Raw genomic sequence first — 144,179 nt, 5'->3', positions numbered from 1 at the left:
TTTGTACTTCGGGCAATCAACCAAAGCATGCAGAGTATCCTTGCAGTAAACACATTTTGCGGTAGCCCGGCAAGGACCATCTGCATGCAGCTCGCCACATTGATCGCAGCTCGATTTGTTGGAGCAGAAGTCAGCGGTGTGACCAAGTTGCTTGCATTTTGAGCAGTTCATTACCCGCGGTACAAACAAGCGTACAGGCAGTCGAACCTTCCCAATCACGACGTAGTCAGGTAGCGCCGATCCTGAAAAGGTCACACGACAGAGAGTACGTTTTTTTCGTGCCAATGAGAGACACTGAATGCATTTGGATGCAATCCAGAATCTTCACTTTCGGAAGGGCACGGTTTTTAAAAATACCGAAGGATTTGGTATGAAGGAAATCTTCGCAAGTTAGACTCGCTTCGGTGACCACTCCTTCGATTTCTACGTCACAACTGGGGATGTAGACTCGATATTCCATCGTAAAAAGTTCATAGGCAACAATCCGGTTTGCCTGCTTCGGGTCATCAACGGTAACGCGCAGTTTGTTTGGCGTCACCTTAAAGATATCGGTTACGGCCGAAAAATGTTTTGTCAGAACCTTCGAAATCCGAGAAATATTCAAAGGTTTTTGTTTGGGCCGGAAAAAAACAACCCACGGACCTTTTGAGCCGCTTGGGTAAGCTGTATGGTGGGGGGTCACAGAAATTGTTAAGGGAACGGTTGGAGTAGGGGGAACAGGTGGACGAGGGGGCGATGGTGGAGAAGGGGGGCAGGGGGTGCAGGAGGCTGTTGTTTAGACATCACCTTTGGGTAAGCTCCAGTGCTCGTTTTGGGGTCCGAAGTAGAGTCCCTTGAGGTATCCATTTTCTCTTCAGTGAGAAGCAGATTTTCGAATGATGGAAATTTAACAGACTCATCATCGGAGATATCTGCTAGCGAAATACCCCCGCCATCATTGGTTTCATCCATTGCGGGGCCTTAAGTACCTCCGCAACAGATTTCGACATACACAAGAAAAAAAAATATGCGTAAAGAAAACAAAAAAAATAAAAAAAATAAAATAATAATAAAAAAAAAATATGAAAAAAAAACTTATCCAGAAAGTATAACGGTAAAAATAATACTTAATCCAACAAAGCAAAAAAATGTGCCGGGAAAGTTAATCAACACTATAGGGGGATTAATCAGACTGCAAAAAAAACAGCATGTGAAAAAAAATGAAAACTTTTTAGGAAAAAAAAAAAGGTGTCAGAAAAGTTTTTTTTTTAACTAGTTCGTTTATTTACTAGGCTCAGTCGTGTGTGACACTTTGCGGAGCCAAAATCAGTAATGTTTGATTTACATTTTAAATAGCAGTATTTCTAGGTTAGTATTGGGTACCAATTACTCGTGGCGGGCTCGAGGTTAATAGGTAACAATTTCAATTGGAAGGATCTAGGTAGGAAACTGGTTTCTGAAGCATCCTTCAGATACTACTCTCGGACGGTTGACCAAATCCTGGCTGGGCAGGGCAAGTAGCACAGGAACAGGAGGATAATAAGGCTGGGACACAATGGCGGGAAATTGTTTGGAAAGGAGGGGATAGTCATATCAAACTCTAACATCAGACAAACAAAGGAATTCGTAGATCGCTTGCATGTAGGGAAGATCACGTGTTCCCAATACATCTCTTACTTCACGGAAGTGTTGTCTACCTCGGGCCACTAGGGTATCCAATAGTCGTGCTCTGGAGGCGTCATTACCCGGGCAATACCAAACTGCGTGATCGATGTCATCATAACCGGTTCTGCACCTACATATATTGCTGTCAACGAGGTTTATTCTATAGAGATGTGCGTCTAGCGAGTAGTGGTTGGACATAAGTCTTGACATCACTCGAATGAATCCCCGACTTACATCCAGACCTTTGAACCACGCTTTCGAAGAAACATTTGGAATAATGGAATGTAACCACCGCCCAAGAGAATTATTTGTCCAATCGTTTTGCCAACTTAAAAGAGAACTCTGACGTACTAATGGGAAAAATTCATCATGTGAAATTCTTCTATCATAAATCTCGCCTTGTTGTGCGCCCACCTTTGCGAGAGAGTCTGCCTGGGATTGAGCAATGTGAGGGGACCCATACAAAGGTAATCATATATGATCTTTCGACCAGCAAACTCATCTGCTCCCTTACCTTTGAAAGGAAATAAGATGAGTGCCTACCTTGTTTCATCGACCGAATAGCCTCAATCGAACTGAGACTATCCGAGAAGATGAAGTAATGGTCTATGGGCATATCGGAAATCATCCCCAATGCGAAGTTGCATAAACGGAACAAGGTTCCTGAAGTTTCCGAAAGGCGGTTGAGTATTCATTGAAGACGCCGAAGCCAGTGGATCCATCAATGCGTGATCCATCAGTGAAAAATCTTCTATTGCAATTGACTTGTTGGTACTTTTCAGCAAAAATGCGGGGAATTGAGATAGGTCGAAGTTGATCTGGAACTCCTTGAATAGCCTGTTTCATGGAGAGATCATAGTCAATGGGGGAACTGTAGTTAGTAAAGCATACACGAGAGGGGTGATAGCAAGGAAGGCTAATATCCGATGACATATAATTAAGATAGATTCGCACGAATCTAGACTGGATGCTCAATTCGAGCATTTCTTCGAAGTTTTCAATCACAAGGTTGTTACTGACACTACATTTAATCAATATTCTTAATGAGAGCTCCCAGAAACGGTTCTGCAGGGGTTTTACGCCCGCTAGGACCTCTAGGCTCATATTGTGTGTTGAATGCATACAGCCAAGGGCAATACGTAAACAACGATATTGAATACGTTCCAATTTGATTAGGTGGCTTTTTCTTGCCGAGTGGAAGCAAAAAGAGCCATACTCAAGAACTGAAAGAATAGTCGTTTTATATAGTTTAATGAGGTCTTCCGGGTGAGCACCCCACCATGTCCCGGAAATTGATCGTAGAAAGTTGATCCTTTGTTGACACTTTTGTTTCAAATACGTAATATGGGTACCCCAAGTGCATTTTGAATCAAACCAGACTCCAAGGTATTTCAAGGTTAAAGATTGGGTAATGTCTCTGCCCAAAAGATTTAGACGCAGTTGGGCTGGAAACCGCTTCCTTGTAAACACTACCAATTCAGTTTTTTGCGGTGAAAACTCGATCCCTAAATTTCTTGCCCAGAAAGACAGATTATTTAGGGAATTTTGCAATGGTCTTTGCAAGATTTCCGCACGTGGACCTCTCATGGAAACCACGGCATCGTCTGCAAGCTGTCTAAGCGTGCATAGATTATCTAAGCAGTTATCAATATCTTTGACATAGAAATTATAAAGTAAGGGACTGAAACATGAACCTTGGGGTAAGCCCATGTAGCTAATTCTAGAAGTTGTCAGTTGACCTAGATTGAAGGTCATTTGTTTTTCTGACAGCAAATTATACAAAAAATTATTCAAAATACCGGGTAATCCACTACTGTGCAAATTGTCTGACAGTATGTCTATGGAAACCGAATCAAATGCGCCCTTAATATCCAAAAAGACTGAAGCCAATTGCTCCTTGTGCGCAAAGGCCAGTTGAATATCAGATGAAAGCATCGCTAGACAATCGTTTGTTCCTTTACTCCTCCGGAAACCAAATTGCGTATTTGAAAGTAGATTGTTTGATTCAACCCAATGGTCAAGTCTTAATACCTTTTTAGCGAAGTCGAATATCCATTGGGAGGAGTATTCTTCACTCTCATTGGAAGATGAGCGGTTTCGCATATAGCGAGCCTTTTTCCAAAGCGTTGTCATCGAGGTTTCTCTAGAAAGTCCCTCGATAAAAGTACGCCAGTAATTTCGTTTCTTTGCTTTTAGTAAGTTTTTAAGCTTTTTTTCAAGCTTTAGATACTTTTCAAAAAGCTCAGATCTTTCATGTCTACGATAATCTTTAAAGGCATCGGATTTCTCAAGATACAACTTTGTGCATTCGTCATCCCATCCAGGGGTGGCGGGTCTTCTTTTGAGGGATGCACTTGGAACACGTCGTTTCTGAGCTTCTAATGTGCTTTTGTAGATTAGTTCGGTAAAGAAACGATACTCTTCCAGTGGTGGTAGAGGATCGGTAGAATCAATACCAAGAGTTACCGCCGATACAAATGTTTGCCAATCAATGTTCCTCGTGAGGTCAAAAGGAACTTGAATTGACTGATCTGTTTTTAGACGACCACTTTTGATTGAAATAATAATTGGCAAGTGATCACTACCATTGGGGATCATTGATAACCTTCCACAGACAATCTAATGATAGTGAGTTAGAGCACAAAGAAATGTCAAGACGGCTCTCTCGAGCAGGAGGGTTTGCTATACGTGTTGCTTCACCAGTGTTCAAGATAGTCTAGTTTGAAATCGTCGCACAAATCATAGAAAATACCCGCTCTATTGTCATCGTATGATTCGCCCCAACCAGTACCGTGTGAGTTCATATCGCCCAGTATTAGAACTGGAGATGGAAGGATATTAACTGAACTCCAAAGCTGACGGCGGTTTATGGAAGTCCTTGGAGGGACATATACAGAAGCTATGCAAAGATCTTTGTTCTTCACATTTATTTGGCAAGCGACAATTTCAATGCCTGAAATTATTGGGATTGAGATTTTATAGAAGGAGTAGCACTTTTTGATCCCTAAAAGTACGCCACCATATGAATCATCTCGGTCCAGGCGGATAATGTTAAAATCGTGGAAGTTTAGTTCATCTTCAGAAGAAAGCCAAGTTTCACAGAGTGCAAATATATCACAATCAGAATTGTGAATCAAATACTTGAACGAGTCTAATTTAGGTATTAAACTACGACAGTTCCATTGTAATAAAGGGTGATACGGTCAAAATTTGGTCAATATCAACTTGACGTATTTCTTTCAATTTTGCATTTAAAAAACCTGAACACCCCTCATTTTGAAGGTGTGTGTGTAGAATGTTGCTCCTATTTTGATTTTGGAATTCACTCTTCAGTTGTCAAAATGCCGTCCAAGCAAGAAGAGCAGCGTATCAAAATTTTGCTCGCGCATCGCGAAAATCCGAGCTACTCGCACGCAAAGTTGGCAAAATCGCTAAAAGTTGCCAAATCAACCGTTACAAATGTAATTAAAGTGTTTGGGGAACGTTTGTCGACAGCCAGGAAGTCTGGATCGGGGGGAAATCGAAATCCGGAAGCCGCTGAGACGACAAAGAGAGTTGCCGGTAGTTTCAAGCGAAACCCTAACCTCTCTCTCCGAGATGCCGCAAATAAGCTGGGTGTATCGTCTACAACCGTGCATCGAGCCAAAAAACGAGCCGGACTATCGACTTACAAGAAGGTAGTGACTCCAAATCGCGATGATAAACAAAATACGACGGCCAAAGCGCGATCCCGGAGGCTGTACACGACGATGCTGACGAAGTTTGACTGCGTGGTAATGGACGACGAAACCTACGTCAAAGCCGACTACAAGCAGCTTCCGGGACAGGAGTTTTATACGGCAAAAGGAAGGGGAAAGGTAGCAGATGTTTTCAAGCACATGAAACTGTCAAAGTTCGCAAAGAAATATCTGGTTTGGCAAGCCATCTGTACCTGTGGCTTGAAAAGCAGCATTTTCATAGCTTCCGGGACTGTCAACCAAGAAATTTACGTGAAAGAGTGTTTGAATAAACGTCTGCTGCCTTTCCTGAAGAAACACGGTTGTTCCGTACTGTTTTGGCCGGATTTGGCATCTTGCCATTACGGTAAAAAGGCCATGGAGTGGTACGCCGCCAACAACGTGCAGGTGGTTCCCAAGGACAAGAACCCTCCCAACACGCCAGAGCTCCGCCCAATTGAGAAATACTGGGCTATTGTCAAGCGGAACCTAAAGAAGACCAAAAAAACTGCTAAGGGCGAGCAGCAGTTCAAGGCAAACTGGCTTTCTGCGGCGAAGAAGGTGGACAAGGTGGCTGTACAAAATCTGATGGCAGGGGTCAAGCGTAAGGCCCGGCAATTCGGATTTGGAAAAGCGGAAGCCTAACTGAATATTTTTCCTGAATTTTATACTAATTGAACTTGAAAAAGAAATTTAATTTGATTTTTTAAATAAACGATTTCACCGATTTACACGCGTTTTCCCTTAACCAAATTTTGACCGTATCACCCTTTAAAGTGATCATATCTTGATCCTCACTCGACGAATTATCCATCGAAAGATATGAATTCACCAATGAGGGGCCATGATGCAGTCAATTGCTTGAAGTAGTTTCCGACTATAGGAACAAGCAGGTCAATAAGCCCTCGAAGTGGCGATTCGTCGAGAAAGCCGAGGGCATTCAAAATGTTATCCACAATGTCCTTAAATTTAATCTTTCCTCGCTTGGACGGGAGAGTTTTCTTTGAATTGCGAGTAGACGTGGTGTTTATTTTTGGTAATCTCTTACGATTACCTTTATTAGGTAGCGGGGATCAGATGGAGCAGCAATTACCGATTTGTTCGGCTTTTTCAATGAATCCCCGCTACCTTCAGATTTTTGCATGCTTTTTAGAGTGGTTTTATTTTTTTTCCGGCGCACTCCCGGGGAGCTAGTCGGCTTCCTTTTGCCGGGGGCGTGTACCTCCGGAGACTCACTCTCATCTGCTATGTCAGAGTTCAGTTCATCGGAAGACAAAATCTCAAAAGTGTTTTCATTTTGAGCGGCTGAGCGGTTCCATTTTGCAACTTAACCATTTCTGCAAACGTCAGCTTGGAGCGTTCTTTTATTGAACGCTTCACATTGTTGGTACGCTTCTTGTACGCGGGGCAGTCCTGCAAAGCATGAAGAGGTTCTTTGCCACAGTAAGCACATTTAGTTGCTTCCTGTTGGCAAGCACCCTCCATGTGGCCTTGGCTACATTTGCCACAACGGGGCTTGTTGTCACAAAAAGCAGCTGTGTGTCCCAACTTTTTGCAGTTGGTACAATTATATACCCTTGGTACAAAAAGTCGCACCGGGAAAAAAACATTTTCAATTTCTAAAAACTTTGGGAGAACCGATCCAGCGAAAGACACCTGTAGTGAGCCTGAAGGGGAATAAGTCTTTTGACCATCTACCGTGGTCGCTGAATACAATATCCTGCAACCCAAAACGTCCACGGTAGATGTAGCAGCATTTTGAAGGCGCCCCATACCTTCCATGACGTCATCACACGTCAGGCTCACTGCAGAGACCACGCCGTCTATCTCCACATCTCGAGATGGGATGTAGACGTAATACTCTTCATTATAACCCTCGTCGTCAGCAATCTCATTTGCGACTTTATATGTGAGTGCAGTTATACGCAGTTTGTTCCGATTGACCTGATGAAATTCGGTCCCCGGGAAACGACGCGTCAACGTTCTTTTAATCCCTAAGAAGTTTAGGGCTTTCTCTTTCTGCCGAAAGTAGACAACCCAAGGCGAAGCAGAAGACGCCTGGTAATGACGCTTTCTTACTTTATCATTGGGAGGCTTGACGCCCCCCTGTCCTTCATCCATACGAAATTGAAAACTTTCGTTAAGAAGTAATTATTTTTTTATTAAAGAACCACCCTATGTGGAACGATTCCACTGGGGGAGAGACAGACGATTCACAAGCAAACAGTCAGAGGAATGGGTATACAAAAAAAACAGATACGTGCTACTATTTGCCCTTACCGTTTCTACTGCTTATACTGTTGCTGCTCTGCAACAATAGATGCCGGTCGTACACACCGTCCGTGCGGGGCTCACTGCTTTCTGCTGTTTATTGTTTCCAGTTGTACACACCGTCCGTGTGTTTTGCCGTATGCCGAATTTCGATATCGTCGAAGCGGGTTTTAAAGGTGGACAGTCCGACCGTAGGCTTCGCCAGGATCGGCTGCTTCCTCCAGAAATGCGCGAGTCACCTGAGGCACAAAAACTTTTTCCGGAAAATTAAGTTTCGCGGTGAAAAAAACACTTTCAAAGCTATGCCGTGTGACGAGACAACAGACCCTGATGTTGCTCATTCGCTAGCAGAACGAGGAATGGTCAGAAAAGTTAATCAACACTATAAGAAGATTAATCCGATTGCAAAAAAAAATCGCAAGTGAAAAAGAAAAAGAAAAAAATATTAAAACTTTTTCAGGAATAAAAAACAAAAGGTGTCAGAAAAGTTAATCAACGCTGTATGGAGATTAATCAGGTTGCGGAGAACGAAAGATAACCGTTTGTTACTTAGCTCTCCACACAAGCGCACGGAGTGTGGCTGATGACGATGAACTACTGATGTGAGGATGATGGTGATGATCGTTCTATTGTTGCCCTCGAGTGTTTGCAACAAAGCACCGGCTGGTGAACTCGAGGACCTTGATGTTACAGTGGCGTGATGCGGACTCGGCCGGAAATGACTGCTTCCTTTCTCGAACGGTTGTGCGGCAAATGCAATTCCGCGATGCTCACTACACTTTTGTATACTACAACACCACTCAGTATGAAAGCGGATTGAAAAAAAAACCTCAATAGGGGAAAAAACTAGTACTGATAACGGAGTGCAAGCTACACTAGACCAAAACAGTCGAACGTTCGATGCGGAATGAAAAATACACAAAACTTGTAAATACATAAATACGGAAAAACACTAAATACACCTTTTCAATTCGGGGAGATGAATCGAAAATACTCAAGTTGACAGCCCCTCGGTCAAGGATAAGCAAATAAGGTAGTGAAATTAAATGGAAATTACTTTTTTTTTTTTTCCTTTGGTTTGTTTTTTCCGTCGATCTTGTTTTCCGTGCTGAGCACCAATGCTACCGACGTGCCAGGAAGGCAGCTCCCGCACCTGGACCCTACCTATCGACCCATCAACTCATGAACCGGGGACCAACGGCTTTACTTCCCATCCGAAGGAAGGCGTGATCAGAGATGTTATGCCTCAGAACATCCCGACGGCGCCGACTGGGATTGAACCCAGGCCTGCTGGGGTGAGAGGTAATCACGCTTACAACTACACCACCGGCACCGGTAAATGGAAATTACTAATCCTCCTCTCTTTCTTTATACATATATTCTGCACATTCATCAGGATTCTGCTTCAATGTCTGCGCAGGTTCCAATTCAGCGTTTGCTTACAGATTTCGTAGACCCACCTTCACTTACTTTTTCGTATTCCTGTTGACAGGCATGGAAAATCATTTGCATTCATTAACATTCATTTGCCCCTAACTTTTTTCATCAACAGAATTCCGCAAAATGATGTATGGAGCTTTTTTAGGTTTTGTTAATAGCTACAACTTTTGTTTTTCAAATCCGTATCTCTTATGCATGACGAACCAGAGAGAACAGAAGCCACTACTGTTTTTCAGTGAATGTATGTTACATTCACTGAAAAACAGTAACAAGTTCTGCTCGCTCTAATCCGTGATGCATAAGAGATACAGATTTGAGGTATGAACAAAAGTTGTAGCTAATAACAATGCCTACTAAAGATCTATGCATCATTTTGCGGAATGCTGTTGATGAAAAAAGTTAGAGGCAAATGAATGTAAATGATTTTCCATGCCTGCCTGTTGATATCGGCTTCGGATGACAATTGGTTTGATTTCCAAAAAAAAAAAACTCGAAACGGCAACTCTAGCCTCCCTGATGTTCACGAGTGATGAGTGATGAGTGACGAATGCTGAACCGGGTGTCCACTGATCTCAACAACCTGCAACAAGGCTTTCTCTGGTAATCAAACTGGATCGAAGGTGTTCTCATAAATTACGCCTTTTTATTTCTTTGCATTCAACTTCATAATAATGTAATTTGTCATTGAATAGAGAAGGATGCCTCTACACTAGCGCTAAAATATTCTCTCGCGAAATAAATTATACTTATAGGTTGAAATATGGAGCGATTCAATTGCATTCATCGTGACACGAAAAACTATTATTCACACAATTACTACCCCGCACAGTACTGCCAACCAAGACCGGGAAAAAAAAGCGGAAGTGGAACCCAAACCGTAGGGACATAAAATGTTACACATGGACAGTCGATCAACTCACACAGATTACCTTAACTCAGTTCGAACCCGGCGCCACTCTGGATGGCGTAGAGCAACTTCTCCCGCAGGACATCCTCTTTCTCGAAGGCCGGCAGCTTCAGCAGATTCATGCAGGTGCTCGCCGATGGAAGACGATCGGTATCGCCGGCATTCTGTATGCAAAAGGGGGGATCTAGATCTTTAAAACCTAACAGCGGAGGGCGGGAACAGCTGGTGACAAATTTCAGCAACTGTCGCCGCTGGATGTCGTCGAATTCTTCCACCACCTTCCAGAACAGCTGAATCGTTTGATGTTCGAGCGTAAAGTCCCCTCCGTAGCGCGTGTTCTGTCGAAGGTCGTTCACATCGACCGGGATTTCCGCTCCGGAGGTCAGCACCTGCAGTTCCTTGTTGCTAAACATGTACAACCATTCGACGGGGAGCACGTTGGCCAGGCCCTGCCGGAAGGCCAGACACTGCGAACGGATCTGTTTGTTCAGCTTGAAGTCGGCCATGAGCTGGATGTACTCGAGCCGATTGGACGAGCTGACCGTGATGTTGGCACCGTTCGGTTTCAGCTCCTCTATCTGTGGCAGGATTGGACGGTCAGAGTGGGAAGGAGAAAGTGAGATTTGCGACTTACCCTAGTTTCACCTAGTTCATCACAGACTATCGTAAAATCTAATCCCAGATCCGAGACGTCCCCTTCGTAGGCCTTCAGCGACATCAGGTTCCTGTCGGGAAGAATATAAGTCAATGTTTAGCTAACCGTTCCGAACCGTTAGCAAGTCTACGCAAAAACTAACCTGTGCAACACTGGATCCAGGGACGTAAGCTGATGAATGTCCACGTCGGAGTGCTTTCCGGCTAGTTTCGATAGGAAAAATTCCGCCAGCGGTAGTTCTACGAGGAGATTTTCGTACAGTGCCTTCCCCAAAATTCGCCCGATAAAGTAATAATGTCGCTGGTAGTCTTCCACAATCTTGCCGACGCTCGGATTCGGATACAGCATGTTGTCCTTACTGATCCTGTGGGAGAAAAAAATGTTCGAATATTTCTCAAAAAAAAAGAGCCTTGTTCCGGAACTCACATGAAAAATCCCCGATGTGGATCGAATGCAGTTTTGATAAGCTCGGAAAGAAACTCTCGGAAAACTCCACCGCCGTCGATGCCGGCCTCCCGCATCCCAGCCGAATTGACCATTTCGATACGAAACTTCGGTCGGAGATCGGGTTCTGCAAAAAAATAAAAAATCCCCCTTCAAAATCAGTCTGTAGGATCACCCGACAACTCACCGTTAATCGGGCTCAGCTTGTCGAACGCATCCTCGTAGAGATGCGATCGCCGCACGGTCAGCTGAATGGACGGTCCCTGTAGGAAGCCTTGCAGGTCACCCTGCGTCCGGAGTTTGTCGGCCGACACTAGACCTTGAAAAACCCCGACGCGCGTGTTGAATGCCACCACGAAGGGAATCTCCCGCAGGATCGTAATCGAGCGGATCTGCTTCGTCGACAGCGGCGGTCCGTCCTCCACATCCTCTCGGGTGAAATCCCGAATCGGTTGAAAAGGCCGTGGACCTCGCCTGCCACGGGACAGATGCAAATCGGTGGGTTTGTCCAGTGGGAGATTGAGGTTCTGAGCCGTCCAGTGGCCTTCCGGGCAGAAAACTCTCCGCAAATCGCGGGTGTGAATCTGCCGCAGCAACGATACGCATACCTTCAGCAGATGGGGCCACACGTTTTTGCTTTGGTCGTTGGTGTCGCACTTGAGCCGATAGTGGGTGGTGGACTCGTTGTTCAACGACGTCAGCATCGTTCGGTAGCTGTCCTTGAGCGAGGAACGGGTTTCGGGGAATGCAAGCTCGACCAGCCCGAGGGAAATCTCCTTCAACGTCGTACTGAGTGGGATGATTTCGGCGAGGGTGAACGGCATGATTTTACTAACCGTGCCGGGAAGGACATTCTCCTGGCAGAATTCTGTGTCGCTGAGGGTTGCAATGAGACGCCCGAACAAGGCGCAAAACGATGCCAGAATCGGGACGATTCTGTCCGAGTCGTATTTGGCTGGAAATGGAAAGCAAACTTCATCAAAACATTCGATCTACCGCAGTTGAGTGCGCTTACAGATGGTCAATCCCTTGGACAGCAACGATATTGGTGACGAGAATCCTTGGCTGGCCGTCTGCGCCGTCAAGGTGTACCATAGCGAACGGATGAACTGCGGCTTCGATGCCAACATGTACAGCAGCTTGTACTCGTACACTGCCAGCCGATTGTACGTCATCAGATTGTGACAGATCAAGCACAGGTACTGCACAATATCCGGCTTTTCCAGCACTTCGTCTATGTACCGAACCACAAACGACACTCTCTTGTTATCGTTCAGCATGCCGATGATGTCCGTTAGGGTTTGGTTCTCTATGCTTGTCAACATGGGAACGTCTTCCGGCTCCGATTCGGAATCACTGGAATCATCGTGCCGGTTGTGGTAGCTTTCACTCGCTAGCCGCGGGAGCTTGGTGATATTGCTTACCATCGACGAGACAACCTTTACATAGGCTCCGTAAAGTTCTTCCGTGTTTAGTTTATCTAAAAATGGTAAATCGTTCGTAATGCACCTCCTCAATATACCGATTTCATCGATCCTACCAAATGCTGCATCGCCCAGCTTCATCACACAGTACAGCAGCGAACTGGACAGCACCAGCGTTTCCTTTTCCCGAGTCTTCCGGGCCTTTTTCGAAGCACCGGCAGAGCTCTCGCCGGCTGTCGTTGTCATCGTGGTCGTCGCCGCGCCGTCGTCCATTTCGTCATCGATATCGATCAGAATAGTGTTCTGATAGTCCAACCGAACTTGGTACTCTTCGGCAATGAACCGCATCAGGCAGATGTACGGAAAGTCACCACTCTTGGCCAGCGATGGTACGATGTAGTATTTGATCTGATCGGAAAATCCTGGCGACAGGATGTGGAACGTGAACGATTGCAGGATGTTCTTGTTGAACGCTTCGTTTGACGTGGGCAGCAGCTTCAACGGGCGGAGTAACATCTTAAGCAACGCATCGGCAATCGGGTTTGGAATCGCTGTTGTGTCCTCATCCACCGGGGGAATCTTCTCCTCTATCAACTGACGCACAATTTTGAAATACTTCTGTCTTATAAGGTAGCAGAAGATATTCTCCAGGTAGTTGCGGCTCACTTGTGGATTGTCCTTGGGGATGTACTTGTCGATGGAGGTGTGGGACGAGTAGATTTCCAGCATCCGCATTGGAATGGTCTGCAGAAGCAGAAATCAGAGTCAATATCTTGAAAATGTCAACCAGACTCCCCCTCCCACCCCACTTACCGGTGAATGTTCCGGAAGAAATATTTGCTGCAGGCATAGTCCCAACAGTTTCTTGATTCGATGTGTCCACATCGACTGCGACGCGGCCACTCCAAAAACCTCGCCAGGATTCTTAATCGCATACTGGCAGAGGAAAATCTAGAAAACCAAAACAAAACACCCCTCCTAAGGTCAATGCCATCACAATATTATCACTTCCTGCAAATCCCTGTACCCACACTAAATCAAAAATCGATTTTCCTGCATCATCTCAGTTTAATGACCTTCGATCAACTCTACCGTGAACGCGAATGGAACCTGTTGCCGCACAAATCCCACTCAACAACACTTACCAAGCGTTCGCCGTCCTGCTTGATGTGGTAGAAGAACTCGATCCGCCTGACCAGGTACTCCAGATCCTGCAAATTGCGCACCCCGCACGTCCTCCGATACTGGTCGAAGCGATCCCGTTCCCGTCGCTTTACAATCTGCCGCTGGATGAAACTGCGTACCGAGCTCTGAATTACCACGGCACCGTTCTGCTGCCGGCGAACATCCTCCCGCTTCTGGCGCTCCTGCTGCGCCTTCCGGATGATCGTGATGCGGTCCGACTTCTGCGATGCACCACCGAGATTTTGCTGCGGCCTTCGACGGAAGTCTCCGTCGAAATTGAACATTACTACGTACGGTCGACGCGCGTACACTTACGAACACTGTTTGCACGATATTGCGTAAAACCGATCCTCGTCCTATAATCTATTTCGTGTCAATGCAAATTTGGGAAGCAAATTTTTCTACCACGAAAAACACATTAACAATACCTTTGTGTTTTCTGCTGTGCTTCAAATGTAATCAGCTGTACAACTTTCATGACTTTTTTGACAACACTCTTTCCTCTCCGGCGGACGGATGACGGATGATGAAAATGACAGAGCAACAAATCGGTCATTCTCGATCATCAACAAATCGTCATCGAATGATGATGACGATGTTTTCCGCATGCAGAGCAGCATTGGGAATCCTTCGAACGATTTTTTTAGCGACTGGATTTCCTCTCACGGCCGATGAGAATAACTCAAAATTGAGTGGGTTTTCACAGGGGGCGAGACACATTGGCTGATTATATCTAAATCTCGATTACTTTTTCGAAGGGACGTATCAGCTTTTGTAAACAATGCATTTTATCGTTGGTTTGGCGTAACTGGTGGCTCACCGACGGATACTAACACCACTATAAGGTAGGGGGAAATTTCCCCTATCCGATGGTAGTGTTAGCATGCGTGGACGAGCTACCAATTACGTCAAATCGATGATCAAATGCATTGTTTACAAAAGCTGACACGTCCCTTCGAAAAAGTAATCGAGAAATGTTGTTTCGATATTTTAAATTTCTTGGCTTTAGACCAAATATTATAAATTAAGATTATGGTTCACACTTCTATTATTTCCACGACACTAGCGGCACTAGCGACACGAAAGGTGACTTGTACACTGTTTATTAAGCGTTTAGCAGTTAAAAGCTCAATATCAAAAAGGTTATCAAACATAACTCATAGTTTGGTGAAATTTTCTATCTGGGGAAAAATTTACCTAAACGCCTTTCTAATAGAAACTAAGCGATCGATTCAACCTCTGGTGATCAATAGGAGAACGCCATAAAGAGTGTTGTGAGCAGAAATTTCTGCCGTGAGACATAGGAAGCGGAACACTTTTTCACTTTTCCTGATAAATTGATTCATCAGAGATGCTCCAAAACTTGATCTACAGTTGAAAAATTTAATTCTCTCGGTTTTGCAAGGATGCTGCTGCACGGATAGAAATCTCCTTATACCTTTTGGCAAATTTCTATTGCTGATTATTCATAAAATGTATAAGCAAAGATGAATACTAAGATGAAACTGTCGGAAGAAAAACTTTCAATTTTAGTGTCCTCTTGCACGGTCCCTTTCATCAATGAATACCCCCAGTATGCAAGGTAATTTAGTGGTTTAGCTGCCCCCTCGGCAGAGATGAAATTTTGCGCGCTTTTTTATCAAAACAATCACACCAAAATCAGAGATGTCCCATTTTTTAATTACTCGATTAACAACTAATCGAATATTTTTTGTTCGCTGTCCTGTCATTTTTTCCACCAATGAGAGTGCAAAACTTATTTGAAACTGTGGTAGACGACACTTACTGTATACCACACTATTATATCAACTGGGACAAACCCCCTATATCTCTATAGTAGTATATAGTCAATGGCTATACCTGTCACTAACACTATCACATGGGAGAGGGGATCGATGGTTGCTCGTCACACAGGATTAGGCTTCCCGCGACCTCTGAGCTACCTAAGTTATCACAAACCGTGGCGACGAGTAAAAAGTTCCGAAAAATAAAAATAGTGGTTTTGGCAAGGTTTTGGTTATTCCGGTTGCTTGTTTTAAGGTAAGAAAAGAGAAAATAGTGTCGGAAAAGAATAAAAATATTTGAAAACAGCGAAAAAAAATCAAAGAGAACGCGTTGGATAAAATCAAGCCAATAGACGCCATTTTGTTTTGATCTCTTCCGAATCTAAAAAAAAAAAAGAAATGAATGAAAATTAGGTGGTCTGTTTTAGAACGAGGAGGCAAGCAACGCTGAAATGGTGATACCGAAGAAAAATGTGTGTGTGTGTGTGTGTGTGTGTGTGTGTGTGTGTGTATGTGGATAGAGAAAGAAATGGCAAGAGCTGAACTTCCAGTTTTCATAGCGTGTTGACTCGGTTGACTCATACCTACCTCGATTCTTACTTTCGTGTGCGTGAGTTGAAAAAAAAAAATCGAGGAATATTGGAAGACGCCATTTTGTTTTATTATTCCAGTAGCTGAGGAAAAATAACCGGTTGGTTTGTATACCTGTAAGTATGCAGTGCATTTTAGTTCTAATTGGAAATTGTGATAAGGGTGGTTAGAGCATGAGATTCAAGCTGGGAAAATGAAATGGCTTAATGACCTTGAAATGATGGAATGTATTCATGCATATGAAAAGAAGAGAAACTAGAAGAGCTAAACCGATTTAATTACGGGTGAATGATAATGGAATTGATATGGTTGAAATAGAGATGCCGATTAAATTACGGGTAGAGAGTGAATATTGCCGATTTGATTACGGTTGGAGAGTGAATCTCGGAGTGAATACAGCCGATTTGATTATGGTTTGAAGAAATGATTGCCGATTCAATTACGGTTGATATAAAATGAGGTACCAAAGATTGTTAGTTGTATGGATTTCCGATTCAATTACGGTTGCAGAAGGAATAGAAAACATTTCCGATTGAATTACGGCTGACAAATATTAATAATGGGGAAAATGTTTACCGATTGAATTACGGATAGGAATGTTTATATATATATTTTTTTTAATTGCATGTGTAATGTGAAGATCATCGACGGAAATTAATTCGGACGATCATGGAAGGTGATGAAGAAAATGGTGCCAGTCATCAGGTTATAAATCAGAACCTACAGTTCTCGATGAACATTTCAAATGGTCCTATCTGCTTTGATCGATTCTCTTCATCGACTTTCTCTTTTCATACCCACTGCTATACAAACAGATTTTGCGCTAATTCTACCACATAGTTTGATAAAGGAGGTTCTTATCTAGCGTCCAAAACGTCAAATACAACAGGGAAAGGTTTTGCGGCTGAGTTATTAACGAAAGAGAAAGTCGATGAAGAGAATCGATCTAAGCAGATAGGACCATTTGAAATGTTCATCGAGAGTTCTTCAACCCGGCATCGTACAACCTACCACACTTTAAATACAAACACCTGCCAGCGTCAGAAGTTCGCAATGCCTGGACCATGTGGATCAGATGGTTTGAAAGTGTTATGGCTGCTTCGAACGTATATGAGAGTTCCACACGAAAAATGCAACTTCTGGCAATGGGTGGAATGGAACTGCAAAGCGCGTATTTTGGATTACCCGGTATCGACGATGATTCTGCTGATCCCGATGCAGATCCTTATGAAACTGCTAAAATCAAACTTAGTCAACATTTTTCTCCTAAGCACCACGACAGTTTTGATCGGTTTTTGTTTTGGTCTTTGGCTCCAGAAGAAGGTGAATCAATTGAAAAGTTCGCTTTGCGAGTACAACAAAAGGCAGAGAAAATATGCTTTGGCAAGACCGAAACTGAAAGCCGACACATCGCGATTATCGACAAGATTATACAGTACACTTCCGACGACCTTAGGCAGAAATTGCTAGAGAAGGAAACGCTGACGCTGGACGACACCACCAAAATTGTGAATGCATACCAGTCTGTACGTTACCAGTCAGCTAGGATGACCAACAAAGGAATCGAGAGCTCCGTTAACCGTATCAACCAATCTGAAAGAAGATCACGATGTCAACGCTGTGGATTCAACCTACATCGGCAAGGAGAACGTGTCTTCGTTGTGGAAAAGTAGGTCACTTCCGTATGGTTTGTCATTCGAACTCGAACCCTAGTTCAACCCATTCTTCAGATTCGGTAAGTAAATTTAATGAATAATTCTTACCCATTGTTGATCGATTGCATTTAAATGTTGAATGTTTAGGGTGTGGTGGACAGAAAGCGAAAGCAAAATTTTATGGCAAATGAACCCTCTCACCTGTTCAAACGCCCCAGACGTGTCTTCCACGTCAACGAAGATCAAGACGTTGGTAGAGAAAAACAAGAAAACCTATCTGTTTACAACGTAGGGGATAATGATGACGAGTTAATTAGATGTGATATTGGGGGTGTTGAAATCGTCATGTTGATCGATTCTGGCTCTAAGGCTGTGGTCCATTTGGTGAATTTTCACTTAAATTTGACACTTCGAAACTAAATTATAATGTTCGAAAATCCCTCTGTTGTTGATCGGCCAATTTTCGAGAAGGTGTGTGTCAAAATTGATTCCTTGTCTGTCAGATATAAGTCTGCTGGAATAGCAGGTTAATTTGGAAATTTTCCATCTGTCAAGTTTAAGTGAAAATTCGCCAAATGGAACACAGCCTAAGTATAATCTTATTGATGACACAACGTGGGAGTTGATGAAGATGAGAGATGTGAGGATAATTAATAAGAGAACTGACAATGACAAACGCTTCCTGGCGTATGGACGGATTCCTTTGAAACTTGTAACCGCCTTTGATGCAGAATTACAAATTGCCGATGGCGATCATGTACTGATTTCTCATGAAAATACGAGAGCTTCTGAGTGCTTTATCTTTAAGATCTTTTGTCATCACCTTTGCATGGGTCCCATCTCATTGCTCGATTCCGGGCAATGAGAAGGCGGACTCACTTGCTAAGGTGGGCGCTATGCAAGGCGATATTTACGATCGACAAATCGCCTACAATGAATTTTTCTTCATTTATCGTCAACAGTCGCTCGCCAGCTGGCAAAATAAATGGAGTGAAGGAAGTTTGGGACGATGGCTATTCTCGATCATCCCTAAGGTGTCGAAGAGTCCTTGGTTCAAGGGGTTGGATGTGGGTCGAGACTTCATTCGTCTGATGTCTCGCCTCATGTCCAATCACTATTCGTTAAACGCTCACTTGTTTCGTGTTGGGCTGGGAGACAGCAATCTCTGTGAATGTGGACAAGGTTACCAAGACGCCGATCACATCCTTTGGTCTTGTGCTGAGCATCGTGGAGTCAGATCTGAGCTATGCGATTCCCTTCGGGCTCGAGGTAGACAACCTAATGTTCCAGTTCGGGATATTTTGGCTAGACGTGATCTGGAGTTTATGAAACTCATATATGTTTACTTTAAGAACACTAACCTTAGATTGTAAGTTTGATTAACCTTGTGTTTAGTTTGTGTATTGTGCGTGTAGTTTTTTTTTATGTTTGTCTTCAAGATGAATAGAAATAAGTTCATGTTTTAGGATTAATTAAATATTTGTATAATAAATCATATTTCAAACCTCCTTCTCCCTTTCCCCATCCAAAAAATTGTAAATCTCCACTAACCTCGAGACGACCGCGAGTAATCGGTTCAATTCCTTTAACTCTAGATTTAAGACATGAATCATGTATAATGCAAATGATAACTCGGCTCTGTAAAGTTTATTCGATTGAGCCTGTACAAATAAATTAATAAAAAAAAAAAAATCATGTACTGAAAACGATTGCCTCCTTCTACGTAATCGAAAAGGGGCAGCAACCATTACTTGGAAAGCTTACTGCCCAAAAGTTAGGAGTATTGCAGATTGGTCTGCCAAGTACAAATTCAATGGCAGTACGACGCATTGACAGCGCAAATAAAGCCTTTCCCAAAATGAAGGGTATAAAATTGAGCCTTCCAGTTGACAAAAGTGTCCCTCCTGTGATCCAGCCCTTGCGTCGTTGTCCCATCCCGTTACTGGAAAAGGTTAAGTTGAAAATAGATGAGCTTCTAGAAATGGACATAATAGAAAGGGTAACAAAACCGACTTCCTGGGTTTCACCACTCGTTCCAATCATAAAAGAAAATGGAGAACTGCGTTTGTGCATAGACATGCGACGGGCCAATCAAGCCATCCAAAGGCTCAGCCACCCCTTACCAGTGTTCGACGACTTGATTACCAAATTGCGAAATGCAAAATTCTTCACGTCACTAGACATCAAGCAAGCTTTCCATCAGGTGGAGATAACAGAAGACAGTCGTGATGTTACCACTTTCATTTCCAATTGGGGACTGTACCGGTACAAAAGGTTGCTGTTTGGTGTGAACTGTGCACCGGAGCTTTTCCAGAACCTGATGGAAAGTATTCTGGTAGGATGCCGGAACACGGTAGTATTCATTGACGATATACTCATTTTTGGCGAAACTGAAGACGATCATGACTCCGCTGTGAAACAGACCCTAAGTGTGTTGCATCAGTACGGGATTATGCTAAATGACCATAAATGTAAATTCAAGCAGCGGGAAGTGGTTTTTCTGGGTCATAATTTGTCGGCAGATGGAATATCAGCAAGTGAAGACAAGGTTAAGTCAATTGTGGCTTGTAGAGCACCGCGGACGAGAGAAGAACTTAGGAGCTTTCTGGGACTGGTCACATACGTGTCTAGGTAGGCGATTATATTTATTTAGCTTTGCTTCTTGTTTATTTTTATTTATTGTTTTGATAACTTATTTTTTTTTTGTGCAGGTTCATTCCTAGTTTGACAACAGTAAATGATCCTTTAAGGCAGTTATTGAAAAACGATGTGACACTTGAATGGCTCTCTGAACATCAGCAGTCATTCGACAAAATAAAAGCTCTGGTTGGGTCAGCAGGAAGCTTGGGATACTATGATCCCAAAGATCGAACTTTGGTCGTTACTGATGCGTCAGGTGTAGGATTGGGAGCCGTTCTAATACAATTCAATGAGAATAAGCCTCGGATTATCAGCTATGCTTCTAAGAGCCTGACGGATATCGAGAAAACGTACCCTTCTATCGAGAAAGAAGCACTGGGCATTGTTTGGGCCGTAGAGCGCTTTAAAATTTATTTGTTGGGTATAACCTTTGAGCTCGAGACAGATCACCGCCCCCTGGAAACATTGTTTTCAATTTCATCTAGGCCTACTGCAAGAATCGAACGCTGGTTGTTGAGAATACAAGCTTTTAAGTTCAAGGTGGTTTACCGTAAGGGATCGGCGAACCTAGTGGATTGTTTGTCGAGACTAGCAGCCCATGTAGAAGATCGTGAGTGGCATGAGGATTCAGAAGTCTTTATTAGACGCGTTGTAGCTGAATCACTATCATTTCTTTCTTTTTCCGAAGACCGTGAGGAATATGACTCGGGAACGGAGTGCATAATTAGAGCAGTTCAGGAATCAGCCGCAATTGATATTGCAGAAGTCATCACAGCCACAGCATCAGATCCAGAACTACAAAAGCTCATAGAATTCATCACAAATGATAGCTGGAATCAGAGGGATTTGAAAGAGTATATGCCGTTTCGCCTGGAGTTTTCCTATGTAAACAACCTAGTGATGCGTGGAACAAAACTCGTAATACCTGTAGTATATGTGACATGGTAGTAATTAAAGAAAAATCAATTAACCTTCATTTGGTGTGAAGTCAGCTAATTGAATTTGGCAGCACTGAGCGTCGACGTACACGAATAGGTTATTGACAGATACGCACCGAGATTGGTGAACTTGAGCTTCGGAAAGCTCCGAATACACGAATATGATCCGTGCCTATGTAGTGGCCATCGAAGATCGGCTTCGAAACGACGAATGCATAAGATGCGAAGTGAGGGAGATGAAATAAAGAATTAGAATAAGCCTTTGGGTTGGAAGAGTGCGACACGATGTGTGAACTAGTCAATCGAGCCCGTTCAGACTAGCTCGCCATTCTGTTAACGATTTTTCCACGATGGAATATATCGTGAATTGGTAATCAGTAATGTACAGGCAACCAATTCGCGATATATTCCACATAAAGTTGATCGATGTTACAAAACCATTCATGGACCTTACTGGTTACCATAACCATTACCATTAATGTTCTCAAACCATAAGTTAAAAGGTTTTAGTATAGTTTTCTTTCCGAAAATGTATGGAGAAAACAAGAATTTTGAATGGTAATGGTTCTTAACAACCCATTATTAGTAAGGTCCACTTCCAAAAAACTATAATACTTAAGGTTAAAACTTTATCATTAAACGTTCATGTAAAGTTCCATAACCATTTCAGTTGAAGTTTAGCAGGGATTATAAACAATTTATAACCATTATCGATAAGGTCAATTTATGGTTCGCGCTTATGCGGGAAGATGCGAAGTGAGGGAGATGAAATAAAGAATTAGAATAAGCCTTTGGGTTGGAAGAGTGCGACACGATGTGTGAACTAGTCAATCGAGCCCGTTCAGACTAGCTCGCCATTCTGTTAACGATTTTTAAAGCGGACAGTCGCTAGTGTGGATCGCGGAAAAGTTTGGCTGGCGTCGCCTTTGACAGTGAACAATGGAAGAGGCTTGAAACCTCGACCAGTTCACGACAATACCCAAAGGCTTGCGTTCTCGAATGTGTCAGCTAGCTCACGAGGGACACCCGGGTCAGTCGATGATGAAAAGAAGACTACGGGAAAGATGCTGGTGGCCAGGAATTGATAAAGATGCCGTAAAGACATGTGAAACGTGTGAAGGGTGTCAACTGGTACAAACATCGAATCCTCCTGAGCCCATGATGCGTCGTATTCTTCCGGAGAAACCTTGGGTCGATGTTGCAATTGATTTTCTTGGACCTATGCCAACGGGGGAATACCTTTTAGTAATCGTCGATTATTTTAGCCGTTACATGGAAATCGAGGTCATGCAACGAATTACAGCACAAGAAACTATTAAGCGGTTGAAATGAATTTTTAGGACATGGGGCCCTCCTAGAACAATAACTCTAGACAACGCAAAACAGTTCGTGTCAACGGAATTTGAAGACTTTTCTAGGAACATTGGAGTACATCTTAACCATACATCGCCTTACTGGCCACAAGCCAATGGCGAAGTCGAAAGACAGAATCGCTCACTCCTTAAAAGGATGAAAATTGCTCATGCACTTTACGATGACTGGAAAGTGGAACTCGATAGTTTTTTGGAGCTCTACAACAACACTCCACATACTATAACTGGGAAAGCACCTAGTGAACTACTTCAGGGGAGGAAATTGCGATCTAAGCTTCCCCAAATTGAAGACTTTGAAACAACACCTCCTAGCTCTGATTTTCGAGATCGGGATTTCGAGAAAAAGATGCTACAGAAAGAGCGGGAAGATACCAGGCGTAGAGCAAAGCCAAGTGACATCTCAGTGGGGGATGTTGTTCTTATGAAAAATCTGCTCCCGTCGAACAAACTGGCAACTAACTTCTTGAAAGAGAAGTTCACTGTGTTGAGCAGAATTCGATCAAACGTAACCGTGCAATCCAACGATACAGGGAAAAAGTATGACCGCAACGTATCTCATTTAAAGAGGCTGTCCCTGCCATCTGATGATAATATGGACGAATCATCCGGAACCGGAAGTCAACCAGAAGCGGAACCTGCCTCTGGAGTAGACGAGTAGACGAGTCTACTATTCGCCGACCGCAGCGTGTTATCAAGCCCAGAAGCCGCTACAGTCCAACAAGATAAGTATACATTTTTATACGTGAATTTGTATCTTTAAATCATTGACATAAACCAAAATAAATTAAATTTAGTAAAAAGAGGGGATGTGGAAGACGACACTTACTGTATACCACACTATTATATCAACTGGGACAAACCCCTATATCTCTATAGTAGTATATAGTCAATGGCTATACCTGTCACTAACACTATCACATGGGAGAGGGGATCGATGGTTGCTCGTCACACAGGATTAGGCTTCCCGCGACCTCTGAGCTACCTAAGTTATCACAGAAACGATCGGTAATGATCCTCTGAAGAAGTTAATGCTTATATCGGCATGATATAACCACAAACGAAGTGACAGGCGACTAACTGGCGCGGAAATCCATTTAAATAATGTGGTTCACAGTAACAGAATTTTCTTGGAAGCTTGTGCCATCATCCACCAGATGGGTTAGTTTTTTTTGTTTTGATTTGAACAAAGTTGATTTTGTGTACAATGATTCTTTGACAGTGTGCAAAGAGTGCGTATCATTTTATCATTTTTTTAATGCATTTCAGTTTTGAGTAGAGTGAAAGAGATAGAACCAATATATCAGTGCCAACATTTCAAAGGGGCGTAATTGCATTTGTAAACAATGGCTTTAGCCGTCGATTTCTCGTGAATAAAAGCTCACTCATGAAAAATAATGACACCAGCAGGTAGAGAAATGTTTCCTCTACCAGTTAGCATTGTCATTTTGGAGAGGTAAGATTTCATTCGCGAGAAATTGACGGCTAAAGTCATTGTTTACAAAAGCAATTACGCCCCTTTGAAATGTTGGCACTGATATAATAAAACATTCTATTACATTTGGTGAAAATGCTAGTTCAATCTAGTAGTAGTGTTGCCATGTGGTACAATCCAGTAGTAGTGGTGTTGCCATGTGGTACACTGAAAAATTGCAATAGCAGGTTAGTCACCAAAGTTTTCGAGCCACTCCGTCTGTCACTTCGTTTGTGATATCTCGCGTCACTTTTCAAATAGACCAATGTAACAAATGTAAACAAATCGAGTTAAGCGATACAAACTATTGCTCTTCTGTCATTGTATGTGATACAAAAACATCCATCCATATTTACTTTAATTTATTTAAGATAATCATTGATCAAAAATTGTCCAATGTACAGTTTGAAATGATGGGTACATGATTGTTACTTCGGTCATTCGGACTGCCTAACATGATTGGTGCTCATTTTCCAAAGGCGGGGCCAATCTAAAGTTAGGTACTATACTCTGAAATCTGTGAAAGGGAATCTAGTATCATGTAGACAAAACGTCAAATGTAACAATCATTGATTATGTCATTGAGAAAAATCGTCCAATGTAACATGTCCGATGTACAACTCGACTTGTCAAAACGTCCTATGTGATTTTTTCTATGTTGTAGCATGAAATTCAAAGTAAAATTGTGATTTTTCTGTTTCTTTTGAATTTTCAACGTTATATAATATTATAATATTATATGCTAACTACATTAAAAATAGTAATGCAAAATGGGGGCGACCCCGGCGTAGTGGTTAGCATCCATACCTCTCACGCCGAAGTCACGAGTTCAAATCTCACGAATGACCCAAGAGCGTTAAAGTGACTATAATAAAAAAAAAAAAAAAAAAAAAAAAAAAAAAAAAAAAAATGCAAAATGTATTGTTTTTAAACAGTTAAAATAATAATCTGTCGAACTTCAACTTCGATTTTCTCAAAATGGTGGATATGTTACATTGGTCTATTTGAAAAGTGACGCGAGATATAACCGATTACAAATATTATACTGTTCGGTTCGTTAATCGATTAATCGATTATTCGAATGAAAATCGGCCATCACTAGATGAATGTGAAACGTCATTTCAAATATAAGGACCATACATAAATAATGAAACAATTTGAAAGGAACCGGGGCTAATCACAAATTACGTCCCCACGGTAACTGAAATAAACACGAGTGTTCACCGGTTGGTATAAGTCAACTAATAAGCAGACGCCTTGCAAAAAGTTAATGAAGATCATGTGTCAAATGAAATGTATAAGCGGTCACACATACCTTTTATGCATTCTTATAGGACCCATGCGGTTTGTCTTATGGAATGTATCCAGCTTTCCATGCTCGGTAATGGCGGCCTGTTTGTATGAATAAATGTATCCTTCACTGTGCTTTTTGACACTATCTGGATGTTCGAATTTCAACCCCTTCCCTTTCCCTCTCCCAGGAACAGAAGAAAATGGAACAACATACGCCCTCCAGTTAGTGTCAAAAAGCACAGTGAAGGATACATTTATTCATACAAACAGGCCGCCATTACCGAGCATGGAAAGCTGGATACCACAAACGAAGTGACAGACGACTAACTGGCGAAAAAATCCATTAAAATAATGTGGTACACTGTAATAGAATTTTCTTGGAAGCTTGTGCCATCATCCACCAGATGGGTTAGTTTTTTTGTTTTGATTTGAACAAAGTTGATTTTGTGTACAATGATAATTTGACAGTGTGCAAAGAGTGTATCATTTTGTCATTTTTTTTATGCATTTCAGTTTTGAGTAGAGTGAAAGAGACAGAACCAAAACATTCTAATACATTTGGTGAAAATGCTAGTACAATCCAGTAGTACACGGATAGAAATCTCCTTATACCTTTTGGCAAATTTCTATTGCTGATTATTCATAAAATGTATAAATCAACTAATAGGCAGACGCCGCAAAAAGTTAATGAAGATCATGTGTCAAATGAAATGTATAAACGGTCACACATACCTTTTATGCATTCAATCAATACGAAACTAACGATTTTAAATTGGCTCACCACTTTAGTAGCCGATTGGTCCCAAGCAAACGATTGACATACCCTATTCTAGTTGAAATTCTATTACTACACTATGTTTGTTTTGATTCGCTATGAAAGTTTGACAGATAACATCAGGGGTGTGTGGATTCATGCAGAACATGCAGGGGTGAGTGAAATAGCTTGGGACTGCTTGGGACCGTTGTTCTGGTACTGAGTGAGCCAAACATAATAATGATTTTCTTCGGGACCCAGTGGTCTTAGAGTTACCTCTATGGTATAAGGCTGATGTTTTGGCAAAAATGTATAAGTGAAACACATGGATAAAATAATTGATTTTCGTTTCGTGTAGTGTTGCCATGTGGTACAATCCAGTAGTAGTGGTGTTGCCATGTGGTACACTGAAAAATTGAAATAGCAGGTTAGTCCTCGGGTTAGTCACCAAAGTTTTCGAGCCGCTCCGTCTGTCACTTCGTTTGTGGTTTGAGTGCAGTGGAAAATCACACAATAAGACAATTACCGATGGAAATTGGCAAGATGTTGAATGCAAAATGCTTTAATTTGCGTTGTGAAAAAGTCTTCTTCTGATGTAAACAAACGGTTTGGTTGACGTCTCCTCTCCAACTCGCGAGGCGCACTCTACGATGGTGGTGCATTAAAAAAGTCTATTTTGATAGATATGAAAATCCAAGTCCCACTGCGCAAACAAAAAATCATCCAACTGGCTCTATCAAGGTGATTAATCATGAGTTTTTGAAATGGAATTCAACATTGCAATCCTCAAGTAGGGATACCCGCATAAGCGCGAATCATAAATTGACCTTACCGATAATGGTTATAAATTGTTTATAATCCCTGCTAAACTTCAACTGAGATGGTTATGGAACTTTACATGAACGTTTAATGATAAAGTTTTAACCTTAAGTATTATAGTTTTTTGGAAGTGGACCTTACAAATAATGGGTTGTTAAGAACCATTACCATTCAAAATTCTTGTTTTCTCCATACATTTTCGGAAATAAAAATATACTAAAACCTTTTAACTTATGGTTTGAGAACATTAATGGTAATGGTTATGGTAACCAGTAAGGTCCATGAATGGTTTTGTAACATCGATCAACTTTATGTGGAATATATCGCGAATTGGTTGCCTGTAAATTACTAATTACCAATTCACGATATATTTCACGTAAAGTTGAGCGATTATACAAAACCATTAATTGACCTTACTGACTACCATAACCATAACCATTAATGTTCTCAAACCATAAGTAAAAACGTTCTAATATAGTTCTCTTTCCGAAAATGTATGGAGAAAACAACAATTTGGAATGGTAATGGTTCTTAACAACCCATTATTTGTAAGGTCCGCTTCCAAAAAACCATAATACATAAGGTTAAAACTTTATCACACAAACGTTCATGTAAAGTTCCATAACCATTTCAGTTGAAGTTTAGCAGGGATTATAAACAATTTATAACCATTATCGGTAAGGTCATGTGATGGTTCGCGTTTATGCGGGTATCGTATCGAATGCTTTTTTTTACTCTGGCAACACCTCGGGCTCATCTCACTGCGTCCTAGCAAGAAGAACGGTCGACTTGTTTCGCGCTCCGTTAATTTGGAAGTTTTCTCGCTATTATCTGACGTAAATAATCAGTTTTTTCTCGCTTTGTGATTCCTGGCATAATTCTCGATAAATTTATCAAAAAGTGAGTTTTTTTCTGAGAAGCAAGTGTGTTTTCGGCATCATCGGAAGGAAAATTGTTTTTGCGATTGCCAATTCGCCAACCATTTTGCGCACCATCGGTGCGTGGTCACGCATACCTGTGCACACGGATCATCGTCATCGAGTGTCAGCATCTGCCTCCACATTCAAACCGCTCATCCATCTCGTGTGTTCAGCTGAGTGCCGAGCTTCATACAAGCACACACCAACGAAGACCGCCCGCACACGCGGATCGAAGATCATCAAAGCTGCGCGTCGCTCCGCTGCTGCTGTGTAAACGCTCGGTGGTAGTAGTATAGGATTATCAGATAAGTTTTTGTTCTTGTTTCTTTCTCTCTCCCATCAGTTAAATTTTAAGTTTGTGTTTCTGTGTTTGTATTTTTTTTTTTCTCGTGTATTGTGTCCGAGTAATTTTGATTATCGTTGCAGTGGTAGAGCGTTTTTCGCTCCCACTAGTACGGCAAAATGGACATTTTGTCGGAAGACGAAATGGACGTTTTGTCGGAAGATGACACCACTTTGCCACGCGATAGCAAGAAGGGTCGAAAACGTCTGTCATCCCAGAAATCAGATGATGTCATCCCTGGTTCGTCATCTCAGTCTGGTAATGGGCAGGGACAGATAAGCCCCCGATCGCGAGCCTACCCAGAAGACTCGACTGGCCCATGGGTTGTTTACTTTCAGCCCAAAAAGAAACCTTTGAATGTAATGCAAATTACTAATGATCTGACGAAGCGGTTCTCGGCCGTGACCGAAATCTCGAAGGTGAGGTACAATAAACTTCGCGTTGTCGTCTCTAACCTGAAACAAGCTAACGAGATTGCTGCCTCCCAGCTCTTTACACTCGAGTATAGAGTGTACATCCCAGCTCGTAATGTGGAGATCGAAGGTGTGGTCACCGAAGCGAGTCTGACCCCCGAGATCTTGGCGAAGCAAGCGGTTGGCCGTTTCAAGAACCCCTTGCTTCCCACGGTTGAGATACTGGAAGTCCAGAAGCTGAACTCAGTATCTTTCAGCGAGGGTAAAAAGAGCTTTACCCCCACAGACTCGTTTCGAGTGACCTTTTCTGGTTCAGCCCTTCCTCACTACATCGAGTTGGGAAAACTTCGGCTACCTGTGCGTTTGTTTGTTCCTCGGGTCATGAACTGCCAAAACTGCAAACAGTTGGGACATACGGCCTCTCACTGTGGCAGCAAGGCACGCTGTTCTAAATGCGGGGAGAAGCACGAGGATGGCGCCTGCACAGTCACTGCACCAAAATGCGTGTACTGTAAGGGAACTCCTCATGGTCTCTCATCGTGCCCGGCGTACAAACAACGCGGGGAGAAACTAGAACGCTCTCTTAAGGAGCGTTCCAGGCAGTCTTTTGCAGCAATGCTAAAAACAGCCACACCATCAACCAACGACAAAAATCCCTTTGCTGTTTTGTCTGATGACGAGTCTGACTCTGACTTGGCTGAGGAGAGAGTTTCTTTCAGTTTTCCGGAAGGTTCTGCACGGAAACGAAAACGCATCCGTTCGCGGAAAGTTGCAGATAAGGAACCCCAAATCAGCTTGCCCAAATCAAGGAGTGATGGAAAAAAGGAAGTTTCAACTCCTCCTGGTTTCCGCAGAACTGATTATAACCAGAATTTTCCATCTCTCCCGGGGACATCAAAAACCCCTGATGGCTCATTTTTAAGAACAGAAGCCCCTTCTTCATCCGGGTTGTTCTCATTTGATAAAATTGTGGACGATATTCTCAAGTACCTCAATATTTCTGATCCTCTCAAAAGCATTGTTCTGGCAATGCTTCCTTCTGTGAAGACCCTCTTGAAGCAATTGACATTGAAGTGGCCCCTCATTGCAGCAATCATTTCCTTCGATGGATAATTTTCCAAACGAGGTCGGGGATTTGATCACTGTTCTACAGTGGAATTGTCGAAGTCTCATTCCTAAATTAGATTCTTTTAAGTTTTTAATTTACAATAATGATTGTGATGCATTTGCTGTTTGTGAAACTTGGCTCTCTTCAGATATCGATCTTCCTTTTTATGATTTTAACATTATTCGACTGGATCGTGAGGATTCGCGTGGAGGAGGGGTACTTTTGGGGATCAAAAAGTGCCATTCCTTCTATAGAGTGAATCTTCCACAATTTCCAGGTATTGAAGTTGTTGCATGTCAGGCTATTATTAAAGGTAAGAGCCTTTGTATTGCTTCTGTTTATATTCCTCCTAGAGCCGTTGTTAATCGCAAACAACTTTCAGATATCTGTTCGGTACTTCCTGCTCCACGGTTGATTATGGGAGATTTGAATTCCCACGGTACAGGCTGGGGGGAACTGCATGATGACAACCGTTCTACTTTGATATATGACCTCTGCGACAGCTTTAATATGACAATTCTTAACAATGGAGAAGTAACACGTTTGGCTGGCCCATCCTCGAATGGAAGTAGATTAGACCTCACACTTTGCTCTAACTCATTATCGTTGGATTGCACGTGGAATGTGATCCAAGATCCCCACGGTAGTGATCACTTGCCGATCAAAGTTTCAGTTGCCAGTGGGTTCAATCTGTCGGAACCCGTTAACGTCGCGTACGATCTTACCCGTAATATCGATTGGACAAAGTTCAAGAATGTGATAGAAGATGCCCTAACGTCGGTAGAAGGGCTTCCACCGTTGGAGGAATATAACTTCCTCTCCAATCTGATCTTGGACAGCGCGCTTCAAGCTCAAACTCGGCCGGTTCCAGGAACGTCTTTCCGTAGGAAACCTCCTTCCCCTTGGTGGGACCAGCAATGCACTGAGGTTTATCGTAAAAAGTCCGACGCGTTTAAGCTTTTCCGGAAACGTGGAACACCCGTACATTTCGAAGCGTACTCGGCTCTTGAACGCGAACTCAAGAGCCTCATCAAAGCCAAGAAACGCGGATACTGGCGGCAATTCGTGGACGGATTATCGCGCGAAACGTCGATGAATACGCTTTGGAATGCGGCGCGAAGGATGCGTAACCGGTCTTCAAACAACGAGAGCGAGGAGTACTCCGATAGTTGGATTCTCAAGTTCGCGCGAAAAGTATGTCCTGATTCTGTGCCGGCACAGATGATTCCTCGCGAAACGACGAATTCGGTAGACGAGATCAGCCAGCCTTTTTCAATGCTGGAGCTCTCACTCGCGCTCCTTTCGTGTGGCAATTCGGCTCCGGGGGCTGATAGAATCAAGTTCAACTTGTTGAAGAACCTCCCAGACGTCGCTAAGAGGCGCATGTTGAACTTGTTTGGTCAGTTCCTGGAGCTTAATATTGTTCCGGATGATTGGAGGCGGGTGAGAGTTATAGCCATTAAAAAGCCTGGAAAACCCGCGTCAGATCACAACTCGTATCGTCCCATTGCGATGCTATCGTGTATTCGAAAATTGTTGGAGAAAATGATCCTTTTTCGCCTGGACAAATGGGTTGAGTTGAACCACCTACTCTCAGATACTCAATTTGGTTTCCGTAGGGGCAAGGGAACGAACGACTGTCTCGCGTTGCTTTCCACTGAAATTCAGTTGGCTTTTGCTAATAAAGAGCAAATGGCTTCTGTCTTCTTGGATATTAAGGGGGCTTTTGATTCAGTATCGGTTGAAGTCCTTTCAGACAAACTCCACGCTTGTGGCCTTTCTCCATTAATTAATAACTTTTTGTACAATTTGCTGTCAGAGAAACATATGAGCTTATCTCACGGAAACTCTACAGCTTCACGATTTAGCTACATGGGTCTCCCCCAGGGCTCATGTTTAAGCCCCCTTCTGTATAATTTCTACGTCAGAGAAATTGACAATTGTCTAAGGGACAACTGCACGTTGAGACAACTTGCAGATGACGGAGTAGTGTCTATGACAGGACCCAGAGAGGCCGACCTGCAAGGACCCTTACAGGATACCTTAGACAATTTGTCTACTTGGGCTATCCAGCTAGGTATCGAATTCTCCACGGAGAAAACTGAGTTGGTCGTTTTTTCTAGGAAGCATAGCCCAGCACAACCAAAGCTTCAACTTTTGGGTAAACCGATCACTCATTCTATGTCCTTCAAATATCTTGGGGTCTGGTTCGATTCAAAATGCACCTGGAGATCCCACATTGAGTATCTGAAGCGGAAATGCCAACAAAGGATCAATTTTCTCCGAACAATTACCGGAACGTGGTGGGGAGCCCATCCGCAAGATCTTCTAACGTTGTACCGGACAACGATTTTATCGGTTTTAGAATACGGTAGTTTTTGTTTCCAGTCGGCGGCTAAAACTCACATCATCAAACTGGAACGGATCCAGTATCGCTGTCTTCGTATCGCGTTAGGATGCATGCACTCGACTCATACGATGAGTCTCGAAGTGTTAGCGGGCATGTTGCCACTCTCTGATCGGTTTTCGGAATTATCCCTCAGGCTCCTCACCCGTTGTGAAATTATGAACCCACTGGTGATTGCAAACTTTGAGAAGCTTCTTGAGCTAAACCCTCAAACTCGTTTTATGTCATTGTACTACGTGTACATAACACAGGATGTCAGCCCTTCGCAGCATAATCCCTATCGTGTTTCCTTCTCCGACTTCGACAGTTCTGTTCATTTTGATTTATCAATGACGCAAGAGATTCGCGGAATCCCAGAGCATCATCGTTCCATGATTGCTCCGTCAATTTTCGCTGCAAAGTTTGGCCAAGTTGATTCCGCAAGATCGTTCTTCACAGATGGATCACTAATAGAGGCGTCCGCTGGTTTTGGTATTTATAACGAATTTCATAGCGCCTCTCGAATGCTTCATGCTCCTTGTTCCGTATATGTTGCTGAACTGGCGGCAATACATTATACGATAGAAACGATCGCCTCACTTGCACCAGATCATTATTTTATTTTTACGGATAGTCTCAGTTCTGTCGAGGCTATTCGCTCCATGAGGCCGGTAAAGCACTCCTCGTATTTTCTCATGAAAATACGAGAGCTTCTAAGTGCTTTATCTTTAAGATCTTTTGTCATCACCTTTGCATGGGTCCCATCTCATTGCTCGATTCCGGGCAATGATAAGGCGGACTCGCTTGCAAAGGTGGGCGCTATGGAAGGCGATATTTACGATCGACAAATCGCCTACGACGAATTTTTCTTCATTTATCGTCAACAGTCACTCGCCAGCTGGCAAAATAAATGGAGTGAAGGGAGTTTGGGACGATGGTTGTATTCAATTATCCCTAAGGTGTCGAAGTGTCCTTGGTTCAAAGGTTTGGAGGTGGGTCGAGACTTCATTCGTGTGATGTCTCGCCTCATGTCCAATCACTATTCACTAAGCGCTCACTTGTTCCGTGTTGGGCTGGGGGACAGTAATCTCTGTGAATGTGGACAAGGTTACCAGGACGCAGATCACATTATTTGGTCATGTGCTGAGCACCGTGGAGTCAGATCCGAGTTGTACGATTCCCTTCGGGCTCGAGGTAGACAACCTAATGTTCCAGTTCGGGATATTTTGGCTAGACGCGATCTGGAGTTTATGCAACTCATATATGTTTTCTTGAAGAATATTAACCATAGATTGTAAGTTTGATTAACCTTGTGTTTAGTTTGTGTTTTGTATGTGTGTGTGTAATTTTTTTTTGTAGATTTGTTTCTGTAATAATTGTATAATTACAGAGTTGATATAACGTCGATAGGATTAAGTATTTGTTTTAGAAATAGTGAAATTTTTGAATCATAAATCATATTCCAAATCTCCTTTTCCCTCTCCCGATCCAAACAATTGTCATCCACTAACCTCGAGAAGACCGCGAGTAATCGGTTCCAATCCTTTAATTTTAGATTTAAGACATTTATAATGTGTAAAGAAAATGATAACTTGGCTCTGTAAAGTTTATTCGAATGAGCCTGTACAAATAAAGTAATTAACAAAAAAAAAAAAAAAAACACCTCGGGCAACACTTCATCTATAACAGCTGCTTTCAATGCGGCGTTCGCTGTTGATTGGAGAAAGGATAACAATAAACAATACATTGTCATACTACTCCTGCCAAACGTGCTGCGAAACGCCTTTTTAATAGAAACTAATCGATCGATTCAACCTCTGGTGGTGAATATGAGAACGTCAAAAATAGTGTTGTGAGCTGTTGTGAGCAGACATTTTTGCCGTGAGACATTGGAAGCGGAACACTTTTTCACTTTTCCTGGTAAATTGATTCATCTGAGATGCTCGAAAGCTTGATCTATCTGTGTGCAGGAATATTTTTGTTGAGAAAAATGCAAAATTTCAATAGTTCCTTGGTGGTTATGATCTTCCGGATTTCTTATGTGTGAATAGTTTAGGTGCAAATCAGTTCATATGTGTGGAAAATCGTAAAATAAGACAATTACCGATGGAAACTAGCAAGATGTTCAATGAAAAATGCTTTAATTTGCGTTGTGAAAAATCCTTCTTCTGATGTAAACAAGCGGTTTGGTTGACGTTTCCTCTCTAACTCGCATGGTGTCCTCTACGTTGGTGGTGCATTAAGGCTCTGAACCATTTGGTGGATTATTTTAACTTTTGGTAAAAATTTGACAGATGGAAAGTTATCGATTAACCCTGCTATCCGAGCGTGGTTACTTTTGACAGACAAGAAGTTAAATTTTGACAACCTTGGGTCGAAAACCGGTCGATCGACAGCACGGGGATTTTCGAACATAGAAAATAACTTTCGAAATGTCACTTTTAACCACGAGTTAAATTTAACTCGGCAAATGGTTCACAGCCTAAAAAGGCCTATACGGATGAACGTGGATCAATGGTGGACCGAGCCAGAGAACAACACACACTGGATTTGCACGCGGGAATACCAACCGGTGGAAACTAACGATTTTAAATTGGCTCACTACTTGACTAGCCTATTGATCCCAAGCAAACGATTAACGTACCCCATTCTAGTAAAAATTCCAGTACTACACTATATTTGTTTTGATTCGCTATGAAAGTTTGACAGACAATATGAGGGGTTCGGGGATTTTCCTATGTTTCGAGGGGTGCATCGATTAGCTTGGGACCGAAGAGAGTACCAGAGCCGAATCAAAAAGTTGAGCACGTTTCTTCGGGATCTTCTGGTCTTAGAGTTACCTCTATGGGAATACCGTGGTAAACGGAACAGCTGACTGTGTTTGGACGGGATAAAAACCTATACTTCAAAATCTTGCAAGAAGGTAGGAGCGTCTTGAAAAGGGTAGTGAATTTCACTGAGATTTTCTTTCAGAAATATGATATTATATATGATTCAGAATGTATGTGATATGCGTGACCCCTCAGCAATTGATCATACTGCTAGAACACATAGACGCCGCTTTAGTATCGTGTGCAAAAGGCAGCATTCGAGGGTTTGAATCGGGTCACATTTCTAGATAGAGCTGGAATTAGGGCGTAACAGCTTTTGTAAACAATGACTTCTACCGATGATTTCTAGGAACTCAAGGCCACGCCCACGCAAACGAATATAACCATCGGATAGGGGAAGTGTTTCCCTACCCGATGAAAATGTTGATTTGCGTGGGCGAGCCTTGAATTTCTAGAAATCATCGATAGAAGTCATTGTTTACAAAAGCTGTTAGGCCCTAATTTCAGCTCTAGTGGTTTGTTAAATGAACGGAGTGACATCGACGGAGGCGATAATTGTCTTCATGACTACCAACCTCGCTACAAACTATCTGGAGACGTTAGATTCTGCTTTGATATGACCGGGTCGTCAAGGAATACATCGGATATTGCAGCTGCAGCTGACAACCCATTACAGGCGGAATGGGTCGGAACGAGTGGTGAATAGTAGGATGGAGATCGGGATTGATTACAACCGAGATTCCAACTATGCCACCCACGAAGCACGCATTTGGTCGTTTGATGTCTTAATATACTTAGTGAACGGGAACCGGTGCATATTTCATAGTAGAGGCGAGCCATTCACGAATACGGGAATGGATTTTTTTCCAAGTAGCGCTAGCTTTTGCATACACACAAAATATATGTACAATCCAGTGGCATACTTTTATACATAACCAGCTTTTTCTTCGTAACTGTCTTCATAGTCATATATAAACTTGGTGAGTGACATAACGGGAAGAACAAAGCATATTCTGAATAATCCAATGAAATAGCCCACATTTGTTCAGCAACCGTTCGATCAACCTTCATTATCGTGCCCCTTAGACTCGTCCTGCAAGAATTAACCGCTGGCTGTAGGCCAAATCTCTCTGATTTCGTAGTGCGTATATGGAATGACTACCAAATTAGAAAGAAATATCTCAGCCATATCAGCCATCGGTCAATCATTGACTTGATGATTATTATCCGCTCATTGCTTCATATAATTATCGATAATCTACCTTATTAGAGGCTGAAATGGTCTGTTTTTATAATGTTGAGCTTGATGATGAATCATTATCCCCAATTGCGGGAGTCCTGAGTCCGTGTCCCGATCAGATTTCTAGGAATTCAAGGCACGCCCACGCAAACCTTCTCCTATCCGATGGTGATGTTGATTTGCGTGGACGAGCCTTTGCTTTCTAGAAATCATCGAGAGAAGTCATTGTTTACAAAAGCTGTTACGCTCACTGTTACGCCGTAATTCCAGCTCTATCTACACGGTAAAAAGTTGTCACATCTAATCCAAATGCTCTTGCACTTGATTTAGTCTGACATGTGGCACTACGAATCGACGTGATTTATCATTGATTTCCAAGTGATTTCCGTTTAGAGACAAAGTGATTTGTCGTTGAAAAATATGTACTGTATAACACTTTATTTAAGATCAAAATGATTATCATTTGAATTGGCACCACTGTGGGAAACTTTCCCCTATCCGATGATAGTGTTGGTTTGCGTGGGTGGCCTTCGCTTTGTGAGGAAAGGCTTTAGAACGTTTTGTTTACAAATGCTGATGGGCCCTTTTCTATTGTTGATCCAGAATTCTTCATTTCCGGAAACCAGCTCGACAAAACCGGCGGAACCCCACAGTATCAACTTCAGTTTCTGATGCCGATCCCTATATCATCCTCCTCCACACGTGACTTCGAAAGGACAACGAAAATCCGAAATGGATTTTGAATCCATTCCGGATCCTCCTCCGACACCAAACGTATAAAGAAACCGATATGAGTACTAGTGGCATAACAACAAAACGACGCTAATATAACAAATTTTCACCGGTTCCACTGAACTGGAACCCCCGGACACCCCCTCCAACGGGTCCCTGCATCCCGGCTCAGGACCTCAATACCCACAGGCGAGCCCACAGGTCACCCTTATACCCCGGACAGACTATGGCTTATATCATGTAATATAGGCTGTCTTGCAATGAGCACTCATACATACACAGCAAAAAAATTATTTTGATATCACATCAAAGTGGATGCACCACAATCATGTCGAAAATTTCATGTAATTTTTATGACCACATAAATAAACAAATGCAGTAAAAGCAGCGTAATGTCAGTTCATGCATTGTATTAATGATAATTTTGTCCTTTTTAGCAAGTAATATTACACCATATTTTCGACATGATTGTAGTGCATCCACTTTGACGTGATATCAAAATTATTTTTTTGCTGTGTAGGATTTCCAGTGAAAACCTATTATTATACTCAACTATTAACATAAGTTCAAAATATGTATGTTTATTTTAATCATGAGAAGCATGTTTAAAATTCAAATATTTATTTTTGTTCGCATAGCTGTCAAACCAAACAAAAACAAATACGTTTGTTTTCAACACGAATATTTTTAAAATAAACGTAACATTATTTTTATTTTAAACATTGATTTCACATGACTTCAAACATGGAATACGTTTGAAATCAACCTAATTTATTTTTGTGGCCAGAACAAACGTTTACCTCAGATATTTTTGTTTCGACGATAGTTTTTTCTGCGTGTAAGAAGTACCACTTTATGAACAGTTTTTGATTATGCGAGAAAACGAATATTTTTAAAATAAACGTAACATTATTTTTGTTTTAAACATTATTATCAAAGGATTCAAACAAGGAATATGTTTGAAATCAACCTAGTTTATGTTTTTGGCCAGAACAAACTGAATTTACGTTTAAATTTACTTCAAATATTTTTGTTTCGACAGTAAATTTTTATGCATGTGTGTAGTACTATAATATATTTGATTCCAGGGAGGCGTATCGAATAACCCGACCAACCATTTAGTTATTTTCTTTAATTTTCCATACATCGATCTTCAACGCCATGCATAAGAAAAATCGATAGCGATCGTCACCATTTCATGAATAATTGTAAAGATGCTAAAAGTCTAATCGTGAATCGTTTATAAAGATCTTTCTCAAAATATTGCTACCAATCGTTACCAATGTTAAAATATCGATTGTGTTGCCAGATCAAAATATCGATTTCTGTTGTAAAATCAAAATATCGATACACAACTAAGGATTTTATTTACGATTTTTTATCTGCATAATTTCTAGTTTCGATCCCATGCCATCTGGGATGTACTGATTTAGTTGTTGGTTGCTAATCCTCGGATCCACGGCTGCTGTTGATGAGCTTATCAACGACAGGCAAACACACTCTAGTATGTGGAGTATTGAAATTTCTGTAAATCTTTTTATGCATGAATTCAATATTTATATAAATTTATTTGTCATAACCATCAACCTCGCCATCAACCAGTCAGCCATGTAAGTGTAATAGAGGTCAAAAAGGTATCAATTTTCCTCATTGGGTTCCAAATGCCGAGAATCCCACCACGCATGCTATCACGGGCTATTAAATATATAGACGTAAACTTGAAGAACTACAATGGTAAACATTTGCTGCGGCCATCGGTCTTCTCGTTTTATTTACCGGCAGATTGCTTCTTCCGATGAAATTCCAAATATGTCGATAAATAATATAAACATTGCCATCTGTCACCTGGTGTGTCTCGAATTCTCTTTAACCAGCGATGCAAATCGATAACAAGGAGATTATAAATGTGCATCGATGGCAATCTTTGTTGTTCTTTGTCAAAGTTCAAAGTTACGATGATATCAGTATTTAAATATTTATTGATGAATATTTGTAAAGAATACTAAAGTCCATGTGACATATCGAAATTAAGAGAAATTTAGTATCCAGCATTTTACGAGTATTGATGGCCGCCACAATCTAGCTGAGTTTTTGGTAGGGAACGTTTGGATTGTGTCGTTTGACGTATAAACGTTCAAATTTGATCGTTTACACGTCAAACGACACAACCCAAACTTCAAATCTTATGTTCCCTACCAGAAACTCAGCCAGATTGTGGCGGCCATTAGCGATCGTAAAATACTGGATGTCACCTTTATAGATTATTATCATATGACCGATGAAGAAATAATCTTAAATGTAAGTATCGATCAATAAAGATTTTTAAATGTGTACATGTTGGTACATCGAAATCATAGAAAATTTAGAGTAAAGAATTGCCGACATAAATCTTTATTTCTGTATAAAGAACTTTGAAGAAGTTTCACGAACGGTTGGTCGGGAATCGGTTAGTTTATATGCAACTCCCTTTTTGATTTGACGTGTGAACTTATGTTTTCCATACCATCGAATATCTTTACGAGAGTCTAAAAGCCAAAATAACCCACACACTTAGAAAAAATTACCGACTTCGGTAATTCATTTACCGAATTCTCAACAGCTGAACGGTCGGTAATGTGTTCGGTAATCGAGAACATCACCGAAAAATCTGTAAACTGAATCAGCAAAATTAGCTGTCAAATTTACCGAACGATCGGTAACGTTTACCGAAAAAACAAGCTTGATTTGTAATTGATTTTACCGGAGAACTGTAATTTTGGAGTCGATATGGAAAATGAAAATTACCGAAAGATCTGTAATTTTTTTAAAAGTCTACCGACTTAAATTTAATTCGCTTTAATATTGTTTCAATGTGTTTTTCGGGTTTTATCAATTATACAAATTAAATACAAATACTCCGATGAATATTTTTGTTAAGTTCATTCAATGATGTCTCTGATTCACGGGTAGAACTTCCTTCATTGCATTGAGTAGGCATTTCATGACCGATGAAAAAGGTTTCCCCGAGTGGATCGTTTCCCTTCGTGATACTTCGGGCTGGAACAAAGCTTTCAAGTGGATGCTTTTCAATGATATGGCGTTTTAAAGAATAGAAGTTTTTTTTATCTTGCATCACATTTCTGATATGTACAATCAAAAATTGTGTTTGCCGGTATAAAATCTTTCATTTTTATGTGGTTATTGATGAAAAAACAAGCAACAGCATTAGCCATCTGTAACAATGGGTATTTATTTAGATAACGAAATATCATTACTTACGGAAAATATCTGCGAATCGCTCATCTTGGTGTTGCAGCTGGTCCATAACAGCCTCCATAATTGAACTTTTTATTTTTCACAAGTTTCCACTTACATTTTTTTAAGAAGGTCGAAAATCACAATATGGTGAATTTGACGTTTCTCGCTGTGAAAACTACCGAACTCGGTAATGGAACGGTTTGTTTACCGACACTTCAGTAAAATATTTCACCGAAGTCAGTGATGAAGCTGATTTACCGTTTTCGTTGAATTGAAATGAAATCACCGAAATTCGGTAATTTTATTTACAGTTTTCAGCCATAGAGCGAGAAAATACCGAAACATCTGTAATTTTTAGGATTACCGATCTAAGACGCTAATTTTTTTTACCGAACTCAGGGTCTCTGTTTAAGTGTGCACAATATCTTTTTGAGAGAAGTGACCTCTCATCGGTCGTGCATGAGGCATATAAACTGTATCACCTGTCTTTACTACCCTTGGTGAGTGTTGCGTTTAATTTTCCATTTGGTTCAATTTTAAATTGACGCATGTTGTCAAAACCACTAAACCCCTGCTTTGCCGGTTGCCGCGAGAGAAGAGATTTTGCTGGTGGAAAACTTGTATCCGTGAAAGCAGCACTTGCACTTGGGGAAACGAGATAGCAATAAAATTAGGTTCGATCGATTGGCACATCAAGTAGGCGATTTGCCGTGGACCAGACAAAGAAAGCGAAAGTTTATTATTTTCCAACATTTCCCATACAAAACCCGTACTCGCTCTCGCATCAGCGCCCGCGCTCCTCTCGTTGTGTGTTGTGCGTTTCAAAGATCTTTTTCTCTTCTCTCCACGGCCGAACGACGGTCTCAAGTCGTACATTATTTTAAAATGGCCGTCCGCCATGGTCACGACGGATAACGAGCGATAGTATTGTGCGGAGTGTATTCGTGAAAAAAGTGTTTCTGATGGCATCTGAAGCCAGGATCGCGAGTGCTAAGTGCTAGAGTTGCCGTTGGTGAACGAGAACAGTTCGTTTCAGTGAAGGAAGTGGCAGAATTTCGACTGGGAATATCCGCCGGAAGGTTGGGATCATTTTTTCTACCACTGGGAAGACTGAAAAAGCCTCTCGTTGGATGGAGTCGGACGCGAAAAAACTTCCCGGGAGCGTTTTTTTTCTGTGGCTTCTTGCGTTCTCTTTTTCTCGCAGGTGTTTGGTGTTGCTTTTGGTGCTTCTCGTTGGGCTCTCTCACTCTCGCACACTGTGGCACGGGTACACGGCGGTGGCTGTGCTGAGTCGACTGACTTTTTTTTTTTGTTTTCCACTTTGTGGCAGTGTGTGCGTGTGGAAGCTGGTGTAATTGCGTGGATTAGTTCGTTGTGTGCGCGGGGGGTTTTTGATTATGATGATGTTCGAGTTTGTGTCAGTGAAAAAGCACCATTTGCCAAGAGTGATTGACAGTGTTGCCGTGTTTGCCGCTGGGACGGGAAATTGTTATCAATGAAACATTTCGACTGGGAATTAAAGGTGTTTTTGGAATGTCTTTCGGGATGTGAAATTTGTTCAAATTCAGTGGTAAGGTCAATATTTGCTGCTTTTTTTTAAACCATTGTTTCATGCCGTTGCGTAAAATAGGAACAGTAACTTCCGGAAAATCGCAGGAACTTTACCTCGTCGCCAAAATATGTTGTGTTCTCAAAGAGAAGGAAACTAGTTTTAGGTTTAAGAGCTAATTATATTTCGACTTGTCTCTTCGGTGGTTGGAACTAAACTCACAAAATATTTTCAGTTTGTTACTTTCGTACCATGGCTACAAATCATGGCAACATATTCTTCTGATGTGTACGCCGATGGTACAATTACCATTCCAAATTCTTGTTTTCTCCATACATTTTGTTTATGATTTGAGAACTTAAGTGGTAATGGCTATGGTAGTCGGTAAGGTTCATAGATGGTTTTGTAACATCCATCAACTTTATGTGGAATATACCGCGAATTGGTTGCCTGTAAATTACTGATCGCTAATTCGTGATATATTCCACGTAAAGTTGACCTTTAATACAAAACCAATAAAAACCTTACTGGCTACCATAACCATTACCATTAAAGTTCTCAACCCATAAGTATAAAGGTTCTAATATAGTCCTCTCTCCGAAAATGTATGGAGAAAATAACTATTTTTAATGGTAATGGTTTTTAACAACCCATTATTTGTAAGGTACACTTCCAAAGAACCATAATACATAAGGTTAAAACTTCATCACGCAAACGCTCATGTAAAGTTCCATAACCATTTCAGTTAAAGTTTAGCAGGGATTATAAACAATGTTTAACCAATTTCGGTAAGGTCAAGTTGTGGTTCGCGTTTATGTAGGTCGACCCGAATAAACATGTACCATTAAAAAATAATAGAATCTAATAGTAACTACCATAAATATGCTGTCAAAACAATGGAAATTCAATAGAACTTATTGTTATGTACAATAAATCTATTGTCAATGAAACTTTTAAAATAGAAAATGGGGGTTGTAAATTACCGTAACTATGCAAAAATCAATTTTATGGTTATGGTTATATTCGGGTAGTGCCCTTAGAAAAATTAACATAGAGGGAAATGGATGTAATGTCGGCCTAAATGCTCCTAATTTAGGCCCATACATAAATTTTTAATAGCGACCAAACATATCCATTAGTACCGTCCCAATGACGCGTTATCTAGATAAAATTGATAAATAGTTGATTTTTAGCGATGGGTCCAATCTTAGATCCATAGGCCAACATTAGAGCCATTTCCACTATTCACAAAATTCAAAATAATGAGATTCTTACACCAAATTTTCAAATTTCAGGAATTTGAATATTATCTTAATTATGGAACATAATATGAAACCTTTATGCGACCTTAGAGCCTAATAAATTTTCAAAATTAAAATATTCTTGTGGATATTATTTTTTAGCACATAAAGCAGGGTGGCAAGTAAACCGGGAAAAAGTCGTGAATTTATTTTCACCAGGAATTTCATAAGTCCACCAGGAAAATAATCTTGTTTGTATAATTTAAATAGGTTTAAAATTTTATGTACGTCAAAGTTTCTTTTTATAATCAGGTCAAAACTAACCATTTTGTTCAAGCTAAATCTTTCACACAACTAAACATTGATGAACAAAATTTACCCTGAGAATTAAGTAAATATATTTTGTATTTATTTTCAATGTAATTTTTTTCTCGAATCAATTGCATGTATGATTTGTGCTTAATTGATAGCAGACTTAAGTAGTGCCGACGCGTAACTACTTTGAAGTACCTGTTCAACAATAACGTTCTATTTCTAAAAACTTCAGATAAGGCCTTCGAACTTCATGCAAGTTCTATAAAATTCAGGATAGTTTAACAAGTTTCAGAGAAGTTCTACAAATTTCAGAGAAGTCTTACGAACTTCAAGGAAGTCCTTTATTCTTTGGGGAAAAACTACGAATTTTACAGAACTTTCTACAGATTTAATGTAACTTCTACGACATTTAGGCATTTCTTAAAACTTAAGGATAATCCTATGACACTTATGGATTTTTTTCCGAGCTTCAGAGAAGTTTTCAATACTCTTGGGAAGTCCTCTGAACTTATTATAGTTCTCCAAGCTCAAAAAAGTTCCTAGAACTTCCGAGAAGTCGATTGAACTACAGGTAGTCCTACGAAATTCATGGGAGCTCTCCAAACTTCAGGGAGTTTCCAAGAAATTAAGGAAAAACCCACAAACTTTTGGAAAACCCTTCGATATTTAAAACCTTATGCACTTCAGGGAAGCTCTTCTAAATTTAGGGTCCTCATATATTCTGTTAAGTCCTTCAAACTTCAAGGAAGGTCTCAGATCTTCAAGAAATTTCTTCGAACTTGATGGAAGTCTTACGAACTTCTGAGAATTTCTACAAACTTCGTGGTACTTATACGATATTTAAGAAATTCCTTAATCGTTGACAATTTGCGGAAAATTTAAAATACTCAGGCTGGTAGCAGGTCACTTTTTAGTGACTTGGTCACTATTTTGAAGCCAGTCACTAAAAAGTCACTTTTTACACCAAAAAGTCACTAAAGTCACTATTTCCCTAAAAATAGTCACTAAAGTAATTTTTACTTACTTACTAGGCACAAAGAAAGTCTACAGTATTTTTAACAAAACATACATATTATAATTGAAAGTTTTAGCCAGGGTGACCAGTGGACCGCAAAACGTTAGAACACCAGGAAAACTATTTGGAAATGCCTTCAATTTCGATTTAAAAGAGAAATTTGAAGGATTCTAGGGCAGACACCAAGATATATCAGAGAAGAATACCAAAGTACAGACTACGAAAGTCTCATGTAAAATTAAGTGTTCTGTAAAATTCTCTATATAGTTAAAGTTGGCTTAACACATACGAGCGTCCCTTTGATTATTGTTTAAATTATTAGAGACGCAAAATTCAGCTCCGAAACAATTTTGGAAATAATTCTAATGTAATTGAGAGTGCACTTTAACGAGAGTTCTGAGAAGAATTCTGTGATGATTGGATGAGGATTCTAGGTCCAATTCTAATAATAATTCAAAATTAGTTCTGAAATTTTGCTTAAGGGAGCTCTGATGAAAATTCCATGAAAATCCCGTTAACTCCAAAGATGGTCTCTGCGGATAGTTCTAAAAGAATTCTGGGGTGATTACGGACGATACTTTCAAGAGAATTCTAAAGAGTTCGAAATAAATTCCGAGAAGAATTCAAATGGAATCGAATTTTGAGGATTCAATCTCAAAGGAATTCTGAGAAGAGTTTCAAAGTTTGTGATGGATTTTTGTTTTGAGAATTCTGAGGAAATACTATGGGGATTCTAAGGAGAATACGAATTGAATTTCCAATTGAATGCAAGGGAGAAGTCCAAGATTATTCTAAGCAGAAATTTATAAAACTTCTGAGGTTAATTGCATGGAAATTCTAAGGATGGATTTATGGATGGAGCCTTCAGGGAATTTCTAAAAGAATCAATAAAATATCGAAAATAATCTACTTTAACTAATCATGTGTTATTACTTCTTGCGTGAATTTAACGATTTACATAGTCGGAGATGCTTAACGTCAAATATCAGACTTAAAGTGGAGATTTTATACGACCGAGGAGGAGATTCAATTATAGAGTTGATAGTTCTGTTATAGTACGGCAGTGTGAAAATTGTTTATCAAAGTAGAAAGCGAGCAATGGACAATTTTGAGGAAGGTACGAATCGGGTAGTTGTTTACGTCAGATGGCGACTTGAGTGTGAAACAATCAATAGAACTGTTTCCGCACATCAGAAGTAAATGAGCAAATCGGCGATCATCCCTTTTGCCAGTGGTGGCAGCCATCCCTCATTAACGGATGAGCTTGGTAAAGGAGATGCTCTACCCTATTCGTACCTTCCTCAAAATTATCTTTTGTTCGCTTTCTACTTTCTATATACAAATTCTACACTGCCACACTATAACGGAACTATCAACTCTTCACTTTCATCTCCTCACCAACTACGAAAATGATCTATTTTCAAGAATTTTGTTGATTGTTCTGCAAAGAATTTCAAGAATGCAATATTATGTTTGTTAAAAGCTTATTTGCCTCTAAGTTTAAAAGAAGAGGAATTATTCTAAAAAAGTTCTTGAGGTCATTCTGAAGAAATTCTGTGAAAATTTCATAGTAAATTATCAAAAGTTATTTACCTAGAAATATCAAATATTTAGATATTTCGAACGCAGATTCAAATTCAAGATCATAAAAATGGGAATTACTATTTGCTAGTCATCATGTATAACGTAAGCAACAGTAAATTATTCAAATCACTTCAAATGCTCTTCACAGGAGTTTCCGTTGTGAGATTCGATTAAATTAGAAGAATTTATGACATTTGATATTGAGTTTCATGACATAAAAATTTTATTTCAATATCAAACCGTATTTGAATTTCTATGTTACCATATAAATGCTTACTTATTTAGTATTTACAAGTCACTATTTGGTCACTATTTCCGTAATTTTAGTCACTAAAGTCACTACTATTATATCGCATCAGCGCTACCAGCCCTGAACTGGAAATCCGTAAAATTGTTAGAAGCAAAGGTTTGTTTAAAGAGTTCTCATTCATATCACACTTCGCAATTTCACCTTGAGATAAACTAGCCCGTTGGCTAAAAATCTCAATAATAAAGTTAAAAAAATCGCAATTTCAAAAACAGAAATCTCAAGATTTAGGGGGGGGGGGACGGCTTATAGATCTCTAAATTTTCAGACATTAGATAGGGCTCCGCGCTAGTCCGTCGTATCTCAGCTTTTCTTCGTCATACACACCTAAAATCACTAAGAGATGAACTAGCCTCCGGCTAAAAATCTCTATAATAAAGAAAAAAAAAAAAAAAAAAAAAACCTAAAATCACTCATTTTACGGGTTATCGCAAATGTTTCAGTGTCAATCGTAATTAATCTTGTAAGCAAAGATGTTTTAGCAAAAGCATGAATGAAAACGCTTTGCTATTATAGTTTTAGCACATAGAACGGAAATAGGCGCCATGATACGACGAAGTAGCGCAGCTCCTTACTAGCTTCTTTACAGCAAACAGTCAGATAAAGATTTCACGGGCACCAGGAAAACCAGGAATTTCAAAATGGAAATTCACTTGCCACCCTGATAAAGCTAATTATATGAATCCTGGGACAAATTTTCCATCCCGAAAAATTCCTCGACCGGACCGGGAATCGAACCCAGTCACTTCCAATATGGTCTTGCTTTGTAGCTGCGCCTTTACCGACTGAGCTAAGGGAGGCCTCAACCTTGATACACATCACCGTTTTGTAGTACTTTTTTCTCCTCCAAATCAACTAGTACCTGATATATGAGGGTAGTGCATTTTTGCATTCATTGCATGCATTGCATGTGATTTGATGTGTCGCATGATATGTTTGAACCGTTTTTGGTCATAACTGCTATCAGCCTCGTACTTGTTCCCACCATATCTCCGGAACCAGTTGATCAATTTCAAATAATATGCAAAAACGGTACCCTGATACCTTTCGATAGGCGACTTTTGATTCACCAATTGTTGCACCGCGTTCAATGATTACTACCATGCTATTTCAACGCTCCCCAAACTGCAAACCCGGCAACACGGTTAACGTATAGTATAGTACATTCGGAAAACCCAAAAGAAACGTAAAGAAAAAAGTTGAAGCAGACACAAAACCATCAAACGACCAAGAGGAGTCTTCTCGTCGATTTGATGGTGCCGTATAGAGGGCGCTGCATTGGGTGCTTGCGTATTTGTTTCTCCGTGGAAAATCATCATCACCAGCAGCAGCAGCAGCAGCAGCACCACCAGTAGCCTACCAGTATAGTGTTGTACTGAAAGATCCTCTTCATTCGTTCGTTCGTCGATATAGTCTACTTTATCATCGATGGCCCCGCGTCATTGTCGACATCTTCACCGTCACGTCGTCGTCGTCGTCGTCGTATTTTAGTTGTAGCCGTGATCCCAGTTCACTCTCAACGCCTAGTTAAAAGCTATTGTTTCTTAGGACAACCCCAAAGTGTAAAGTGTCGTGCACGAAGAAAGCAATTCAATGAAAATTTGACAAACAAACACAAGAACAAGAAGAATCAGAAGAATATGCGAATGATATAAAAATCGGAAGGACGACGATCGGTGCTAGAAAAAGTGAGACTCCTTTCGCAAAAAACACACGCAAACACATACAGTCGAGAGTGGAAAAGTGGAAATCCTATCACTGCTTGCTTGATTGCTGCTGCTATAGCAGCCGAAGCAAGGCAGTGAATCGTTCAGGTGGAAAAATTGCCGATTTGCTATCGTTGCTCCCGGGTTTCCGCAGCAACAGTGCCTATCGGATCCCTATCAGTTGGAGGGAGGCCTAATTTGAGTTAGTGATTTTTTTTTCGGTAAAATTTAAACTCGACCGCGCACATAACAGAAAATGAAATTTGGAGGAACACCATGTTGAAAAAGAATAGAGATTTTGAAGAAGTTGCACACGCATTCACCTGTATGAAAATGTCAGTGTAGTGGTTAATTTCATGAAAACAGTGTATAAAGTGAAAGAAGGGAAAAACTGAAGAGCGAACCTTTATGGTTGAAGATTTTTTTTTTTGTGAAGAAGCAGTGAACGAAGCGGAGTAGGAGTAATAACGGAACATGGGAAGAGACGGTAGGAAGCGCACACACAACATCGTCACCCTCCGATCTTCCCCCTGTAGAGATAGAGCTCGCTCCCAGTCTATCTCTCTTGCGCTGCCTTGCTGGATAGTGATCAACACGGGATAGGAAATACTTGCGCGCACACAAACACACGCACAGAGCATAGCGCTGCGACTTTGGTAATCAATGTGGGCTCCGTGCGATGTCACAACTACTGGTGCAAAACAAGTTAAATTTACACCCGCGCGCGTCTGTTTTCCACCCGTTTCACGGTTGCCACCCCACTGGATGGTGTATGTTGTCACGGTGTGCTCGTCGTGAGTACGACAACGGTGAAGATAGGTCTCTAAAAATCACCGTCTAGCCAGGCCACGGTCAGAGTTGCCAGCATCCAGGAATAGTGGCAGGATGGGTAAATAGCAATAGCAATGAGCATGTTCAAATTAAATAAAACCGGTGCAAGGCCATTGCTCGCCTAAAAGATGGGTAAATTGAATTTAGTTTCCAATTTAATATTGAGCACATGATTGATTTGAGTCTTTTCAAAATTTACGATTGCATTATGTGTCACAACCTGGGATGTGATGTCTGTGTTAGAAATGTTTATTTTCTACAGATAGTTCATCCTCATGTGTTTGCTTAGAAATGTATAACTTTGTTTCGATAACCATGTGGCTGCCCTAATAAAATTCATTCAAATTCAGGGTATCATTCAATCCAATTATTTAATCGGGTTATCGTTCGGATATGGTTTTTTTTTATAAAGGTGATGAGCATCAACATTTTGTTTGTTTCATTATAAAATTAAAAACCATAATTTGTAAATATCTCGCGCAACACTTGAAAAGAGCTAATAATCTTTTGTACAGGGCTGGTAGCGAGTCACTTTTTTCAAGTCAGTCACTATAAAAAGTCTCTTTTTTAAGGCCAAGTCACTAAAGTCACTTTTTCTTGTCACTATTTTAAACTTTTTTAAACGTGACTTTATTTCAAGATTGATTATTCTTCTGAATAGGCCTACATTTTATTCTATTTTTTGAACAATTCGTAGTTGACGACCTTGTATAGCGTTTTTTTTTTACGTTTAATCGTTCTTCTCTATCAACAGGGTGTCCACTCATTTGGTTAAATAAAGTTCCCTGAGTTTTCCAGGTTTTTCCATAACTTTGGCGGATAATTTCCAGGTTTATAATAAGAATGCTATTTATGAAATGCTTTAAAAATATGGTTTTAACGCAAACGCTTTTGTAAATAAACAGCTCTACTATCAAATCCATTAAATGTTTAAGTTGAACACTTTAAAGAGCCTGATTTTATAAAGAGGTGACATCTTATCCATTTGACAGGTCTTCTGCTCGGTTGGAATGACTTTTCCTATGATTTTGACAGACAATCGATTGTTCCAATTTTGACATGTCGTCTCTCTTTATAAATTCAGGCTCTTTTGAACACTTAATTCATTTTAGTAAGTCTAAGATCACAACATTTTTAATGTAGTGACGTTTCGTACTAACAAAAATGTGGAATCTTCAATGAAGTTTTATTGATCTAAAAAATGTTAGATCTAGAGATCTTTAGGGCATTCATCTTAAGGGGAAGTCCCCTAAACTTTAGCCCAGACTATTGAATTCGTTTAAAAATCTATACGTGTGAGTTAAGACAAATTCAGAATAGTTCCATGATGTGCTAAAATAAAATCAAGAACCCATAAGATGTTCCGAAAGATTTAGTACAGAGACCTTCAGAAAATTTATGAAAACTTTAGAAATATTTCTGAATAACTTCACAGAAATCCAGAGAATTCCAGGGAAGTTTAAAGGTGTTTACGAGAATTCCATTTATTTTAAAGCAGAACCGAGATCTTCAGTAGAGTTGAGAGTTTTAGGGAAGCTCCGAGAACATCAAGACATATCAGAGAATTGAAGGGCAGTTCAAAAAAATTTCAAGCAAATTGCAGAAACCGGAATTTTGAGAGTTCCTTAGATTTATGGGATATTTCGAAAACTTTAGAAGCATCAGGGAATTATAAATATATATCAGAAAATTTACCGGAACATTTGATCAATTTAGAGAAATTAAAATAAGCATAGAAAACTTTTTGGGATGTCTAGGAATTCAGGGAAAATTAGTGATTTAAAGCAAAGTTCCGTAAGCTTTTATAAACTTTATAAAACGTAAGAAAAATTGTAGAACTTCAATCAGTAAATAGTCGTTTAAGGAAATCGAGAAATATTTTGGGCAGTTTTAAAAACATCAGGAAACTCTAGACTATTGAAAAAGTTATGAATTAGTTTCGATAAATTTAACTTCAGATAAACCTTGCGAAGAATTGAAGTATGTTAATTATTTCGCTGCGGAAGCTTAAAAAAGTTACTGTAATTTCAGAATAACTTCGAAAACTTCAGAGAACTCAAAGAAGTACAGAGATCTTCAGAAACATTTCCAGAACTTCATAAAAGTCTTTGGAACTTAAGAAAATATCCGAGAACTTCAGGAACTTTTATGGACATTTCGGGAGCATCTCAAATTAGTTTAGTAAAGCTCCAAAAACAAATGGGAATTTCAGAGGAGTTCAGTTCCATTAGTTTCACTAAATTAGCGGGAAATTTCAAGATGCTCCCAGATTTTCAGATAAATTTAGAGATGTTAAGAAAATTGTTGAGTTCTTCACATAAGTCCAGAAGTTCACGCAAGCTTAAGCATTTTTAGAACAGTTCAATAAAATTCATAGTAGTACCACCGACGAACCGACGTGACAGCTCATACAAGCTACTTTCAAATTCGTGCCCAAGACGCCATATTTAAAATACGTTAAACACTACCGACATCTACTCATCCGATCGCGTCATACCATGAGCAAGGACACGAACCCACGTATAATTTATATTGCCTTGGTTTGCGTCTCACCTCGTTTAACAGAACTGATCGCCCGTTTGAAAGTTCGAATCGCTCGTTTGACAATTCGAATTGTGGACAAACGAAATGCTCCTGTGGCATGTCGGTTCATCGGTTCATGATAATTTTTTTTTTTTTTTTTATATTAATTTATTTGTACAGGCTCAATCGAATAAACTTTACAGAGCCGAGTTATCATTTTTATTATACATGATTATTGTCTTAAATCTAGAGTTAAAGGAATTGAACCGATTACTCGCGGTCGTCTCGAGGTTAGTGGAGATTTACAATTTTTTGGGTGGGGAAAGGGAGAAGGAGGTTTGAAATATGATTTATTATACAAATATTTAATTAATCCTAAAACATGAACTTATTTCTATTCATCTTGAAAACAAACATTAAAAAAAAACTACACGCACAATACACAAACTAAACACAAGGTTAATCAAACTTACAATCTAAGGTTAGTATTCTTAAAGTAAACATATATGAGTTTCATAAACTCCAGGTCACGTCTAGCCAAAATATCCCGAACTGGAACATTAGGTTGTCTACCTCGAGCCCGAAGGGAATTGTTCATGATAATTGCAAACACTTAAGAGAAGTTTCGAGAACTTCGAGAAAGATATTAATCTCGCTAATAAAGCTCTAAACAACAACGAAATTCAAGAAAGAACAGATATCTTCAGAGCAGAGATATTCCAGAGCAGGAAAATTACATAAATTTTAAAAAAAAAGTTTCGAGAAATTAAGTGAATTTTTAACACTTTCGAGAAGATTCATTATCGTTAGGAAAATTGTGGAAACCTTAGGAAGTCCGAAAAAGTTTAGAGAAGTTTAAAACGATGATGAGAAGTATTGCGAGCATCAGGCTAGTTTCTCAAACTACCAAAGAACTTCAAGGCAATTTAATTAACATCAGGAATATTTTGGGAACTTTCAAGTAGTTCTGAAGACCTCAGAATAGTCCATTCCATATTCAACGTAGATTTCTCATGAACATTCGCTTGGAGTTTACTATCTTAGGCTTAGGCTTCACATGAAGATTAATCCAGAGTTCAATGTGTGAATGAAAATAACTAGGAATATTATTTTATTTATCATTTTAAAATGCATTCTTAGAAAGAAAATGATTAAATTTCTTGAATAATGATAAGATTCCCTGACACTTCCCTTCCAGGTATTTTCAGTAAAAGGGGTTTTCCAGATAGTAGAAGCTTGGAGGTTTAGTCATAAACTTTCTATTGAATCTTTCGCTTTAGTGGTTTCTATCTTACATATTTAGGTGTTTATGAGAATCTAATTGAATAAGTCTAGATAGAGCTGGAATTAGGGCCTAACAGCTTTTGTAAACAATGACTTCTCTTGATGATTTCTAGAAATTCAAGGCTCGCCCACGCAAACCAATATCCTCATCGGGTAGGGAAAGACTTCCCCTATCCGATAGTTAGGTTAATCTGCGTGGACGTGCCTTGAATTCCTAGAAATCATCGATAGAAGTCATTGTATACAAAAGCTGATACGCCCTAATTCCAGCTCTATCTAGAAGTCTAAAACATCAAATATTTACATATATTGTACCCTTAGGTTTTCTACCCTAAGATCACTTTTTAGTCACTTTTTTACAACTATAAGTCACTATTTGGTCACTCATTTCTTCAACATGGTCACTAAAATCACTATTTTTGACAGCATTGATCGATACCAGCCCTGTTTGTAAACAAAACTTGTAGCGCCCTTTTTGCGCGAACCGAAGCACGCCTACGCAAACCAAGAACTTTGCCGGGAAGAGAAGAACTTCCCCTACCCGATGGTGTTGTTGGTTTGCGTGGGTGAGCTTCGGTTCACGTGTGAAAGCCGCCATAAGTTTTGTTTGCAAAATATGCTAGGCCCTTTGCAAATGCTAACCGAGGCATGTTTTTCAGCAGTGGTAGCTATCCAAAAGGACACCTCAGGATTAAATGTTTTCAAATTTCTTAATATTTATTTTTTTTATATTTTTCATGTTCTGTTGCAAGCGTTTTTACGGCTCTCAACTTATAGATTCGCAGTTATTAATTGAAAGCTTTCTATGCCAATCAAAGGATGGATTTTCATGTTGTGGCAAGCACAATGATACCCTATGACCAGGAAAGTCGAGAAAATTTCCAACCCAAAATATTTTCTCGAACGGATCGGGAATCAAATCCGCCGTCTCCGGCTTGGTAATACGGTGCCTTTACCGATTAAGTTATCATCAATATCATACATTGGATATTAATCTACTATTAAATTATGTACAATGTACTGTTGATGCTAATGGTGAAAAATATTACAATTCAAGACCAACAATTGAAATAGCCTTAACTCTATTTTGTAAACAAACCTTGTAAGGCCATTTTCTCGCGAACCGAAACCTTCATTCGCAAACCTAAACCACAATCGGGTAGAGGAGAATTTTCCCTACCTGTTCATTATGTTGGTTTGCCTTTGCGGACTTCGGTTCGCGAGAAAATGGCCTTACAAGGTTTGATAACAAAATGGAGTTAAGGCCATTTCAATTGTTAATCTAATAATTAATCTCAGTAGGATAGTTTTCTATATACAGCTCAAAAACGATACTTCACTCAAAAAAAGTTTGTTTTTGTTTGCACAGCTTACAGTTTTTACTGTAATTTTAAGAAGGAAACAAATAGGAGGTATTGGAATCTGAGGGAAAAGTCAACTTCGGAAATAACTTCATGATTATGAGACAAGTACGTATTCTCTGGGTTTCTTAAAAATATATAGTTCAAAACAAACAAAAGGGAAAATCTTACATCATCATAGATTTGCTATTGATTCGTCTTTTCATAATTTTCATCTTCTGCATGTTTTTAAACGATATGAAATGAATTAATTGATCAGTTTAGATTGAATATCATGGCATTCAGGCAAATCGATTGGAAATTTGAATAGTAGAGAGAACATAACTTTTTCATATTTCAGAAATTGGATATAATCTGATAAATTTTTGTTCAGCACAAGGAAATATTTTTTATTTATTTTTATTATAGTCACTTTAACACTCTTGGGTCATTCGTGACTTGTCCGGGGGTGAGATTTGAACTCGTGACTTTGGTGTGAGAGGTATGGATGTTAACCACTACGCCGGAGACGCCTCTCCACCAGGAAATATTCATACAGTTTATAGTTTATGCAAACACTTTCCTGTTGACTGCTGAGTAATGTGAATTTAGCGAAACTAATCTTGAAATAATCATATGGAAAAATTAAAGAAACCAAGATGATTTGTTTAATTAGTGTCTCACCCAGTGAGAATAGATTTGATTTAATTTTATTGAACTTTCAAAAAATACCTGGAATTTTATCCGTTCCATCTGATCTGTTATTTTTTTAAATCTGGTCGAGTTTTGATAAAGTATTTTTTTTTTTTTTCCTTTGATTTGTTTTCCGTCGATCTTGTTTTCCGTGCTGAGCACCAATGCTACCGACGTGCCAGGAAGGCAGCTCCCACACCTGGACCCTACCTATCGACCCATCAACTCATGAACCGGGGACCAACGGCTTTACTTCCCATCCGAAGGAAGGCGTGATCAGAGATGTTATGCCTCAGAACATCCCGGCGGCGCCGACTGGGATTGAACCCAGGCCTACTGGGGTGAGAGGTAATCACGCTTACCACTACACCACCGGCGCCGTTGAGTTTTGATAAAGTAATGGAATCGTTATTTTTTTGGTGCTAGCGAAAACAAAATCAAATAAATAATTTCTCATTGATAGATATAATCTTGCCATTTAACGTTTACCTATTATCACTCGCACTAAACAAATTTGGAGTTTTCGTTAAGTGGATTCTGCCAGGGGAATTGACAAAAATGTCTACGGTTCATTTTCAAAAAATTGTATGGATGATTGTCTACGTGGGAAGCGGGGGCTAAAATCTCTAAAAATTGATCTACACCTAGTTTATGAGCAGTCCCATAAATCTTTAATAATTTTATGAGGTTTCAAAACAAAAATCCTAAACCAATATTCTGACTATTTTACTTCATGATCTTTATAGTTTCCAAGCCTATGATGTCATAAAATCGTCTAGTAAAATTTTCACGCCCTCAATTTTTTTCAAAAGCCAGGCATTTTAAAATCGTTGTAACCCAGTAGCCGGTTGTCCAAACATCTAGAAAAAAAATCATGTCACAGAATCTTTAGTTTCTTTTTAAGTAAATAAAATTGTAGGGGAAATGGATGTAATGTCGGCCCATACATAAATTCAGCGATCAACTAAATTTTCAATAGCGACCAAAAATATCCATTAGTACCGTCCCAATGACGCGTTCATTTAAATAAAATTGATAAATAGCAGATTTTTAGCGATGGGTCCAATTTTAGATCCATAGGCCAACATTAGAGCCATTTCCCCTATTATATTTTTTTCAGTAATCCGGAACCAGAAATAATCCAGTTTTTTTTTTTAAATGTGAACTTACAGTCTATATGTTCAAAACATAGAAAATTATTCCAGGCTTCCAGGACAATTTTCTCAATTTGTTTGTCTAAGAGATATCAAATTCTCAGTAAAGGCCTGTATAGAAATCGAAGTGAAGCGAAAACCTCATACAAAATACTAAATTTTTCACTTGCGTGAAAAACGCAATTAGCAAATTTTTCACTTCGCTTTGAACTGTAAACAGATACGATCCAGCGAAATCTAATTTTGTGGATCGTATCTTTTTCGCTTACGTTTATTTTTTTCGCGCATACACTGTCCATAACAGCATAACTGTCCCATATGAATATGAAATCAAGCAAAGATGGGACAATTATGCGAGTATCGGCAGTACAGCGCTAGCGAAAAGAGCAGCAACTAAGCGAAAAGTTGACGTTTCGAGAAAGAGTATATCTGTAAGATTTTCACTTCACCGGAGGTGTAAACTGATCGATTTCGTTTCACATGAACTGTAAACTGCGAAAAAAGGAAAGTGGAAAATGTTCCACAAACATTTTTTCACAACCTTTTTCGCTAGCGAAATTTCATGATTTTTCGTGTGCTTCTATTTTCGTTTCGCTTCGATCTATATACTAGGCTTAATAAAAAAATGGTCCAAGAATCTAAAATTAAAACTCAATCCCTAATTTTTCACGATCGAGATTTTAAGTTCCAGACGCATACAAATTTTGTTTTGAGTCCGTTATCTTCCATCTAGGAAAATTTTCCTTGTTCCAGAATAATGAGATTTTTTCTTAGACTACGAGGTTGAAAAGATGTCTAGGTCCCAGAGTTATGATTTTTGTTCTACACTGAGAAAAGTTTTCACATAGTTTCTATTAGGAACGCACATAGTATTTTTCCAATAACAAAAATTATGATTTTTATCTGAATATCACATAGCATAAGAATTTATATATGAGAAATCATATAGACTTCATTGGACACATAAAATCAAGTGTATATTTTTCGAGTATCGCAAATTCATTTGGGTATGTATACTCGATTTGCTAGATTTTATTATGTTGTAGAACATCACCTTGTTCTTTTACAGATTTTTTTTTTCATAAATTAGAGCTAGACCTTGAAATCGGATCAGCCGGTTTCAGTTGCTGAAAACGGATTTCATCGAACATCATTCCTAATCTTGTTTGGCAACTCACTAGGTAAGCCGCCTTCAATCTGATCGATTCCTCTTGTTCGTTGCGCACATCTTCGTCTTGTTCCAGTCGGATCACTACCAAAAACCATTTTCATTGGGTCGTTATCGGACATTGTTACGATGTGCCCAGACCACCGTAGTCGCCAGATTTTTGAATTCAATCTAAATTTCGTAACTTGCAAACCTGCTGAAATGACACTTCATGATCCAATTATTTTCTACAGTGATTCAACCATTTCTGAGCTAAATCCAATCTTTTCAAAATTGGTTTAAATTTTTTAGAAGTGAGACCCAATCAGAAACGATTCAGGAAATTCCTAACTGAGGTGACACGTTTCAAAGCAGATTCAAAACTGAGTCTGAACTTGTTTGAAATGAGTTCAAACTATCGAATAAATCATCAACATTCTTCTACATGAGTCTAAACTTTTCTTTTATGTTATTCAATCCTTTTTAAAGTTGTCCAAGCTTTCCTGAAGTGATTCAACATATCCCGAATCCAAGCTTGAAATGATTGGTTTAGAATTTTCTGAATTGAGGCAACATTAGCTGATTTAATCCCTTTCCTAAACCAAGGTTTCCTGCATTGAATCAACTTTCTCCGAACTGAAACCAAACTTGTCAGAGCGGGTTTGACATTTTCCTAAGTGAGCTCCAGATTTCTTTTAACTGCTTTGGAATTTGACAAGGACACAATCTTGCTTAGGTCATGTAGCTTTGCTAAAAGTGAGAGAGTTCTCCGAAGTGAACCGACACATTTTTAGCTTAAATTTTCCAAATAGAGTCCAACCTTTTCTGAAGTGGTTCAATACCTTCCTTAGGGAGTCTAAATTTTTCTGCAGAATGATTCAATTATATTTAATGTTAGTTTGCGCTTTCCTGAAGTGATTTAACTAACTTTTAACGTAGATTCCGCTCCCTTAGACCCCTTCCTCGTTCTTGTGAGATTCACATCCTTTGAAAGTTGAGCTCAGATTTTAAAGAATGGACCTTCGTGTGTTTATACCTAATGGTAGATTTTTTTTAAGCAAGCACAATTGCTGAGAAAACTGGGTTTACATCCACAAAAGTACTTATTTTTTATAGAAATTTGAGTTTCTTGATCAGCCCAGTTGGATTTTGGCTCCGTCCTTTGAAAAACAGGTTTGGATGTTATAGAATAGACCTTTGTGAGTTCATACGTGATGGTAGATTTTTTTGAAGCCAGGTTGGATTCCGGTTCAATTGTTTGAAATTTGTGCTTGGATTTTATAGAATGGAACTTGCTGAAAACCGGAAGGACGAACCTGGTTAATATTCACAAAAGAAGGTATTTTCTTAGAAAATTGATTTTTCTGCTTTGCCGAGCTGAATTTCGGCTCCTATCTTTGAAAAGTAGGCTTGTATTTTATAGAATAGAAGTTGCTGAATCCATACGTGAGGGTTGAATTTCTTATTTTTTTAGAATACCGAGTTTAAATTCACAAAAGTACGTATTTTCTGTTCTACCAAGTTGAATTTCAGCTCCGATCTTTGAAAATAGACTTGGATTTTATAAAATGGACCTTGCTGAATCCATGCGTGGTGGTACATTTTTGAAGCATGCACAATTTTTCAGCTTCAGTGCCAGCCGGAGGTGGTGGGTTCGATTCCCGGTCCGGTCGAGGGAAATTTTCTCGACTTCCCTGGGCATAGAGTATCATTGTGCTTGCCACACAATATACAAATTCATGCATTGGTAATTGGCATCGAAAGCTCTCAATTAATAACTAAGGAAGTGCATTTAGAACAATAAGCTAATATGCACTCAGCAATAAGCTTGAAATGCGAATAAGGAGAAGAAGAACAAGTTTTTGTATTTTTTATAGAAATTTGGGTTTTGTGTTCACCCAAGTTAAATTTCGGCTCCTTGCTTTGAAAAATAGGCGTGGATTTTACAGAATGGCTGAATCCATACGTATTTTCATAGACATTTGGTTTTTCGGTATTGCAATTGCATTTCGGCTCGTATCTTTGAAAAATAGGCTTGTATTTTATAGAATGGACCTTGCTGAATCCATACGTGAAGGTTGAACCGGGTTTGTAATTCGAAAAGTATATTTTTTTTCGAAATTTGATTTTCTTTTTCTGCTAAGTTGGGTTTTGATACTCTGCCTATAATCACATATCATTCCCATATGGATAGGAAATCAAGCAAAGATGGGACTGATATGCCATTATGGGTAGTACTGTCCTTTCAAAGTTATGCTTAGATTAGAATTGACCTTGCTGAATTCATATGCGATGATTATTTTTTCACGCACACACAAAGCTAGGTTTAAATTGATAAAACTACGATTTTTTGTTGAAATTTGGATTTTATTTTCAACCAAGATGGATTTTGGCTCCTTCCTTTAAATATTAAGCTTGGATTTTGTTGAATAGACCAACCTGAATCCATACGTCTAGTTATATTTTTTGAAGCACGCACAATTGTTGAGAAAACTGAGTTATATTTGGATAGGGAGGAACTATCGAAAACAGACCGTTTTTTTAAAAGAACTGTTACGTTTGTGGTATTCCGCTTGATGGTTTATCCGGAATTTATCTATACCCTTATCTAAAATCAATTGATTTGATCCTATTCATCTACATTATTACCAATGTTCTTCATTGAAAGAATACAAAAACTTATGTGCGAAATGTCTTGTTGATAACCCGAGTGTTACACATAATAATGTCAACATTTGTGGCATTAGTGTCAAAAATTACGGCTTCAAAGAAGTATAAGGCTAAAGCTAGGGCTAAGAAAAAACGTTAGCGTTTGAAATTTACGGTTTAGATGGAATGTAAAACGAATTTTAAATGTTTTATTTGGTTGTTGTTTATTTTTTAACCCCCCTCGACTGGTGCGAGCATTGAGTGCAGCGTTGCCAGATTGTTTTCAAGTTTATCGGTATCAAAGGTTTAAAAAAAAATCGGTATTTATCGGTATTTACTCTTCTAATAAATTTTATATTTTTGCCTTTTTCGAAGACGAAAATTTAATCGTTTGGACTAAGAAGTTAGGGGACGCTTGTGAAGGATGCATACACTTTGTACAGATATTTCGTATTTGAGTGGCTTAGACTGCTTTTAAGCTTATTAAATTTTAGAGTCATACCACTATTTACGACCGACCTTTCCACACTCAAAAAATTTATCACATATCTAATGGATGAAATCCATGTGATTTTCACATAGCTTTTCTATGACCACATAGCAGCAAATCCCACCACAAAATCACATGAATATTATGAGGTCCATGAAATTCATATAAAATTAATGTGATCGCATAAATGTTATGTGAAATTCAGATGAATTCCATTAATTTTAATGATGGATGAAAATCATGTGCGTTTCCAATGGAAGCTACATGAAAACTATTTTCGGTGCAGAACAGTCGGAAGAAATTTCCTGGGAGTTTTCGAATTACCTTCTGAAGGAAACCGAAAAAAACTTCCAGAGAAAGAAGAAAAAAGCTCTGCTGGAGGAATTTTAAGGAAACTTCTAAGATAAGTCGAAAAAATATCCGGGAACCTCCTAGACAAATAATGAGAAACTTCTAGAGAAAAATCAAAGAAATTTTCGGGAAAAATGTGTGACATATCCAGAGAAGCCAGAAAAGTTTTGGAAATCGGAAGAAAATGCCAGGAGTGACAATTTCCAGGGAAAGCTAGAAGAAACTTAGAAAAACCTTTCAATAGAAGTCGGAAAAACCTCCGAAAGAAGCTTATGGAGAAACGGAACACAAAATAATCTTTTGGAGATGATACTTCCTGGAGACGCTGGAAAAAAAAACTTCTTGAGGTAGTCTTAAGGAAACTTCTGAGAATAATCGGAAGCATCTTCCGGCGAAAGCTAGAAGGTTTTCGGAACAGTCTAAAGAAACGAAGAAAGTTCTAAGAGAAGTTGGGAGTGAAAATCGGTAGAATCATTTAGGGAAAGTTAGCACACTATTTCGAAGGAAATTGAAAAAAAAAACTAGCGGAAGTAGACGGAAGAATCTTTCAAGCGAAGCCAGATGAAACTCCCGAGGAAAATCGAAATAATTTACCGGGAGTAATTGGAAAATAACTTACGGACTAAGGTGGAAGAAAATTCCAGGGGAAAGTTTTGAGAAAGTTCTAAGGTAGATTAAATAAACTTCAGAAAGTTTAAAAAATAACATTCTGATGGACTTTTTTGCTGACATAAAAGACAAAAGTATTTCCCGATTCCCAGGAATTATCAAGATGAGCTATTAGCTTTTTCTCGATTTATGCGTAGCCAAACACGGCGAAAAAATGAAAATATAATCGAAAAAGTATCAAGCATAAGCGAGCATGCATTAAGTACGTCACTTCATTTTAGAGAAATTCAACCCCTCCCCCTCCCACCTTTTGTCACATTTGAGCAGTATCCTGATGAGCCTTATCTGTATATCGGTATCAAGTTTAAAAATCGGTGCAAATACCGATAAATCGGTATATCTGGCAACGCTGATTGAGTGACAAAAGAAAAAGTTGTGATTTATTTTATGAGTGTATGTACATAAGACTCTATTCTTGATAGAAATGGAGCAAAGTAGAAAGACGGTTAGTCGGTTATAGAGACTACTTATGGCTAACATAGATCTATATTTAATTCTAACCTGCAGCTCGTTGCTAAACGGATCGCTTCATCTATATCCAGGGGGCAGGACACCTTGGCTGAATATATCAAAATATTTTTTTGATATTTTAATTTTCTTAACAAACATTGTTCAGTACAAAAAGCTTTGTCTATTACATGTACTTCTCCTAGATCCTACTCCTAGATCTTTAATATTGACTGTCCTAAAATTGAATTTCTCTGTGCCTTAATTTTGCGATCTAATCATCAATTCACGGTCTGCCCACATAACATATGTGGAACTTCATGCAAAATAGATGATTAAAAGTTGACCCCTTTTTTGTGTTGCCTCAGTGGTATAACTGGCTTAGTTGGACATCGATCTGTCAAAACAAAGTTTTCGTGATATCGACACTCAGCGTTCATAAGATCCAATGGCGAAAACATAAACCATGGCTTCTTTCGTAAATTTTTCGTAGTTCAAAGTCAATCAATGTAAGCCACCAATTCTATCGGATAAGAGGAGTCTCGCTCTACACAATCATCGTGGTGGTTTACTTGAGTGAGTTTTCATTCTCGAGAAATTCTCCGAGAAAGTAATTGTTTACGTTTGCGACATTGGCCCTTTTGATAAAAAAGCAGATATAAGGTTGAATGCTCAGTAAGCATTGATGTTGACGGCGACTCTGCAACTCTTTACCCCTATGGTAAAATCCAGTGGCGTCGCCTTAACCTCAATCTACCTGTGCACCAGTTCTCAAAACATAAACAATTATCAAAATATTGCTTGCAATGGATAGATATCGAGTTAACTAGAAGATTAAGTGTATTTTTCAACCGATTCGAGTATGAATATGACATTAAATCTGTTTTTGAAAGTTGGTGCACAGGTAAAAAGTGAGGTTATGCGACGCCACTGGTAAAATCTCATAAGCATCTGACTATCTGTGCATGAAATCTAGTGGACTTTGTCTTATCTCTTCATTCCACCATGGTACGAGCAAACCACCGTCTTTTCACGGAAAGATCGACAGTATCTTATGGGATTTTCATAGGAGTGAAAGGGTAAAGAAATGTTCACGATGTTTAATGGCCAGACTGATGTTTGCTTATGGGATTTTACGGATTTTACCATAGGAGTAAAAAGTTACTGAGTGAACGAAAAGGCGAATTGTCAATTGTCAAGCTAATGTGCAATGAGTGTAAATAGGTGAGGTCCAGAGAATTTATCGCCTCTTTTTTTTTTCATCCGCTGTTTAAATGGTTGACAGAGTTTGCTGTTTACAGTCTATTTGATAATGCGGCCATTCTTTTTTCGACTAGGGACAGGGGGCTTTTCAAAGGATATTTTCACTAGTATTTTCTAGTCGATCAGAAGTCAATCAAGAGCATTGTTAAACAGTAATTTACCTTTTTAACAGATGCAATATTTCTACGTCTCTCAACCTTGTTGAATTGTATTGGATTGATTCCGGATATTATGCTAATTGAATGCAATGTAATGCTAACAATTCGAAGATTGTGCTGCTACTCTCTGGACTTAAAAATGTATGCACTTAAATCCAAATTTGCACAGTCGTATTTTTTCTCAAACGAAACCTTATGAAATCAAAGATTGATGCAATTGGTTACATACATTTTTATTCAAAATTTGCCTTAGAGAAAAAAAAAATTGAAAAAATTAATCCGCCCAAATTTAGAGTTAGAAGAAATGAACGCGTGGAGTTACCAGACTTACCAGGCCATAATTTCAGACAAACAATACGTTTTGATATCAAAAATAGGGCTGGTATAATCAATTTGACAGATAGATGTCCTTCTATACCACTTGAAATCACTGAAATGGGGTCGATTTTTAATGATCGAGTTCCACATATGTTATGTGGTCTGCCTCTAATATCTAAAAATCAAAAAAAAAATCGAGGTTGACAAAATAGTGCAGAGTGAGGAAATGGAGGTTAGAATTGGACCGTACTCTTGCTTATCAACTCATAATTAGCTTAGGAGATCAAATTGATGAGTTCCTTAAACCATTTGTTTTATTTTCAAGAAGCTTGAAACATGCGTGTATCTATATCTTTCTGATCAATGAATGTCAATATTGGTCACTTTTTTATTCTTTTAAAGTCACTATTTGGTAGCTATTTTCGTTATTTTAGTCACTAAAGTCACTGCAATAGGTCGCTTGAAAATTTAATTCTATTTTTTTTTATTTGTAGCACTCTGTTGTTGATGCAGCATAAACGTGAAGATTTCTCGCGTAACATTTGAATAGGGCCTATGATCAAAATGTAAACAAACCGATTTTTGATACCATTCTGTATCACTGGTAATTAGCTACCAGTCGTATAGGAATGTTCCGCATTATCGATAAAAATCATTAAAAATAACTTGATTTTAAAAACGGCAGATCCACGAAATTTTTCCAATCATTCATGCTAAAACGGCCTAACCTCGGGCCTAACATATATTTTTTTTCGTTCGATGAGGTTCCATTCATAAGCCTAGCGACGTAGAAGGGCCGATGATTGAAAAATTTCAAATCAAAGCTAGGCCCTACTGCTTGAGGCAGGGCCGATGATTTATTTGACGTTAAGAAAAGGCTTAGCAAATGGCCTACAATTTATGATGACAAGCACAACGGCTTAACAAAAAGGGCCTAACCATTTAAAGATTCACAAAAAGGCTTATTACTGTGATATTAAATTTTTATCGATTTTCATGTATTTAAAAAACGTTTCGCATGTTTTGGATGTTGTGTACTGAGATATAGTTACTATTGTTATTGTGAACAATATAAATGCCTAAAATACTTCAATTTATTTATATAGGAATTAAAATGAAAATGATATAGGAATTAAAAGGAAAATGACGTATCAGTTAATAATATCACTGTTAAAGAAATTTTTATGACTCTTGAAAGTCTCGATGCCGGCAAAGGACCTGGTCCTGATGAAATACCTTCATTTTTATTGAAAAAAATAGCAACAAGTTTTGTTAAACCATTGTTTTGGCTTTACAATTTATCTCTCAGAACAGGTGATTTTCCAAAAAATTGGAAGAAATCATTTTTAGTTCCAATATTTAAATCTGGCAAACGGTCAGATATTAAAAACTATAGAGGTATTGCAATTATGTCATGCATTCCTAAATGTTTGAAGCAATTGTTAACCAGAAAATATTTAACCAGGTTAAGCATCGCATTTCAAATAATCAACATAGTTTTTTTAAAGGTCGGTCAACGTCTACTAATCTGTTGGAATTTGTAAACTTTTCTATTGAAGCAATGGATAGAGGTAATACCGTTGAAACCTTATACACTGACTTTAGTAAGGCCTTTGACAGAGTAGACATTCCCTTACTTCTTTTTAAATTAAAACGTTTAGGTATAACAAGTACACTTTTAAAATGGATTGGATCATACTTGTCAGAAAGAATACAGATGGTCCGCTTTAAAGGAAAAATATCTTCGCCAGTTAATGTTACCTCGGGAGTTCCACAGGGATCTCATTTAGGTCCTTTATTATTTATTTTATTTGTGGATGACGTGAAGTTTGTGTTAAATCGTTTAAATGTGCTCATATATGCTGACGATATGAAACTGTACATGGAAATCTTTGACAATTCTGATTTGCTACATTTTAAAAATGAAATTGATGTTTTCTACAACTGGTGCGTTAAAAGTCTGCTGGATATTAATGTTAAAAAATGCAATATTATATCATATTCCAAAAAAAACACTACTCTAGATTTTACATGTACTCTAGGAAACCAGCTAAGGTGCGATAAAATTAGGGACTTAGGAGCAGGGCTGTCTTGCATCAACGTAGAGAGAGCAAAGTCAGTGATGAAAAATATTGTATTACTATCTTCGTCGCACTCCAAGCAGCGCATGACAAATTCCGTATGAAGGCAGTCCTCTTTCATTTACGTCGTGAAAAAAAAACTAGCTCAGTACGTTCTCTCTCTCTTAGATCGGTCGGTTACTCGGAGAGGATTAAAAGCTGCTCGTTTTAGTCAGCCGTTCCATATTGTTTGACAAAAAATGATGATCGTTGGAAGCAACACAAAAAACTTAAAATGGGTGCAAAACGGATTCGAACCACCAACGTTGAGATTAACAGGCTTGTGTCTTTACCACTGGTCTATCAACGCTTAGGAGAATGGATAGGCTAAAGGAAAACAAGAAGCGCTCATAGTGTGGTAACTAGTCTGCTCACATGCACGTTCGACGGTATTTGCTTTTTTTGTCCATGCATGATACAGAAAAGAGAAGTGAAGGTAAAAGATGCGATAGGATTTGTTCAAAGGGATTACTGTCGGCTTCTCTTCGTCAATGACGAAGAATGTATGGAAATGATGGTTTTTGTACAGCGACAATTTACTTTTGGTTTTCGTCAAACGTCACTGACCAAACTGACCGTTACCAACTCTGCTTAGGAGTAATTCTTGACTCGAAGTTGACATTTGTAGATCATGTGAATACCACAATTCACAAAGCAAATAATATGTTGGGATTCATAAAAAGATTTAGTTATCATTTTAAAGACCCATATACCATCAAAACACTTTATATAGCTTACGTGAGATCAATTCTCGAATACTGCAGTGTGGTTTGGGCTCCATACCATGAAACTTATATAAATCGTATGGAATCAGTTCAAAAACAGTTTTTGTTATTTGCTCTTAGGAAACTAGGCTGGACCTCTTTTCCCCTTCCTTCTTATGAGTCCCGTTGCATGTTGATAAACATTGAAACACCTAAGAAACGAAGAGAAATTTCCATGATTTTCTTTGTCAATGATATTATCTCACAACGCGTAAATTCAGAAAAAATATTAGCAAGATTAAATTTTTACGTACCATCACGCATGTTAAGAACTCGAAATGTATTTCAACTGTCACCTCACAGAACGAATTATGGTAAAAATGGACCAATTAATAGAATGATTATTGTGAGCATATAGATCTAACGATGTCTAAAGATACAGTAAGGAAAACACTAACTGCTAGGATTTCATCTCGTTAAGTTTAAAACAATTTTTATTTTTTAGATATTTGTATATGCAGTCTACATTTACTGACAATTTCAAATAAAACGTATGTTTTAAAATAGCATGTAAGGCAACAGCACTATTGTAAAACGGTCTACACTGATTGACGACAAATAAATAAATAAATAAATAAAATACTGGCGGAAAAATTTACAATTCATTTTCTGCATTGTTTACATTTCGGACATAGGCCCTTTTCAAATGTTACGCGAGATTTGTTTGAATATAGGTTCGTTGATCTTGAATTAAAGCGCGAATTCTTTCTGCGAAATCACGATAGAATTTCACAAGCCTGATCTCAACTGAAAGCTAATAAAGTCCTTCATTAGGATCCTGTCGAATAAGATTGAAATCGAGCTTTCGGTCACATCTTGATTTTCGGGTCCACAAGTGGAACCAGCATCAATAATATATAGCATAACTAATAATAAGAGGTTTCACACAATGATAGGCGCCTACAATCTACGAGTTGCCATGGCATTTTTTAAATTATAGTCTAACGCTCTTGGGTCATTCGTGACTTGTCCGGGGATGAGATTTGAACTTGTGACTTTGACGTGAGAAGTATGGATGCTAACCACCAAGCAGGGGTCGTCCCCACCATAGCATTGTTTTAGTGAAACTATCATGGCAATCTACGAAGGGATTGGCTTTGGCTTATCCACCTGGCAACTCTGACCGGTTGCCCGCTCGCTCACTCACTCGCTACAGCTAGGTAGTGTCAGCGCGAGAGTCAGAGCATTTCGCGTTATTTTTTTATTTCTACTACGAAACTTCCCTCGCACACAACAACACCGTCATATTATAGCGTTTTTTTTTTCGTTCCTCGTTTGACTGTTGGTTGGTTGATTCGTTGGTTTGCTTCTGGCTGCTGATGGTCGGTCGCTGTGTCTCCTTCTCATCATCATCATCATCATCTTCTTTTTAGTTACGGCATTTTTTTTGCTGGCTAAGGCTGTGAGCAGTGATGCCACATATTCAGATTTACCTGCAATCATAAATATTTTTTTTTAATTTTCGATGAAGAAATCTGTAAAAAACAGATACAGATTTTTGAAAAGTATATAGATTTATGTAGATTTTTTGGGAAAAACATACAGATTTTACAGATTGTTGAGCATTTACAGATGAAAAAGATTTTTGAAACTCAAAATACAGACGAAGACGTGAAAAGAGGTGGCATCACTGGCTGTGAGTCTCATCGCGAACTCTCTGCCGTGGTGCGCGGATTGGATTTGATGATGGTTTATGCCTCTGGCGGTTGGGGAAGGTGCTACTGCTGCTGGCATTGCCATCAATGTTTCTGCTTGTGCTGCTGCTGCTGCTGCTGCTGCTGCTGCTTGAGGAAGTCAAGTGCCCAAAGAAGTGCGCGCTAGTAGAGAGTCGAGAAGAAGAAAATAATATCAGTGAAACCAAATTAAACGCGAGAAGAAGCAGAAGCAAGTAAAGCAAAAAAAAAATCAACTCTCTTCTACTTTCAGCAGTTCAACAGCAACACCACGCGCGGAATCCACTAAGCAAGAATCAATAATTCCTTGAATGAAGAAGAGGAAGAAAGTGCAATAATATTATATTTTCTGTGTAATCAAACCCGGTCGTCCAAGCAGCAGCCGTACGTGAAAACAGTCAAACATCGGGAGATAGTGAAGACCGGCGCGAGTGTGAAGAGAAAAACTCCATAGATGAGCAAATTTTTTGACAGCAAACAAGCTAACCGTGTATTGGCGGATAAAAATACATATAAGTGAAGAGAAGCAGTTGAAGCAAAGTGTAAAAAAAAAAAGCTGAAAAAAAACGAGATCATTGTGTTTCCATCTTGTTTTACTCCACCTATTTTTTTTTTGTTTTTCGGGGCTGTACAGTTAATTAGTGTATTAAGATGAACCGGAATTTGGTGAGACTCGAGTGTTCCTGCTGCTTTAATACCAACTATCGCAACGGTTGCTGGTGCTACTACAAAACGAACCGTACCCGGTGTGGTTTGTCGCCATCATCTCACCGTCATCATCCCAAAGGAGCAGCAACTGTCGTTAGTTCATTGTTGTCGTTGTCGTCGTACTCGTCGTAGAAATCATCGTAGCCAGCAACCCACCCCCAATTCGTGCAGAACTCAAGCACGCGCTTCCTAGAGACTACGCAACCAAATCAAGAGAAAGAGAGCATACACGCATCACAAGAGACATTGTAACTGTTAACAGAAGCGAAAGAAAGACAAGCAGGCAAAAGAGCTTGGAAGACGCGAAGCGAAACAATTATCGTTGTCCTCCCCTCTTCGAAAGAAGATTTCATCCCAGCGCTCTCCTGTTTAGAATATGATAGGTAAGTTGATTTTTTTTTTCTCTTATGATTATGGTTCACATATCCTTTTAGCAATCGAAAGTGCTGTAGCGCTACATGGTAAATAATCGCTTGATGTGTCCGTGAATTTGTATACAAAACAAAATGTAAAAGGGGATCCAGCTGTCGATAGTATTCCAATGACAACATATTGACATTTCAATGTCGAATAATCTTGTTCCACTACAACATAAGTGTGTTAGAAAATTTTGCATAGACAGTTGTAAAAGAGCTTAATTATGGATCTTACTTACGTCATAGTAAGCACAACGCGCGCTTTACCTCTCTTTTTTAATGGATTTGTTAAAACTGAAATGATTCTACTAAGGGAAGATGCATAAATGATGTAGCAATTTAGGGTGACCATCGATGTAGAAAATACGCTGCATGAGGGATGGGGTCCAAAGTTGGTGCTTCATCAAACGTAAACAAACGTTTAACGAATTTTGGTCTTCCTCCCCCTTGTAGTGTATTTTTCTACATGGCTGATCACTCTAAAATGCTACTTAATTTATGCATCTTCTCTAAGATGACTTTAAACTAACTTACCTTTAAATGTGAACCAATTGTCTCGAATATGGCTGAACCGATTATTTCAATTTCTTCGTATCTGCCTCCTAGAAGTTGCTGGTTTTTTCCTGACCGGACGATTGGTTCCAGAGAAGAACAAAACAAACTGAGTTACATGCACAATTTTCTAGGAGACTTCTGGTACCTTTAGACGGCACCACCCACCGCCTATATCGAAGCTTCCTGCATTATTGCTGTACAGCAAAAGCAAAAAAGCAAGTACGGTAACAAACCTATTTAGTGCCAGAGACTACATTGGTCACAAATTTAGTCAATTTGATGACACTTGTCATCATCCAAAGTCTTCTACAGTAGGTAACAAGTTTTTACGCCGAATCCATTAGTTTTAGGGAAATAGTGTATTCGGGAAAGTTTTCCCATTTGTTTTAGCTAATCTTTTATGGTGGTAAGCTCCAACTCGGATTAACTTTTAGATGATCTGCAAAAATGTTTGCTTAGAATCGTGTTGATTACCACTGATGTCGACATCAAAGCAGCCGAACCTTATTGACCCTTATTAAGCTTGGGTGGTCCCTATGGTTAGGGAGTTCTAAACATCAACTTTTGAGTTATTTGAGGTAGTGCCGTATTAACGGTAGGCCGATGGTGGGCTAAAGCCAGGGCCCCCAATAATATGTTACAAGAAATTAATCGTTTACTAGTTTTGTATTTGTATCGAATACTAAAGCTTTAAAAACTTGAAACAATAAATCACACAAGTTGACAAAATGAAATAAAAATATCTCTCACATATACTGTCAGATTACAGAAGAAGTCATCTCGTTTGATTTTAGTAAGCCTGAACTGCAAACCAGAAGAAGATGGGCATGATGATAGTGCATTACAGTGTGCTTCTACCACCCATTGTAGCACGGAAACTAGCAGGGGAGTTTCTCTTCTCTATTTGTCTTGATCAAGCTTAATAACCGCTGATTGTCCTCAACATGTCGCTGTATAAAGGGACAAAAACGGATTGGGTGGATCGATAGGCAAAGTCGCCTATACGGATCTACGGGACTCCTTGCAGCAACATGATCGCACAATTGGTCAAAAAGACGAGCCCCAAACAGGAAGATGGCTTAATGAGTGGGGAGAAGAGCCCGCCCTTTATCCATGAAATTTTATCAACAGGGAGTTGGCATTCCCAGGGCTGGTAGCAGGTCACTTTTTAGTGAAATGGTCACTATTTTGATGCCAGTCACTAAAAAGTCACTTTTCACACCAAATAGTCACTAAAGTCACTATTTCCCTAAAAATAGTCACTAAAGTCACTTTTTCACTACTAAAATAGAGTGACATTTAAAAATATAAACAAAATGTTTAAATTGAGTACTTGGCACTAAGAAAGTCTACAGCAGATTTAACAAAATATACATACCTGTTAATGAATATTTAAACCAGGGTGACCAGTGAACCGCAAAATTTTAGAACACCAGAAAAATTATTAGGAAATGCCTAAATATACCTCCTTTCCCAGAAAATAAATTTTAAACCTTGGAAACTTTCCAATTTATCTGTGATAAATTTTCAAAAGTATTTCAAGGATGATTAAGAACTTTCTTAAATCCAAAGTAAATTTTAAGAAAATTTTAAAGGATTCTAGGGATGACACCAAGATGTATCAGAGAAGAATACAGACTACGAAAGTCGAATGTAAAATTAAGAACTCTGAGGACCGATTTCTTCATCTCCGCTTAAATCTTAAGCCAGTTTTACCTATATAGTCAAACTTGACTTAACACATACGAGCGTCGCTTTTGATTATTGTTTAAATTATTAGTTATACGCAAAATTCAGCTCCGAAACAATTTTGGAAATAATTCCAATATAATTGAGAGTGCATTTTAACGAGAGTTCTGAGAAGAATTCTATGGTTCAAAATTAGTTCTGAAATTTTGCTGACCTCTGTTGACAATTCCAAGAAAATCCTGTGAACTCCTAAGATGGAGTTCTAAAAGAACTCTGGGGTGATTTCTGAAGATACTTCCAAGAGAATTCTAAAGAGTTCGAAATAAATTCCGAGAAGAATACCAATGGAATCGAATTTTAAGGGTTCAATCTCAAAGGAATTCTGAGAAGGGGTTCAAAGTTATTCTGTGATGGATTTTTGTTTTGAGAATTCTGAAGAAATATTATGGGAATTCTAAAGAGATTGCGAATTGAATTTCCAATTGAATGCAGGGTAGAAATCCAAGTTTATTCTAAGCAGAAATTTATGAAATTTCTGAGGTTAATGGCATGGAAATTCTAATGATAATTCAAATAAATTTAAAATGGATTTATGGAAGGAGCCTTCAGGGAGTTCCTAGAAGAATCAATAAAAAATCGAAAATAATCTACTTCGACAGTGAGCATTCATAAGGGCGAATACGCGATGATCGATTCTCTTCATCGATTTTCTCTTTGCATTGCTACAGCTAGGCGAAACAATATTCTAGAATTTGTTCAATGCAGAGTAGTAACAGGTTGTATTGGCTATCAAAAGCAACAGCAAACGCATCGAGAAACGTTAAATCTAGCGAGTTATTAACAAAAGAGAAAATCGACGAAGAGAATCGATCATCGCGTATAGGCCCTTATGCATGCTCACTGTCGACTTTAACTAGTCATGTGTTATTACTTCATGCGTGAATTTAACGATTTACATAGTCGTTCACATGCTTAACGTCAAATATCAGACTTAAAGTGCAGATTTTATACGACAGATGAGGAGATTAAATTATAGAGTTGATAGCTCCGTTATAGTACGGCAGTGTGAAAATTGTATATACAAAGTAGAAAGCGAGCAAGGACAATTTTGATGAAGGTACGAATCGGGTAGTTGCTTACGTCAGATCTTGAGTGTGAAACAATCGATAGAACTGTTTCCGCACATCGGAGGTACATGAGCAAATCGGCGATCATCCCTTTAGCCAGTGGTGGTAGAAGGAAACACCCCTCACCATTCCTCATTAACGGATGAGCTTGGTAAAGGAGATGCTCTACCCGATTCGTACCTTCCTAAAAATTGTCCTTTGTTCGCTTTCTACTTTCTATAGACACATTTCACACTAGCTTACTATAACGGAACTATCAACTCTTTACTTTCATCTCCTCATCTATCGTATAAAATGTCCAATTTAATTCTGATAGTTGATGTTAATCATTTCTAACTACGAAAATAATCTATTTTCAAGAATTTTGTTGATTGTTCTGCAAAGAATTTCAAGAATGCAATATTATTTTTGAAAAAACTTATTTGCCTCTTAGTTTAAGAGAAGGGAGAATTATTCTAAAAAAGTTCTTGAGATCATTCTGAAGACATTCTGTGAAAAGTTCTTAGCGAATTATCAAAGTTATCTGTCTAGATATATCAAAATTTTAAACATTTCGAACGCAGATAAAATCACTTCAAAAGCACTTCACAGGAGATTCCGTTGTGAGATTCGATTAAATTAGAGGAATTTATGAAATTTGATTTTAAGTTCCATGACATAATAAGTTTATTTCAATATCAAACCGTATTTGAATTTCTTAGTTACCATATAAATGGTTACTTATTTAATATTTACAGGTCACTATTTGGTCACTATTTCCGTAATTTTAGTCACTAAAGTCACTACTATTATATCGCATCAGCACTACCAGCCCTGCATTCCCACTCTCCCAGTCAAAATCGCTTCAATCGGGTGCCCTGATGGTCCCTCCCAATCCCAGCATGGTCTCCCGAAAGTCTCCCATGTTATTTCTGATGTCTACGACATTTCGACGTCCATTATTTTTGTATGATGATCTTGAGTTCCTAGTTGCATCTTATAAAACCGTAACACCAATGTGAAAAATGAACAGTGTCTCCGGGTATTTTCTTAACGAGCATTACGCCATTGTCGCATCGCATGTGCTCCATTTTGCAGCTCGTCTTTCACTTTTACTTTGTTTACTCCATGGTACCGGAAAATATATATAGATATCTACATTTATTAGCCAATCTGTGATATAACCACAATGGGATGGCCGTTCAGAATGGTTCAACGGATAAAGTATTAAAGTATTTCAATGCAACTTTACATTTGTTGACTAACAATTAACACTTTTTTGTTATCTTAACTAATTTCTGGAAGCATTTACTTGTGTTTTGTACAATTAGTATCAATGTTCCGTCATATCGTATCTTCAAGTGATCTTTTTTTTTTTAATAATTATTATATTTGTACAGGCTCAATCGAATAAACTTTACAGAGCCAAGTTATCATTGTCGTTATACGTTATTAACGTCTTATATTTAAAGTTAAAGGAACTGGACCGAATACTCGCGGTTGTCTCGAGGTTAGTGGAGATTTACAATTTTTTGGATGGGAAAAGGGAGAAGGAGGTTTGAAATGTGGTTTACGATGCAAATATTTAATTAATCCTAAAACATGAACTTATTTCTATTCATCTTGAAAACAAACATTAAAAAAAACCCACACGTGCAAAATACAAACTAAACACAAGGTTAATCAAACTTACAATCTAAGGTTAATATTCTTAAAGTAAACATATGAGTTTCATAAACTCCAGATCGCGTCTAGCCAAATTATCTTGAACTGGAACATTCGGTTGTCTACCTCGAGCCTGAAGGGAATCGTACAGCTCAGATCTGACTCCACGATGCTCAGCACATGACCAAATAATGTGATCTGCGTCCTGGTAACCTTGTCCACATTCACAGAGATTGCTATCCCCCAGCCCAACACGGAACAAGTGAGCGTTTAACATCAGGCGTATGAAGTCTCGACCCACCTCCAACCCCTTGAACCAAGAACTCTTCAACACCTTAGGGATGATCTAGTATAGCCATCGTCCCAAACTCCCTTCACTCCATTTGTTTTGCCAGCTGACGAGTGACTATTGAGAAAAATTCATTGTAGACGATTTGACGCTCGTAAATATCGCCTTCCATAGCGCCCACCTTAGCAAGTGAGTACGCCTTCTGATTGCCCGGAATCGAGCAATGAGATGGGACCCATGCAAAGGTGATGACAAAAGATCTTAAAGATAAAGCACTTAGGAGTTCTCGTATTTTCATGAGGAAATACGAGGAGTGCTTTACCGGCCTCATGGAGCGAATAGCCTCGACAGAACTAAGACTATTCGTAATAATACAATAGTGATTTGGTGGAAGTGAAGCGATCGTTTCTAGAGCATAGTATATTGCCGCCAGCTCAGCAATATATACGGAACAGGGAGCTTGAAGCATTCGAGAGGTGCTATGAAATTCGTCACCGGAAGATCCGGAACATTCGTGAAAATGGTAAATTCATGAATCTGATCCTAGAGCTCAGCAGATTTTTCAAAATCACTCCTAGACATCTTATCAAAATGAACTATGAATTTCTAGGATCGGTTTCATGAATTGACCACTTGATCAGGATTTTCAGCCAGACGCTGGTTCATCTCCGGCGGCCGTACTATAGGAATCCGGCAAGAACAAATCCGTACTATAGGAATCTTGACTGTAATTTTATCGAACACAGCACCAGAATAAATGCTGATTATGATAGGATGTTTAGGAACAGTTAAAAGTTGCATATTTTATAACATACACAAAATTGATCCACAATTAGCCGATGTCTCACTTTTGGTGCGTCACATTGTTTTTGATGTCTATAGAATAACATTTCTCAAAACTATAAAATGCACAACTTTGCCGAAGAAATCATCCTTCTATAACCCTCCGTTTAAAATATAGATTCGAGTGCCACCTATGCGGCAAAAATATGAAGTACGAAGAAAGTTGAGAAACGACGTAATAGATGGTCTTTGTTGAAGCCACCAAGTCACGGAAACGCTTACACAGCAACAATTTTGTAAATACATCCCATTGATGTATTTTGTGGCCTCAGTTGAAACATACTGTAACACAACTTTAAATTTACTTGAAATTATTTAATAATTCATTAATTTGCATTATATTTGGCAAAGATGCATGTACATAACAGTGAAAATTTCAACTGGGTTGTTTAATTATGAAAAATGTATCGGTTTTTATACATCATCGTAAAGAGCTTCGTTTTCTGAGCACAGCGATATTTTGTTCGAATCCACACACTGTCATCTCGATTTTTAAATCAAGATTCAAAGCAAAATAATAACTTCACTGTTTGACACTACACTAACAAACTGACACCTCGCTCCCATACAAACTGACACCCAGGGGCGCTAATAAGGTGATTTTTGCAAATGTAATCGTACATATTTAAAATAGTTGCAGTGTACCAAAATTGATGAAATTTTGGGTTTGGGTTCCATCTTAAATGCAGATTACGAATATGCATTTACCTCAATATCCTTAAAGAACCCCATTGAAATTTATTGAACAACGATATCAACTTAAATTAACGTGTCAATTTCAGTTTTAATTCATTGAATTACTGATTGTTCAACGTGTAATTTTATTTTCAAAAACCTGCTCTAGTTTGTGGTTGAAAATTGTAAAATATTTTTATCTGTTTAGTTTTATAGCTATTGACCCACTGTCCATAGATCCTAACCGATAAATTGATCGAGTTTAATTAAATCCTCTATTTACATTGATATCCCTTCGCATGCATCAACCTCTATCAAACTACTATTGGTCGAATCCATTGCACGGTAAAATCTATCCAACAGATCATCAATCCAGTATCGTGTTGACATTAATAATTCACACGTTTTTAGATTTCTGAAAGTCACATCCATGTGCGAACTAGGTACATATCTTAACATCTGGAATTTTTCCAGAGCTTGTGATGTCATGAGGTGGGATTGCCAATTGAAGACCAAATGTTTTCACCATGACATATGTTTAAGGGTTGTGCGCCTTTTGTCATGAACGAGAAGTTCAAATTTGTTACACTAATTGTAAATTTGGTAGTGATCGAAGAAAATTATGAACCAAAGTAGCTGACGTGCTATATTTTCATTGATTTTAATGAATACGACGGAAATAGGCAACTTACGACGATGCCAAAATCGATCAGTTTTGAACAATAGTAAGATTTACAATGGGTTAGACCGGGTGCACGACGTTAGGCATACGGTCGTTAGGCATACGGACGTTAGGCATAATGTACGATAGGCATAATGGACGTTGGGCATAAAGGACGTTGGGCATAAAGGACGTTAGGCATAATGGACGTTAGGCATAATCTACCGAATGAATTCCAGAAGGATGATAATGGAGACCGTCTATTGATTGCTGACTTCGGTGACAATAATGAAAGAGCCTTAATTTTTGGAACTCATGAACGACGTCTTGGACAGGCAAAGTATTGGGTTACAGATGGTACGTTTGCCACAGTTCCTTGTTTTTTTTCGGCAACTCGTCACTGTTCATGGAAGTATCGCTCCCTCACATCAGCAGACGGTTCCGCTAGTTTTCATTCTGATGACAACAAAATCAGAATCGTTGTATCGAAAAGTATGGCAGGAAATCCTGGAAGCAGCAGGTATGTTTTCTTGTTATTGAATGAAAAGCCACAGAATTAACCATTCTTGATTTCATGAGCTGTTCTTTGGCATCATATTTTATTCAACCTTGGCTGTTTTTTTGTTATTGAATGAAAAATCACAGAATTCACCATTCTTTATTTCTTGAGCTGTTCTTTGAGGAAAACCTTTTCTTCTTTGACTTTTGCAATATGTGTGTAAGAATATATTACAACAAATGTGTGATTTTTTTATTTCTAGATGCGATTGATTTCAAGATATAGTTCAAAACTAAGCTGAGTTTTCATTGTAAGATTACTTAACCACTATCGCTACTAATCATGGATCTAAGTAAATATGTAGATACGTCACTTATGATATGATAAATAATGGATTCCAAACTGTGCTTATTAAATAAACTATGTTTGTTTAACTTGTATCATTTTTTATTCAACGCTAAGCCTAATTTAAGCATTGTTTACAGGTTTACAGGTTAAGCAGGTTTCTAGAGTTGCACAGCAGCAAGGTATTTTATGCGTAACGTCCGTATGCCTAACGTATTTATGCCTAATGGGGTACACTCGGGTTAGACCATCTCCAGGCAAAATAGCCCAATTGTTTGTTATGGGCAATGATTAACTTTTTTGCTAAAATTCGGCTATTTATTTCACACTCCTGATGGTGGTATTAGTACCGAGTTCTGTCAAACGAGGTGAGATGCAGACCAAGACAATATAAATGTTACGTATGTTCGTGTCGTTGCCCACACTATTTCGCGATCGGATGAGTAGATGGCGATAGTGTTTAACGTATTTCAAATATGGCGTCTTGGGCAATAATTTGAATGCAGCTTCTGTTGTCACGTCAGTTCGCTACTTGAATAGCCTATTGGTCCCAAGCAAATCGATTTACGTACCCCATTCTAGTCGAAATTCTAGTACTACACAATGTTTGTTTTGATTCGCTATGAAAGTTTGACAGATAAAATGAGGGGCTAGTGGATTTTCCTATGTTTCGAGGGGTGAATCGATTAGCTTGGGACCGAAGAGAGTACCAGAGCTGAGCCAAAAAGTTGAGCACGTTTCTTCGGGACCTACTAGTCTTAGAGTTACCTCTATGGTATTAGCCTGCGTGGGTGATCTACCAGTTTCGATAAGTTGAAGTTATTGTTTATTAAAAGTACCTACGCCGGTTTAACTATTTACTCAATTATTCTCGCGTAACTTTTCAAAAGGACCAATGTAACATTTCCGCAATTTTGAGAAGAACAATGTTAAAGTTTGACAAATTATTTTTAAACTGATTTGAAACAATACATTCTACCACACTTGTTTTTACAGTAGTCAGTGAATAATAACGGTGAAAATTCAGTATGAACGGTAAAATCACCATTTTACATTAAATTTCGTGCTACAGTATATAAAAAATCACATAGGACATTTTGACTAGTCAAATTGTACTTCGGACATGTACATGCTCAATGACATAATCATTGCGTGTTGCATTGGACATTTTGTTTTACATAATACTAGATTCCCTTTCACAGACTTCAGAATAGAATACCCAAAAATACTGGTCGTCTTACTTATACCTGTATATTAGTTTTCTACGCACCGCCTTCTGAATATGAGCACCAATCATGTCAGGCAGACCAAATGCAAAAAGTGACAATCAAGCACCCAGCATTCTAAACTGTTCATTTGACAAATTTGGACCTATGATTATCTTTAAAAAATAAAGTAAAATTGTATGAGTGTAGTTTTATCATCACATACAATGATAGAAGACGACCAGATGAGTACAACCAGAAAACAAACCTTGATCAAGTCATGTGGTAAGAATAGTCCATTGCTATGTGCAGGCGCCTTGCTACAAGAGGTGGTAGTCCATCATCATCATCAACACATACAATGATAGAAGACCAATAGTTGGTATCGATTAACTCGATTTGTTTACATTTGTTACTTAGGACCTTTTGACAAGTTACGCGAGAATTATGTTGCTTTAGGAGAAGATTTTTGAACATTTAAAAATAAATTTTAAAAAAACACTCAACATGCCAATTCAATGCTGAACATTTGAATGCATTTTGACTCTGTTAATGCAATAAATTCACCTTGCTTACGAGCACTGAACAAAAGCCACAAGTTAAGAGCAATTCAGCAAGCCTTTTAAATTCAGCATTTTCCCTAGTAGTCTCTCTCACGTAAAAAAAAAATAGGTAGAGATAAACTTTTTGCATACGGTAAGTACGCAAAAAAAAACTTTTCAATGAATGAAGCCTCTTCTGAAATTCCTGTTTGTTTACATTCGGATCATGCGCCGTTCCTCGCGCAAATATTCCAAATCCGAGAGACTATACCATCGCACAGTTTGTTCTCCAACATAGCATTTCACTGTCAACCGACTGTATCCCCCCTCCCCGCTGTCGGTCGGTCGTCGAGTAAGGAAGGTTCTGTCTGTTCTGCCCACCGACACAACGCAACGTCATCGGGAAAACTTCTGCCATCCAACCGACGACAACGATAACTAGGTGAAACATTCCTTTTAGCAGAAGAAGAGTGACGCAAAAAAAAAATCTTCCTCTTGTGTTTACACGCACACGTTGCCGTCGTCGTCGTCGTCGTCGTCGTCGTCGTCATGGGTCGTCCTCGTTGCATGCAACCAGCTTGTAGCTCGAGCGCGGTCGGGTAGTGTGACAAAACGGCTAATAAGAGGATGATCTCTCTTTGCTGCACTGTAGTGTGCGGAGGTAGCTGGAATCGATTCTCGACGGTCGCTAAAGCACGCGCCGCGGTGACCACCAGTATTTAGTGGCGGGCAAACTATGCATACCTATTCTATCTACAGTGCTCTTCCGACTTTTCGTTCCCTTGCTATTAGGGGATCTTTTCAATACTCCCATGAGCTGTTATCAGAATTCAATTGCATTAGGTCCTAAGTAACATTGATCAATTCTCTTCGTCGACTTTCTCTTTAGTTAATAACTTAAGAACGTAACCGTTTCTTGTTGTGTTTGTCGTATTAGATGCTAGATAAAAGATTCTTTTATCGATCTTTGTGCTGAAAATACTTGGGAATGTCTTTACATGGCCTTGGGGATTCAAAGTCGACGAAGAGAATCTGTCAATCAGTGTTGGCAAAGTTCGCGATATTTCACGAAGTTCACAAAGGGAAAAGTTCGCGAGTCATAGTGAGTTTTCGCGAACTTTTCCATCACTGCTGTCAATGTTACTTAGGACCTAATGAGATGTTCAGCTTGAATTCGCTAGATATTATTTTCGGAATACCCTCGAAATTATGTTAAATAACATTCAAAGTGTTTTTTTTATGTTACTTCATACGCCAAGTTAACGATTTTCAGAGTTGGTTGGAAATGCTAATAACTTCTCAGAATTCCTTTGGAAAATTACCCTAGAAATTCTATTCCGCAAGAGTTTTTTTTTTTCAATTCCAAGGACCCCTTGGAATTCAGAACTCTTGAAACTATTTTCAGAACTTGTTTAGAATACTCATTGGGCCTATAATCCTCTTCACAATCATCATGGAATATATTCCTCAAAACTACCTAAACATTCTACCCAGAAAGAACTCTCCTCGCAATTACCTTAGACTATTTCTTACAATTGCATTGCTTTTTTTTCATAGCTCCCTTGAATTTTGACGTAGGGCTACGTCTTTCTTTACTATATTGAGGGTCATTGGCGTAATTATTAGGGGTGCCTAGGGTGGGTGCTTGGCCCCGTCCAGGATGATCTAGGCTACCTACAGAATTTTTTGAAAAGTTATATAATTTTATTTGTCGGTATTAGAATCTCCAAAAAAAAAAAATCTGGAGGAAGCCAGGCACCATAGGCATGTAACGAAATAACATCAGATTTTAAACGCTAATAACTCAGCCATTTATTAAGGGATTATAAATCTTCTCATACCATTTGATTGAGATTATATAACATGTTTTTGAATTTTAATTTAAAATATTTGGCAATAGTTAAATATTGAAAATTGATCGAACTTTATGACTAAAATCAATCAATGACGTGCTTCCTTGCATGACTATCGATTGTAGGCAGACGAACTGAAGTCAAATCCCTAACACGAACGACGATTTCAGTTTTCTCGTGAGTAATTGTTTGACTTTAATTTAGAGATTGGCTGGATAGAAGAATGCCGCCTGTCTCCTAAGAAACCATAGGCACGTTTTTTCGCCTTTTTGGCTATATACGGGTCTCACCAGAACTTACAAACACTGGTATAGCCCTTGTTCAGCTGACTAAATTGTTCAGACGAAGGGATGTATGATGGACAGTTCAGTGCAGGATGCTATGGGGATTTTTCTGGAATTGATCAGGTTTTTAGTCAATCTTTAATGAAGAAATTTGTTTTACAGATTTATACAGATTTTCGAATAAAGTCTACAGATTCATACGGATTTTTGAGACTGTAAATCGAAAAATATTTCTATAGCTTGAAATACAGATGAAAAATATGACATCACTGGTTCAGTGGATAATTTCACCACGAGCAGCTGATAGTGTGTCATTTGACTAATTGCTTAACTTGACTGCTCAATTAGATAGACAGTTGTTTTCTTCAACAAAGGTGTTAAAATGAATTCACCCTCCTAGCGTGAGATTTGACTCAAATTTACGCGATTTGGCTTGAAAGGTCAGGTTTTTGTTCAAATGAATAAGAAATATCAGATGGTGAGGTGAGTAGATCTATTCAGAATTTATTCTCCGCACACTAAGATTATTTCACAGATTTCTGTGAAATTTTACCGAAATCTCAACATCTGAACGTTCTGTAAACAATTCGGTGATTTTTCATAAACATTCTGTAAACAATTACAGAAAAACTTCAAAAAATCACCGAACGTTCAGGTGTTGAGATTTCAGTTGGTTAAGCTGTCCACGTGGATACAAACTTTTGGATGGTGCTTTTTCTTTATAAATGCGTTTATTTTTCCAGGCTCATTTGCCGTAGCTTTGCGGAGCCGATATTCATCGTTTGGGTTACAACTCGCGGTTATCTCGAGGTTAGGGGTATCAAATTGTAACAAACGGATGGCAGGGTAGGGATTGAGAACACAAGGTTTTTTCGGGCAATGTGCTCTTGATCTAGAACTAAGTGACACTCTGATGAAAAAGACAAACATGGGGGTACACCGATGGGCAGTTAACAACTTGGGAGAAGATGACACTTACAACTAAATACTCAGATCGATCCGTTTAAAAAACACAAATTAAATTAAAATAATCGAGATCTCGGCTCGCCAAGATGTGTCTAAGGTTGTTTTCCTTGGGCCCTGAAGGATGTGACGCATTTCGCGCCAAATCGAATCGAAGCTGGCAGCACCCTCTCAGATTTCAATAAAATTTTTCTGGATGTGTAGACTTTGACTAAATAAGCCCTTTTGCATACTCAGTTTTTCTAGACTTTTATCTAGACTAACATTTGAAAAGGGCCAAACTTTTTCTGCCGATTTAAAAAAAAAAATATTATGGAAAAATGACAACTCCAACAAAAATATGTTGTATTGATGATTTTTATGAAATTGACCAAATTATCGAAAAAAAAATACTGAAAAAAATTTCATTTCAGACCTACACTGAAAAAAAATCGATTTTTAAAGTTTAAAGTCGATTTAAAAAATGGCCATGTTTGATTTGGATGAAACTTTGCCTCAAGATAGGTAATTATGTTTACTACCATCCGTCCATACATCGCAAGATGGGCACTTTTAAGGGAAAAAAGTTTTTCTTACAAAAACTTTTTCATGTCTGAACTGATTTTTTTTTTTTGATTTGCCATTTTCACACAAAACTAAACCAGTGAAGCTCAAAATCATCTCAGAATCCAATGAAGCTCAATTTTGTCTAATCAGCACTTAAGTTCACTTTGATTAATCGAGAATTTCATATGAAAAGGGTTCAGGATGCATTTCTCGCCAAATCGTATTTGGAATTGGCAGCACCCTCTCAGAGTTCAATAAAACTATTTGGACATGTAGACCTTGTCAAAAAAATATCATTCCCTTATTCTGTTGTCTACTACTGATGCAAAATTTGATAATATGTGAGAGAAAAAAGACAAGATTTTTTATATATCATATTTTTTTTTCGATAACTTGGACAATTTCCTAAAAGTCATCCATACAACATATTTTTGTAGGAGTTGTGATTTTTCCATAATATTTTTTTTGAAAAAAATCGACAGAAAAAGTTTGACCCTTCTAAAGTGTTAGTCTAGATAAATTTTGGAAAAACTAAATATGCAAAGTGGCATATTTAGTTAAGGTCCACACATCAAGAAAGTTTCATTGAAATCTGAGTGGGTGCTGCCAGCTCCGAATACGATTTGGCGCGAAATGCGTCATGTGGATAACTCGGATCTAGCAACACAATGGAGGGTGCATGACCAAAGCACGGCCTGTTCGCCACCTGTGGGAGAATAGAATGTAACCATCTCCCCAGATCACTCTCATTCCATTTTGTTTCCAATTGGTGAGGACTTGCTGACGGGGAAAAATATCCGGAATAGAGCAATGAGATGGCACCCAGACTAAAGTGATGGTATAGGAGCAGTTAGATAAAGTACTCAATTTAGCTCGGATTTCGGTCAGGAAATATGAGGAGTGCTTTATCGGCCTCATTGATCGAATAGCCTCCAACGAGGTAAGGCTATCCTTAAACATAAAATTGTGATCAGATGGTAGTGAGGCAATTTGCTCTACCGCGTAGAATATGGCTGCTAATTCCGCAACGTAGGGTAGAGCGCTACTTCGTCGTAATCGCCCATTTCCGCTCTAGCGATCAGAAAAGGTCAATAATATCAATGATTTCACCGTGCACAAATCAATAATATGTTTGTTCCTATGCGTTAGTTCATTAGCTACAACATTCCAGTCATCACTGGTCTATGAAATGTGGTCCTGGGCCCACTTCAATCTTTTTTTGATATTATTTCGGACAACCATGGCTTCTTAAGAGCTACTCTCTGCCCTTAAGACCTTTCTTATGAAGACGATTTCGTACGGATTGTGATGTCAGTTGAATGGAAAACTCGGTTTCAATCTGTTTCGCAATTTTCGGAGCTGATAGTCCCCGGTCCAGCTCCGCCTTCTTCACGATAGCTCTGTCAATTCGGCCAGTTGACTTTGAAGGACGCCCCGATCGCGTAGCTGGTGAGATAGAACCACGCTTTTTGTACATCTGTACAATTCTAGCGACCATATCTTTGCGAAGCTGGACAATATCGCCAATATCACGGTAGCTTTTGCCAGTTTTGTGATGTTCAATAATCAAATTTCGGATACTGATCGAAATTTGTGCTTTATTGGGCCTTCCAATTTTGAACACGAAACTGACATTTTGAACACGAATACTTCAAGAACACGAAATGACAGCTAGACACAATGTTAACATTCGAGAAAGTTGCAAAATACACACTAAAATTCTGTAAAACACACTTCAAACGTAGATATCGGATACGTTTGGGGTGGATAAACTTTTTTTGCATAATTTTTTACCCTTTTTTTCATAATTTATCACATGAAATCTCAAGAAAAGATATAAACGCCGTATTTTCAATGGCAATGTGATAAATAAACATAAATTGATAAATCATGGAGGAACACTCATAAAATTAAACTGATAATGACCAGAAAAACAAAAAAATATTGTTAATTGGTAGGGGGTGGATAAACTTTTTTTGCATACTGTAGATTTGACGTAGGACCAGTGCTGAGATTTGTCATTGTCATTGACAGACTTTTGCACGATATTGACAAAATTGTTTTTCACATAGTCAATGATAGACTTGATCCTCAAAAAATCTTTGTTAAAATCTCATTCATTTTTTCGTCAATGACAAAGATTCACCTGGTAACAGAAAGTGTAATTTCTCGCATTCTGAAACACATTATTGTTATCCAAGCGGTTCAGGACGTAGATGTTTATTCACTTTAATGGCTCCATGTAATTGTTTTGCTCAAGCCATGTAATTTCATTTCAAATTTAGCTAATAAACAAATCAGCACATGTTCGTCACTGACAAAAATGGTACTGACAATTGACATGGTTTGCCTTGACGATGACTGTTAGCTCAAACGAGTGACCAAAGCAGAATTTTGAGTATCACCGTGTATTGTCGAAATTTTGCAGCACTGCGTAGGACTCCGTGCTCGGTATCAATATTCGGCGACTGTGTTAGGGAAACCACCTTTCCCATCATGGAAACGCCTCGTTTTCTGATGACAAAATTACGCATTTTTGTTCACAAAACGCACGGAACTTTTAGTTGATTCGATAGATAATTAAAGAAAAGAAAAATGAAAATGGATTGGAGGAATTATATAAATTCGAGATTTCGTTTTTGCTTTTTTTATAGCGTCTTGGAGAAAACCTTACCTTAATTCGAAGTGTTTCTGGTTAATTGACAAGGTCATGAAAATTAAATAACAATGATTTATGGTCGCCCTGAAAAGAACCGTTTTGTCGGGGTGATCAACACGGATGAGGCTAGCGGAACGAAGGTGACTTGCTTGGTATAGATGGCCCACAGCGACTCACGAAGAGCTACTGAATCCGATCAGTAGCGGTGCAGTTTCTTCCTCCTTCTTCGGTGAATCGAGGACTCTTGATCGCATCCTTGATAGCTAGCTGCTTTCGTTGTGTACTGGAGAAAAATGTACAACTCCACGCGCCGAAAGCACTGCTGCTGCTGATGACGAGCGGACACCACCCTTCACCACAAGCGGGGATTGAATAAACACCGTTCGGCGAATGGAATGGAACTTGATTTTGAAATCTGTGTTAGGGAAAGCACTTTTTGCAGGCAATCGGTGATAATTTTAACTATCATAGCAACAGTTTGACATTCGTGCAATTTTCAATAGCGATCTTTTAAAGATTGATAAAGTCGTAATTTTAGCAGATTCGTAGAAAAATTTCCTATCGATTGGCGTATGAAGAATTATAATCCACCATCTCTGGATCAGAGCCTTACCACGACCGACTTTGGGTTTTGAAATTGCACCCCCAATGTTGTCGTAAAAATAAATGGTATGTTAGATTTAAACTTACGGGAACTGACATCCGATTGATGACCTTGACAAATGTCCAGAAAATACTCTTCAACAAATTTAAGGCGGTTTAAAAAGGACCGTTTTGTCGTTATGGTTAGGTAAGGTTGAGCTATTAGGGTGTTCAACACAGCTGTGGAACGAGGGTGACGCGCTTGGCATAGATGGCCCACAGCGACTTCTTCCTCCTTCTTCGGTGAATGGACGCTCATGTGGGCAGCCTTTAGTTGTGTAGTATAGAACAATGTTCAACGCCACGCGCCGAAAGCACTGCTGCTGCTGATGATGATGATGATGTGCGTCCAGATACCACCACACATGGTGATTGAATAAGCACCAATCGGTGAGACCGGATGGAATTCGATTTTGAAATCTGTGTTAGTAGGGAAAGCGCTTTTTGGAGGCAATCCGTGATAATTTTGATCACCATTGCAACAGTAGGACATTTGTGTAATTTTCAATAGTGACCTATTGACAATTGATAAAGTGCTATTGACAGAGTTACAAATGGTCTTAATGTGAACAATTTTCGTAACGTTGTCGATTTTGTTTTTTTTTATTGCTCCTCCAATATGTTGCCGAAAGACGTAATCCTACGTCAAAATTGCTTAGGAATTCTCATTAAAAATATCTTAATAATTCTTAGAAGTGACAGAATCATGAAAATCATGTCCAGTGTCCCTAGGCACCACTTCTGATTTTTTCTCCGTGGTGCTATCCCTAGAATTCTTTAAAAAAAAATGTTTAGGAATTCTCATAAAACCACCTGACCGGACTTCTGACAATTACTTAGGAATTATCATTAAAAATATCTAAGCCATTCTTTAAACTGACACAATTCTGAAAATCCTGTCGTGGCATTTTTTCCAGGTCCAGAACCTTTTTTCCGGAATATTATGTTAAATGTTGTGTAAAGCAATTGTCGATGCATTTGTGCTTAGCACGGAAATCAAGATCAACGAAAACAAATCGCGGAAAATAAAAATATCTGAAAAAGAATGAACATTGTAGACAGTAACTATACACAGTAAAAAATAATTGGTAATATCGCATCGAAATAGATGCACTTCCCTATTGTCTAGGAAATCGCGTAATTGTACATCTACCCGATGTACTAATGCAGCTGGTAACGTAAACATTTTCGCTTGGTCATTCTTAAAAGGAAATTGAAATCCTATATTGAAAATTTTGATTTCTTACTTGAACTTTGAAGTCTGTGTTAAAATTCGTTCTCATGACTGACTTACTCCATCCTAGATCTAAAGTGAAATGCGTGAAACTGTCAATTTCGCTACTCGAAATCGACGACCGTGTTAGGGAAACAAACCACCATATGGCTAATATACTCCCATACAACTTGGATCTCACTTCGATGATTTTTGGAGCTCGTTTCAACTATTTTTACTAAAGTGTGCGCATTTAACGATCTATCTGAGCGTGGAAATCATTTCGACACTGTTCGGAGTCAGTTAGGCCTTATTTTCAAGATGGCGGACAGCAGACCAATAGCGTTGTTTTCCAGTAATATTATCTCTTTACAGATGCAATATATCTTCGAATCATCGACATGGCTGAAGTGCATTGGATCTGTTACAGAAATTACGTGGATTGAAAACAAACCGAAAATTAACTTTTTTGAGTCGATTTTATCGGCAGTAAGTCAGTATCCCGAAATTTCCCGTTGGTGGATATTAATTTTTGTTTTGCTGTGTTGATCAACAATGAAATTTTACCAGTTGGAATGCTAAGAGCGTGAGCACAGAAGATCGTTGCACAAATATTCTGCAGTATTTACAGAAGTCAAAGAAGAATCCAAAGAGAAACAGTCAAACATATACTACGTCATTTTTGCATGGTCCCGCTGGCTCTGCAGGTGAACTGTTGTCATTTAAAACTTTAGGATTTACAAACTAAGTTAACTGAAGTTGCTCTCAACTCCCGGATTACAGCTTGATTTCTTGCTTGAGCTTGAGCTTGAGCTTGATTGACCGCCCACGGTTGCTAAAGGGTGATACGGTCAAAATTTGGTCAATAACAACTTGACGTATTTCTTTCAATTTTGCATTTAAAAAACCTGAACACCCCTCATTTTGAAGGTGTGTGTGTGTAGAATGTTGCTCCTATTTTGATTTTGGAATTCACTCTTCAGTTGTCAAAATGCCGTCCAAGCAAGAAGAGCAGCGTATCAAAATTTTGCTCGCGCATCGCGAAAATCCGAGCTACTCGCACGCAAAGTTGGCAAAATCGCTAAAAGTTGCCAAATCAACCGTTACAAATGTAATTAAAGTGTTTGGGGAACGTTTGTCGACAGCCAGGAAGTCTGGATCGGGGGGAAATCGAAAACCGGAAGCCGCTGAGACGACAAAGAGAGTTGCCGGTAGTTTCAAGCGAAACCCTAACCTCTCTCTCCGAGATGCCGCAAATAAGCTGGGTGTATCGTCTACAACCGTGCATCGAGCCAAAAAACGAGCCGGACTATCGACTTACAAGAAGGTAGTGACTCCAAATCGCGATGATAAACAAAATACGACGGCCAAAGCGCGATCCCGGAGGCTGTACACGACGATGCTGACGAAGTTTGACTGCGTGGTAATGGACGACGAAACCTACGTCAAAGCCGACTACAAGCAGCTTCCGGGACAGGAGTTTTATACGGCAAAAGGAAGGGGAAAGGTAGCAGATGTTTTCAAGCACATGAAACTGTCAAAGTTCGCAAAGAAATATCTGGTTTGGCAAGCCATCTGTACCTGTGGCTTGAAAAGCAGCATTTTCATAGCTTCCGGGACTATCAACCAAGAAATTTACGTGAAAGAGTGTTTGAATAAACGTCTGCTGCCTTTCTTGAAGAAACACGGTTGTTCCGTACTGTTTTGGCCGGATTTGGCATCTTGCCATTACGGTAAAAAGGCCATGGAGTGGTACGCCGCCAACAACGTGCAGGTGGTTCCCAAGGACAAGAACCCTCCCAACACGCCAGAGCTCCGCCCAATTGAGAAATACTGGGCTATTGTCAAGCGGAACCTAAAGAAGACCAAAAAAACTGCTAAGGGCGAGCAGCAGTTCAAGGCAAACTGGCTTTCTGCGGCGAAGAAGGTGGACAAGGTGGCTGTACAAAATCTGATGGCAGGGGTCAAGCGTAAGGCCCGGCAATTCGGATTTGGAAAAGCGGAAGCCTAACTGAATATTTTTCCTGAATTTTATACTAATTGAACTTGAAAAAGAAATTTAATTTGATTTTTTAAATAAACGATTTCACCGATTTACACGCGTTTTCCCTTGACCAAATTTTGACCGTATCACCCTTTACTCTGTTACTGCCAGATCAGCTGTCATTACACAGAGAACCAATAGACGATGCTTGGGACTAGCAATCATCCTCAATGTGTAAAAACTGGTGATCTAAAACTAGGCAATACCAGCGCCGGCCGCGCCCGAACACGAAAGGAATGGGAAGGATTGTGTTGACATGACACTCGCTTTGATGGAAGCCGAGAACACCTCTGCACTTCCACGAGGAATCACTGGGATGTTGGATAAGAGGGTTGGGTTTGCAGCAGGGTTCGTTTTGGTAAACGATAAGCTGAATTGATGTCCTAACGTTCATATAACGCGAAGGAGCTTGGGACTAAACCCACGGTCTTCTGCTCAGTAAGCAAAAACGTTTGCCACTAGGCATACGAGCACCTTTTTAATCACCGAGTTGCTGTTATTACCATGTAGTCATATTAACAAATAAAACGATTGACGAATCTTGAATGTGGATGGGCCTGAGATTAGACTCATGATGTTCTGCTCAGTAAGCAAAAACGGTTGCTCTAAGGCCACCGAGCCCCTCATATCACATAATACCGTTGCTCAAATTTGTGTATCCATTCAAACCCGGAACCAACGACAACAACGAGTTTCGCAAAATACACGATACACAAGCAATTTTACCATAAATCTTTTTGATATGTAAGGACCTGGGACCGCGTTTTTCTGCTCAGTAAGCAGGCCACTGTAACCGACGATCTTTCAAATCCGAAAACTAAAAACTACGAAAAAGTACTTAGGCCTTCATTACGTTCCACTTTCACGCGACGTTCAATGACAGGGTCCTATCCAGGATTACATCTAAAAAATCCAAATCTGGCCAACGCCCACCTTAAACCTAAACCTGTTCTAATCCACCTGAAATGACTAACGAATGGAAGACTTTGACTACCCAGCCATGCAATAGTCTCATTCCGTGTCTTATGGCAACTTGATGATTCTATTCCGCTCATCTTTTGGCACCACCCAGGGGAGACTTGGTCCTGTACCCAATGCTTAACTTATCTCCATTCCACTCAGCTACTCGCAATTTCTTGTGATATAGTGGGCGGAATATTATTATATGAGACAATTCAATGCAGACGTCTTTCAAAATTTGGTAGATCGACAGGTAATCGGTGAGTTACCACGATAGTTGCTATTCAACAACTCGACAACGTCCCATCGTCAACGCCTGCTATGAGAATTCCCCATTGCAGACGCCAACGAAATGACTTCATCGAGCTATCGATCAACTACCCTGGTTATCGCCTGGTACCTTATAGCAAGATGCTAGGAGGCGAACCGGAAGAATCGATGAGCTACCTCTCCCCCCTCCCGGATTACAGCTTGATTTCAACTATGAAGTAACCATTGCTGGCTATGTTTTTTTACTCAAGCGCACCTGAAATCCATAGTCCATTTTATGGACTGAGCCAGTTTCCCTGACAGTACTGAACGAATGGGCTACTCATAAACCACGTAGATACTTTATGGGGGGTTGGGAAATGCCTCCGGTCCAAACAAATTAAAAAAATATGGACAATTGTCTACACGGGGGGAAGGGGTGGTTTATCAATAGCTCCTAATGATAATGATATTGCCCTCACAGTGGTTTGCTGCCAAAGATTATTCATGAATTTTTAACCCTATACAGCTTTTTTTTAATTCTGAATGCTAGGATCTGACTTTTTTTTAACAATTAAAATGTATACGGTAATTTCGCTGTATTTTCTCACCAAACACTTCGCTGAACGATTCCTTAGTCTTTCAGCTTCAATCTGATTCGTTTTTTACGACTAAGCAAACGCATTTTGTCAGGTTTTTCTTGAAAGGAAACATACGCACTACGATAATAGAACAGCAGATTGACACGCAGTTCAAATAAAACGGCATGTTGCCGACAATAGCCACACTCACCTGAGCAGTTTGGAGCGTTTAATATCGGGTTTGAACAAATCTATCGATTGAAATGGATAGAGTTGCTTAGATTGACGAGAATACGTAAATTCTCCTAGTTCAATTTAGCTCGAGGGGCGCGTTCTTCGAGATATAAGTGCGTGATATTTACAATACATCGTAGTAATTTAAATACTTCGAAGACAGTAATTATTTGAATTTAAATACTTTAATTAGTATTGAAAGTAACTAACAAACAATTTACGATAATTTATGACAAATGATTTAACTATATTGAACATAAAGTAATTTTTTTTTTATTATTATAGTCACTTTAACACTCTTGGGTTATTCGTGACTTGTCCGGGGGTGAGATTTGCACTCGTGACTTTGGCGTGAGAGGCATGGATGTTAACCACTACGCCGGGGTCGCCCTCTAAAGTAATTAAAGTATTTATTGAAATTAAGAGTGTATTTAAAGTATTTAATGCAGTAATGCAGTGCTACTCGATTTGGCTTGTCTGGAGCAGTTTTGAATTTTTTTTTTTCAATTTTCTCACGAACGTTTACACCAACTTTAACCAAACTTGGAAATTAGAACTCACGAGCCAATTCTTGTCAAAATTCCAGAAAAAAAATCTGTTCAGTCTAAATGCCATTACGATGGAATTTTCCAGAATTTTACTCTGCCAACGACATGCTTGGGCAGTAAAGGGTTAAATCAGCTGATCAGATACGTCGCGGGAAATTGAATAACAATGTATGATCTGTTAAGAGCCAAAAGCATTTTTCAAACTTAATTAATTAAATGAAAGCTCATAAAATCGGACTAGTACTGTCCAAACTATGTACACATCCAGGATCAGGAAGGTACGAAATAATGCATACAAGAGGGCGCGCGAATGAAATGCTACAACTATATCGACGACCGCACAGCATACACACGAACGAACGCGAGAAGGACTCCCGCTCGTCGTTATTATCATTTTTTTTTTCGTTTCCCTCACCGCGTCGCTCCACTGTGTCCGCTCCCTTGGTTCTCGATTCTCGATTACACTAAACTTCACCCTCGGGTTCGTCAAGGGGGACGTAGAGAAAAAGAGAAACAAAAAACCGGTTCTTGCACACTGGACTGTGGTCGGAGGAGAACGCGGGATGACGATGCTGGTGGGTGAGGAAGGTTGCCCGATCGCGCGAAGCCTTGTGTGCCAGACTATCAAGTGAGCAAAACGGAGCATCGCTCCGTGCGTGCAGTGGTGCCAATGGGTGGAATTTGAAAAATCAGGCGTCAGAATTTTGGGATTTTTGCTCTGCTATGCTTGTAAATGTGTGACATTTTGGAAAATACTTGGCCGGCTAATTGCTAACATGCCGCTTGCCTGTCGTTCCAGGGAATACGGACGGTCAGAATTGTGACTTAATTCAAATAAAGTGCAACCTCTACCGGGATTGGTATAGTAGGTTTGATCAAATGTTCGCGATTTGAAAACGGAGCCTGGGACAAAACAGTCTGCCGGGGATTCAATTTTATTTCAATACGAAAAGCATTGTTTATTTCGTTGAATGTTTCTGCTCAAATGGGGCTTTACTCATGACCTTAACTTAGAGTTCTTTGAGCACTTTTATTGTGTATAATTAGGTGCCTGTACCGGCAAGCAGAATGATACTTTTTCTGAGAAAACTCGAGAAATTTTCCAACCTGAGTGGTTTCTGAACCGGACAGGAATCGAACCCATCGGCATGGTAAAGAAGGAAATGATGTTAAGTAATGACATTTTAAGACTCAAGCAAAAGTCAACGCTTATGGAATGTTTTGATAAAAAGTATTTTTACTGATAACAGGTTGTCTACTACTTTAGAAAAGGAAATTTACGGGTAAATAGGGGAAATGACGACTTTAGAACATCTTTACCTAATAATCAGGGGATAAATGAAGTCCTTAAGTGCTGATTTTTTGCATGATGATGCATCATTTGGAAGAACATCGTTATGCAAAAAAGGAACACTTCAAGACCCCGCTAACGACAATAGGTAAAGAAGTGCCAAAGCCGCCATTTCCCCCTTTTCCCTGGAAAATAAAAATTAAGTTTACATGACCAATGAGAGTAACTCAAAATTGTATCGAATTTGCCTCAAATGTGTAAAAAGTGGGGTTATACGGCCAATGAGAGTAACTCAGTGACTAAATCGAATTCGACTCTAAATTGCTTAAAGTGGGGTTACTCAGTGAGTGACTAGAATTTTTCACGATTTTCCTGGAAAAACTTATTGAATTTTACTCTCTCACTAAGTAGCCTCAGTTTTTGCACTTTTGAGTAAAATTCGACTCAGTCACTGAGTTACTCTCAATTGACCGTGTATCTTTAATTTTTATAACTGCTCGATGAATTGTTAAGTAGTTCGGATTTTGTGGCGAGCAGTGATGGCATGATGATTAGTAAATCACACGTGATATTGGAGCAAAATCAGGCATAACATTTGATAACGGAACGGCGCCGGTGGTGTAGTGGTAAGCGTGATTACCTCTCACTCCAGCAGGCCTGGGTTCAATCCCAGTCGGCGCCGCCGGGATGTTCTGAGGCATAACATCTCTGACCACGCCTTCCTTCGGATGGGAAGTAAAGCCGTTGGTCCCCGGTTCATGAGTTGATGGGTCGATAGGTAGGGTCCAGGTGTGGGAGCTGCCTTCCTGGCACGTCGGTAGCATTGGTGCTCAGCACGGAAAACAAGATCGACGGAAAAAAACAAACCAAAGGAAAAAAAAATATTGATAACGGCACAAAAGCTTTTGTAAACAAACTTTCTAAGGCCCTTTACACGCGAACCAAAATACGCCCACGCAAACCAATACCACTTTCGGATTGTGATTGTTGCCCCTAAATTATGATGTTGTTGGTTTGCGTGGGCGTACTTTGGCTCGCGTGTAAAGGGCCTTAGAAAGTTTGTTTACAAATGCTTTTGTGCTGTTATCAAATGTTATGCCTGAAATATCATGCTTGATATTGCTTCTACAATCTCCTTTAATATTGCGAGACTACACTGGAGTCGCTTTTTACGCGGGTGATACGTCCCGCGTAAAAAAAAACCGCGTAAAAAAAAAACCGCGTAAATTCCGGAATCCGCGTAAAAAAAAACCGCGTAAATTCCGAAATCCGCGTAAAAAAAAACCGAGTAAAAAAAGACCGTGTAAGAAAAAACCGCGTAAAAAGCGATATACCGCGTAAATTCTGAAATCCGCGTAAAAAAAAACCAAAATCCGCGTAAAAAAAAAACGCGTAAATTCCGGAATCCGCGTAAAAAAAAACCGCGTAAATTCCGAAATCCGCGTAAAAAAAAACCGCGTAAAAAAAAACCGTGTAAAAAAAACCGTGTAAAAAAAAACCGCGTAAAAAGCGACTCCAGTGTATTCACAACGTGTAAAGTTGAAGCTGGGAGTTGAATCGACGCAAAAATGATTCCGTTGCACCTCGTTTTCTAAGGAAGAGAAGGTATAATAATCCTATCTCTTTTTTCTCCTCGCCGATGGCAGACACGAAGCGACTGCTGCCAACCTACCTCGGTTGCGTTCGGGTGTAGAGCAAAAATCGTGAAACTTAATCTCACCACAGTTTGGAGTGATTTGCAGCTGGTGAGTTTGGTAGGTTGATATTCCGAGCTGCGATATCAAAGCTTGCAATATCAACCACAGTTGTTTGCTTGTTGATTTTAACCTAAAAAATCAAGCGTGATCTTGTTTTTTTTGGTGAAATTTAATTTTTTGATATTTTCCCAACACTGGTGGCGAGTGTCCATTTTTTTCCTTGATTTATAATCCATCTATCTTATTTTCCGTGCTGAGTACCAATGCCACCGACACCAGGGAGGCAGATCCCACACCTAGAACCTTCCTATCGACCCATCAACTCATGGACTGGGGACCAACGGATTTACTTTCCGTTGGAGTGATTAGAGATTTTATGCATCAGAAAATCCCGACGGTGCCAGCTGGGATTGAAGCCAGGCCCTTTGGAGAGAGAGACAGTCAAGCTTACCGCTATACCACGGCGTCGCTAAAGTCCATATCGATGATGCATATAGTTTGTATTGGAATATGTTTTAGTTTTCGATGGATCAAAACATTTATATGCCTTCTCGTTTTTCCCCGGTTTCCCCGGTGAAATCTGATTTTTTTTTTATTAGAATTTTTTTAAATTACAAAGAGAAACTGAATTATTCCTAATACTCGGAGAAAACTTAAAAGGAGTTTTGACTAGAATCCCAAGATAATTCTGAGATTAAGCCCTAAGGAATTCTCAGAATAATCTCAAGTGAGTTGTGAGGAAAACTTCAAGGAGAATTTCTAGGTGATTCCGAGGAGAATTGTATCGGGAATGTGAGGAGAATAGCAGGTGAATTTCAAGAGAAATATAATTATAATTTAAAGGGTGTTCTGAGGATAATTAAAGGGAACACTGAGAAAGATTCAGAAGAGAATAACAAGGAGCATTACGCCGACTCTCAGCTTGGTGTGCTTTTAACGGATCCACAGCCGAGAAATTTTTCAACCCGAAAAGTTCCTAGACCAGACGAACCGGAAATTGAACTCAGTCGCCTCTAGCGTCTAGCGAATTACGTCTTTCGGCAACATATTAGGGGTTAAAAAAACCAAAATTGACCGCGTTACGAAAAGTGGTCAGGTTTTGTTCACTTATAACTCGGTCAATAGTGAATGGATTGTAATTCTAAACAAGTCAATCGAATGGAAATTTTTATATGAATCTGCTTAATCAACTTTCAATAGGTCACTATTGAAAATTACACAAATGTCCAATTGTTGCAATGGTGATCAAAATTATCGCCGATTTCCTGCAAGAAGCACTTTCCCTTACACATATTTCTAAAACGAATTCTATCCGGTCTCTTCGAACGGTGCTTATTCAGTTACCGTGTTTGGTGGTGTCCGGTCGGTCGTCATCATCAGCAGCAGGAAGAAGGAGAAAGAACCCGTACCGATACTGATCGGATTCAGTAGCTCTTCGTGAATTGCTGTGGGCCATCTATGCTAAGCACGTCACCCTCGTTCCAAACAACATACAGCTCGCCAGCCTCATCCGTGTTGAACACCCTAATAGCTCAGTATTACTCAACGATTACGACAAAACGGTTCTTTTCGCGACCACCATACATTTGTTAAAGAGTATTTTCTGAACATTTGTTAAGGTCTTCACCGGATGTCAGTTCCCATATGTTTAAATCTAACATACCATGTATTTTTGAGGCAACTTGGGGGGTGCAATTTCAAAAACCAACGTCGGTCGCGGCATGAAAGTGGTCTGTTAAAATTAAGACTTTGCCAATTTTCAAAAGGTTACTATTGGAAATTACACGAATATTCAACTGATGCTATGATAAATAAAATTATCATCGATTTCCTGCGAAAAAGCGCTTTCCCTAACACAGGTTTCAAAATGGAATTTCATCCGGTCTCGCCAAACAGTGTTTATTCAATCACCGCTTGTGTCCGATGTCCGTGGTGGTTTCCGGTCGTCATCAGTAGCAGCAGTGCTCTCAGCGCGTGGCGTTGTACATTTTTCTCCAGTACACAACGATAGGTTCCCCGCAAGCAGCTAGCTATCAAGGCTGCCATCAAGAGCCCCCGATTCACCGAAGAAGGAGGAAGAAGCCGCACCGCTACTGATCTGATTCAGTTGCTCGTCGTGAGCCGCTGTGGGTCATCTATGCCAAGCGCGTCACTCTCGTTTCAAACAACACACAGCTCGCCAGCATCATCCGTGTTGAACACCCTAATAGCTCAGCATTACTCAACCATCAGGACAAAACGGTTCTTTTCAGGACCACCATAAATTATTGTTGTTTAAGAATTAATTTTCATTGAACGTTCGTTCGCTTTGCTGCCAGCCACATCACCCCCATAGCTCTTTGATAACACTAGTTTACAAATAAAAGTAAAAAAATGACCTTTAATCTTTGCCCGATGATTCTTATGTAAAATCGTGCGCTGAATTCAAAAATGTAGTCAATAAAAATCTCAGTTGGATATTTTTTGAGATACAGCTAACAAATGAGAATTAACTTTAAAAAAGTTATCAAATATGCTGTAAACTAGTGTAATGTACCCAGAAACCTAAAGTTTGTGGTCAAATGCCTAACAGTATTGAAGTAGTAAGTGCAAAAAAAAAATCTTGCAATGACCGAATACAACATGACCTTGTCAATTAACCAAAAAACGTTCGAATAAAGAGAAGGTTTTCCCAGGACCCTAGGAAAAATCAAAAAAATCTCGAATGTATATGATGCATTGCGAATATCTCCCGATTGAAATTTTTTAGCAAGAAATTATACACAAGAATAAACCAAAAATTCCGAGCGTTTTGTGCACCAAAATGCGTAATTTTGTCATCGGAAAACGAGGCGTTTCCGTGATGGGACAAAGTGGTTTCCCTAACAGAGTCGCCGAATATTGATACCTAGCACGAAATCCTAGGTCAAATCTACGGTCGTGTTTTGGATACAACCTCTTACTTTTTCCCTGTGACCAGGATCAAGAAATTCGTTCCGTTTCATGTCTGAATATTCTTGATAATCTGTATGGAATTTTCTCAACCAATTGGTGAAAGTTAAGCTTGAAATGAAACTCTTTGGAATTCCCTTAGAATCCGCACTCTAAGGAATCTCTTCTACTTTTGCAAAAGTCTTATAATTTGTAATAAATGCAGAATTAACTTGGATTTTTTCGCAGAGAACATGTTCAGTGCGCCGAGTGTCTGCTCAGCGAACAGAAGTTCTTGAGTTTAATCCCAGGCCCGTCAATTTAAAATATTGATTCCTTCTGATAAATTGTCACTCCTTCCGTGACACTTATAATGGGGTCGTAGAGATCTCTGCATCTCACATAAAATAAGCATTCAACTAACAATCATTCCTATCCCCACGTGTTGCAAGGACATGGTCAGGTCACCCAACAAACAAATGGCTGAATAAGCCATTTTTAAGTTGAAGAAGCATATTTTTGTCTGAGTAAGCTTTTATTCAGCTTCCAATGTTTGTTGGGCAGTTCTTGATCATTATATCGCTTCTATCCCATCTTAGAGGAAGTGAGTCATCCCAAAGTGCTGCCTACGAAGTAACGGATGGACGTATGCAATAATCTAGGATTTAGTTAATGTAAATGTGAATTAGGTTGGAATTTTCCTCATGTCTCTAAAATTTTGTTTCGATTTCCCCTCAGAATTCGTCCAGCTTTCACATGTAATTATCCCCAGAATGCCCTTAGAATTCTGAACCGGGAATTAACATTTTGAGTATTTTTTAATAACTATAGATCAAGATAATTTATCAATTACTGGGCTATTGAATGCACGTCCATGAAGGAGGTATTTTCTAACATACATTTTCTGAAATATCAGGCTCCATAATCTTAAACAGTTGAGTTTAAAGTGACTATAACAAAAAAAAAAAAAAAAAAAAAAAGTTTCAGAATCGCATAAGTTTTTATTACTCCTAGGTTTTAAATTTCTGTTAAATTATTAATGTTTAAATATACTAAACTGATTCTTATGAACCCATCTCTGGATATCTCAGCAAATTTGTTAAGGATTTGTTTAGGATCATTCAAAGAAGTCTTCAAAATTACTTTTACTTTCTGGATTTTCCTCAATAGTTTTATGATTCTGTCTGGCATTCTCTAGAAAATTTTCTTCATAACAGTCTCGGAGTTCTCTGAATTCCTTCCAGAAAATTTATCTTCGTATTCTTAATAATGCTTGCGAAGATTTGTTTTATTTACCTTCGTAAGCTTGGAATATTCGTTGGAAATGTCTTGTATTCAAATTAGAATTGATAAATGTATTCTCCCATGATTTCCTTGGATTTCACCTCAGAGTTCTTCTCAACATGTCCTTGAGGTAAAAGTGCCTTAGAGCGTAAATAAAAATTTCAAAAATGTGTTTCTCTGATATATCATTTCAGATTGGAAAAGCTCTAGTCGTTTTGTGCGAAATAATAAAATAAAAATGTCGACCTAGCGACCTTAAGACGGTCTCTTGGAATTATCTAGAGACTCTCCTTAGTATTCCATTAGAAATCTATTTAGAGTTTCTTGGAGCACTACTCAAAGTTTCTTTGGAAATAGGTTTAAAATTTCTTACGGAAACTCCATGAAATTCCCTCAACATTCTTATACATTCTCTAAGGAATTCTCTTGAAACTGTCTTTAAACTAGCATAATTTTTTATAGAATTTTTCCTAGAACTCCTTTAGAATTATCCCTAGATTTCCTCTATAACTATCCTAGAAACTCCTTTAGTATATTCATCATAATTCTTTAGCCAATGCTTCATAGTGCCAGAATCCTAAAATTTTGAGTCGAAGAACCTTCTTTTGACGTAGAACTACGTCTTTGTTGACTATACTGGGGTGCAAATCAAAAAAATATGTGTGGTGAAATAGTGTTAGGTTTTGAACGCTTTTATCTTTGTCATTTATAGATGAAAATAAAATCCAAATACGCTAATCGATAGGATATTACATTACAAATCTGCTAAAATAAATATTTTTTTCAATTTTCCACAAAAAACATTTGAAAAATGTACAAATGATAATTTTATCTGTGTTTTCATGAAATAAAACGATTTTCCCTAACCCAGTCGTCATAATCGAGTACCATTTGGTTGTACATTGTTCTGCTTGAACCTGAAAAGTTATAAAACAGCACTGCTGTCATGCCTCTGCTCATCACCGCTTCGGACGGCGTTGCCCTTGGTCCTGCAGCTAGCAGGAGCAAGTCAGCGGATTAAGGTGGATCATGGCGTGACCACCTATCACAATGAGGAACTTGGAAAAGTTTTACATGCAAAACACCCTGTAACTTTTTTTCAGACTGATCAATTCCTTTGTTTACCATATTTAGGTATTTATATGAAACCGGGAAAAGCGGGGAAAACTCATGATTTTTTTTCTTAAATTCAGTGGCCACCCTGATTGCGAGTCTTCCAGATATTCCCTTGAATGCATCTCAGAATTCCCATGTAATTCTCTATTCAATTCGATTGAAATTCTCCTCGCTATTTAACTGAAATTCTCCCTAAAATTGTATCTGAAACTCCTTAGATTTGGAACTATCCTCTGAATTTCCATTGAATTATTTTCAGAATCCCGCTAAGAACTCCCTTAGAATTTTATATTTATAGATTATACTTATTCCAAGAATTCACTTGAAGTTCTTCTCAAAATTCGTTTAAAGTTATTCTCAACACTACCTTGGAATTACAGTCTCAGACCTCCCTTGGAAATCTCATATGGATTCCTTTGAAGCTATCGTTAAAATTCACCTGATATTCTCACAACCCTCTTGCTCTCTTTAGCATTCCTTACCAGTACTCTGAGAAATGCTCCCATAGATCCTTTGAAATTCTCCCCAGAATTAATCATATCGTCCGGTCATTTTCTACAGAGATGTCGCTGTTCCGCTTGTTGGAAGTGATAAAAATCCCCATATAGAATTTGAGAGAAGTGGGAATATGGGCAAATAAAGTTAACGACAACCTAAAGAAATTAGTCAGGGACTTTGTCGTTCAGTTTTCCCAGTAAATTATTGTTAAACAAGCTTCAATTAAATAAAAATGATTTTTCCCCATACAGTTTTACCTGCTTTACTACCGGTCGCCAGAGAGTCAAAAAAAATTTAATTTGAGAGAAAATTTGCTCTCACGACCTCAATATCTCAACATGCCATGTATTTTGATGACACTCGATTTGTGATTTCCCTTTCACGGATTACAAAATAGAGTACCTGACACTACAAAACATGTCTGCTACCTCTATAGATGCATTTACTTTAACATTTGAAGTCCCTCCTTTTTTTCATATTCTGCGCAAAAGATACTTTATGCCCGCCCCATTCATGAAAATCAGCGGGAAATTCTGTGAGGAGTGAGCTATTTTTTTGTGCAGAATGTGTAAAAAAGGAGGGACTTCAAATAATAATCTAAATGCATATATAGAGGTACCAGACATGTTTTGCATTACAGTATCTTCTGTGAACAATTATAGGAAAACAGATTGTGTGTAGTTTCCGATAGATGTCACCGCAAACAACCGCAGTGACATCTGATGGAACATGAATGCAGAAGCTTGACAAAATGATTAATTCCCTTGGAATTCCGTTGAAACTATCCTCTAAATTCCTGAGGAATGTTCCATAGAATGTCTTAGGAATTAACTCTGAATTAATACTTCTGAATTTCTTTGGAGTTCTCTTCAGAATTCCCACGAAATTCTACTCAAAGCTATTTGGGAATTCTTCTTAGAATTCCCGTACAATTCATCACACAATTCTCGTTAGTGTTCTCCACGAATCGAGACATCCACTAAACTACCTTAGAACCAAGCCTTAGATTTTACTTTAAGTTGTCCTTATCATTCCATTTCTCCTCAGAGCTATGTTGGAATCCTAGTCAGAACTCCTTTGAAAAATCTCCCTAGAATTCCCTTGGAACAATCTCTAGAATTCTCATTGAAAATTCAACTAATTGACCAACCATAAGTTTTTTTTATCGGAACTCCAAGAGCTTTGATAATTTTGAGTGGCCCAGAATCTTGATTTTGGATGATCCTGAAAATGTATTTCATTGCAGAATAAGAGGGGGGACTTATTCCCCCCATGTATGGCCAACATTGCATACCAATGTTCAATTTTGGCACCCTAGAAATAGTACCATCGTACCATGTCACAGCCTTTAACATCCTACCCATTTTCTCCACCATTTTTTCCAGGATTAAGTCGTCGTGGAGTGAATACTGTACCGCCATTGAGCTTGCCATCTACACTGGAGGACAATACGAGTAATTGGAAAGGAACACCTTCGGGCCCCTCCGATCCATCACAGCAACCCGGTGGACCCGGAGGTCCCGGTGGCCCTGGCGGCCCAGGCGCTGGACCCGGAGGTGGCGGCCCCGGCGGTCAAGGTGGAGGCGTCAACAACTTCGGTGGACCCGGGGGAGGAAACTTCGGCGGGCCCGTGTTTCCTGCTGCCGGTCAAGGTTCCCCCGCAGGAGGCTCCGCGGCAAACAACTATCAGAATGTCCCGCCTGGAACTGGATCGAATACCCCGCAGTATACGGCGTCCCCGGCGCCATCGGGATCCAGTACGCCGGGTCCCGGGCCACCACAGAACGTAGGTTCTGGATTCCCACCACCGAATGCTGGCGGAGGAGGTCCCGGCCCATATAATGGTCCCGGAGGCGGTCCAGTCGCTGGCGGCCCATTCGGTTCACCGTCCGCCAATGGTCCTCAGTTCGGTAGGCCGGGTAGTTCTGGCTCGGCCTTCGGCAGTGGGCCTCATTTTACGTCACCGGGTGGCCCCGGTAGCTTCGGTGGGCCACAGTTTGGTCTACCTCCTGGGTCGCCCTTCGGGCACGGGCCTAACGGTCCGCAGATGGGCGGACCGATGAATCAAGCACACATGATGAGCGGTCCGCAGCCGGTTGATCGAATGGATCAGAGGTAGGTTGGATAAGAAGAGGTGGTATTTTATAAGATTTAAATTTAGGTTTGCTTACAGTCAATTGAACGTTCCCAGAAGGCATGCATACTTCGGACAACCTGACTATAGAATATATGAATTAAATAAGCGATTACAGCAAAGAACTGAAGTAAGTTTTTGTTTGATGAATGTTTAGAATAAACCAGTAATTTGATGTTGTTGTGTCTTTGAAAGCAGGAAAGTGATAACTGTTGGTGGGATTCATTTGCGAATGAATTCTTTGAAGACGATGCAACCCTAACACTAACATTTTGTTTGGAAGATGGACCAAAAAGATATAGTAAGTATAGGATTTGTCGGGTTCTTTTGCTAGAACAGGAATTTAACTAACATCTTTTTTTTTCTCTCAAATTGCAGCTATAGGCCGCACACTAATTCCTCGTTATTTTCGAAGTATCTTCGAAGGCGGTGTAACGGAACTGTACTTTAACCTGAGACACTCGAAGGAGTCGTTTCACAATACATCTATTACGTTAGACTGCGACCAGTGCACGATGGAAACGCTGCACGGGAAGCCCATGTACACTAAGGTAATTATAGAAACATTGCACATTCGTACAGGCTACTCACACGCACATTACTCGTAGGTCATTACCGAGGGTCGTCTAATACTGGAATTCACCTTCGACGATCTGATGAGGATAAAGTCGTGGCATTTTGCGGTGCGGGCGCACCGAGAGCTGATACCCCGCTCGGTGGTTGCCATGCACACCCAACAGCCGGATCCGACCATGTTGGAGCAGCTGACGAAGAATATCACCCGGCAAGGAATTACCAACTCGACACTTAATTATCTGCGCGTGAGTGGTGATGTTTTATCGGCATTATTGGGAGGCAACTTTCGGCATCGATTCTACATCCGAAACGATTCTGTTCTTTTCGGATTGTGGTTTCGATGGGACTGGTATTCCGGTTGTTTTAATGAGATTTTCCTTGTTCTTGCACTTTCTGCCCATTTACAGCTCTGTGTGATATTAGAACCGATGCAGGAATTAATGTCTAGGCACAAAGCGTACGCGTTGAGTCCGCGAGACTGCCTGAAGACGACGCTTTTTCAAAAGTGGCAACGAATGGTGGCACCACCGGGTAAGTTGTGTGCAACGACCGTAGATTTTTAAAGTACTCAAAGAGCCTAACCGTATTCCAGACGCGCAACGTCCAGCCAACAAACGGAGGAAACGCAAGGGCTCCAGTTCCGGTGCCGGGGCGGGCAATACCGGTCCACCGGTGCCAAGCAAAAAACGATCTCCCGGACCGAACTTCTCGCTAGCGTCGCAGGTGGTAAGTGTCGTTTGCTATGAGAGCGTCGTGTCTTTGTCTTCGTTGCTTGGTCAATGGTTCAATTGCTAAACAACACTAGAAACGCGAGTTACCTATGTCTGATTTAGGAAGAAAAACACCAATAACGATTTTGATACCCAAGATTCCCCTAAATGCGTGATATATTATGGGAAAAAAGATATATAATGGTACCTATTGAGCTCCAAAACATCCCGGAAAACGTGTGACAAGCACTGTTTAAGGAGAAAAGTGCGATTACAGATTTTGAACTCCAAAGCGAAGACATCATATCAAGAAGACTGGCAACTTTGCCAGAATCCAAGCGACAGATACAATAGCGCTACGCTTGAGGGAAGGTGGAAGCAACGCATAGAAAAATTAGCAAATACACAAACCTTTCTTCTGATGATGTAATCTTTGCTATCAAATTCGTTCGAAGCATTTACCTTTGAGCAGCAGATGACGTGATTGTACCTGTCACATAGCGTTCGTTTGAGAAAATGGAAGAGTTGCCAGTCTTCTTGATTTGTTGTCTTCGTCCAAAGTCAGTCTCCCTACCTATTCGCCAAATTAGAAAGGTTGCAGCTATGTAAAAAAATGTTTGTTTTGTAATAATTTTCAATCGTGAGTTTGAGCAACGGTGAAACGGTAATTGCGTTCGTAACAGTCCACTACCAATCTAGATTGTCGGTTATGGACATTTACGACCTCGAACATCTGATTGAAATAAATCACTAGATAGATGCAAGTGACCCAAATTTCTACAGGTCACTTACCAAATCGAGAAATGAAGTTCATGCCGAAGCTGAAGATTCTTGTTGTGAATACACAGAAGAAGAGAATGTTACTTTCCAGATCATGTGAAGATCGCAAAGGAATAGTCAACTGATTCCTCGGGAACTGATTTTTCATTGCTTGCACTTTGAGGAGTAAGGCGTAACGTTGAACTTCATTACCAAAGAATAGGAGTCTCTACGTGACCAGAGGTATGGTCGTTTTTGGAATCTGGGACATTCAATTTAATTCCAGACGGCCGATAGATGGTGAATTGCAATCCAATCTGACTGACACAGATTCAAGATGGCGGCCTCCGGGCGCATCCGAACATTTACAGAATGGGCTCGACAAGTAGAAGCTGAAAATCGATATTCACGTTTGAATCCAATTTGGCCGTCCTATTATGAAGATGGTGGCCAAGACAGTGCATACTCATCTACACCTTCATTAGGTATCTACGAAATGCGGAATGCGGTTGATGAATAGAAGTTGATAATCGATGTCCACCGTAATTTTGATATCCACTAAGGGAGACACAGTGTCAAGATGGTGTCCTTCAAATACGGAATGGGCTGAAGGTGCAGAAACTAAAAAGCGCCTCGCCTCGATGCATATTCGCTATTTGAATGCCGCCATCTTGAAATTGGGTTCTCCATTTTAGATATCAAAATGAAGGCAGACATCGATTATCAACTTCTACAGCGTTAACCGCATTTCGTAGATACCCATATTGCATTGGTTTAGATGGGTATTTACTGTCCGAAGGCCGCCATCTTTATTTTATGGTGGGTCCAGCATCTTGGATTCCATATGTATCCCCGAGTATCTAAAGCTCTTCTTCGCTGCTACAACGCTCTCCGACCGACCGATCCTGGTCTTCACGGATTCGCACAGCGTCATACAAGTCCTAACATCCGAGGCCCCGACTCATCCCTGGGTGCAGGCGACGAAGAAGTCCGTGCCACCAAACACGGTATTCTGCTGGATCCCGGGGCACTGTGGAATACCAGGCAACTCTGAAGCTGACTTTCTGATTGGGGCAGAACCATCTGCCCCTCGCTATACCAACGAAGTACCGTTACACGATGTCAAGCGCTGGATCGTGAGCAAAGTACGGAAGCTTGGGACGCAGAGTGGGCCCAAAACCGCTCCCTCTTCATCAGACGGATCAAAGGGACGACGAGGAAATGGACAGAACAGTTGAACCAGCGGGATCAGAAGATTTTTTTTATATATTTATTTCGGAGACTTTCAGCCCTGGGCAAAATCAGAAGATAGCGTCGCGTTTGAGGACCGGTCACACCAAGATCTCGCATAATTTCGGTGGAACGCCGTTCCACAGGACTTGCGTCGGTTGTAGAACTCCAGCCTCAGTCGAGCAGATTATATGCGTATGCCCTCAGTATCAGGAATTGCGGGAATTCCACGGGCTTCCAAATAGCATACGCCACATGCTGGGTGATGGTCCGTCTGATCCCCTTGTATTTTAAAGTTTAGCCTTTTTTAATTCCTTTCGGCTGTTGGGACATCTCTGCCTGGTGGGGGCCCTCCCGGTTCCCCCGGTGTGGAGCTCTGTCTTATTCAGATTTTAATGTTATGTCTTTAATATGTTGTGTAAATGTACGATCGAGCCAGGAACCGATTTTCGGTTGAAGTAAACATTGTAAAAAATTACTCTGTTGGGGGTCCTCCTTCTGAGGACGAGATGAACTAGCCTATGGCTAAAAATCTCAAAAATAAAGTTAAAAATAGAGTATCTATAGCCGATACAGAGTTCCAAAATAATATATGCACGATTAGCTACGCATTTGGAGAGGCCCTAAAAACTGTCAAGCTCTCTCTCTCTCTCTCATGCATCAAATCTCTGAGCACGCCTAAGTAAGTAAAGCCGTTGGTCCCCGGTCTATGAGTTGATGGGTCGATAGGTAGGATCCAGGTGTTGGAGCTGCCTCCCTTGCATCGGTAGCATTGGTACCCTTCTTCTTATTCGCATTTCAAGCTTATTGCTTAGTAAATATTAGCTTATTGCGTGCTCTCAACTTAGTGTTCTAAATGCACTTCCACAGTTATTAATTGAGAGCTTTCGATGCCAATACCAATGCATGAATTCGTATTTTGTGTGGCCCAAGGAAGTCGAGAAAATTTCCAACCCGAAATATTCCCTCGACCGGACCGGGAATCGAACCCGCCCCGCCTCCGGCTTGGCAATACCGTGCCTTTACTCACAAAACTATGAAGCTCCTACAGCATTGGTACCCATAAGATCGACGAACAAAGAGATCAAGGAAGAAAAACAGTTAAAAAATTGGTAATCTGAAGGTCGATATTTCGATGATAATTTGAAACACCCTAGTGTGCTATGACGGATATAAACATACATGTTTAGAGTGCAAATCAAAATTCCAAGGGTTTCCGTTCTTCTCAAAGTCGAACAATGAAACGGATAATCAAATTTTTTTCAGTTTTTGAGTGCTCACATTCTAGGGTTTCATAGCAATTTGGGAATGCTGATGACATAGACAAATGCACGGTTGGATTTGAGTTCACTCACTCGAGAAAAAGTGACACAAGCTACGGGCAATGTTTACTAATCATGAACACCAAATGTTCATTATTCATTATTCATGAACATTAGCAACTTTTTCTCCAGTGAGTGAACTCAAATTCATCCGTACACTCGTCTATAGACACATTAGAGACAAGGTTTTAACGTTTGGCTCGAACATGAAACATGCAAATATTGCATCATTCATCAACATTTAGTGAACATTTAAACTAATCGATTCTTTTCCCTCCCCAACGCAGGACGTAATGGTGGTGGGTGAACCCTCGCTGATGGGCGGCGAGTTCGGTGACGAAGATGAACGGCTCATTACCAGGCTAGAAAATACGCAGTACGATGCGGCCAATTCCCTAGAGCACGACAGTCACAATGCATTCGGTGGTCACAACGATTCGCCGATGACGGGTCCGGGCGGTCCCGGTGGTCCTAACTCGTGGCAGGTGGATCGGGGAGGTGGTCCGGGGGCACCGAACAACAGCGGGCCGGCCAGTCAAGATTCGGACAAGAAGAGCCCATCGGTGTCCCAGTGACAGTTGTAATATTATAGGGTGAAGGAAGAAAACCCGTAGAGCAGAGCGGAGCACCCTAGCTGCCTAGAGCTCTACTAACCCGCCCCTGGTACCGGCACTAACCGCGCATACATACCAAGAATTAGACGCAACAATCCAGAATCAAACCGAAGCAACAGCAGCAGCAACAACAACAACAACAACAACAACAACAACAACCGAATGCTCATCATTCATCACGATTTCCTGCCGGGGCCCTAATCCGGTATCCGGATTATCCTGGCGACGTGAGACGAGAGCATCGCACCATCCGTCGGATTCGTTGGGAACCGCGAATCCGGAATCATTCTTTTTCGTTCTCCTGCGGCTAACAAGATTTCCTAGAGTATAGAAAGCGGCGACGTATGGACGTAACAGCAGACACGAGATCGCAAAATACTTACAAGTAAATTCTCTGATAATTCGTATACCGTGCAACAGGAAAACAAAACTCCATAACTGCTGATGGTTAGGTGTGTTCGACCTATTCAAATTCGAAGTTTGGAAACCAAAATTATTGATGGCGCCCGCCTTCGACGCCAACGTGTGAGGGCTTTTGAACGTGAACAGACGAATATCGATCGTGTTTTTTTTAACTTGGTTTAGGAGATTTTTTAGCCACGGGCTAGTTCATCTCCGACGAATATCTATCGGACATTTGTACTAAGCCGGGGAAGTCAACATGATTTCAGATCGTAGGAGCTTTCTCAGCTTGGCGATGGCTTGAAACATGCAGCCAAATTCGAGCCATGCTGTGCATCATCACCTAAGCAATAAACTTTGGGCTGATTCACAACGATGAGACACTGCCGTATTGGTCAAAGGCGATTGGAATTCATGGCGGCAGAAAAACCAACGGAATTAGCATAGACGCGTAGCTACCGTTTGAGACTAACCGAGCAACATTGCAAGTTTTGTTGAGGTTTTAAAGCATTATTTAACCCTAAATCATGATCTACAAGAGTATGATCAAACCTGGGTCTGGCGACGGCCAATCGCAGTCAGCTTCAGAATGCTGCGGTGGATTACAAATTGTGAAATAACACAAATCAATGCGTGACTCTCGTGATTTGTGAAAAACTAACGGTTGGCTTTTCACTCAAAATTCAATGCTTTTCATTTATTTCCTTCTCACAACAGCAACAAAAACTGTTTCGATTTGGACAGTTCAAATTGACTCGAAAATCATTACATCTCCACCCCCAGGATAAGACCAAAGTTGTCAATTTGGGTAGTTGGGTAGTTACGATGCGTTGGGTACCTGCTATTAATGGGAGCTAAATCGTACCAATTTCGGTTTCATTTCCCTATTGGCATGGCCAATTGCGCCTGGAGCAACGAATGCCAGTGGCGCAAATTTACTGGGAAGTTGAACACTTGCCTGTGGTGGTGGCGTTTGTACGTCGGTTGGCTGCTTTTGGACGTTGTCTGCAATCCGACGAATGATTTCATCGTTCTTGATGCACTGCCACCGGAACTGGTAGAACTCATCCAGGCGAGTCTTGCAGATAGTGCACAACGAGGAGGGAGTGCCATTCAGGGGCGATATCTGGAATGGAAGATACATGGCCAACAAATCAGCGACTGAATTCAATTGAATCAGAGCATTTTCTTTCCATACGAAATCTACTCATATTTGGGAAAAACCTATGAATTACTGCAGGTTTTAACTATGAGTAAATTTCGTATGGAAAGAAAATGCTCTGAGTCAATTGAATTCAGTCGCTGAGTTGTTCTTGTTGGCCGTGTAGAGGATTGGTCTTAGAGATTGCTTAATTTTTCGATGTAGGCACGTGGTTCGTTGTTTTTTTTAAGGACTGGCACCTAATTGAAGCGAAATGGATGGGAGAGTGGAAATGCCAACTCCCTGTCTTTAACATTTCGTGAATAAAGGGTGGGCTCTTCTCCCCACTCATTGGGGCATCCTCCTATTGGATGGCCTGTTTTTTGACCGGTTGTATGATCCTGTTGTTGGAAGGAGATTCTCGTTTATCCCGTGGATGCAGGTGGGCAATGTTTCCCACGGATTGACCCAAACCGTGTTTGGCCCTTCATGCAGTTGAGTACAATTAGAGGTTATTAAACTTGATCAAGTCGAACAGCGAGGATTGTTGTCCTACTACAGTGAGTGGTTCCACTGGTAATCACTTTTCAGGGTGGCTGCTGATGCTTCCACTTTCGGGAAACCGAGAAACTCCTCATCCGAATCCACAAGTTCTCCCGACCGCTTCACCCGTTGTATCGGCACTTGAATCTGTGTACTGATCATCCGGGGACTAATTATCCTCAGTTGATTTCGATGAGCGTTGCAATTGTACTTTGGTCTGTCGTTACCGTTGTTCCACCCAACTGTGACGATCACTCTTCAAATGTTATTATTCTCTCCTGCCATAATGCTCGATACTCACTCTCAGCATGCTTTCGGGATATTGTTTTCCAGATGTATGGCGATTTGCTCTGATGATCTCTTCTCACGGCTTCTGAACACACTTGCTCCAGACTCACCCTGACCACGTAACAAAGGCTTTACTAGCGTATCGTAATACCTGCTGCCACTTATCTTTTCTTCAATCTTTATTTTCTTTGTCAATTTAGTACTCATCAAATCTAATAAGATTGGCTGTTTTTTTTTTTAATCTGCATTAGAATTTGGCTTTTACAATTTCTTAAGCCCACCAGCAATGGCTGCTTTTGTTAAAACAAGTTTCAATGGTTCGAAGAAACGACGGATATCAGCGCTGGGACCACTAGTCCAGATCCACATCATTAACCCTCCGAACTGAATCGAAGGAATCTTCTGGAGATACTCCTGCAGTCAGAACAACGCAATCCTTCTACCGAGCACTGATAGAACAGATTCTAGCCTTTGAGGAGTCATGTTCAGGGAACTTGAATAGAAACATATATAGGATCATGCTCCCATTGAGTTTTGCACTACGGGAAATCCGTCGTCAATGTGTTACCTCCCAGGCTGCTCCGAAAGGAATTCTCTTAAGAAGGATATTCGCAGAGCACGGGGTTGCTCATTCTTGAACACTGTTACGCAACTTCAACCCAAGTCACTTACCTTGGCAAGAGTCACACAATTGTCGGTGGACAGTTCCTGAACGAATGGCAACCAATCAATTTTTAGAAACTAGGTGGAGATGATCCAAAGTAGCGGTTCTAAATGCGGACCAAAAAGAGCGAGGCTTGTACACCCCTTTTTGGGCACGGGAATCGAGAACAAAGAAAGAAGGAACTTAGGGAGTGCTTCTTGAAGAAATAGTAGCCGACAAATAGGTTTACTTGCTAGATTTATTCGGCCTACAATGGGCTCTAGAGAGAGTTTTTAGAAAGACATTCGGGTGTACTTGTGCTTGTTTTTGATGACGATGAACTACGTTGGCATGCATAGACGATGGGCGGGCCTTCCAAGGGCAACTTTTTGTTGTCCGGCCGATCCGGGGTCGGTTCAATCCGTGGTGGTGAACGGGTGATGCATACCGTGGGACTAGCAGACCAGTTTGACACCAGCTGGCAGGGGGCGTCTCGTCTGACCGCCGGGGAGCCTAGCCTGGTCCCAAAACACCGTCTTCGTTGCTTCCACTGGTTGAATCTGGGCACGTGGTACGATGGCTTGCTGAAAATGGCCGAGCGGTGCGGTGCGGTGGAGATCCACACCAAGATGGCGTCCAGGATGGCCGCAAGCTTCGTCTGAACACCAATGTGCTTCGGGCGTCAATCCCTTGATCGATGGATGGAACTTCCGCAATTCTGGCCTTTCTGTGGAGAAATATCCTCCAGGATTCGATCCCGAAGGGGGGGGGGGGGGGGGGGTGTTGAGACAAGGCCCGACTATGGACCTTTTCTTACAAGTTCGCACTTTTCGTACCGTGGACGGCTTAAACGTTCGGACGATAATCTGTTTTTAACACTGTTCACCAAACAGCCTACTTTTAAAGTGTTCGAGACTTTCTACACACTCACAAGAAGCACTTCACTATCGTCGGGCTTACAAAGCTTTAATTGATTAATTTTACAACCGACGCGCACTTCCACACTTCCACTCTTTTCAGTGGTCACCGCAAGACAAAAAAAACTACGGTTACTATCGATCATCTTATATTTTTGTTGCTTCTATAATTCGAAGACCCGAAGTTTGTAAATCAGACTTCGTAACAGTTGGCAACCATGCCGATCAGGACGTCGATTAATACTAAACCGGTTGAAGTCCGGGCTCAAAACGCTGTCAATAAACGACAAAGCTGGATCAACAATAGAAAAGGGTCCATCAGCATTTCCCACCTAACAATTTTAGCTGCAGATTAGCTTATACAGCCACAAATTGGCTTATACAACTAATATTTGCCTGTATAAGCTAGTCTGCAGCTAAAATTGTTTGTTGGGTTGTAAACAAACCGTTCCAAAGCCCTTTACTCACAAAGCGAAGACCACCCACACAAACCAACACCATCATCGTGTAGGTAGAAGTTTCTCCTATCCGATGATGGTGTTGGTTTGCGTGGGTGGCCTTCGCTTTGTGAGTAAAGGGCTTTGGAACGGTTTGTTTACAAATGCTGATGGGCCCTTTTTTATTGTTGATCCAGAAAGGTGAAATGCGTAACGGGTGCTTTTTGAATGGACAGTTTGGCTCTGCGCATCACAATGACAGCTAGGAGTTTCGGCCACCAGTAAGGCTGTCCAATATTTTAATGGGATTTGGGAATTGGTCTTAGGTGCTCACTGGCAGGAGGGCCAATTGGGATGAGGAAACTTGTGGAGGAGCCTACAAGTAACTATTTTGAACCACTGGTTATAAATGAGAAGGAAGCTATTGGACAGTCACATTCATGCAATACATCCTCCATCCGTTGGTCTAGTATCTTTTTGTATTCAGGCCGGAGGGCACCATGAATTCGGGTTGGGGACATCAATACCAAATTTAGCCAAAACTTGGCAGCGTCCGTGACCTGGCAGAAAGACATTGCGCTCCCTTTAACTTTGCCCCATGCTCTGCTGAAGACTTGACCAAATGTAATCCATTCCGTGACCAGGTTTCTCTCCAAATTTTCCAGAAAGTCATACAGGACGGCTGTGGCCTGAGCGACTGTCACATACTTGGTCCGGATCTTCTCTATAATAGTACCGTACAATCCCGTACCATCACGAGTTACATGTCGCAGGAGTACCTTTGGTTTCCCCTTCGCCGCAATGTACTCAGAGACGTAAGAAGGCTCGATTCTTGTACTTGGGAGAGGGGCCGGAACCGCCCAATTTTTTGACGTAGGACTACGTCTGTACACTGTGAAAACCGAAAATGGAACATGTAACAAAATTATGAAAGATTTTGAACGTTAATAACTCAGCTGCCCCTGGACCAATTTCAATAATTGTATCACCAATCGATCAGAAATATTCCTACGCATCTGTTAAAATTAAGACTTTATCATTTTTCAAAATGTCACTACAGAAAATTGCACGAATGTGCAACAGTTACCAAATGACATTTATTGTATAAGACCGGAATCATTTGTTATATAAGACCACGTAGTTCTACGTCACCATTGCGTACAACCCCATAGGGCTGCCCCTTGTAGTTTTTTCTACTTGTGATGGATCTCGTATCAATCGTATGGTTCCTCGAGCCCAGTTAAGAAGGTAGCTTCCGATTGTTGCCGCACGGGGTGTTGGGATGTTTGCTGCCATCTGTATATTCTTCTCTAGAATCTGACGAGGAACGGCATGTCCGTGCGCTTGAATATATCGCCACCAATGACGAGGGGCGCTCCCGGAAGGTTCAGGAATCTCAGCCCCCGTTGTTAGATTCTACATCTGATTCTGGTTCGTTATCCACGATCTTCACCCTCTTCAGAACCTTGACTTCACCTTTTTCGTCGGAAGTGCATGCTCCAATTTCCGCGGACGTGCTTCGCATAGGCTACAATCTGAGCGTTGGTGTGGCCCATTATTCCCCCCGTAAAGTGAATCAGATATTGGAGGGAAGTGTTAACGGATGCGGAATACGGACTCTTTAATGCAAACTTCATACTGGCAATGTATGGCAAATATGAATCTAATACATCCAATTATTCCCCCTTTTTGAAGATACCGCGGTTATCAGCGCTGGGACCACTAGTCCAGATCCACATCAGTAACTCTCCGAACTGAATCGAGTTAATCCTCCGGAGGTACTCCACTCCGCTCAGAGCAGTGCAATCCTTGTACCGAGCACTGATAGAACAGATTCTAGCCTTTGAGGAGTCATGTTCAAGTAATAGTCATGTATAGAAACATATCTATAGCGGCAATCACCTTGCAATACTGAGGATCCTGCTCCAGTTGAGTTTTGGTCGACAGGAAATCCGTCGTCCGACAGTCATATTCATGCAATACATCCTCCATCCGTTGGACTAAGATCGAAGACCGGAGGGCACCATGAAGTCGGTAGAGGAACATCAAAACCAAATTTAGCCAAAACTTGCCAGCACTTTCTGTCAGAATGACATCTCCTTCAGCAACGCTCTTTTTAACTTTGCCCCCTGCTCTGCTGAAGACTTGACCAAATGTAATCCATTCCGTGACCAGGTTTCCCTCCAAATATTCTTGAAAGTCATACAGGATCGCTGTGGCCAGAGCGACTGCCACATACTTGGTCCGGATCTTCTCTATAATAGTACCGTACCATCACGAGTTATCTGACCCAGTGCTGACCTTTGGTTTTCCCTTTGCCGCAATGTACTCAGAGACGAAAGAAGGCTCGATTCCTGTACTTGGGAGAGGAACCGGATCCTCCCAAGTTTGGCCCGTGTTGTCCTCTTCATAAGCTGCAACCATATCTCCGTAATCGGACGCATCGTTGAGATCGTCGTAGATATTTCAATGTTGATTTGAGTCTTGCCAGCTTCTATAATTTCCGCCTTGAAAATGTTGGTATTGGACATTTTGTTGTAAATTAAAATAATAAAGGTTTTGTATGAAAATCCCATCCTCGTCGCCAATGATGTGTTCCAAACTGGGAAGTTGCTCCGGTATTTTATAAAGTTTTTAAAGTTAAAGTTAGCTAACCTCAAATAAAAATTCATCTAATCACGTTTAAAAGCTTGTCTGTTGGTCAGATTGGTGCACCCAATGAAATCCAAAAAAAAATTATGGAACTATTTTGAAAAGCATTTTACTTAACAAAAGAGGAAAGCATTGCCCGAAAAATGCCGTGATAATGTGGACAATTTTTCGAGCGGAATTTTGCAATATAGATATCGTGTTGTTTTTTTTTCTCTTTGTTTCTTTCGAGCGGGAAGAAAGAAACGTGTTGCGTTACGAAGGAATCGGAAGGGATTCCCAGCATAAATAACATTGGCGAGACAAGAAATACTAAAGTAAAACTAAAGTAAATAATTGAAAAAGGGTAACTTTTAGATAAACGGCTGCAGCAGACAGAGGTAGTAGAGTAGTAGTTATGGGAACCGTGGAGAGAACGATAGCGATCGTGAGTGCAAGAGTTGTCGAAACCAATCCTTAAGCTTAGGTGTAAATGATAGTCGAGTGGTGTAAATGTGGGAATCTATTACTTTTCGTTTTTAGTTCTTTATTTTTCCACGTGGCAATGAATGTCGAGTGAGAGTACACATGGAAGTTACTACTCGTGAGGATACTTTTAGTTCTCTTTTTAATTTTTCGATTATTTATTTAATGCTAGAACCGAAACAACAAACAAATCCCTTGTGTCTCAGCAACACTACCCATAAACGCACAACATTCCCATTCAAATAGGAAATGAAGCAAAGATGTAACTGTTGTGCTTTTATGGGCAGAACACGAGTCACACGATTGCAGGCTGGTAACCTACTTTGGACATCAACAGCTTTGACAAAGATGTCATCTTACGGTGGCAAACAGACGATGTACAAGATCCACCTGCACCAAACACTTGTAAAAAATCATCAAAAATGAAGTTCACTGTACTCTGCTCTTAGCTATTCGACACACAAATTTATAACAGGAACTAAAATGCGATATGGAATTCCGTAAACAGGTAGCACACAAGAAAACATGAAAAATCCATAGGAAAATTACACTTTGAACATACGAACACTTAGACACATCTACACACATACAGAAATGCACACTGTAATAAAAACAAACAAAAACAAAATATCGCAATGGGAGAAACGAGTGCAGAACTACCCGAATGAGAAAGTACTAGTGTATCTTAAAAAATCTAGTATTTTAATGTATTAAAAATAGGAAAATTAAAAACAAAACTATTCTCTAAAAGGAATGCAAAAAGAAAAAAAAACAAGTGGTAAAAAGTAAATATAAATAATTACGTTTTTTGAACAAGAAAGGCATGAAAAAAGAGGGAAGGAAGTAAATTATTTTAATCATGAATCTCTTTTTACAAAAACCCAAAAAAAAAAAATCACGACAAAAAAGAGGACACCCCGTGGAAAATAAACTGAACCGGAAATAATGATGTGTAAAAAGATAAATAAAAAAAAGAGTCTAAAATAAGCAAAACAAAAACCGTGTACATTGACAAAAAAAAATTGAATTCAACCCTATAAATAGCAAACAACCAACAGCAGCAGTAAAATTGATAACTTATTGGGACGTGAATAAAAAAAAATCATTCGTGCACATACCGAGGGAATAATCCAAAAGCAAGGGGCAAATAATTGGCAAAACAGAACAATAGCAGAAATAAATCAGATGGAATAAAAAAAAAACGAAAGAGAATAGAAGGAAAGAGAAGAAGAAGAAAAAAAACATCGTCAGTATTTGTTATATAAACAATCATTAAGAAGAAAAAGAGTGATCATTAAGAAAAAAAATCATTATTTTTACGTGTATATCTTATTATTATTATTATTATTATTGTAATTTAAAGAAAAAAGGAAATAACAGAAAAAAGTGTTAGTAAATCATAATTTTACGCGAAAAAAAAATGAACATCCAAATTTGATGCGCTCTGGTTGTGCAGCTCTGCCTCGGGAGTGGAAACGAAAGAAATCGCCCTTTGCATTTTATCTGCACTCACCATCAGCAGGTGCGGATCGCTCATTCATCTAGACGCCTCTTCATGACGATGAAGCTTGGCAGTCGAGATCCAGTTGTGAGGCCACCAAACACAAATTAACTAGTGATCAATCAGTTCGCTTTCAGCTGTGGACACAGCAGTAGTTGTATCACTCGGTGTCGATAGTGCTATCGACAGCTTGTTTACTTGATCAGGTTATTGTTCGGTGCATGCGCATTGTCTTTGCCCGCAACCCGGTCGTGTTGTGTGGCTGCTATTGGGAGCAAAATTTTTAAATTAAGAACACCATCAAACTCAGCTCTGGGATTGAAGGGGCAAAATCCACAATGGAAGAAATTGTTAATTTCCTTAAGGCTCTGGACGCGGATCCCGTCCAGATGGAAGGAATAGGAACGGTCGCTTTCTAGACCTTGTTCTGTCTAACGAAGCTGCAACTCTGGCATACACCGTTTCGGAAGCCATAGAACCTCTGATCTTTCTTGACCACCCTGCTTTAGACGTGAATGATGAACCTCCCAGTGCCAATCGTTTTTGAGGATTGTCCCGAAAATAATCGTACACTGGATTTCCGTCGAGCCGACTATGTTGCGATTAGTGCTGCTATTTCCGGTATCCAGGGCTGGTAGTGATCACTGCTGTCAAAAATAGTGATTTTAGTGACCATGTTAAAGAAATAAGTGACCAAATAGTGACTTATACACCCCTATTCTGTATTTCGTTTCGAACGAAATTCTCATACAAAAAAATATTTTTTTGTATGAGAATTTCGTTCGAAACGAAATACAGAATAGGGGTGATAGTTGTTAAAATAGTGACTAAAAAGTGACCTAAGAGAAGAAAAGTAGTCGTTATCATGGCACACAAAAGCCATAATACCTCAAGAAGTTTTAAGAAACTGGAGTCAAATTCCATGCACAGTTTTAAAGGCTCGTGGGATTTTATTATTATTTCTAACAACCTCATTCCAAGGGAGTTCTGGGAAAAAAAAAATCTTTCAAAAAAAGCTCAAATTCTATCTGCTTTCAAGGTAATTCTGATGAATTTTGATTTCATGTGAAGACTGATAGTTTTGAGTAGAATTTCAAGAAACCCTGAATTGAATTAAAAGTAAATTTTAATGAAAACTCCAAGGGTATTCTGAGGATAATTTCTTAAAGTTTGTGGTAGAAAACGAATCCAGAGCATAAGTCCTTGGAATTTGTATTAAAATACTAAAAGGAAGATTACAATTAAATCTAAGAATAACTCCAGGACATCTTCAAAGGAATTTGGAAAATAAATTCAGGAGAGTTTGCCAAACAAATTATGAGAAGAAATCGAAGGAATTTGTGAGGAGAAATGCCAATGAATTCTTAGGAGACTTTCGAGGTAAGTAGAATGCCATGGAAAGGAGTGAGATTCAAAAGGAAATCGGAAATTAATTCAATGAATATTCGGAGAATCTTTCCAAAGGGTTCATATTGTGGAGAATTTCAAGGTAATTCCGAGGAAAACTAAAAAAAAAAAATTCGGAGGATAGCTTCATCGAAATTTTGAGGAATTGAAATCTCCGTTGGATATGGAATGGACTATTCTGAGAGCTTCAGAACTACTGGAATGTTCCCAAATTTTTCCTGAAGTTAATGAAACTGCCTTGAAGTTCTTTTGTAGCCTGATGCCCACAATACTTCTCATCAAATTCAAACTTCTCTGAACTTTATAGGACTTCCTAAAGTTTCCTCAATTTTTCTAACGATCATAAAGGTTTAACAATTCGCTGAAGTTCTTTAAAATTTATGTGACTTCTCTCATGTTAACAGAACTGCTCTGAGGTTCTGTATTCTTTTCTGAAATTCTCAAAACTTCTCTAAAGTTTTTGCAGTTCTCATTCAGCTTGTTGTACTGCGCTGAATTTAATTGATAAAAAAATGTTTCAGCTACAGTGAACTTCTGAGCTTATGTGAAGACCTCAATTAACTTTTTGACTTCTCTGAAGTTATCTGAAAATCTGGGAACTGCTTTAAATTTCCCACTTATTTTCTGAAACTAATGGAACTGATCTCCCCTGAGATTCTTCCAATTTTTTGGATGCTCCCGAATTTTGCTAATGTTCATAAAAAAGTTCACGGATCTCCTCTTAAGCTCCATAGATTTCTAAAAAGTACTGGAAATGTTTCTGAAGACCACTGTCCTTCTGTAAAGTTTTCGAAGTTTTTCTAAATTTCTGGAACTTTTGGGCTCCCGCAATTTTCATGGAATTAGAACGAAATAATTAATTTAGTTCTATGATTTTCACTGCAGTTCTCAAGATTTTTCTGAAGTTCATGGAACAGCCCTTAAATTATCGACACTACACTGGAGTCGCTTTTTACGCGGGTGATACGTCCCGCGTAAAAAAAAAACCGCGTAAATTCCGGAATCCGCGTAAAAAAAAACCGCGTAAATTCCGAAATCCGCGTAAAAAAAAACCGCGTAAAAAAAGACCGTGTAAGAAAAAACCGCGTAAAAAGCGATATACCGCGTAAATTCTGAAATCCGCGTAAAAAAAACCAAAATCCGCGTAAAAAAAAACCGCGTAAATTCCGGAATCCGCGTAAAAAAAAACCGCGTAAATTCCGAAATTCGCGTAAAAAAAAAACCGCGTAAAAAAACCGTGTAAAAAAAAAACCGCGTAAAAAGCGACTCCAGTGTAATTTAAAACTTCTTCAATAGTCTAGACTTTCCTGGTGCCCGAACGATTGCTGAATTTCTTCAAAGTTCTTTAAACTGTCTTGAACTTGTCAGTATTTTTTAAAAACCCACAACTTCACTGAAATGAATAGATTTGCCTTGAAATTCAACAATTTTCCTTAAGTATTATAACCATTATTAACACTCGCTAATTTTCACTGAACTTATCTATGCTTACCTAAAGTTCTCTAAATTTGATTAATAATCCGGCAAATTTTCTGATATATATTCTTAATTCCCTGACGCTTCTGACGTTTTCGGATAAATCATAGAATTCTTGGTATACCCCATAATTCCATGGAACTCCTTGTAAAGGGTGATACGGTCAAAATTTGGTCAATATCAACTTGACGTATTTCTTTCAATTTTGCATTTAAAAAACCTGAACACCCCTCATTTTGAAGGTGTGTGTGTGTAGAATGTTGCTCCTTTTTTGATTTTGGAATTCACTCTTCAGTTGTCAAAATGCCGTCCAAGCAAGAAGAGCAGCGTATCAAAATTTTGCTCGCGCATCGCGAAAATCCGAGCTACTCGCACGCAAAGTTGGCAAAATCGCTAAAAGTTGCCAAATCAACCGTTACAAATGTAATTAAAGTGTTTGGGGAACGTTTGTCGACAGCCAGGAAGTCTGGATCGGGGGGAAATCGAAAACCGGAAGCCGCTGAGACGACAAAGAGAGTTGCCGGTAGTTTCAAGCGAAACCCTAACCTCTCTCTCCGAGATGCCGCAAATAAGCTGGGTGTATCGTCTACAACCGTGCATCGAGCCAAAAAACGAGCCGGACTATCGACTTACAAGAAGGTAGTGACTCCAAATCGCGATGATAAACAAAATACGACGGCCAAAGCGCGATCCCGGAGGCTGTACACGACGATGCTGACGAAGTTTGACTGCGTGGTAATGGACGACGAAACCTACGTCAAAGCCGACTACAAGCAGCTTCCGGGACAGGAGTTTTATACGGCAAAAGGAAGGGGAAAGGTAGCAGATGTTTTCAAGCACATGAAACTGTCAAAGTTCGCAAAGAAATATCTGGTTTGGCAAGCCATCTGTACCTGTGGCTTGAAAAGCAGCATTTTCATAGCTTCCGGGACTGTCAACCAAGAAATTTACGTGAAAGAGTGTTTGAATAAACGTCTGCTGCCTTTCCTGAAGAAACACGGTTGTTCCGTACTGTTTTGGCCGGATTTGGCATCTTGCCATTACGGTAAAAAGGCCATAGAGTGGTACGCCGCCAACAACGTGCAGGTGGTTCCCAAGGACAAGAACCCTCCCAACACGCCAGAGCTCCGCCCAATTGAGAAATACTGGGCTATTGTCAAGCGGAACCTAAAGAAGACCAAAAAAACTGCTAAGGGCGAGCAGCAGTTCAAGGCAAACTGGCTTTCTGCGGCGAAGAAGGTGGACAAGGTGGCTGTACAAAATCTGATGGCAGGGGTCAAGCGTAAGGCCCGGCAATTCGGATTTGGAAAAGCGGAAGCCTAACTGAATATTTTTCCTGAATTTTATACTAATTGAACTTGAAAAAGAAATTTAATTTGATTTTTTAAATAAACGATTTTACCGATTTACACGCGTTTTCCGTTGACCAAATTTTGACCGTATCACCCTTTATGTTCAGGTACGCATGCCGAATGAGGGAGATTATGTTCAATGCGTGAGAATGATTAGGTCCGCGGACGTGTCCGAGAAGCTGCGCATGATTCATCAAGCTGTTGTGCAATTCCCACATCGCAGCATTTCTTCAATCGGAAGGGGATACTGTGTAGCATTTAAGGGGCAAGATGATTCAGAAAACATCTGGCCTGTTTAAATCGAATATTTAAACACGACGCTTCAGAATTCAATAAATGGATGAAACGTGGGCAACTCGTACCTTACGGTCGTTGGAAGCATCTGTAAAATATACCAGAATATACTAAAACAAATTAAATGTATCTCCTCAAATAACACTATCAATTAAAAGCTTGGTTGTAAAACATCACGATAAGAACTTATACCTTGGATTAAGTGTGACCTTATCTGGAATCGGAGAATTCCTTTTGCCAAATGAGGGGAAATTCGATAGCACCTGGGGAGTGAAGATTGGTGATTGGTAAAAATAGGGGAAATTACATGGGGTATAAATACGAGGTATCTGCGCTCGTTAAGCTAATTCTTGTGACACGTTTTGATGAATACGCAGCACGCAGCAGTAATAACAACAGTTAGTAACAACAAGTTGGTAAAAATAATTCCAATATATATCCAAGGAAAATAGATTGTCGGGAAATGGATGTAATTTCGGCCTAAATACCCCTAATTTGGGCCCATACATAAATTCAGCAACCGACTAAATTTTCAATAGTGACCAAAAATATCCATTAGTACCGTCCCAATGACGCGTTCATCTAGATTTTTAGCGATGGGCCCAATCTTAGATCCAATCTTATGCCAACATTAGAGCCATTTCCCCTATTTGGATATTAAGCAGGCACGACGGAAAATTGTAAAATTCACCATTTTAACATGAAAACATTCCAGGTACGAGGGGTTCGTGGATTTTTCCTATGTTTCGAGGGGTGCATCGATTAGCTTGGGACCAGAGCTGAGCCAATAATTTGAGCACGTTTCTTCGAGACCTTCTGGTCTTATAGTTACCTCTATGGATGTAATGTCGATCTACTGTAATCAAATTGGGTCTATAAATGGATGCAACTTCGGTCTATCAAAGATGACCCTCGATCTACAAAGGTCCGGTATGTGAAATGGCGCTTCTTTTTCACTTCTTATCATTCATACGTAACCACATTGTTTACATCATTTACACTTCTCGCGTCAGAACTGATGAGGAAGAAAGAGACAGTGTTTTCTTTCCGGTTGATCCAGATAACATAAACCACGATGCGAAATCGATCATCTCACGAACTGGGCTGTGAAATTGACCTATGTTTTTTTTTTCTTTATTAGAGTGACTTTCAACCAGTGGCTGGTTCGTCACTTATGGGCCTATGTTCCAAATGTAAACAATGGTTTTAAACGTCGATTTCTCGCGGATTAAGACTCATTCAGGCAAACCAACAGCAGCATCTGGCAGAGTAAGTTTGCTCTATCAAATTGTGTAGTTAGTTTGCGTGGACGTGTTGTGAGTCATGAGAAATCGTGTTAAGTCATTATTTACATTCGGCTCATAGAACCTTATCACATGTTGCTCTAAAAGTAATAGCAACCGGTGGAAACCAACGATTTCAAATTGGTCCCAAACAAATCGATAACGTACCCCATTCTAGTCTACACTCTAGTACTACACTACGTTTGTTTTGATTTGCTATGAAAGTTTGAGAGATAAAATAGGGGGTTCTTGGATTTTCCTATGTTTCGAGGGGTGCATCGATTAGCTTGGGACCGAAGAGAGCACCAACTGTAAAAGTCCGTAATTAATTGAAAACAATCAGTTCATCAGAAACCAGGCTTGATGGAGCCTCACTCGCGAATTTGAAATGAGCAGAGCGTAGCATTTTTCTGAGGAGTAGAATGCCTACTGCCAAATCATTCCACTGAGCTACAGATCTTGTGAGCGAAGGGGGATAAAATGAGATTGAGGTTTGCTGCCATTCATGTTCATGTTTTCTATCACACGCTCTTACTCTCACTCTGGGTGAACTCTGAGCTTCTTGCGTCGAACAAAATAGTCATCCGGAGTCTCGAAAAGGGCACCTCACGTCAAATCATCCTCTCACTGAAGTTCACTCGCCCTCTCTCTCGAGGAGTTTTTGTTAACTTCTTCCATATTCCTGCCGCAACTCACTCGAGGTGAGGGCTGGCTAAACTCGCAGGACAAGAGTGTTTTAAAACCTCCAGTGAGTTTGAGGAGTTTCAGCAAGCCTGTCAGAAACGTATTGTGAAATGGTGTTTCCCCCCAAAAGCTATGAACAGAATCATATTTCAGCTAATTAGCCAAACATTGGATTGCAAATTGATTTTTAGCAATTTTTAGTTAGCTTGTAGCCAATACTAAAATTTCAATCAATTCAGGAACCACTACAATGAATGTTTACATAGGTTCGTCATTTTTTTTACTCTGTCCCCAGCTCCGGACGGAAGATTTGATCAGCTGCATGCATGACGAATGTCAATATTCGTGTTTGTTAAAATGGCAGAGTTTTTTACTCACTGGCTGTTTTGTATTTCTTAACATGAGAGGCATTTCTAAATACTAATATAAAATAACTCAACTATTGAGTAGTTTTGTTTTTACAAGTACGGGTATACTGCCCATATTCGCATATCAGTCCCATATGGATAGGAAATCAAGCAAAGATGGGACTGATATGCGATCATGGGTAGTATACTTCCTTTTAGAAAACTAGTTCGCTTACGGACATGGAATTTTCACGCAAAGATTGACACTTGGCTAGGGGATTTTTCGGTAGAACGACCGAATAAGAAAAAAAGTCGCCATGTTTCACGCATCCAGTGACGTTAGGTCGGATTTCCCCATCGGAGTAAAGAGTTACAGAAGCTTTGTAGACGCGAATTGACGTACCGTTTCGACCCGTTCGGGATTTTTCAGTAGAGTGAAAAGGTAAAGAAACCATTCGCTATGTTTCTCGAAACTGACATTTGATTATGGGATTTTCTTATAGGAGTAAAGAGTTGCAGACTCGTCGTCTACGCAAATGGTTTCACCAATACCATTATAGTCATCATATAAATTTCGTAGGCCATAATTAAAAACACGTCTCAAAATGACGTCCCTAAAGTTCGGCCCATAGCTTTAAAGCGCAATTTAGGTTAAATCTTCTGAAATAACAATACAAGTGAAAACTGTGATATTGATTTAATAGGCTACCATGTTACAAAAAGGTAAGTCCTTTCAATTCATGGAACTATCAGGTTTTTTGATGACCACCGCAGTGTAGAATTTCATTACTGCAATAATACGGCAAAAGCATGGTGCCTTAAAATCAAAAAAATATAAAAGTTTCACTAAACTTTTTCTTTAAAAAAAAGAGCATTTACTAAATTTGTCCTAAAAATATGCAATTCATTTACGGATTAAAATTTCACAGCAGATGCGATACTAGTTTTTCATTACTATTCTGTATTATTGCTGAATAAATTAGTTATTTGCTTGATAGGCCGAAGTGAGGGACTAGGCTGACATTACATTCCATAACCCTAGTTATTTGGAGAGCTGCACTAACAATATTTTTCTTACGTAAGATGTTTATGCTCCCCTCTTCCCCGCATCATAATAGATCGTAAGAAATTTGAAAACCCCCTCCCACCTAAATGCTTTCGTAATTATTGAATGGCCCCTTACACATTTCATATCATTTTGTAGCATCGTGGTCAACTCAATCCAAAAAACCTCCAACCACATACACTCATAGATATTATTAAACTTGGAAAGATTAAAATTTATTCATTTTGTGTTAATCCTATTTTTATACATTGATTCGATTAAAATTTATTTCAAAATTATACTTAGTCCGAATAATGGTGCAAAATTCTGTCAGTTTATACCACTGATTAAGGCTTGCAAAAAATAACATTATAGAATTCTATCATGGCATTTTGAAGTATAAAAATACCTTTTAAAAAATTAACGTGAAACATTACCGGTTCTGGTCGGTCAATGTCCTGGTTCCGGCACCAACAATAGTGGTAACAACGGCAACCACGATTAATGTTTTCAATAGAAAATAACCACAATAACAATATCGGCCAGTATCGGTAGCGACGGAAATTCCGATTATTGCCACGTTCAGCTCTATCTCGTTGCAAGTTGGATCCATGCACAAAGTATACGTTTCGTTTGTTCCGAAAAGACATCCACCATTTCGGAAGTTCCGAATTGACGCAAACAAGATCACCACGAATGGTCGAAGGCGAAAATATCTTTCCACTGATGAATGGCCAGAAAGAGCCAATTCTCAACCGCACAGGTACCACAGTTCCGGTTATGAGGTACAACATTATCGTAACAGTGGAAGTAAGCAAGTATCCACAGTAAACGTAACTGTATGAACACTAGCCAGAGTAACAGCGGTTTTGACGGTACAACCGGACATACAGCATAATCGAAGCAGGTTAGTTCGAATGGATGGTTTACTAATTGATTGAAGAGTGATTTTTAATTAAGAATTAAAACGCCGTACGAGCAATCGTGGCGGGACGACAAACTGCCAAAGCTAGTCATCCATGTATGTTGATAATATTAAATCAAAATGATGTAAAGGAGCTGGTGAACAAGAGCAACGAAACACCGGTGCGAAGCGTTTTCTTGGACAGTATTGAGGTCAAGTATCAGTGTGATGTGGAACCACAGGGAGTCGATCTCAGAATAGCCCTTCTGATAGAAAATCTGCTTGCGAAGGTTCTAACCAGTGTTTTTTTTGTATTAATTTTAAAAGCAATAGCAGTTACAACGAGGTTAAAACCTTAACGTTTATCTTTCAGACATTGAGATCCATCCACTGAAATCTCAAGCTGAAGTTGGCGGAGATGAAAAATTTACGCTAATTCCGAAACAGACTGCTCGGTCACAATGTGATTCTCAATTGTCGTTACGTGGAATCCGGAGTGTATCAGCAATCAGTGGTCAAATCGAAGATGTATTAAATGACGAAAGGTTTGTTTATGCCTGACGTTATTTTGTAAATATCCACCAAGTGACTATCGTACTCTTTCTTCCAGATTGATACTGATGCTGCTGGTCCCACTATTAACCAACCAGGCGAAACCAACAATTGTCGACATGCCGCTTTTTCAGAGCATGTTCATCGTTACGTACGTACAAATTAAACTGCGTCTGCGTTCCGAACATCTGATGAAATTGTCAATCTTCTGGACGACAACCTAGATTGCTACGAAAAGAGTGACGAAGTGATCACCAATCTTCAGATTAACGAATTGCGCGCTTTCAAATCTAGTAACGGTAATTGGTATTAGACGAGAAAATCCATAGCATTGAGGTGCTTTTCGTCGATTACGGTAATCGGGAACGGATCAAAGATAACTTGGAAGTACCCCAGCATACCGGATCGTATGAAATTAAGCTGAAAGTATTTGATTACAGGAACGACATCTCGCTTATCAGATCTAGCAAGAAGTACGGTCAACTTGTTTCGCGCTCCGTTGTTTTGGAAGTTTTCTCGGTATTCGCTTGATATAAATTATCAGTTTTTTCTCACTAAGTGACTCCTGGCATAGTTCCCGGTAAATTGATCGAAAAGTGAGTTTTTTTTAGTAGAAAGTGTCATTTTCGGAACGATTAATTCGTGCTATTGGTAATTCGCAAACCAATTTGGGCATCATCGTTGCGTGGTAACGCATACGCGCTCACGCATACGCGCTCACGCATACCCGCTCACGTATCATCATCATCGAGTGTGAGCACCCGTTTCTACATCTACATCGTTCACCAATCATCGTGCGCCTGTGTGCGCTGAATACCGAGCCTCGATCAAGTGCACCACAACAAAGGTCATCCACGCAGCGCGTCTCTTCCAGCCATCTGTGTAAACGCCTACACATATAACGCTCGGTGGTAGTAGTATAGAATTATCAGATAAGTTTTTGTTTTTTTTTTGTTTCTTTTCCTCCCCCATTAGTTAAATTTTCATTTTGTATTTCTGTGTTTGTAGTGTTTTCTGTGTATTGTGTCTGTGCGTTCAGTGGGAGAGCGTTTTGCGCTCCCACTAGTTGAACAAAATGGATGTTTTGTCAGAAGACGACATGGATGACCATTCATCTCAGAAAAATGATGATGTCATCCATGGTTCGTCGTCTCAGTCTGACAATGGGCAGGCTGAGAAAAGCTCCAGATTGCGGGCCTACCCGAATGACTCGACTGGCCCATGGGTTGTTTATTTTCAGCCCAAAAACAAACCCTTGAATGTTGTTCAGATATCTGATGATCTGACAAAGCGATTCTCTGCCGTGACCGAAATAACGAAGGTTAGGCACAACAAACTTCGTGTGACCGTCGCTAATCTGAAACAGGCCAATGAAATTGCTGTTTCCCAGTTTTTCACACTGGAATATAGGGTGTACATTCCAGCCTCTGATGTGGAGATCGAAGGCGTGGTCACTGAGGCGAGCCTGAACCCCGAGATACTGGAGAAGCAAGCGGTTGGCCGATTCAAGAACCCCTTGCTTCCTCCGGTAAAGATACTGGCCGTTCATAGAATGAAGTCAGTATCGCTCAGCGAGGGTAAAAAGAGTTTTACCCCCACAGACTCGTTTCGGGTGACCTTTTCTGGATCTGCCCTTCCTCAATACATCGAGCTGGGAAAACTTCGTCTTCCTGTGTGGTTGTTTGTACCTCGGGTCATGAACTGCCAGAATTGTAAGCGGTTGGGACATACGGCCTCCCACTGCGGCAACAAGGCACGCTGCTCCACATGCGGGGAGAAGCATGAGGATGGCGCCTGCGCAGCTACTGCACCAAAATGCATGTACTGCAACGGAACTCCTCCTCATGCTCTCTCGTCGTGCCCGGCGTACAAACAGCTCGGGGACAAAATGAAACGCTCCCTTAAGGAACGTTCCAGGCGGTCTTTTGCAGAAATGCTTAAGACAGCCCCACGCCAGCGACCAATGACAAAATCCCTTTTCTCTTTTGTCAGATGACGAGACTGACTCTGACTTGGCTGAGGAGGGAACTTCTTTCAGTTTTCCGGAAGGTTCTGCACGGAAACGAAAGCGCATCCGTTCGCGGATTGTTGCAAATAAAGAACCCCAAATCAGCTTGCCCAAATCAAGGAGTGGTGGAAAAAAAGAGACTTCTACTCCTCCTGGATTCCGCAGAACTGACTATACCCAGGATTTTCCACCTCTTCCGGGGAAATCCAAAATCCCTGATGCCCCAATTTTAAGAACAGAAACCCCTTCTTCATCTGGGCTGTTCTCATTTGATGACATTGTGGACGGTATTCTCAAATACCACAACATTTCTGATCCTCTGAAAAGCATTGTCGTCACATTGCTTCCCACTGTGAAATCATCTGCCGATCAAAATTTCGATTGCCAGTGGGTTCAACTCGTCAGAATCCGTTAACGTCGCGTATGATCTAACCCGTAACATCGATTGGACTAAGTTCCAATCCGCGATAGACGATACAGTATCGTCAGTGGAAGAGCTTCCGCCGTTGCAGGAATATAATTTCTCTCTAATCTAATCGTCGACAGCGCACTTCAAGCTCAAACGCGACCGGTGCCGCGATCGTCAATTCGTAAGAAAACACCATCGCTCTGATGGGATCAACAATGCGCGGAGGTTTACCGTAAAAAGTCCGACGCGTTTAAACTTTTTCGGAAACGCGGAACACGCAAGCATTTCGATGCATACACATCTCTTGAACGCGAACTCAAGAGCCTCATCAAGGCCAAAAAACGGGGCTACTGGCGGCAGTTTGTAGACGGATTGTCGCGCGAAACGTCTATGAATACGCTTTGGAGTACGGCGCGAAGAATGCGTAACCGGTCTACTAACAACGAAAGCGAGGAATGCTCGGATCAATGGATTCTTAAATTCGCGCGTGCCGTCGCAGTTGATTCCTCGCGAAACCGCTAATTCGGTAGACGAAATCAGTCAGCCTTTTTCAATGGTCGAACTTTCACTCGCTCTCCTTTCGTGTGGCAATTCTGCCCCGGGATCTGATAGAATCAAGTTCAACTTGCTGAAAAACCTCCCAGACGTCGGTAAGAGGCGCATGTTGAACTTGTACAATCAGTTCTTGGAACTCAATATTGTTCCCGACGATTGGAGACGAGTGAGGGTGATAGCCATTAAAAAGCCTGATAAACCCGCGTCGGATCGCAATTCGTATCGGCCCATCGCGATGCTGTCGTGTATTCGGAAATTGATGGAGAAAATGATCCTTTTTCGCCTCGACGAATGGGTTGAGACGAACCACCTTCTTTCAGATACTCAATTTGGTTTCCGTAGGGGTAAGGGAACGAACGACTGTCTCGCGTTGCTTTCCTCGGAAATTCAGTTGGCTTTTGCTAAGAAAGAGCTAATGGCTTCTGTGTTCTTGGATATCAAGGGGGCTTTTGATTCAGTATCCGTTGAAGTTCTTTCAGAGAAACTCCACGCTTGTGGATTGTCTCCATTAATGAATATTTTTTTGTACAATTTGCTGTCAGAAAAACATATGAGCTTTTCTCATGGAAACTCTACAGCTTTTCGATTTAGCTACATGGGTCTCCCCAAAGGCTCACGTTTAAGCCCCCTTTTGTACAATTTCTACGTTAGAGAAATTGACAATTGTCTTAGTGACAATTGCACGTTGAGACAACTTGCAGGACCCAGAGAGGCCGACCTGCAAGGACCCTTACAGGATACCTTAGACAATTTGTCTACTTGGGCTATCCAGCTAGGTATCGAATTCTCCACGGAGAAAACTGAGTTGGTCGTTTTTTCTAGGAAGCATAGCCCAGCACAACCGAAGCTTCAACTTTTGGGTAAGCCGATCACTCATTCCATGTCTTTCAAATATCTTGGGGTCTGGTTCGATTCCAAATGCACCTGGAGATCCCACATTGAGTATCTGAGACGAAAATGCCAACTAAGGATCAATTTCCTTCGATCAATTACCGGAACGTGGTGGGGAGCCCATCCACAAGATCTTCTGACGTTGTACCGGACAACGATTTTATCGGTTTTAGAGTACGGTAGTTTTTGCTTCCAGTCGGCAGCTAAAACGCACATCATCAAGCTGGAACGGATCCAGTATCGTTGTCTTCGTATCGCGTTAGGATGCATGCACTCGACTCATACTATGAGTCTCGAAGTGCTGGCGGGCATGTTGCCACTATCCGTCCGTTTTTCAGAGTTATCTCTGAGGCTCCTCACCCGTTGCGAAGTAATGAACCCACTGGTGATCGAAAATTTTGAGAAGCTTCTGGAGCTAAATCCTCAAACATGTTTTATGACTTTGTACTACCTATATTTAACACAGGATGTCAGCCCTTCAAGAAATATTCCCAATCGTGTAGTCTTCTCCGATTTCGGCAATTCAGTGAATTTTGATTTATCTATGACGCAGGAAATCCGCGGAATTTCAGAGCATCATCGTCCTATGATTGCTCCGTCATTATACGCTGCAAAGTTTGGCCATGTTGATTCTGCAAGAACGTTTTTCACAGATGGATCTCTAATAGAGGAGTCCGCTGGTTTTGGTGTATTTAATGAATTTCATAGCGCCTCTCGAAAACTTGAAGCTCCTTGTTCTGTGTATGTGGCTGAACTGGCAGCAATTCACTACACTTTGGAAACTATTGCTTCACTTCTTCCAGACCACTACTTTATTTTTACGGATAGTCTCAGTTCTGTCGAGGCTATCCGTTCCATTAGGCCGGTAAAGCACTTCTCGTATTTTCTCTTGAAAATACGAGAACTGCTTAGGCTGTGAACCATTTGCCGAGTTAAATTTAACTCGTGGTTAAAAGTGACATTTCGAAAGTTATTTTCTATGTTCGAAAATCCCCGTGCTGTCGATCGACCGGTTTTCGAGCCACGGTTGTCAAAATTTAACTTCTTGTCTGTCAGAAATAACCATGCTCGGATAGCAGGGTTAATCGATAACTTTTCATCTGTCAAATTTTAACCAAAAGTTAAAATAATCCACCAAATGGTTCAGAGCCTTAGTGCTTTATCCGTGCGCTCTTTCATCATCACCTTCGTGTGGGTCCCTTCCCATTGCTCAATTTTGGGCAATTAGAAAGCGGATTCACTTGCGCTATGGAAGGCGACATTTATGATAGACAAATCGCCTATAGTGAATTTTTCTCTATTTATCGTCAGCAGTCGCTCGTTAGCTGGCAACATCAATGGAGTGAAGGGAGCTTGGGACGATGGCTACATTCAATTATCCCTAAGGTGTCGAAGTTTGCATGGTTAAAAGGGTTGGACTTGGGTCGAGACTTCATACGCGTGATGTCTCGTCTCATGTCCAATCACTATTGTCTAAACGATCACTTGTTCCGTGTGGGGTTGGGAGACAGCAATCTCTGTGAATGTGGACAAGGTTACCAGGACGCTGATCACATCCTTTGGTCTTGTGTGGAGTATCGTGGAGTCAGATCACATTTTTATGATTCCCTTCGGGCTCGAGGTAGACAACCTAATGTTCCAGTTCGGGATATTTTGGCTAGACGCGATCTGGAGTTTATGAAACTCATATATGTTTACTTTAAGGATATTAACCTTAGATTGTAAGTTTGATTAACCTTGTGTTTAGTTTGTATTTTGTACGTGTGGGGTTTTTTTTTTCAATTTTTGTTTTCAAGATGAATAGAAATAATTTCATGCTTTAGGATTAATTAAATAGTTGTATCGTAAACCACATTTCAAACCTCCTTCTTCCCTTTTCCCATCCAAAAAATTGTAGATCTCCACTAACCTCGAGACAACCGCGAGTACTCGGTCCAGTTCCTTTAACTTTAAATTTAAGACAGTAATAACACAGACAAACAGACATAACACATTGAATATTTCTCACTGTAAAACATCGTCGCTAAAACATTACCGCCATCTGTTGAGTACACTGTGGTGGGTAGTACGCTGAACAGATGGCGGTAGTGTGTAATCGTCAAACGCAAGGGAACTGACTACGCGCGCCACAGGTGGCGGTACTACCAACTACGATACTTTTAAATTTACCGTTAAATGCTTGTTCGATGAACAACTTGCGAGTGTTATGTCTGTTTGTCTGTGGTAATAATGTATAACGCAAAGGATAACTCGGCTCTGTAAAGTTTATTCGATTGAGCCTGTACAAATAAAGTAATTATAAAAAAAGCAGCGTTATGTAGTTTCTGAAGAGCAAACAGCTCACGAAGAACTTGGATCACGAAGGGATTGTAAAATAGGAAGACGGCGGTAATTGACAATGGGGAAATTGTCTCATTGGGTGATCATGATTTAAATCGGCTGCATCTAAATTGCTCTTTACTCGGCGAATTTAATAAGATTAAATTATGTATGGAGTATATTTATATTAAACATAAAAGTTATTGATGATTATTTTAAATTTGTTTAAAAATTCATGAAAAAAAGCAACGAATGGCACAGCACTAATTCATTTACCAAATATAGTCACACTATACATCATTCGCATATTTGCAGTTTATACTATTGGATTTATAATCCATTTTTATACTAAGATCATATTCTCTCTCTTTATACCAAGCTATGTGTCAGTCAGGAGAGTTGCGATTTAGCGTAGTTTTTATACTATTTAGATTTGAATATTTTTTGAGTGTACCTCAATCTAATCATCATCCCTTCTTATGGTTATCATGTACACTCAAAACATATTGAAACCTAAATAGTATAAAAGTTACGCTAAATCGCAACTCTCCTGACCGACGCATAGCTTGGTATAAAGAGGGAGAATGCATGCTTAGTATAAAAATGGTGGGCGTTGGCCAGATTTGGATTTTTCAGATATAATCCTAAATAGGACCTAGATTATTTAATACTCTAGTAACCTCAAGTCCGTGCTCTATCACAATGTTTCATTGTGATTAATCAACACTCAAAGGGGTAAAATATCAAATTTGGGGTGAATTTGAAAGAAAGAGAACTTGGAGTGTAGAGCGCACTGCCCACTGGACGATTCTGAAGCCTGGCCAAGTGAGTGGGGTATGGGTTTATTTGATTGAACGTCATTTTCAATGTATATATTGATACATTCAAACCATTGGCATTTGAGATAAGACAGAGATAGAATGCGGAGGGCCCGCTTAGGGGAAGCGTAACCCATGTTATGGTTTCCATTTATTAAATAGTTCAGATAGGTTGGAAATGACAGGTTCATAGTGAGAAAATGTACCATATGGGGCACGTTCACTGATCAAAATCAGATTTACATCGTCAGACCCTGCCCAAGAATAAGGGGATTGACGATGTCTTGTCAAGTTTTATAATGAATTTGCGTTTTGCATTTAATACTCTAGTAAATCTCGCGTCCGTGCTCATTCACAACAGTGTGATGTGTCAATACTCACTGGGTTATATGTATTAGACCAGTTCCAGATTAGTTTGCTACTAATATCTTCTGCATCGCAGTTCGCGATAGATTACTAAATATGGGTTCTCTTTTCCGACCATAATAGTGTGAGGGAAGGGGTGAGTTAAACGTTGCGATATGAGAGCGAATAGAGGCAAATAAATAGGGAAGACAACACCATGACCCAAATAAGTAACCAATGCATGCGGCTCACACTTAACTTGTTCTATTTCTTTTTTTCTTCCTATCATGTACTACTATTAACTGCCTGAGGACAAATGGGAACACGACCAGAAGTTTAATAGGAGAAAAGTAGCGAGAAAATTCGAACAAGAAAAGAAGAATTAAACTTGCACCGGCAAGAGGAAGCAGACAGAAAGGATCATGCCGGTTGGAGACAGCCAATGTATACTGGACGAAGCTTGTATGTAGGAAAAGTCGTATGTGCAGGAAACCGTAAGTAGGATAAGAATCGTAAAAGGTGTGTGCTTGCTTGATAAGATCCTAACTTTACTTTAAATACACGGTAGGAATCGAATATCCATTTATGATTAAGGTTTTGTCCATTTTTCAGTGGGAGTGGCAATACTTATTGATGAGTGATTTATCGTACCCATTTATTAGTAACTGTTAGCAGCTGATGATTAATTGATTTACCTATTTTAGAATTACCTATACTTCACAGCAGAACCTCATTTCCTTCAATTACTACTCCGTCGCAGCACACACCTTATATGGATCGCTAACCTTTATTTAGTTTCAGCATTTTCGACATTATAATCAAAAGGTGAGTTTTAAAAGTATAATTACCATGCATATAGATAAGTTAATGTACCAGAACCTGGACGGACACGAGCCTACCCAGGGGAGGACCCGGATACGACCACCCATGTGTGTCTAGAGTATCGCACGAGCTGACGAGTGCAACGGGAAGGACAGTAGGTGTATAGACTAGGGGGTTGGTCCCTAGATAAGCCTTCTTAGCGGAAGGCACAGCCTATGCACTGAACAATTACAATTACAATTACAGAATGCATGCTTAGTATAAAAATGATTTATTCATTGAATAGTATAAAGTTGCAGTAATTTTTAGGATGTATAAAGTCCGTTTATTTGTCAGGATGCGTTTTTGATTGATTTTTATGTCGTGACTGATAATAAATAAAAGTAAACAGCACTAATGCAGTTATATTTTTATTGTCATAAGTTAAGATAACATATAAATTGTCTTGCAGCTGCGTCGTGATGAAAGTTCTCAACCGTACTCCAGTTTCCGTTCCATTCGACAATTATGAACTAAGTGCAGAGAGATGTCCTCCTATCGGAAGTGCAGTTCATCCATGGTGTCGAAAGGTTGAATGCTAGCCGCCCAAGGTGCTGAAATGTGGAACAGATATCAGTAATTAACGATCTATGAAGAATCAAACCCTTTGATATAGACCTACCTCATACTCGCACGATAGATTGACCTTCAGACCGATTGTTGTAATGACATGGTGATTGCTCTACATAACCCTTGCGCATACGGGCGTTCTCGGATTTACTCCGACCAGCAGCTCCAGATCAGATTCTTCACAGGAATTCATCAAATCCTGTAATGAAAATTATGTGGACCATTTAGGGACGGAAAAGAATATTGTTTTTATTTTTAAAACTATGTTTTATTACATTACCTGTTGGTTGAAAGTGTCTATCAATTATATTGGTTCATATTAGACCACTAAACTACCGACGAAATCAAAATTGACGTGAAAAAAATAAAGACTCGATCGAAAACCATTATGAGCGTCCTCGAAATATTTACCTTAATACAAAGTGAACGATTTCTACGCCTCTATTCCGACTTAGTATAACTCTTAAACCAAATTATAATCAAATCAATGTTTAAAAATTGATAAATCATAAAATGATTAATTTTTAACCTTTATATGATTAGTAATATTTTTGAGTGTAGGTAGCCTGCACGTCGCGAGTCAGCCATTACACCTCCTTTACTATCGGCCTTGGATTGACTTGCGCTCTTACTGCCCCAACCCTGCTCTGCAAAATGAAATATTTTACTAATACTTCTTTATAATTCTTTTCTTTTTTCCGATATGCCTTGCATAAGCTTCGACAATGTCAACAATTCCAGAGATAACAGCGGGAGGACAAATCATGGAAGCATTTCGAAAAATACAGATATCACAGCGTCCTTAACAGAGAAGTATAACCAATCAAAGTGAGTAACACATTTATATTAACTGCTTAACACTGATTTTTCATATATGGGTCATTTCAGCTCAAGTGGGTACAAAATTTAAAAAAGTTGTGGTCGATGTCACCGATTTGAGCCAAATTTGGCCGAAACGCTTATTTTGGCATTCTGAACAAATACCTTTTTTGATTTTGCTCTAAAGTACCTAGATCCTTTTGGGCTACAACCGTGGAGTTTCGATATTTTTAAAAATTTCAACTTTCAGAAGAGATTACTCCACAACCAAATAAGCTATTCGTGATCTTAGAATGTCAATTTGAAGATTTTTTAATTTTTATTCTTATAGGTGTACCCACCATTTGTTTTTGTTATAGTAACTACAGTAAACAGGTTGATTACCGACAGGTATCCAAATTGTCTAAAAATGCCCTATTTTCGCCATGGGCGGGATTTTTTATTTCTTAATATTTTGGGCTCAAATTTTCACCACACTTTGAGAAACGGTTCTACTTTATGTGTTTCCAATGGCAAATGATTTGGACAAATAGTTTTTGAGATATGACCAGATGAGTAAGTTGGAGTTTTAAGCTTTTCTGGTGGAAAATCAACCAATATTTTTTTTTCTTGAATTATGTTATTTTCTACATGTTCTGGGCAGGATTCTCTATATATGAAATCATAAACAGCTCATTTATTTACTTCTGTTAATAATTCAATTGTCATTCTTGTCATTCTAAAAGTGAAAAATACGTTCCTATGGGATACAGTCAAAACGTTTTGCTTTAGAAGTACGATGAAAGCAGATAGATTAGCAGGTATACACGGAACCGAAAAATTAACCAAAATTAAGTTCTTTTCACTCATCTCCCATGTTCCGTTCAATAAGCTAATTTTGAGTAAATCGCTTATAGTAGTTTGCATTTGACTACGACAAAAATAATTACTTACTCATGAGTATTTTCTACCCAAAATTAAGTTCAATTGACTCAAATTAGAGAATATCTCATATACTCACTAGTAGCTTATTGAACGATAGTCATGAAAAAGTCGAATCTCTCGTTCTGTTTTTGACAACAACAAAAAGTGAGAGTGGGATGCAAAACTCAAAATTACCCAGAATTAAGTAAAAAGAACTTAAATTTAGGGTAATTTTTTTTTCTCTGTGTATAAAATTTTAGTTGCGGATGAATAATACCCTTATTTGAGTAATTAATTTATTTTTTTAGATACAATCTCACGAGCAAGAATGCTTTTCTTATTATAGTTATAAATAGAAATACTAGAAGGAGAGATGGGCGGAGAAAACAAAATACAATTCGGCAGCAGGGATTTGTATCTAAATTATCTTGCAATATTTTGCACATTTTTGGTGCCATTAATTAACCAGCTAAGATCAATTAATCAATAGAGCTAGAATATTGCTTTTGATTCCAAAAACTAGTTGAATTTGAGAAGCACACGAAACATAAAGGTGATTGAATTTCTGTTCTATTGCAATACTCTCAAATTTAATCTAGTAAGAATAAGACATCCTCGGAAAAAATCTAATGGGAATGTTCGTTTGGCTCAGATTTTGACAGTTCATTTGGCTCTCATTTGGGATTCTCTCCGCTCATCACTCCTTCTAGTATTTCTAGTTATAAAGAACCTTTATTTTTCATTTTTTTGAAAACACACTTTCCATTGATGGACGTAACTGTCATGTTCTTCTTCTATGCATTTGAAGCTTATTTATTTATTTATATAATGGCCAACAGATAAAATATTCACCCAAATGACAGTTTACTTATTCTAGGCAAATTAACATACAATTATCTTGAAATTGCACTTATTTCTAAAACGGGAAACATTGAAGTCAAATACATTGTAGCATCTGTTAAAGATGCGACACATCCTCATTCCATCCGTAGTTGGATCGTAAGAGGCGGTTGTTCAGGAAAGCATGCGATCGTAACAGTCTATTCACGTTTCAAAGTTATGCCCGTCATGGTGAAGAAGCGAACGTTTGCGGCCAAAGGAAATTACAGAGTATTTCGAGACATTTAGTGACATGCGATTAATACGACACCACTCAGTGAAGACTTCCAATTGGTGCTGCAAGAAAATGGCATCACTAGGTTCTTTCATCATTAAGTAGAGTTTCAAGTCGTCCGCATACGATAGTTTAAGGCATTTCATGATGGTATTGCCGTCATTCATGTACAACATAAACAGAAATGGCCCAAGATGGCTACCTTGGGGAACGCCGGATGTCACGGGGAAGGATGAAGAAACATCCCCATAAAAAATCCTCCCGATTTTCCCTTCGACTAAATCGGTTCACGTCGGTAAGATCGACCGACTATGAAACCGACGTATTTATAAATTGTTGCATCGACTCTTATGGGACTGCTTAAGGGGAGGTTGCCAACGCGTCAGCACACTAAATCGGTAGTCGAAAACATAGGAAATCAGTCAACCAGAAGCGACCAAATCGAACGACTAGTAGGATGACAGAGTTGTAGCAGGGATTCTATGAAACCAGACGAAATATACTGGTTGATCAGTTTATTTAATTGTTTCTACGATGGAAACAGATTAAGTCGATAAATAAATCAGCATACGAAATTGATGAAACCAAATGAAATAGAATGGTTAATCGGTCCATTCAGTTGTTTGTATGATGGAAAAGATTAAGTCAACTGTTAAATCGGTTTATTAAATTGATGACACCAGATGAAATACACTATTTAATCGGATAATTAAATTGGGTTCTTTAGGGGTAATGGGGTTATTGCATATTCGTAATCTGCATTACAAATGGTATTCGATTTAATACATTAACGAATATGTTGACAAAAATAACTAGTGTACTAATACGTTGTCGGTTTATTAATAGGCCTTTTTTGTATACAACCGATTTCGCCGGTCGACAGTGAAATTCCCCATCTGTCAAATTTTTTATGGGGATAGTCTCCAATCTTGACAGACATGTTTAGACCAGTCAGGTAGGAGTAGAGTCAAGTAAGCAGACCATCGTGAACACCTATCCTGTCGTATTTAGCCAATGCAATGTCATGGTTCATTTTGTCAAATGCTGTGGAGAGGTATGTGTAGATAGCATCTACTTGATGGCCACGTTCTACTTCATGAATGATGAACGAAGTGAACGTAACTAAATTGGTTGTCGTGGAACGCTTAGGCATGAAGCCATGCTGATCCGTCTAAATACAGTGTGCAAAACTTTGAACCAATTTTTCGAGTATAATCAATTCAAAAAGTTTGGAGGTAGCACTTAACGAAGCTATTCCACGGTAGTTTGAAACAGTCCTTTTGCAGACTTTCTTGTGGATTGGGAACACGAAAGACTCTTTCCAGCAAGCTGGGAAAACCCCAGACATCAAGGAGAGATTGAACACGTTGGCTAGAGGTGTTGCGAGAGCAGTCAGGCAGCGTTTGAAAACTAACGACGGTACGCCATCTGGACCGAAACCCGTTGAAGTTTTTAGCTGCTTCCCGGATGAAATAACCATTTCGCTGGTGATAGAAAATGGATGGCTGGAGAAGGTTGAGTGAGAGACGTTACTAGACGCAGCAATTACATCCTGAGTGCTGAGTCGTTCGTCGTTGAAAACACTGCTGAATTGTGTGCGAACCAATTCGGCAATACCCACGATGGAGTCCACTTCCATTACGCCCTTCGTCATACTTGAGGGTAGTCCGCTTTCCTTTCTTTGGGCATTCACATGGCGCCAAAAGTTCTTAGGATTTGATTTCAGACGACGCTGAAGCTGGTCTTGCATGTTACAGTTGGTTGTTGAGTCGCTTGTAATCCGTGTTCGCTTTAGAATAACATGCTTTCGTGGAATCGGTTCGGTATTTGCTGTGCTTACGAAGAGCAGCCCTTTCATTTTTTTTTCAATCGCTTAAGCTCTTAATTCGACCAGGCAGGTTTAACAGGTTCGCGACTAATTCGCTTAGGTACGAATTGATCGATTGCGTACAAAAGAATGTTGGAGGTCGTCGATGCCGCGAGGTTAGAATCACAGTCACGCAGTGCCTCTTCCCAATCGATATTTGAGAGAAAATTATTCATTTCGCTGAAGTTGGCTTCGCAAAAGCTACAGAGGACGCTCTCTACAGTGTATTTGAAATTATGATGAACGTTGAGCTTTATGGTCACCAGCAGAGGAGGATGATGTCTACAGTTTTTAAAAACCGCGGAGGGAGCTGATATGATGGAACAATCAGTGCACATCTCCTCACTTACGAAACAGAGATCGAGCATGCGGTTGTTATGGTTTGGAATTCCATTCATCTGTCCGAGTCTTGCAGTGCAATAGGCATCCAGCAAATTACATGATGCTTGACCAATCGACGAACGGGATGCACAAGGAAAGTAAAATCCACGAGCATTGCGTTTCCAACAGACGTCGCGTAGGTTGTAGTCTCCCAGGATGATTAAGTTGTTATTGGCGCCCATGTGCGAAACAATCCAATCGAGTGACAGCAGGTGCTTTTCGATGAGAGTACCATCGTTTATACGATCCGGAGGAATGTACACCACGCAAATGTACAGGGTAGAGTTACGAGAAGTAATTGAGACCCACAATTGCTCAACGGACGAATTTTCAGGAGGTGATAGTAACCGTGAGTGCAAGCTGCTTATCGCATATTAGCTTATTGCGTGCTCTCAACTTAGTGTTCTAGATGCACTTCCACAGTTATTAATTGAGAGCTTTAGATGCATGCGTTAACTGTTAACGTAACTGTCATGTGTCATCAGCAAACCTATAGCTCAAAATCAGTTTGTTGACCATTATGTACCATGTTATCCACCCACCGTTACCCACTAGTGCTCTAAATTAGTCATCTACAATTAATCTGTTCGATTGGTTAGAGGACAACTGAATATATACCTCGTCTTATGTCCAATTCAAGAAAAAAAAAATGTTGAATATCATTGATTTTCTACCAGAAAAGCTCAAAACTACGACCCACTCATCTGGTCATATATCAAAAACAATTTGTCCAAATCAGTTTTCCTTGGAAATACATCAAGTAGAAGATTTTTCCAAAGTGCAGTGAAAATTTGAGCTCAAAATATTAAGAAATAAAAAATCCCGCCAGGCTATTTTTTTATTATTTGGGTACCTGCCGGTAATCAGCCTGTTTACTGTAGTTACTATAACAAAAACAAATGTTGGGTACACCTATAAGAATTAACATTAAAAAACCTTCAAATTGACGTTCTAAGATCACAAATAGCTTATTTTGTGGAAGAGTAATCTCTTCTGAAAGATATATTTTTATAAATCTCGAAATTCCAGGGTTGTAGCCGAGAGGGATTTAGGAACTTCCGAGAAAAATCAAAAAAGGCGTTTGTTCAGAATGCCAAAATAAGCGTGTTGGCCAAGTTCGGCTCAAATAGGTGACATCGACCACAGGTGGTGTACCCACTTGAGCTGGAATGACCCATATTGTCTGTTTAGTTTGATGGTTGATAACAATTTGTGCATTTATGTGCGCTCCCATTGCCCCACCAACCCTGCAAAATGAAAATGAAACTACTTTTTATAATGAAATAGATAAAAAAAAATACATACATTGTTTTACGGAATATTTGGTTTTTTTATATCTTTTTCCAATATTTTTTTAAATAATCATAAAGCACAAGAAATTTTTTTCGAAGTTCCTTAAAGTTCATCGTATGGCAGCAATTTTTCGCCATCATATCAACTAGCAGCTGAGATATAAGGGTCCAATTTTACCCATCATGGGCGTTTTACCCCCATTTTTCCTAAATCCGCGCAACCGGGTAAAGAGCTAATTGGGATTCGCTGGTCATCATGCATTAAGCGATTATATCAGATTTCGGTCATGTGATATTTAGGGGCGATTTCTCAATCAAGAACTCAACAGTGCAGCTTTTATGTTTTTGGCTCAAATGTTGTTCTTTTTCATTTTATTACCCGTTGTTGTCGTTGTTGTTCTAATCACAAACGGTTCGTGTATAGTGTACTTGTATAGTCGCTTGAACGTTGTTGGTTTGAAGATCTTGTTTCACGTTCCTATTTCGTTGACTGTGTGTGTGTGTGTTGACTTAGAGTTTGTTAGGTTCCCGAGTTTAACGTTTGCCGTTGTCGTCCGTTAGCCGTTGGTTATCACGTGGTCGCTATTTACCAGGCATAGTTGATTCCGAGTCCGTTGCTGTAGGTCATGTGAGCGACGGTTGGGGCAGCAGAGTAGGCAACTCCCAGAAGAGCTGGGGCGACGGCCTTAACGGCTGGGGCACCATAGACGGCTGGGTGAGCGTAGGCTGGGGCGTGGTAGGCAGCAGGGTAGGCAGCTGGGTAAGCAGCTGGATAAGCAGCTGGGGCGTGGTAGGCACCTGGATAAGCGGCGGCAACGTGTCCAACGGCCAGTCCTGGGTTGCTAATGCGGACATCGGACTTGCTCACCGACGAGTATGGGGTGTCGATGGTCTTGGAGTGGGTCGAGATCTGTCCCAGGTTGCCATAGGTACGCAGGATGTTCGACTGTTGGCTGGTGATGGCTGGGGTGTGGATTCCGGCGTAGGTTGGGCCAGCTGGGTTCAGGGAGTAGGCGGCCTGGCACACGGCAACGGCGGCGGCGAAAACAACGAACTAGAAGTAGAGATGAGTTTCAGTTGGTTAGAATCAATCAGATTACTATACAATCGACCCATAGGTTAGAACTTACTTTGAACATTTTGAGCGGTTTTTTGTTTTGAAAATAAATAACTTAAGAGTATATGACTACACGAAGGTGCAACTATGAACTGATAACTTTATTGCAAAACGTGATCTCTTTATATAGTCGCGGAGTGCATAAGTGACACACAGCCGAAACGCACCTCTTTTTCGCCTATGACACCGATTAGGCCGCCTGCAAAATAAGCTAAAAAACAACAACGGTGCTGAGCCGGGTGCATTGATTCGTATGGATATCAGAAAATACGCGTGTGCGCGAAACAAGAACATTGCGATTGAATTCATTTGGACTGGCTGGAGTCTGTCTGGGTGGAGACCAGCCACAATAAATCGCGCACGGAGGGCTAGAACGAGAAGGCGAGAACAACAGATGCATAGGCCTACCGACCCGATGGGATGCCGGCCCCTTGGCAAAATTACCCGCCTCGTGCATATGCACTCTCGTGCTTGGTCACACGTACAGCACGTGCGTTGAGGTCACCGGCGTGCGCGGAATGGTTGGATCAATTCCTTCTGGAGTATTTAACGACCTCACACGCCACTGTTGGCGATCAACTTTCGAGAAAAATTCAATCATCGACCGACCCTTTCTTCCGCTGCAGTTGCAAACCCCCAGGTCCTCGGGGTCGATCGGGTGTGTGTGTGCATAACATGATTAGGCTGTTTTGGGTTGCATTTCGTTCTCAAGCAGCAGGATCGGAGCCTATACGGAGGTGACGGATCTGAAATTGCATATACATATGACATTGCCTTGGGGACTAAGCGATAAGTAGAAGGTGTCTGTCGAACACGGCCCGGTTGCAAACGGATCTCCCTGCGACGACATAGGTCACACGGGGTGCTTGGGGTGCCAGTCAGGTTGAGAATTTGAAACAGTATTCGCTAAAGGATCGCCCGGATGGGTGCGGCTCGGGACGGGACAACAATGTCAGATATGTTTGATTAGGTGATTGTTTTTGCCTAATTAGGAGAGTATATAGAAATAGCACGGATTTCAGGTTGGGTAGGTGGAATACATTTGAATTCATTATGATCATATTTGCGCTAATTTGATATGATTCATAGTCACGCAGTCAGGTTTGCTCACTCGGGGTTTGAGTGGGATTTTTAACGTAGGTCATTGTTTTTTTTTTGTAGATTGTGGGACTTTAATAACTTTCGAAATTATCGGATTTAAAAAAATGGGGCAGGAATGCAATCTAGCGGCACAAAATTAGTAACTCCGAAACAAAGCGTTTCCGTTACTTGGTGACTTGAGCAAAGTTGCTTAATGAGGACCATGAATTGGTCCTGTGCTGACAGGGAAGGGGAGGCTTCTCTCTCCGGAGGGTGCAGCCTATCCGAGCGTCTGTTCTCCATGTTAGGGACGCCTGATCATCGTGCTCGTGCTAGTGTGGGACTCTAAAAAGTGCTTTGCACGATGGTCCTCCGGCGAGACAGAAGGTTCGTGCAGGCCCTATATCCAACTTTGGATGCCCCTTGTCATAATGTTGAGAGATATAAAATAACCTCGAAACATCCAATAGAGTTTAAACAAATATTAAAGATACATTTTCACTCTATCCAAAAGGGAAATCCCAAACAGAGAGCCCTCGCCATTGATAATACCGTACGTCGTGACAAGTATTAAAGGGTG

The 144,179-nt window shown here is 39.9% G+C and overlaps 3 protein-coding genes across 4 annotated transcripts; 1 reads left to right on the top strand and 2 right to left on the bottom strand.

Annotated features, from left to right (window-relative positions):
* Nucleotides 1-9,694: 9,694 nt before the first annotated feature.
* LOC135709206 (ubiquitin-protein ligase E3C) lies at nucleotides 9,695-14,161 on the bottom strand. Its single transcript, XM_065231433.1, has 9 exons — nucleotides 13,647-14,161; nucleotides 13,315-13,452; nucleotides 12,618-13,245; nucleotides 12,093-12,557; nucleotides 11,265-12,032; nucleotides 11,060-11,204; nucleotides 10,776-10,997; nucleotides 10,613-10,703; nucleotides 9,695-10,556 (listed from the first exon to the last, which is right to left on the bottom strand). Exons 1-9 carry the CDS (start codon nucleotides 13,968-13,970, stop codon nucleotides 10,002-10,004), a joined length of 3,336 nt encoding a protein of 1,111 aa, XP_065087505.1. The 5' UTR covers nucleotides 13,971-14,161; the 3' UTR covers nucleotides 9,695-10,001.
* A 26,911-nt stretch (nucleotides 14,162-41,072) lies between these two features.
* Nucleotides 41,073-109,537, top strand: Chi (LIM domain-binding protein 2 Chi). 2 transcript variants are annotated; one of them, XM_065231514.1, is made up of 10 exons: nucleotides 41,073-41,293; nucleotides 68,059-68,896; nucleotides 101,961-102,690; nucleotides 102,737-102,839; nucleotides 102,905-103,010; nucleotides 103,088-103,260; nucleotides 103,318-103,530; nucleotides 103,693-103,816; nucleotides 103,860-104,011; nucleotides 107,594-109,537. In XM_065231514.1, the coding sequence occupies exons 2-10, from the start codon at nucleotides 68,890-68,892 to the stop codon at nucleotides 107,879-107,881; spliced, it is 1,896 nt and encodes a 631-aa protein (XP_065087586.1). In that variant the 5' UTR covers nucleotides 41,073-41,293; nucleotides 68,059-68,889; the 3' UTR covers nucleotides 107,882-109,537. The 2 variants fall into 2 exon arrangements, with proteins under 2 accessions (XP_065087586.1, XP_065087588.1); XM_065231516.1 differs by having other exon boundaries at nucleotides 102,908-103,010; nucleotides 103,878-104,011; nucleotides 107,594-109,536.
* Nucleotides 109,538-141,877: 32,340 nt separating this feature from the next.
* On the bottom strand, nucleotides 141,878-142,599 carry LOC135709310 (cuticle protein 67-like). The gene is made up of 2 exons (XM_065231620.1): nucleotides 142,533-142,599; nucleotides 141,878-142,456 (listed from the first exon to the last, which is right to left on the bottom strand). Exons 1-2 carry the CDS (start codon nucleotides 142,539-142,541, stop codon nucleotides 141,989-141,991), a joined length of 477 nt encoding a protein of 158 aa, XP_065087692.1. The 5' UTR covers nucleotides 142,542-142,599; the 3' UTR covers nucleotides 141,878-141,988.
* Between the last annotated feature and the right edge of the window lie 1,580 nt (nucleotides 142,600-144,179).

Source organism: Ochlerotatus camptorhynchus, unplaced genomic scaffold, assembly GCF_037179485.1.
Source record: "Ochlerotatus camptorhynchus isolate MF236.1 unplaced genomic scaffold, CSIRO-AGI_Acam_v1.1 ptg000357l, whole genome shotgun sequence".
Lineage (NCBI taxonomy): Eukaryota > Metazoa > Arthropoda > Insecta > Diptera > Culicidae > Ochlerotatus > Ochlerotatus camptorhynchus.
This window is presented reverse-complemented; position numbering and strand designations above follow the sequence as displayed.

Excerpts from the sequence above, each read along its gene's own strand:
- LOC135709206 (XM_065231433.1), bottom strand. The coding sequence starts at position 13,970 with ATGTTCAATTTCGACGGAGACTTCCGTCGAAGGCCGCAGCAAAATCTC. Across the intron at positions 13,453-13,646 it reads AGCAGGACGGCGAACGCTTG|ATTTTCCTCTGCCAGTATGC; the intron begins GTAAGTGTTGTT and ends TTGGTTTTCTAG. Across the intron at positions 11,205-11,264 it reads CAAGCTGAGCCCGATTAACG|AACCCGATCTCCGACCGAAG; the intron begins GTGAGTTGTCGG and ends ATTTTTTTGCAG.
- Chi (XM_065231514.1), top strand. Across the intron at positions 102,840-102,904 it reads GATTACAGCAAAGAACTGAA|CAGGAAAGTGATAACTGTTG; the intron begins GTAAGTTTTTGT and ends TGTCTTTGAAAG. Across the intron at positions 104,012-107,593 it reads TCTCGCTAGCGTCGCAGGTG|GACGTAATGGTGGTGGGTGA; the intron begins GTAAGTGTCGTT and ends TCCCCAACGCAG.